At 31.5% G+C, this 141,374-nt stretch overlaps 18 protein-coding genes and 3 non-coding genes across 39 annotated transcripts in view; 10 read left to right on the top strand and 11 right to left on the bottom strand.

Moving 5' to 3' along the window:
* The window catches only part of LOC100811938 (chloroplastic group IIA intron splicing facilitator CRS1, chloroplastic), a 12,692-nt gene extending 9,535 nt beyond the window's left edge, over positions 1–3,157 (top strand). The window contains exons 4-10 of one of the 6 annotated variants that reach the window (XM_041012227.1): positions 452–802; positions 897–1,053; positions 1,584–1,876; positions 2,010–2,060; positions 2,235–2,401; positions 2,498–2,604; positions 2,814–3,157. In XM_041012227.1, coding sequence (XP_040868161.1) covers positions 452–802; positions 897–1,053; positions 1,584–1,876; positions 2,010–2,060; positions 2,235–2,285 — 903 coding nt within the window. In that variant the 3' untranslated portion in view covers positions 2,286–2,401; positions 2,498–2,604; positions 2,814–3,157. Of the gene's footprint in view, positions 1–451; positions 803–896; positions 1,054–1,583; positions 1,877–2,009; positions 2,070–2,234; positions 2,402–2,497 lie in introns of all 6 variants that reach the window. The other 5 variants (XM_014770933.3, XM_006602993.4, XM_006602992.4 and 2 more) reach the window with 5 other exon arrangements.
* Positions 3,158–8,010: 4,853 nt separating this feature from the next.
* LOC102667529 (uncharacterized) lies at positions 8,011–8,695 on the bottom strand. The gene has a single exon (XM_006602990.4). The coding sequence runs from the start codon at positions 8,591–8,593 to the stop codon at positions 8,135–8,137; it is 459 nt and encodes a 152-aa protein (XP_006603053.1). The 5' UTR covers positions 8,594–8,695; the 3' UTR covers positions 8,011–8,134.
* Positions 8,696–12,666: 3,971 nt separating this feature from the next.
* Positions 12,667–31,597, bottom strand: LOC100811407 (LEAF RUST 10 DISEASE-RESISTANCE LOCUS RECEPTOR-LIKE PROTEIN KINASE-like 1.4). Of its 4 annotated transcripts, XM_006602988.4 has the most exons (5): positions 31,054–31,597; positions 19,810–20,750; positions 14,497–14,523; positions 14,072–14,395; positions 12,667–13,954 (listed from the first exon to the last, which is right to left on the bottom strand). In XM_006602988.4, exons 2-5 carry the CDS (start codon positions 20,585–20,587, stop codon positions 13,023–13,025), a joined length of 2,061 nt encoding a protein of 686 aa, XP_006603051.1. In that variant the 5' UTR covers positions 20,588–20,750; positions 31,054–31,597; the 3' UTR covers positions 12,667–13,022. The 4 variants fall into 4 exon arrangements, with proteins under 4 accessions (XP_006603051.1, XP_014626737.1, XP_006603050.1 ...); XM_014771251.3 differs by lacking the exons at positions 19,810–20,750; positions 31,054–31,597 and adding an exon at positions 24,185–25,003; XM_006602987.4 differs by lacking the exons at positions 19,810–20,750; positions 31,054–31,597 and adding an exon at positions 17,637–19,801.
* LOC100810864 (cysteine-rich receptor-like protein kinase 19) lies at positions 26,988–34,947 on the bottom strand. Of its 2 annotated transcripts, none has more exons than XM_041012228.1 (7): positions 33,894–34,947; positions 28,743–28,925; positions 28,524–28,645; positions 28,246–28,456; positions 27,850–28,084; positions 27,611–27,764; positions 26,988–27,481 (listed from the first exon to the last, which is right to left on the bottom strand). In XM_041012228.1, the coding sequence occupies exons 1-7, from the start codon at positions 34,648–34,650 to the stop codon at positions 27,149–27,151; spliced, it is 1,995 nt and encodes a 664-aa protein (XP_040868162.1). In that variant the 5' UTR covers positions 34,651–34,947; the 3' UTR covers positions 26,988–27,148. The 2 variants fall into 2 exon arrangements, with proteins under 2 accessions (XP_040868162.1, XP_006603048.1); XM_006602985.4 differs by lacking the exon at positions 33,894–34,947 and adding an exon at positions 30,265–31,060.
* A 1,215-nt stretch (positions 34,948–36,162) lies between these two features.
* On the bottom strand, positions 36,163–39,149 carry LOC100802020 (putative glutamine amidotransferase GAT1_2.1). Its single transcript, XM_003552670.5, has 4 exons — positions 38,739–39,149; positions 37,462–38,192; positions 37,160–37,366; positions 36,163–36,700 (listed from the first exon to the last, which is right to left on the bottom strand). Exons 1-4 carry the CDS (start codon positions 38,824–38,826, stop codon positions 36,449–36,451), a joined length of 1,278 nt encoding a protein of 425 aa, XP_003552718.1. The 5' UTR covers positions 38,827–39,149; the 3' UTR covers positions 36,163–36,448.
* Positions 39,150–41,460: 2,311 nt separating this feature from the next.
* On the bottom strand, positions 41,461–41,534 carry TRNAV-CAC (transfer RNA valine (anticodon CAC)). Its single transcript has one exon. It is a non-coding gene; the product is annotated as a tRNA-Val (tRNA).
* A 4,603-nt stretch (positions 41,535–46,137) lies between these two features.
* On the bottom strand, positions 46,138–46,945 carry LOC100306479 (non-specific lipid-transfer protein 2). The gene has a single exon (XM_003552669.5). It carries the CDS (start codon positions 46,835–46,837, stop codon positions 46,550–46,552), a length of 288 nt encoding a protein of 95 aa, XP_003552717.1. The 5' UTR covers positions 46,838–46,945; the 3' UTR covers positions 46,138–46,549.
* A 15,867-nt stretch (positions 46,946–62,812) lies between these two features.
* On the top strand, positions 62,813–65,402 carry LOC100809271 (protein PLASTID MOVEMENT IMPAIRED 2). The gene is made up of 3 exons (XM_003551788.5): positions 62,813–62,983; positions 63,198–63,269; positions 63,387–65,402. Exons 2-3 carry the CDS (start codon positions 63,198–63,200, stop codon positions 65,160–65,162), a joined length of 1,848 nt encoding a protein of 615 aa, XP_003551836.1. The 5' UTR covers positions 62,813–62,983; the 3' UTR covers positions 65,163–65,402.
* Positions 65,403–68,913: 3,511 nt separating this feature from the next.
* On the top strand, positions 68,914–69,573 carry LOC106797044 (uncharacterized). Its single transcript, XM_014770731.1, has one exon. The coding sequence runs from the start codon at positions 68,914–68,916 to the stop codon at positions 69,571–69,573; it is 660 nt and encodes a 219-aa protein (XP_014626217.1).
* A 205-nt stretch (positions 69,574–69,778) lies between these two features.
* On the top strand, positions 69,779–70,926 carry LOC100808732 (uncharacterized). The gene is made up of 2 exons (XM_014771180.2): positions 69,779–70,521; positions 70,654–70,926. Exons 1-2 carry the CDS (start codon positions 69,928–69,930, stop codon positions 70,744–70,746), a joined length of 687 nt encoding a protein of 228 aa, XP_014626666.1. The 5' UTR covers positions 69,779–69,927; the 3' UTR covers positions 70,747–70,926.
* A 2,509-nt stretch (positions 70,927–73,435) lies between these two features.
* On the top strand, positions 73,436–77,666 carry LOC100800585 (putative lipid phosphate phosphatase 3, chloroplastic-like). Of its 2 annotated transcripts, XM_006601757.4 has the most exons (9): positions 73,436–73,688; positions 74,916–75,008; positions 75,723–75,947; positions 76,046–76,133; positions 76,243–76,352; positions 76,450–76,540; positions 76,698–76,886; positions 76,994–77,053; positions 77,197–77,648. In XM_006601757.4, the coding sequence occupies exons 1-9, from the start codon at positions 73,626–73,628 to the stop codon at positions 77,400–77,402; spliced, it is 1,125 nt and encodes a 374-aa protein (XP_006601820.1). In that variant the 5' UTR covers positions 73,436–73,625; the 3' UTR covers positions 77,403–77,648.
* Positions 77,667–78,207: 541 nt separating this feature from the next.
* Positions 78,208–78,585, bottom strand: LOC102665710 (keratin-associated protein 21-1). The gene has a single exon (XM_006603547.1). The coding sequence runs from the start codon at positions 78,583–78,585 to the stop codon at positions 78,208–78,210; it is 378 nt and encodes a 125-aa protein (XP_006603610.1).
* A 1,370-nt stretch (positions 78,586–79,955) lies between these two features.
* LOC100306593 (uncharacterized) lies at positions 79,956–80,528 on the bottom strand. Its single transcript, NM_001250308.3, has one exon. The coding sequence runs from the start codon at positions 80,477–80,479 to the stop codon at positions 80,072–80,074; it is 408 nt and encodes a 135-aa protein (NP_001237237.1). The 5' UTR covers positions 80,480–80,528; the 3' UTR covers positions 79,956–80,071.
* Positions 80,529–85,018: 4,490 nt separating this feature from the next.
* Positions 85,019–86,002, top strand: LOC100800055 (uncharacterized). Its single transcript, XM_003552666.5, has one exon. The coding sequence runs from the start codon at positions 85,433–85,435 to the stop codon at positions 85,847–85,849; it is 417 nt and encodes a 138-aa protein (XP_003552714.1). The 5' UTR covers positions 85,019–85,432; the 3' UTR covers positions 85,850–86,002.
* Positions 86,003–89,306: 3,304 nt separating this feature from the next.
* On the top strand, positions 89,307–89,396 carry MIR482C (microRNA MIR482c). Its single transcript, NR_048798.1, has one exon. It is a non-coding gene; the product is annotated as a microRNA MIR482c (primary transcript).
* A 10,205-nt stretch (positions 89,397–99,601) lies between these two features.
* MIR156E (microRNA MIR156e) lies at positions 99,602–99,725 on the top strand. Its single transcript, NR_048581.1, has one exon. It is a non-coding gene; the product is annotated as a microRNA MIR156e (primary transcript).
* A 3,019-nt stretch (positions 99,726–102,744) lies between these two features.
* On the bottom strand, positions 102,745–107,681 carry LOC100799007 (protein DETOXIFICATION 3). Its single transcript, XM_041012234.1, has 7 exons — positions 107,454–107,681; positions 105,330–105,584; positions 104,613–104,701; positions 104,464–104,520; positions 103,948–104,186; positions 103,300–103,586; positions 102,745–103,005 (listed from the first exon to the last, which is right to left on the bottom strand). Exons 2-6 carry the CDS (start codon positions 105,582–105,584, stop codon positions 103,378–103,380), a joined length of 849 nt encoding a protein of 282 aa, XP_040868168.1. The 5' UTR covers positions 107,454–107,681; the 3' UTR covers positions 102,745–103,005; positions 103,300–103,377.
* A 513-nt stretch (positions 107,682–108,194) lies between these two features.
* LOC100798475 (protein DETOXIFICATION 9) lies at positions 108,195–112,635 on the bottom strand. 2 transcript variants are annotated; one of them, XM_006602984.4, is made up of 7 exons: positions 112,219–112,635; positions 110,822–111,366; positions 110,652–110,738; positions 110,315–110,371; positions 109,977–110,215; positions 109,680–109,885; positions 108,195–109,505 (listed from the first exon to the last, which is right to left on the bottom strand). In XM_006602984.4, exons 1-7 carry the CDS (start codon positions 112,468–112,470, stop codon positions 109,440–109,442), a joined length of 1,452 nt encoding a protein of 483 aa, XP_006603047.1. In that variant the 5' UTR covers positions 112,471–112,635; the 3' UTR covers positions 108,195–109,439. The 2 variants fall into 2 exon arrangements, with proteins under 2 accessions (XP_006603047.1, XP_025982424.1); XM_026126639.2 differs by lacking the exon at positions 110,652–110,738 and having other exon boundaries at positions 112,219–112,598.
* A 2,867-nt stretch (positions 112,636–115,502) lies between these two features.
* LOC100808206 (protein DETOXIFICATION 14) lies at positions 115,503–119,959 on the bottom strand. The gene is made up of 7 exons (XM_006602983.4): positions 119,638–119,959; positions 117,308–117,852; positions 116,976–117,062; positions 116,831–116,887; positions 116,494–116,732; positions 115,920–116,125; positions 115,503–115,801 (listed from the first exon to the last, which is right to left on the bottom strand). Exons 1-7 carry the CDS (start codon positions 119,866–119,868, stop codon positions 115,724–115,726), a joined length of 1,443 nt encoding a protein of 480 aa, XP_006603046.1. The 5' UTR covers positions 119,869–119,959; the 3' UTR covers positions 115,503–115,723.
* A 2,425-nt stretch (positions 119,960–122,384) lies between these two features.
* On the top strand, positions 122,385–125,938 carry LOC100306162 (C2H2-type zinc finger protein). Of its 4 annotated transcripts, none has more exons than XM_041011578.1 (7): positions 122,385–122,506; positions 122,634–122,841; positions 123,265–123,315; positions 123,777–124,012; positions 125,166–125,279; positions 125,388–125,447; positions 125,550–125,914. In XM_041011578.1, exons 2-7 carry the CDS (start codon positions 122,655–122,657, stop codon positions 125,619–125,621), a joined length of 720 nt encoding a protein of 239 aa, XP_040867512.1. In that variant the 5' UTR covers positions 122,385–122,506; positions 122,634–122,654; the 3' UTR covers positions 125,622–125,914. The 4 variants fall into 4 exon arrangements, with proteins under 4 accessions (XP_040867512.1, NP_001238539.2, XP_040867513.1 ...); NM_001251610.2 differs by having other exon boundaries at positions 122,399–122,506; positions 122,637–122,841; positions 125,550–125,938; XM_041011579.1 differs by having other exon boundaries at positions 122,428–122,506; positions 122,621–122,841.
* Positions 125,939–127,130: 1,192 nt separating this feature from the next.
* LOC100807673 (DNA ligase 6) lies at positions 127,131–139,833 on the top strand. Of its 5 annotated transcripts, XM_003551785.5 has the most exons (19): positions 127,138–129,652; positions 129,785–129,902; positions 130,035–130,116; positions 130,788–130,890; positions 130,991–131,087; positions 131,350–131,452; positions 132,458–132,586; positions 133,118–133,165; positions 133,614–133,711; positions 133,862–133,927; positions 134,747–134,906; positions 135,002–135,109; positions 136,266–136,315; positions 136,758–136,792; positions 136,915–136,976; positions 137,055–137,216; positions 137,311–137,399; positions 138,763–138,862; positions 139,212–139,833. In XM_003551785.5, exons 1-19 carry the CDS (start codon positions 127,363–127,365, stop codon positions 139,518–139,520), a joined length of 4,209 nt encoding a protein of 1,402 aa, XP_003551833.1. In that variant the 5' UTR covers positions 127,138–127,362; the 3' UTR covers positions 139,521–139,833. The 5 variants fall into 5 exon arrangements, 3 of the variants coding, with proteins under 3 accessions (XP_014626476.1, XP_006603044.1, XP_003551833.1); XM_006602981.4 differs by lacking the exon at positions 133,118–133,165 and having other exon boundaries at positions 127,137–129,652; XM_014770990.3 differs by lacking the exons at positions 137,311–137,399; positions 138,763–138,862; positions 139,212–139,833 and having other exon boundaries at positions 127,133–129,652; positions 137,030–137,171.
* The last annotated feature ends 1,541 nt before the right edge of the window (positions 139,834–141,374 follow it).

Below are 141,374 nucleotides of genomic sequence, written 5' to 3'. Positions count from 1 at the left end.
GCAAGACATCCTAGACCTTAGTTATCGGTTTCATCAACAATATTATGTATCTGAACTTGACTTTTTCATGTTGCGTTGAGTTGGAGACTGGTAAATGATTGTCCTGACTCACTTTTTGGGGAAAAACTTGTCACTTTGGTTGTCCTCACTTGAAATGTGGCCTGCTACAGGAATGACTGTGTAAATTACTACAGCGGCAGGGCTTATAATAATTAAATTTAGAATGACCGGGAAAGATTTCACAATGGCTATTGGAAGCAAAAATCACTCGTTGCACCAACAATATTTTTCCAGATTAGCTTGCATATATGCTCTATGTTTAATAGTCATGGGAGACTGGTGAACTTGGCCACTTGGGCTTCTCTTTTGTAGCTTGTATATTAGTTCTTGTACCAGCTTTGGTTTATGTATCCCGAAACAGGTGTAAATAACTTTGATGTATTTAATGCAGTGTCTCACTGGAGGAGTTCTGTTGTTGCGCAACAAGTTTTACATATTACTCTATAGGGGAAATGATTTCCTTCCAAGAAGTGTTGCATCTTTGGTGGAAAAGAGAGAATTGGAGCTTAAAAGTCGCCAACTTCACGAAGAAGTTGCACGGATGAAAGCAATTCAAGCCTTTTCTCCTATTGATGAAGTGCCACTAGACACTAGTACAAGTGGAACTTTAACAGAATTTAGGAAAATCCAAACAAAGCTTGAGGATACAAAAAGTGTAAACGTAGATTCAAACATTCAACTGGAAGCAGAAATATGTAGACTGGAGAAGGAATTGAAAGAGGAACAGCGCAGAGCATTCATTGTAAACTTTGGTTAATTGAAGTTTTCCTTTTGCATTTGTCAATTCAATTGTCATATATTGATACTCTCGCTAATTAATTGTATGGATTCTGCAGCTTAACAAGAAAATAAAGAGATCAGAGAGGGAATTATCAAAGCTAAATGCTGCATGGACGCCTAGTGAGCAGGATACTGACTTGGAAATAATGACAGATGAAGAGAGAGAATGTTTTCGAAAGATAGGATTGAAGATGCAAAGTTCCTTACTGCTCGGTAAAGAAATTCCACTTCTCCAGTTTTAATTGGATTTACATACTCTCTCCATCTGAATCTGTATGACTTTTTTTGTCGTTTTTTTAGCTGTCATTTATTGCTTTTGTTGCTGAGTAATCCAATTGTTAAGATGTTCCACCTCAGTTAGGAGGAATGTGGTCGAAGTACCCCTTATAATAAGGCTTGGGTAAAACAACGACAAATACTCATAGCATAGGAAATAGTCCTCACATATTCCTACTAAGAGTCTGTATATAAGGATACTTGGCATAACATTCAACTGAAGAGGAAAGCCTTGTCATTCAGAATTCCATTGTAAAATATTATCTTCGTCATTAACCACCCCCGGTCCCCACTGCTGTCAAAATCAACAATAATTATAAAAATCACTTGGATATTTCAAATACCCAACAATGGTTGGTTGCAATATAAGTTTCAATTTTCAAATACTCACTGACATCTCTTTTAGTTGGAAAGGCTGCATTATCTTTTTCTTTATCCTAAGAATTTATATTGACAAATGAATGCAGGCAGGCGTGGAATCTTTGATGGTGTATTGGAAGGCCTACATCAGCATTGGAAACACAGAGAAGTGGTGAAGGTAATTACGATGCAGAAACTATTCAGTCAAGTCATCAACACTGCAAAAGTGCTGGAGACAGAAAGTGGTGGAATTTTAGTTTCAGTTGATAAACTAAAAGAGGGCCATGCTATTATTATTTACCGTGGAAAAAACTATAAACGGCCTTCAATAAAGTTAGCAAAAAATCTTCTAACCAAAAGAGAAGCTTTGCGGAGATCTCTTGAAATGCAGAGAATTGGAGTAAGTGACTGCTTTCTTTTGCATCCATTGTTCCCCTAGTTCTTTTGGGAAATTCATATCCAATTCCTTTACTATTTTTCATTGATCAAGTTTCATTTTCCATTCAAGACTGATTTGCTTAATATTGTTTCAGTCGATGAAGTTTTTTGCTCATCAGAGAGAGCAGGCAATCTCTGAGTTAGAGGTAAAACTGGTAAATCCCAACATTCTGTACTTGAAACTGTCATTCATGTATAACAATATTGACAAATAACAAATCTGTCAAGGTGTTTTTTTCATTTGACTAGAAAACTCGAGACTTCAATATAATCATTTTATTTGTTATACTGTATAACTGAGATTCTTTTTGCAATTATAGGCAGACCTGCAGCAGAAAAAGGAAATTGAGCTGAGAGAATTTGCAAATTAATGCATACATGTCTAAGACATTTATCATGCTGCAACTTCTCTCTAGTTGTCTTGTTGACAATAGACAAGACATGAGAAATTTGACAAACATTGTAGTAAGCACAGCATGTTTTGCAAGTAAGCTTTCCACTATAGTTTTGCGAAAATTTTCGTTTAAGTCAATTGTCCAAAGTCCAAACTGAACCTTATTTAATTAATTGGTTATATGTAAAGTTCCTTTCCAGAGAATCGAAGTGGCACCTGCTGTATGGATCTGGAAAATTTGAAACAACAGTTCTGCATGTAGGAAATCGCATGCACAACCTGGAACTTTGAGCAAGGTAGATTGTGAAAATTTATTTTTTTCCCGTTGCAGAAATCAAGTGTTTACTTCATGAGAGTGAAGTGCTTTTCACTTATGTTCAACCACTATCATCTTTCTTTAAGTTGAAGCTGAATCTTTTGAAGAGGCATAGCTTGCATGTAGAAGTTCAAAAATACTTCTACAAGGTTGTTCTGACCATGAAATATTCTATAACATTTATAACAGAGAAACTTGACTACCTCTAGCATACAATTAAGAAGCTGCTTAAGATGAAGGACACATTACTAACATTACGGACATGTATTGTATACAACTTGTTAAAGCCACTGAAATTTCTGGTGTCTTGGAGTATTTTGTGATTTGTGATTTGTCATTTTTATTTTATTCTTTATGCAGTAGTTATTGTGTTTTCAGTCTAAAGTGCAATGAGTTAAGCTTTGTAATTAAGTTGGGCGGGTGGCTCATTAAGATGTTACGTAGAAGTAACTTACGCTCTGTTTTGTAAGCCATATTGTATCAGAAACAAATGCATTTTGCTGTATGAATGAAAACTTTTCACGTTTCTAATATCCAAAATTCTTCTTGTTCCAATAAAACTTGCAATTTTTTTTATAAAAGTGCCATCTGATCGAGTAATGATTCTCTTTAAAACTTGTTATGCAGTCACATCACAACTGTGCTGACTATATTTTTCATACCAAAATTTTCAATCAAAATATAGCATTGCGCATAATTTATTTGGTCTGAGGGTTACACGAGAAATTTTGATACCCTCTCTTGTCAAAGGAAGATCCTATCAGAGAAAAAAATACACAAAAGATAATAAGACTTATTGATTACATTCTTTTAATGATATATTTTTCTCTCCAATATAATCATATTACTGTTTCTTAAAAAATTCAATTCAAATAACAAGGTTGGTTCAGTTGTAATCATATTACAGTTGTAAGAATAGAGGACAAATTATGCAAAGGGAAACAATGGAAGCCTTTAGGCATGTTCATGTTTAGGCATCTGGCCCCTAACACACAAGGTTTCTGCTTCGGAATTAGCTGTATCGATTGCTGTGAGCTGTGGTTCAAATTCTGTAAACGGCAAATCGTGTGAACCAAGACATGCAACATGATTGTTGCAAATTTAATATTTAATGGTTCTGTTAGCAGTGCACAAGAGTAGTAGTATATTAAAAAGTATGTTCCTATATTTTTCCAATTATAAAAGTCAATTTAGAATAATTTCTAATTAACTGAAAGTATAAAAATCTTTATAATGATAGTATATCAAAATTATATTCTTGTTTGCAATCTCTTGTTGAACATGGCAAGTTAGACTAGTAAGTACCCCATGCAAACTGCTTGGTTAACTTAACCATATGGACTCGAGCTTGCTAGATGGAGCCACAATATGAGGTCGTGGGCTTTCTTATTGTTTAATTAGAAGTTGGAAATTATTACTTTTGGTGTACTTTTCATTTTGCTACTAATAAATATTTTAACGAGTATTTAGCATACTTTACTAGAAAATTTTAATTGCATGCCAAATAATAATTTAATTGCTTAAAATACATTAAATATTTTTATTTTTATTTTAATACAATTGATATTTTCTTTTTAATGCTTTTAAAATATTTTATTAAAGATAAAAGGCATCCATAAAAAACTTATACTTTCACAAATCATTTATTCAGACTCTTGAATTTTACATTTAATTATCGTTTTCAATGCTTTATTTGCAAGTCTTCTTACTTGTTCAAATTACTAGAGCTGAAATTTAAATCTTGATAAGTGATCACAATAGAACTGAAATTTTAACTTGTCTCATACATTCAAGTCGAAAACACAATTGTTGACTTAAATAAATTAAAAAAACACACACACAAATGATATTTGACTTTAAGTTCCTCTCCCACAAATACAAAAATATTTGTTGAAACAAATTTCCACCATTAATACATATAAAATGCATTTTCATCACTTTGATAATTTTACCAAATATTTTTTTAGAATTGACACTGAGACATATGTAATACATTAATTTTACATCATTTTTAACTCAAACTGTTTTCTCTTTACATGATATTATTCTATCCAGTTACTAACATTATAATTCTTTTTAAATAATTAAATCAGATTTATAGTTAAGCTTTCGTAATTTTCCTTAATTATCATGATTTACATCTTTTTTTATACAGAAATCATCATTTACATCCTCTTTAATCTTAAAATTATTCCTTTTATCTTTTTTCATCTTTTCAGTTAAAGATTATATATAAGAAGGACAAAGTTGTTGGAAAGTATCAAGATTAGATTGCAAACTAAAAGGTTTAAAGGAATCAAAGCAAAAGGTAATTAAATAAAATTATAGAATAATAATAATAATAATAATTAATTTCCTTAACCATATATTTTTTGCATGCAGATTTTAATAAAATTTTATGGAAATAGCCAATTCCTTCCACATGTGTTGTCGTTTGCCTATATAGGAAGTGCAAAAAAGAGATAAATAGTAAATCAAATGTTGCCTTTTGGTAACAATCATAGGTAGTGGGAAAACTAGTAACGAGCAATGAAGAAGACAGTCCCAGGTAGTATCACTGTGATGAGTTTCGTCAAAGAATTAGGTAAAAAGTAATTATTAGTTTTAACAACCAGAAAGAAAGTAAGAGATTAAGTGGAATATGAAAGAATGAAACATAGCTTCAATACCAATCAATTATAGTATGCCATTTTTAAGTTTAGTGCTGAGCTATAATTTCGGTTATTTAGACTTGATTACGTTGATTAAGGACTGTATTAAATTTTTTCCATACGATAAGTAACTTGAAAATCCCTTTGAATTTCAGTAAATATCTCTCCTCGTGTCATCTAAAATCCTCCATACACTAAGCAAAGGTATTAGCATTCCATGTGATGACCATTTGCTTTCCGTTAACATCTGCTTTCGCCTTTAGCTGATATTATCTAACTCCCAAGTTATATATATTTGACTGAAGCTATAAAGTACACCATTACATATGATTACACCCCAAAGTACAATATAACACATGCTATTAGGGATGTAGGGGGGATACGGATGAGTTCAAAATATTTCTTTCTGTGTGTCGTATTATATTATTTTACATAAATAATAAAATTTAATAAAAATAAAAAAAAATATTTTTCTAATACTAACTTTATTAAATAAATAAAAGATGATAGTAATTTTATAATATTAACATTATTTAATAAAATTATATATAATTGTGATTGGTTTACCATGTGAATATTCGACTATTGCATTGTCACTTAATTTGCTAATACTCAATGAATAATTTTTCCAAACACCTACTAAATTTAGGTCTAAATATATACCATCTCAGTCCGATGTAATTTTTTCCTTTCAAATTCGCATGTGACGTACGTTGGCGATTAGCAATAACAATATATGTTGTTCTTTCTTTTGCAACGTGTTTTTATTCCAAGCTATAAAAATCTTAAAACTCAATTTTATTGCCAAAGAAACATCTAGCACCAGAAGTTATTTTCTTTGGCATTTTGCTTTTGTTGTCATTAGCTAGTCGAGAAGGGTGAGAGATTCCTCCTAACGTGTCAAAAAGAATTTCAGACCACCAGTAGACTTGAAGGCAAAGCAATAAACCAATTTACACATATCTCTTTCTGCGAATAGGAAGTAAAAAAAAAAACTAACAAGACTTTAATTTAAAACTTAAACTATAATTGTCTATCCACCTTTAGTTAGTTTTATTTTATTAAGTCACATATATGAGTCACTATATTCATTTTTAACTTGGAAAGATTATTAACAACTTCAAGCGAACCCATTAATACTCTATTCATATATAGGGTTAGCTACGATAAGCCGAAAGATTTTTATGTCTCTATTATGAAATACAAGACGAAAAATGAGTATACCCTAATTAAGCATCTTGTTCCCTTCTTCTTCTTGTTGATCTTCGCCGTGATGCTTAAAATTATCTGACATCCACTAAAGTGTATTAAAAAAAGCCTATAGGCTATTGGAGAGAAGATATCCTCAATAATGCACATGGTGGGCCTGATTAGATACTAGTATGCAACGCACCCTTTTGAGATGACTTCAACAAGATAATACAAACAAAATTGCTGAACATTTGGTCTTAGAGACATCTAGATTCCTTCAAGGCTTTAACAAATACTAAACTGAATAAACTCTGAGGGTGTATATAAGATTGTCATTTTCCTTGGTTCTCAAGTCCCTATGCAACAAAGACAAATGATAAACTACCAATTAAATATAAAACACAACGATAATAGGCAGATCTATTTAACTTATTCGCATCCCATTAAGCCCTTAACACTTCTCGGATCTCAAATCTCTAGCTAGCATCATTACTTGCCCACATTGTGCTCAACATCATTATTTAAGAGCCCGATAATTAACTAAAGTTCCAAAAAGTATAGAACACACGCTACACATTGAATGAACACAACACGTACACGGGGCCTACCTTATCAAGAGTATAAACCATACGCAAGTACAAAGGAATGTTCATTATCCTTGCATAATTTAGTTCAGTGATGACTTGATACTAATGTAATGCTTGTATTTTTATTACCCTTTTAAGTAGACCATAAAGAACATTGAACAGGTGTATATTTCATAAAACTAAAAACAAAACCAACATTATCAGTTTGCTATATTAGGAAAATATTACTATTATTTTTTACATTCTGTAAGTAACAACAACCCCAATAAAGCTTAAAGCATTGCTTATAAATGTGAGAACAAAACGTCTTTGGATCCGGTGAGACGGGACAAAAATAGAAGAAGGTCGATAATAAGAATCCATCACTGAGCAGCAACACATGCGAAAACTGCCAATAGAGACAGACTTGTAGGAAATCATCATAGTTTTTTCTCACAACCACTTATCTCTAATCCCTCTTCCTCAATTATATCCACTCTAATAAATAAACAACAAATACCATATTATTACCTTATTATACGAGTCTTTGGAAATGCAATAAAAACGTACATAAAAAAACACGTCGAATTGGTGTGCGATGCGAAAGTTATAGTAATTTCTAACTCCAAGACTGAAATTTTTAATACTATAGTATTTCTTATTTTCATACTGTTTTACACAAGCAATTTTTCTTTTTGCAATTTTTTTTTCACAATAAACGTGAAAATTCACGTTAAATATCTCGTGCCCAAACACACTAATATATAAAGTATAAACCAATCACTTGGTTGATAATTTCCACGATTCCGAAATCCGTTGCCGTATGGTAAGAATAATATCCACCGAAGACGAAAAGTACAGAATTCGATAATACGACGTCGCATCAGAACCGTTTCGTTGCGGAACGCGGCAAGCGTTAGTTACATTGATCACTTTCACGGCTTTAGCGGAAGAGAAAACGCACACCGCGCAAGTTAGAAGCTTTATTACCATTATTATATGTCCGAGAATTATTTTAAAAAATGAAATAAATAAAAAAATAAAAATTAGGAATTGGAGTCATCCGTACAGTTATAACAGTAGAGAGAAAAATCTGCTACTACTACTCAGGGATGCTGACAAGCACCGGTCGCCACGCTCTTCTCAGTAACCGGTAGCGGAAGACCGACGATACCGGCCGGAGAGCGGCGGTGGATGCGCCGCGCCGGAAGGGAGATCCGGTGCGGAATCGGACGCTCACGGCGGAGTTAGGGAGAAGTTCTTCGTGCTGATCTTCTTGTTGTTGTTGATGATTGTGGAAGATTGTTTTTTCGTCGTTGAGGGGTGGTGGCGGTGGAGATGAGATGAAGAGGTCCTTGAGTTTGTGGCGGACGCGGGCCTCGGAGTCTGGGAGGGGCGGCGGATCTTGCGGCGGGGGATGGAAGCGGCGGCGGGCGAGGAACATGCGGAGGGTTTTGCGGCGGCGGAGGTGGATGACGGGGCTGGTGGTGGGGCTGCGGGTGGGGCTGCCGGCGACGGCGCATTGGGTGGCGAGGAACTTGAATTTGTGGAGAGTGGGCATTGAGGAGAGAGATCTGAGAGAAGAGAAGAGAGAGAATGATTGATTGGATTTAGGAAGGGAAGAGGGCTTTATCTTCTACTACTACTTGACCTTGACCAGTTGCTATTTTCCTATTACCTCCTTTTTAATTCTCCTCTTTTTCAACTTTTATTTTAATTTTCTTCATTAGTTTATTTTTCTTAACCTTTCATTCATCCGGAAAACTAAAAATCAATTAATCTCAAGTTTAATTAAAAAATAAATAAAATTTAATAAAAAGTTGTTTTTATTAAACATTAAACTCAAGTAGTATTTAAACTATTAAACTTTAACTATAAATGTTAAATATTTGTGTTCAAATACTTAATTTTTCTTTAGATTAGTTTAAAATGTTTAAATTTATTTTCAGTGTAATAACGTATGCAATTTTTAAAAAGAAAATACAATATCTAAAAAAAATGATCAAGTGAAATTGAGCTCATATCTTCTTAATGAAATACTTGATTTTTATAATAAAAATTAGTCATTTATAAATATTTTACACTTATAATATAGCAACAAAAAGAATAAATATTTATATTAAAAATATAAAAAAATGTTATTTTTTTATAATCAAAAGAAATAAATAAATAGGAAAAAAGAAGAAAAAACAAGTTATGATTGCTACAATCACATAAATAATAATGATGATTACATTAACACAACAATATCAAAGATGATAATAATAATAATAATAATGAACCTGACATTTATAATGATGATAATAATAATAATGATAAATATAATGGATTTAACTTTTTTGTTGTCTTTTTTTTTGTGTTGTCTTTATGCTGCTTTATTTATTAAAATAACAATGCATAACAGTTGTCATCAATTTCATTAAAATACTTAAGAATTCATCTAAATCCCTCTTTGTCATCAAATTTCTAAATAAAATCTCTAAATAATATCTTAAAATCTCAATTATTATGTCACTTTAATTCAAGAATTCAATAATGTTATTAACCCATTACCATTATCATGATTATTCTCATCACCATTGCTAAAACTTTTATCCATCCACCAACATATTTGTCATTACCATAAGTCTTGTCATCTTTACTATAATTGTTGTTATTATCACAAATTTGACTTCTCTAGTGTCTCTTTCCATATGGTCTCTGTTCCGTGAAAATAACATGACAAATATATTAATATTTAATGATAACATTTAATTTTTAAAAGCATTAAAACTGTATAATTTTAAAGGAATAACACAAGGACAACATAAGAAGGAACATCAGTCAAATCCTTGTTACCACAATCATGATTATTGTTGTGTCATTACTACTACCACCACCTAGTCAAAGGAAAGACTCAACTAAAAGTAATAAATTAAATTATGTAATAAAAATTTATTATTAACAAAGTTAATGAATATTTCATATTAATAACATAATTATCTCAAAACAAGTTAAAATTTATAATGAATAACTAAAAATCTGATAAAAAATAAGTTAAAAATATATTTATGATCTTTAACAAATACTCAAAATTTGTATTTATTATATAATACTTTTTCATTTGTTATTAATCCCTTTGAAAAAAAACTAATAACAAATAAAAAATATTTATTAAGAAACAAACAAAAGAATTAGTTAATTTATCAAATACTAATAAATATATCAAAAACCAAAAATAAAATTATTATTTTATTAAAAACTCAATCTAATATTAAAAAAAAACACAAAATTTAAATATTTATTACAAATTACAATCAAATTTATATTAAAAAATTAGCTGATCTTAACCTATAGCATTGAATACAACTAACGAGGATGGCCTAGAAGATTCAATTCCGTTGGCAGGCAGTCTCCGAAGAAATATACGCACGAATCAATTAATGCATTCAAAATAGCAAAAGTCCAATAGATTTAAAGTACAAGTTTGACATCGGGTTACGAATTTTCAAGATAGCAAGCTATGGACGATTGGATTGGTTACTTAGGGAGCAACTATACCTTTCTTCGTATGCATTATTATACGCATTGATATATTATACACACAAATTAAATATATTATAATACTTAAGTTAAAGTTTCAACAATACACATCAATATTCGTTAATAATAATACATTTATATTTAAAGTAAAAAATATTTTAGGTTGAGTTTATTTTTTTAAGAAAAAAGTTAAAAGGATGTTATTGTATTAAGCATCTTCATTGACATGTTATAAACCAGTTTTCTTTTGTTAATTTTGGATAGGTTTTTACTAGTTCTTTTTTTCAGGCCGGCTTTGTATTTTATTTGAACCAACCACCTAACTAGTATACTGGTTTTCTGGTTCCAACGGCTGATTTGGTCCGGTTATCTAAACACAGTTTAATTAAAACTATGACAATAGTATGTCTTGTAGTATCTTTATATCATATTTTTAGGCAATATTTCTTAAAAAAACTAAGGTAATTTAACGCTAGCTGCATGCATGTTGATAGTATAAGTTCCTATTTCTTTGGCGTTTAGCTGGAAAATTTATTTCCTCACTTTCTAATCATAAGCATATATATAGTCTAATGTAAATATATGATTACATAAAATTGATTTAAACATGTATCTTAATTAAGTCCACGGTTCACAATTTATTATATCAAACTTTAAAACAAGGAACCTTAAGTTAGGAGATTAAGATTGGTAAAAATATTAGTATTATTTATTTAAATTGGCTAAACCAAATATATAAAAAAAAAGTTGCCTGTTTTGTGCATTTTGTTATGGTAGTAACATATTACGCCAGAATTTATATTATCAGAATGACGTTGAAAATTCTACAGGTCAAGTAGTGCAGTTATCTAATATTGTTTCTGGTTAATTTACCCTCTGAAGCAAAGGAATTGCCCGGGAAAACACGGTAAAGTAAGCCTTCAAAAGCACTAGACTGTGGACCCAAGTGGAATATATTTATCCAGTGAGTGGTCCAGTCCAATGATTCATTGAGCACTGCAAAAACTTATAATATTAATTTCATCATAGTTAATTATCAGGTTGATGTTCGAAACTAAATACTCTTTTAGTAGGATGTAGACTAAACGAACCTTTCTTTACAAATACTTAACTATGGATGACATAGAGAAGTATTAACGATGCCATCATGGATTGGTATTTGGAAAAAAGACTTTAGACATTTGGTTAATTACCTAGATTTAGAAGACATGGTGAAGAGAAAATTAAGAGGATTGAGGATTAAAATATTCTGATATAAACATATTATATTATTTTATTATAGATGCAACCAATAAAAATTTATGTTACATTAAAATAACAATATTCCGTCTTATTGTATTATTTTATTATGTTTTATCTCATTTTATGAGGAAAAAATATAGAGAAGAAAAAAAAATATTAACTACACATTTTTTGACAAACTTTTTTAACAATTTTTTTTACTAAGCGAAGTTCATGTGAAAACTATTAATCGTGTAATAACTGAACTTTACTGAAAACCAAAAAATATATATTAAAAAGAATATATCACAAATATTTCTCAAATAATTACAGTAGAACTTACTATTATTTGTTTAATATCCGTTGTTATTCTTATTTTTCTCATGAGTTGTGGGAGGGAACATAAAGGCCCCTCATCGAGGTAAGAAAGATACAAGAACTAATTACAGTAACACATGTGCATGCATGCTATTATTATTTGTGTATAGAGTCTATTGAACTAATTATTGTGTCTTTGTCTATGGTAACGTGAGATGAGACAACATGAAAGAATAACGCGAGTAAATCCAAATCCAACCTGACCATACTCACAGATGCTGCTTCCTCTCGCCCTACCTGCAGCCTGCAGGTAAGTCCACAATCACATTCAAAAAACTGCATTGTATGGACTCTAACCATATAATATAATGACATAAGGGAAATTCAGCAGTTATAACTATTTTCCTTCAATCCTTTATATATAACAGAAATTAAGTTTAATTAAACAGTCAGATAATATGTATATTTTCAAAAGAGAAATGTAATTTGTACACAAATATTCCTAAAATAAATAGTAAAATTAAGAGAGAGTAATATGAGATGTAATGTAATAAATGATACAATACAGAAATAAACGCAAAAAAGTATTGTTGTATAAAATTCGCTATGAGAAGAATAACCCAACTCCTTTCAAAAACACATCAAAGCAACTAACAACATGAGAGTATTTACACAACAAATATATGTATTATTTTTCTCTCCCATATGCATATTGCATTTTTGAACCAACAGTGAATTCTCCTTCTTATAACTACTACTATATTATCATCATAACATACAAGCTGCAAATAAAAGTTTAAACATAAGGTTTTAATGAAAATAAATGTGAAGGGCTAAGACTTCTAAACTAGCTCATTGACACTAGTACAGTAGTTTCACTATCTAATATCTAGATCTTCACCAAAAGAAAATTAAGGAAATCTTAGAAGCTATGAGGAATTAGATACAGAGGAGCCGCTAAAGCATTTATCAACAACTGAATCTGGTGAAACCGGGGAAACCTTCTTCAGAAGTCTAGCTTCATCTATCCTAACTTCCAATACTTCTGTCTCTTCCCTTGCACCAAGCCCATCGTCACTCTTGATTCCTCTCAAGATCTCCACCACCTCATTCATGGAGGGTCTGATCTCTCTTTCCTGCTGCAAACACCTAAAGGCCAATTCTGCCACCCCTGTTGTCATCCTCCTTATAGCATAATCCCTCTCAAATCCAAGATAAGGATCAACCAACTCATGCAGTTCCTGGTTCTGAATTTTATTGATAGCCATGTTTGCCAAGTTCACATCACTGCGGTTCCTGTTGATGTCCACAGCTTGCAATGATGATATCAGCTCAACTAAGACCACTCCAAAGCTATAAACATCACTCTTATCAGTGAGTTGGTAGCACTGATAGTACTCAGGGTCAACATAACCTGGTGTTCCCTGTGGAGCTGTTGACACATGAGTGACATGGTTTGGGAAATCCCTTGAGAGACCGAAATCAGCAACCTTGACACGGAAGTTATCATCCAGGAGAATGTTGTTGGTTTTAACATCGCGGTGTATGACATCATTAGCATGTAGGTAGGCTAGAGCCTCAGCTGTTTCAACTGCAATGTTCAATCTTACAGGCCAAGGGAGTAAATTAGTTGAGTTTGAGCTCCTTCCTTGAAGATGATCAGCCACTGTTCCATTGGGTATGAATTCATACACAAGGAGAAGCTCTCTGCTATGTCTAGAGGTGCATCCAAAGAGTGTCACCAGGCTCTTGTGCCTTAACCGTGCTAGAATCTGAACTTCATTCATGAACTGCTCAATACGTCTAGAGTTGCTTTCATAATGACGTTTCACTGCAACTACACGTCCATCTTTGAGTTGACCTGATTAACAAACAGAAGATTGTTCAATAAAAACAGATCAAATTAGCCAAAGGGAAGTTGTGAGAAATTTGGCAGACATTAGTAATTTAGTATACAGGAAGTTATATATCTTGTTACCTTTGTAAACAGTGCCAAAACCTCCCTCACCAAGTTCTCTTGAAGAGTCAAAGTTTTTGGTAGCTTCCTCTAGTTCCTCATAGGTAAAGACCTGGACGCCAAAGTAGTAACTCCTCGGCGGCATTGGATCAGTGTTGGAGGATTGGTAAGAAGATAGACTTTGAGACGTGTTAGTTGTAGATGCAAAAGTGTCTCCGCTTGAAGGAGCAATGAACAGTTCCATGCTTCTTTGTTTATTATAAGCAGTTTTTCTCCTTCTTTGCATCACAAAGTACACACATCCAAGAATGACAACAAGGGCTACAACTGCTCCTATACTAGCGCCTGACAACAATATCAATAACAGACATCACATTAGTGAAATTCTATTAACAAAATGGAAGTAATTTAAGTATGTACCAAAAAATTAACGAAAAGAAAGTTACCTATTGCAACACCTACTTTGCTGCTACCTGCAATGTTCCAAACAAAAAAGATGTCAAAACAAGGAATCAGATAAGGACACAAGAGGGATGAAAAGAAAAAGGTAGTCAATAAGTCTCAGTGCCAGATATTAATAGGAAGCTAAATCAAGCCTCATTTTCTCCCTTAACCAATTGGGTGAGCACTGAACTTGTAACTATAACTGCAAGTTAAGTGATAATTAACATTTGGATTTCCTAGTTAGAAATGAGTGTTTCACACTCTTTTGGGGTCACCTGACTCATACTTGTGTAAACGAGTTCTATCTCAAAGCCCAAATGGCATGTGTGATGAAAAGGGAATCACGAGAGATAGAGAAAAGTGTAAACTAACTGAAAAAAAGACTCTAAAAAATAGGACTTAATTAAGTGCGTGTTTGATTTTAAGTTGAAGAGTTGATTTTGAGTCCAAAATTGATGTTAGACATTTTTTCACATGTTTAGTTTCACATCCGAAAATGTTTTAGAATTAATTTTATATTGAAGAAACTTTGAGTAACTTTAGATTCAAAATTTTGTACTAAATTTTATCCCTAACTTAATTTTATAATAAAAACATCCTAATATAAATCATATTACTTCCAAATCAATTTTAAGAATGACCACCTAAACACACACTAAATATATAATAATTAACGAAAAGAAAAGCTGGAATACCTGGAGTTGCACACAAATGATCCCCACAAATACAAATGTGTTCATCGTTATCAGAATCAAACCCACACACGCCACCAGAATCAAGGCACTCAAAACACTCACTCTCATAAGGATTCATATAGTTCACATTAAACCCCTTCATCAAAACCTCCCCAAGCAAAGACCTGTTTTCCACGAGCCTATCAGCTTGCACTTTAAGGATTGGCACTTTAACATGTTCATCACATTCAACAACTTCAAGAATAGGGTCCAAAGGAAAAGGACCAACCAAAGAGTAAGAGTTATTCTTATCGCCATTACTCCAACAGTTAAACAAATTTTCTGGCGTTTCGATGATCCGTGAAGTGGGTTTGCACTCATAAAACAAAGTGAGGTTCTGGTTCCCCGAACCGTAGCTGAAGACGGGGCCATCAAAAGTTGAGTTAACGTACACATCGGTGCATGTCTCGTTCCAAAGGTCTAGTCTTGCTAAAGTGAGAGTGTGATCCTCCGAGTCGATATCAATGACTCGGTAACTCACCGATGAGATGTTCAACTCGGCGACGACACCGTTTCGGCAGTTCAAAAGGAACTGTGGTGGCCCGCAGAAGGAGGGGCGGTCGCCACCGGTGAAAGGGTAGGAAAGATTGGTGATGCTGCCGCAGTTGAAGGAGGTTACGTGGCAGCTAGAGAGTGTTGCATGGGGTGGCAACGACGTCGTATGGTGGAGATAGAAGATGAGAATGGTGGCTGTGATGGTGGAGAGGGACAACATAGTTTGGTTTTTTATTTTGTCGGAGGTTTAGGCCATAAAAATGTTGTTGGTTGTTGTAGTGCGAACTATGGCTCTATGGTTTGAACGAACTGAGAAAAATAGAAAAGGAAAAAGAAAGATACATGAAGTTGAGTTTATTTGACTTGGACTTTGACAAGGTCTGAAAAAGAACATTATAAGCTGTGAGTTTTGGCAATAGCAGCCGAATAATGCGTATTTTATTTTTCTTTTTCTTGTTTTGTAGTACTTTTAAAACAATATATTGGTTGCCGGAATGGAAATTATTTTGTTGGGGAATGAGGATGATCGTGAGTGATGCGTATATAAAATTGATGGGGTGTTGATTTATTGTCAAAAATCAAAATACAAATACTCTCGTATAGTTTGGCTGAATGGTGGCTAGCTGTCAAATTAATCTAGAACTATGACTGAAAGGTCTCAATCATGGTACACATATACATACGGTTTAATTTGGACGTTTTGGCTGGTTGGTTCAGATGGATGAACCGCTTGTATGGTTCTTACAGTGGAATATATTAGTTAAAAGAGTCACATGCCGTGGCATCTAATAACATGATGTTACAAAACATATATTTAAATGCCATGGCAGGTGAGTGTAGTTGCAGAATTTGGGCATGAGATTTTTAAAAGTATATAGTACATACCACCAATGGTAATGTTTTTATTTCGCAGGAAATGGATCAAAGTGAGTGGTTAATTACTTTAATGATTAATGGTTGAGTTTCCCAACCAAGACCATTTCAATGGTGATATTTCCTCTGGATTTGTCACCAGTCAAGATATTTCCATCTGTTTAATCCTGGGTACTACAACTCCAAATCAGGAGAATTATCCCAAGATTTGAACTTCAAATGACAACTCAAGAATTTTAAGCAGCCCATTGATCAGTTTTCTAGACAGATATACATTATTGAACAAACAAGATATAAGAAGAGTAACTGGACCCCATAAAGAAGACAAGTCTAATTGCAGTCAAAGAATGCAACAAATATTTTAAAGAGAGATGAATATGTGAACACTTCTGAATGCTACTTATTCCTACCTAATATCTACCGTTCTATCTGCAATATCTTCCAAGAAAGGTGATGCAGTAAGAAGTCATTGACAAGGCAAACAAAAGAAGGGGGAAATCAAAAGAATAATATTTTACAGTTAGAAGAAGCATTCATATCCAGATGTTCCTAACAAAACTTTGTCATTATTGTTGTTATCGCCGATCCTAGATTACATAAAGATGGTTTGAGCATGCACAAAGAAGGTAACAAGAGTCGCCAGTTATAAAAGTGGATTGCATGATTTTTAGTCTAGTGAAAAGGAGAAGAGGGAGAGCAAAAAAGATATTGAAAAACTCATCAAGAGAGATCTCATGCTAAATAATACTTCTAAAACTTTGATTTTTAACAACGTCGAATGTCGAATGACGTTATGTGATCCATGTAACCAATCCTATTCACAAGAGGGGAGCTATTTCTCAGTTTCCCCCATGTTTAATAGCTGAAAATACAGATAGGGGCGTAACTGTGTAAGGCGATATTATCTCCTTATGATGCTGGACAGCTGGAAGTTTTTAAAAGGCTTATGTGACTCTATCAGATACACTTGTCTAAAGGCACACAGTGAATGACAAGAAAACTTAAGATGTTTATAATTTATAAAGGTTACAGTTACTCACCTGATTTACATGTAGATGGAAAAGATCCACCCCTGCAATGGCAAGCGAATTCACTTGAGATTGGGTCATAACCACAATGCCCACCAGAGTTTTGGCATTCATCACACAAACTATTGTTTGCTTCCCACTCCACGCCAAAACCATTCTCAAGAGCGGCCTTAAGATTTTCGACTGTTGAATTTGTTTCTAGCACTTCAGCTTCTGACTCCAAAATTGGAACAACGACTCTAGATTTGCATGCTCCCAGTATTTCACTTATTGAGACAGAAGTCTCAGCATTTGCAAGCATGCTCTCGTCCACAAAATAGTTATTCATTTGAGTTCCATTTACACTGCAGTTAAACTTAGGGGGAAAACTATCTGGTTGAAGAAATGAAGGGGAAGAACAATCATAATAGAGAGTAAGGTTCCGAGAATCTGAACCATAATCGAAGAAAGTGCAACCTATAGTGAAGTTCCTGAGGCTAGTGGGACAGGTGTTGTTCCAGTAGTCAGTTCTTACAAGTTTGATTCTATGATCAGAGTCATTGACTTCAAGAACTCTATAATTCTCTGACATAATGGTAACCGTTGCTACTTCACCTGTGCATTGTAGCTTAAACGCAGGGTGACCACAGTACAGGGGTCTACTGAATCCCCAGAAAGGATAACTCAGGTTTTTGAGATTTGCACAATGAAATGGCGAACCGCATTTCAGATAATGCACATCATCAGCAGCACAAGATGTTAGAATTTGGTTTAGGATGATGGTCATAACCAAGAATGAGAAAAAGATGCCTTGAAGAAGAAGTTGCATTCTCAGAAGAATAGCTTGGTAGAGAAGAGAGACAGAGGATTTGACACCGTAATAGATAAATGGAAGAGGGAGATTCAGATTACAATTGAGGTTAACGTGAGTTTTGAAGTGCATCAGTACTATTGATTTGATGCAGATATAAATTTAGGTCACCTATTAATCTTTGACCAGGGCAACAAATATTCTTATTTTCAGTTAGAAAATGCCAAATTGGTATATTACCTAACCCGGAGAAAACATTAAAGAAAAATTATGGGTTGGTGCTCTGTGTCTAACAGCACAGGGAACTAATGAATAATGATCAAACTTCATGCCTAACTACTCTAAACAACTCAAGCTTACTCGTGAATCATGAATATATTAAAGTCAAAAAAGGTGTGAAACGTTTTAACCAAGAATAAGATTAAAAAAAATACTCCATTTATGAGACCCAGTTCCCAGGACTTTAATTTAGCATTAGAAGTTTCTATGTTACTAATGGTGTCAAAAAATCAAGCCACGTAATCTAAATAATTAATGATGTTTGGACCTGCTGCATATGTGTGAAAAGATGAGGATGATACGATGGCTTGGTGAAAAACTTGTGAAATCGTCAACGGGAGAACTTGTCAGGAGTTTCATATTTTGTATGTATCCCAAAAGTCAAAACACTATCATGACCTTTGTTTTGTTACAAGCAAGCAATTGCTGACCCGGTCTTCTTCAAGTGCTAAGGTGTTTTGGGGAAGAATCAATGTAACAGTAATCAAACCGCGCGATCGACAAGCCAAATAATCTGCACTAAAATATCTAACACCCCAATTTTGTTCCATGTTAGATGATGCCCTTTACCACTAGACTAAAAACTATAACTGATGGTCAGGATGTACCCCATCTCTCAGTGTTACCCAGAAGATTTTTACTCCTGACCTTGCTTTGATACCATTTATTGGATCAAACGCTTATTGTTATATAAAAAAAATATAATTGATGATAAGTGTGTGCAACTTTATTTTCATAAAGATTCTCTCATAACTCCATCTAACTTTTTAGGGAATTATTCTCCACTGAAGCCACACTCTCCGTCATTCCCTTACAAAGATTAAAGTGATTCATAAAGGAAGTTTAAAGATATGAGATATTTTAAAGGGGTCTAATTAAGTTGGTTGAACAATGTGAATTATTATAAACCTTTTGTCTTTCTGTCTTTGTAGATAAAAAAAAAAACCCGGATATTCCACCTTTTACTCATGCCTTTGTTAATTAGCAAAACGCTCGTTTTTTGTTGTTATAATATACTAATACGGCTTCTTCAACAAAAAAGAAGCCAAGTTTGCTAACTAAACTAGAAATGAAAAGAGACGTTTGAGAAATGAAAAAGCTAGCAAGCATATATACCTTTGCATGAAGCAGAATGAGGTCCATCCTTGCAGAAACATTGGAAATTTCCATCAACGGATCCACACTCTCCACCAGAACCAGTGCATTTCTCGCACTTCTCATAATTTCCCGTCCATTCTATCTCAAAACCGCCCTGTAAAGCTTCAATGATTCGCTCGGAATTTTCAAGTGAATCGTTGTTGGTCTGAAAGATTGGAATCACAACAATCTTGCAGGGCGCCTCGTACGAAGAAGGTAAAGCTTGGGCAGTGTAGTAGACAAATGAACCACCACCACAGGGAAAACTAAACACAGTCGATGGTGGAAGCGATGGAATAGTGGAAGGTGAAAAACTGGCAGGGCAATCATAAAAGAGCGTAACGTTAACAAGGCCATCATAATCATATTGAAACGGAGAGTTATCAAATGTGCTGTTCCTGTCACCATTGACACAGATATTATTATTGTCCCAGTAATCGTCCCTTGCGACTTTGAGTATCTGTGATGTGTTTTCCCAGCCAAGAACACGGTATTTGATGAGATTGATGGTTATCTTGGGGACTTGAGCTTCACATGTGAGTTTTTCCGACTCCAAGTTAGGTCCACCACCACAATAGTTACCTCTGTTTTCTCCCCAGAATGGGTATTTGAGGTTGAAGTTGTTATTTCCGCAGCTAAAAGCGTTACTACAGTTGGTGTAGCTCGCATCATCCACGCAAAGACAAGTTGGAGTGTTGGTAACTGAGATTACCAACAAAATGAAGATGAAACAAGGCTCAAGAAGCAGTTGTTTCATTGTTGCAGTAGGAGGAGAAGTACTGGGGTTGAGGTGCAGGGTGACCAAAATGAAGATTATAAGAGTAAATTAACGCATAGATGATTATAACGGGAACTCCAATCAATTGGCGTTCCACTTTCAACACTTTGATGTTTCTAAGAAACCAAAGCGACACGGCAACCTATAATTTATTACGTTACATGAGCTCAGCTCAGAAGAAGTTGTATGCTTATAATAATATTGTATTACACGCTGCATTCTATTCTTCTAGATTCTGTGTTTTTGTCTCATTTCAAACTCCCCAAAGTCTGCTTCCAGAAGAGTGCCCACTTTTTGACCGCACTTGAGAAATTGAAGCCGCGTTCTACGTGTCAACTTCATTATTTTTCTAACTTTAATCACAAGTCTTTATACTATGCTTTATTACAAACAAATCTTTATATGCTTTATAGCTGACGAGAATTAGCTATATTCTAAGTTATGAGGAAAGCTTATTCATGTATTGGGATTAATAGGAATTACTTTATCTTTTATGTTACTTGTAACAACTATAACTTTGTCATATTCCAAATTAACTACATAAAAGACAAGTTGAAGTAGCAAGACAGGTCTGTGGATGAAACCAGAAAGTTAATTCCTAAATATTTTTATGGTTAAAAAGTAGAAAAACTTGAATTTCTTTTTGTTTCCTATCATAAATGTGTAGTTTGAAAATCTATAAAAAACATAAAATAACATGATTCTAGTAAGATTTATAAGAATTGTGAGGATCATTATTAAATTTATTTGTTTTCTATCATAAAGCTTAATGACTACACTTTCTTTGACAAAAATAAATTCTTTAGCTAAAAATATATTTGTTTCAATTTAACTGGGTTTTATTACTTTATAGGCAATTTGGCTAGTTAAAACCTAGACTCAAGACGCTGCCTAGTTTCTGAAAAATGTATTCACAGAATGTTTTTATTCATTCATACTATAAAGGTCCAATTCTATCTAGTCTAGATAATGACTCATTATGAAAATAGTGATAGGTGGCTTTCAACTGTGAGGAATCAATGCAAATGGTTCACCCATAAACCAACAATTATCACCATTAGATATATTATAAAATATTTAACTATCAAGTTTAATGTATTAATTGATTTGAGGTTTAAAGTATTACATAATTTGTAATAATTTTTTATAGATTAATTAAATATAATCAATCTATTAATCCATCCACTAATCGGTACACACTTCTTTCTCCGCACCTCTCTTAGACTAGAGCCAAGATGTTTCCTCGCTGCAACACCGTCTGCGAATTGAAACTACTACCACTCCTTCCCTTCTTCAATCCATTTTCTCCAAATTAACAGCTACAACAAAACATGTTTTCTCGAGTGTCGATTCCATTGATGATTTGTATCAATTAGAATTTCGATATTTTTTTTATATAAAAGAGACTGGAGAGAGGCTAAGGAGATGAGAATATTGACATCCCAATTATGTTAGCACGTACCCCAACCTTAACAACTCCAAATATATTAAGAAACAGAGAATTACAAAATAATTTAGGAGGACCAAACCGTACCCAATGGAGCTGTGCTAGGAAAATCTATAAAAAGGAAGTTCCTGTCTATACCTAAGAACTTCCTTCTAAATTAAAAGGAGATGGAGAATCCCACTAAGTATAACAAAAGAATTAGCTTCATTAATTAGAAGCAAGATTGTCGGCACAAACATTAGTTTCATGAGAAATACGAAAACTAAAATGTTGTAAGCTCTAAACATTTCATTCTGCTGAGTGTAAATAGACCAATATAATGCACCAACTTAGGATTGTTAAAAGCATGAAGAAGGAGTTGGGAGTCTCTTTCTAACCAAAAGTGCTGCCAACTACAAGAGCTTGCCTTTTCTGATTAGAATTTCGATACTCAAATTGAATAAAAATCCCAAAGCCAACTCCATAAACAAAAGTAAAAAAAAAAAAAACTTCCCAGAAAATTAAACATCAAAAGCCATTTTTTTTTTGTTAATAAATCCAATTTTTACAACAACAAAAAATTGTAAGAAAAAGGCACAATTGTGGAACTCGCAATTTTTCCATGCTTAAGTTTCACGACTTTTGCATGGCCTCCTTGACGTTCTCGTTCTCACGCTTGGTAGTTGATTTTGTTGTTTTGCAGTTGTCCTTGATGTTGGTGTTGTTTTTGCTGTAGCGGATACGGTCAAGGAAGATAAGGGTTTGGGAAGGGAAGGGATAATTGATATTCTTTAAAATGTTTTAATATTATTTATCTTCTGTTTAATTATTTAAGATTATTATTGATTAATAATTATTAAAACAAAAACTATTTTAAGGTGGTTTGCTTGTACGTGAACCACATAATCACGGCCTTACGGTAGAATTTGCCTTAAAATATGATCCAACAACACAATAGTTATTTCCACGATGGGAGACATGATCCAGTCTCCCACATATTAATACAATAACTAATACAAAAAATTGTTTAAAAAATAAATCACAATACATGGTCAGCATAGCCTTTTACTAAAGCGTTGAAGCTATTAATTAAAGGAATGATGCTAGCAAGAAAAGGAATTTTAGTTGAATTTATTATTTAAAAAAGAAAAAAGACTAAGCCTAGGTAGTTTTTTTTCTTTCTTTCGTTCATACAATTTGAGACTTCCAAGCAACATAATTAGTCAAGATGACTTCCCTTCACAAATTATACGAATTATCAAAGTTATCATCATAAGTTAACGGCCCTTTCAAATTTGACAAAATATATATTATTACTATTAGAAATAGAATAATAATCAACGCCGGAATTCTAGCGGCACATGAATCATTTTCATATTTGAGAGAAATTAATTGAGGCTCTACGTTAGAATTGCTGAATGGCTTCACCAATCACAATTTCCCAATGTCATGAATGGCTATTCCCCATTCCATCTCTTCCCTCCCTATTTTGTTTCATTTCATTTCATTTTCTCTAACAAAATTTCCAATTGCAAGTAGACTTTATTACACCCTAAAGTGGGTTTAGTTTAGGACTTAAGAGCTACCAAGGGCTAAGACCAACGTATACTTTGACCAACATCATACACAACCATAGTAGGGTGGGGAATTACAGGAACTCAATCAGCCAAACAAGTGGTTTTATTTTGTCAGTTCAACAGACGAATAAGGCAAATTAAGTGACATGTTCACATTAATTAGATGAACATTTGGTCGTTGTGGAGCGATAAACAGCTCAAAACTTATAGATTCATGATGTGATTTCTAACTCACCTTGATTTATAAAAAAAAAAAAAAACTAGATTCATGATGAGAAATAATCAATTAATTTTTCATAATAAAAACAAAGCAACAAATAGTGACTTTTAATTTTACATGTTGTCATCATGATTTTGTGAGTTTCATAATAAAAACAAAGCAACAATTAGTGACTTTTAATTTTACATGTTGTCATCATGATTTTGTGAGGTAAAATGAAAGGAGATAATCAAAATCAGAAGGGATATCTCAACAGGGTAAAATTAATTGTTGTGTTATCCAAACACACTATTAGTCCCCGTCAGCTATCAACAGAAAACAGAAAAAGTAATAATCAATGAACTTAGAAGTACCTGTAGGTGGGGACTGCGGTGCTTTGTCATCTGGTAAGAAATTAGAACAAGGTCCATCTCTGCAGTAACATGTTTGATTTGGATACCATTCAATACCGCCGCATACTCTACCTGCTGATATCATACACTTCTCACATTCTCCAATGCCCACTATCCATCTCACCACAAATCCGTCTATGATTGCATTGTGTATTTTGTCAGCATCACTAGTATCAACTAAGGACGGAGGAACTGGAACAACCACTGTTTTGCAAGAGGCATAATAATTAGGAGGAGGCAGAGGCTCAAATCGAGGATAAACATAATTGCCATTTGGGACACAACTAGGCAGAAATCCAGTGGTGGAAGGCAAATCATTAGCACAATAGAAAAGGGTAAGATTCTTATAGGCTGAGTCATGGACATAGAGCTCAGTGTCAAGGCTGGTGGTGACAAACTTTGGTTGGCATATGCCTTCCAAGTAGTCCTCTCTAGTGATTCTCAAAGTATGGTTATCTGGGTTTACCTCCAAAACCTTGTACCTGAAATCATTAATGTTTATGTAGGTGATCTCCTGTTCGCAGCTGAGTTGCATCCGAGGGTGGCCACAATCTCTTGGTCGTTTTTCTCCCCAGAATGGAAAACCAATGTTTTTTATATTCCCACAACTTATCAGCTGATTAGTACAACCCCTATCATCATTGTAGGAGCTTAAATATGGAGGTGTCTGAATCAGTATGAGGAGGAGGATAAAGTGTTGAAGAATAGGGATAGGAGGGAGGTGAATAAGCAGGGAAGCCATTGGGGTCGAGAGCACAAAGAAAATGTTTGATAGAGAGAACGTGAATCAAAAGAAGACAATATTTTTAAGATATAGAATTTGCCTTCAGAGACAGAGTCAGTAACTGTGACTTGTGGAAAAATTTGGATGGTTAGGTTGACTTATGGAAAGTATAAAAATTAAAATAACTTGGAGTAGTTTCCCTCAATTCATTTTGTATATTTAGTATGGGGATGACCTTATTTATATAAAGAAAGCTGCCCTTTTACTGATACTAAATTAAGTTTCACTAGCTAGAAATTAACCACCTTTGTCCCGGTCCACCAAATATATAAATCCTTTGCTATTTGTTCTTAATTTGTCTCCTAATTAGTCCCGCTGGCAAAAGAAAAATAATCGACCTTGGCTTGCTCAAAGAGTCTGCATGTTCTACCGATAAACTAATTTGTAGGTCCATTTAAACATTGGTAATTGGTGTGGTGTGCATGGGTCGGCAAGTTTTTTTGGGTGAGTGGGTTGGCAAGTTAATTAGTGAAAACATATTACGTTAAGAACATATTGCTACTTAGGGGTGTTTAATAATTCCGTTACGACCAACTCAACCACTCAAATCAAACTAATTAAGTTGGTTTGGCTTCTTTTTTTTCTATGATCGGATATGACCGGATCGAACTTAACACTCAAACACCTAACTTGATCATTTTTTTTTTAATACTTTTTCCTTTATTATTCGTTTTTTCTTTAATTTACCTTCTATTTGCTGCAAGCTCTAAACTTAGATCATAAATATTTTAGATCAGGTGGACAGATTCAATGGGTAGGACACTAGCAATGGATAGTGGCATCTCAAAACCTGCTCCAATTTTCGCAAATTATGGAAAACCCAAATATAAACTCAGTCAAAGCAATTTTTAACCCTCTTAAATTCAGGATGAGATCGACAGCTATCCAAGTCCAAATTTATTTATTTATTCCTTTTCCAACATGCCACGACTATGGATGTTGGACTTGCAACTGCTCAGTCGAACAAAACAACATGGTTGCTTTACCTTACGCCACTCTCGTTTAATAAAACACTTTCAGCATTTGAACTTTGGATTTTGAAGAGCAAAATATAACTTAAAAGAAAAACAAAGTGTCATGATCGAAAGGCACACAATAATATTTTTAAGATGATATCCAGATTTTCTCTTTTGTATAAATTTTTAATAGAAGTGATTAAAAGTAACTAGAATAGATTATATATATATATAACTATTGAGACAATTTAATTGGTAGAACTATATGATATGTAATAAAAATATGCAAAGTCAAATTCCACGAATCACTTTGTTTGTTTCTACACTAATTTGTTTTACTCCTTTTCCTCCTTGTGAAGCCTCTTAAGAGTTGTAAAAACCAAATAAGAAATTTTCCAATGTGGCCGGGTTTGTTAATATACTCTTATTTTATTTTTCTTTCAGTTGAAATATATTAGTACTTTCCACCAAAATAATCAATTATTTCTTCTTTATTGATTACTTTGTTTTAGGGATATAACAAGAATAATTATCATTTGTTTTTATTTAAAACAAAAAACAAAAATCTCATTTCTCTCTCGCCTCCTTTCTTTTTCCTTTTGAAAAGCCTCTGAAAACTCTACCCGAGCAAAGCATCATTCTCCCCCATGGCTTTCCCTTCACAGCACTCAAACTCACATGCACACTCATTTTCTACACAAAAGCATAGATAGTCAAGTGACGTTGGAGGCAACGAGTGTGGAAGTCGGAAAAGGATGGGAAGAACTTGCCGCCATTGTTGTTGCTTGGATATAGTTTTGAATTTTAATTGAGGATTAGTTGAATGTTTTTAAAATTTTAATCAAAATCGTTTTCCATAATATTAGTTCCGGAAGCTCCATTAGCAATGGCTGCAATTGAATAGTATAAGTTTTGTATTATATACACACAAACACACGCAACACACAGAGACAAAAATCAGAGATCCCCACGTTACAAATTCAAAAACTAAATTAGATATTAATCTAAATAAATAAGAAGGATATTGAAATTTTATTACATCACATAGTGTGACAGTAAACATTATAAATTGAGCTCTTCCATGAATTAAATTACAATTATCATTTTTCTTACATGAATTATTCTTCCAAGTAAATGAACTAAGACTAGTATGAATCACTGGTTCTTTAAAAGAAAAGTAATTTACTATCGAGGAATAAAATCACTTATAGACATTTTATTAACAGAGAATGGGATAGACCTATTGGCAGATTGATTGCAACCTGATTCTTGTGCCAATGATATTGGATGAATTCTTTCATGCAAGAAAAATGCAGGTTCTTGAGGAGTCGGCAAATCAATTAAATAACTACTAAGATACGAAACAATTGTTGCCATTGTAGGTCTAACATCTGGATTTTGTTGAACACATAATAAACCAATGTGAATGCACCTAATAACTTCGATCTCCGAATAATTGTCTTTAATACTTGAGTCTAATACGCCTAACAACGTTTCTTCCCTCCATTGTCTCCAAACCTATAACAAATTGTCAAATTATAAATCCAAAATAATTCAAATCCTAATATAAAAATTAGTGAACCATGAAAATGTACATATATAGAATCAATCATGCAAAGGAACAAATTGTTGGATTACTATACTCACATAACTCAAAAGGCCATCAGCAACACGATGTGGTTCGTAAGAACTCAAATTCTTTTTTCCAGTAATAATCTCTAGAATCATGACTCCAAAACTAAAAACATCTAATTTATCTGAAAATTGTCCAAACATTGCATATTCCGGAGGCATATATCCACTATAAAATAAAATAAAATAAATTTAGTCAAAACATACCTTGTGAAGAAGAATTGAAATAATAAGGAAAAAATCTCCAAACTTACAATGTTCCAACGATTCTATTTGTACCTCCTTGATCTTGATTTATTTCAATAATTCTAGCTAGACCAAAGTCTGATATTTTTGGAACCATATTTTCATCTAATAAAACATTACTAGGTTTAAGATCACGATGTATAACTTTAAGTGTAGAAAATTCATGCAAATAAAGAATTCCTTGAGCAATTCCTCCTATAATATTATAACGTTGAAACCAGCTTAACTTTGGCCGTTGAGAATCTACATGTTAAAGTGAAAAATATAAGAGTCAAAAACATATTATGTAATCTATAAGTTTAAGTTAAATCAAATTTATAGAAACACATATATATGCAATTCACAAATATAAACAATAAATATTATTAAGTAATCAAGGTGTTTAAGGGTGATAAATGTCATACCAAATAAAAAATAGTCAAGACTCTTGTTTGGCACATATTTGTATATAAGTATTTTATTTTGTTCTTCAAGACAAAACCCAATAAGTGTCACAAGATTTCTATGTTGAAGCTTGGCTATCACTAAAACTTCATTCTTGAACTCATTGGAACCTTGCATAGAACTTTTTGAAAGTTTTTTTATTGCAATTTGTCGCCCATCATGAAGAATTCCCTGAAAATAAAATTACTGTTTGTGAGAAAAAGAACACAAGTAATATAATTATACCACATTTTCTTACCTTATAAACTTCTCCAAATCCACCTTTGCCAATCCTATTCTCATCTGAAAAATTATTGGTTGCGGCTTTAAGTATAGACAGATTGAATTGCAAGGGCTCTAATGTGGCACTTTCATTTCCAACTGAATCAAACACATATGAATTAATTGTAAAACTAAGTAAGCTACCAAACTTCTTAAAACCTGAAAAGCATAGATTTAAGATATTTTTAATACGTACAATTTTCTTTAAGAACACTCTTGATACTCTTTTTTGGTGTGAACACCCAATATTTTGGAAAGCGGAAATGGTCCAGGCTTGATTTTCTCTTTACCATGTAGTAGCAAAAAAAGAATAGTGCTACTGAAATAATCGTGGGTACAATAATAAAGATCATTGTTGGCAACTGGACTTTACTTTTTTCTGCAAACAATCAACATATATATATTGTTCACAGGAAGTAGTAATACTCAATAAATCATGACAAGTCATAATATGATGGTCATGGCAAGAGAAATGAATTGCTTCCTCTAAATGGTATCAAATTAGTTCTAGTCCATGTTACTTGCAGGGATTAACGAATGGACTTTTTGACTAAGCTAACGATGGGGATAAAAAATTAAACAAAATCAATTTACGAAACCATTCCAAATTTTGAGGTACAATTATTGATAATAGTAACTTGCCTGATGATTTTGAATTTTTAGTGATATATTTTCTATTTGTATATTAATGGTTATATTAAACTCATCAATATTCCCTTAGCTTAATCTACTTACCTCTCTCTCTCTCTTTTCACTTTTTGCTTATCATATCATTAGAGTTTGTGTATAACGAGTCTACGATACTGCTAAATCATTTCAAGCCATTAATGATGCAGAAGTAAAAGTGTGTAACATCAATAATAGTGAGCTCCAATTTTCAAATTAAAAGTTAAGACTATTAGATTAGTGCAACAAGGATCAGATTCAAAGTCAGGAAGCAATAATTATTTGCACATATATTTCACAAAGAACTGTGCCAAAATCTGAAAATTGGTTTCTGTTTAGACCTGGCCATGGGGTACAAGGTATAAATGTAATTACCAACTACAGCTAAAAATCAGGACAATTCCTCCCTTTGAACAATAAAATTACAGCTAAAGAATTTTAAGCAGGCTATAGACAAGTTTTCTAATAATTACTGGACCCCATGAGAAGGAAGATAAGTGATAATTGTAATGGCAGTCAAAGAAGGCAACCCGTACTTTTCTATCATAATAATATTATATTTATATATTCTTTTCTCTTTTATCTCTTTTCCACTCTAAGTATCAAATAAGATAAGGGTGTTTATCCATTATTTTCCTTTAAATATGGAGATGAATATGTGAACACTAGATTGAACGGAACTTACTCCAACCTGGTATCTACGACTTTATCTGCAATGTTTTCCTTGAAAAAGGTCAACGGTCAAAAAGATTATGTAGTAATGCTTCAAGGAAGTCACTGAGAAGGGAAACAAATTAAAATGAGATTGGAATATATTTCCTATGATGCTGGGGTTATGTTTTTAGAAGGCTTTCGCGACTCTATCAGATACACTACTCGATCTAAAGATGTTCATATATCTAGGTTGGGTTGCAGCAAACCAATGTAGTAATAGATTCCTAGAAAAATCAAACTCTTAACAGAAACAAACTTGAAGATGTTTGCTAACTAAACTAGAAATGAAAAAGAGACACAAGAGTCTGAGAAACCAAGAAGCTAGCAAGCATATATACCTTTGCATGAAGCAGAATAAGGTCCATCCTTGCAGAAACATTGGAAATTATTTCCATCAAATCCACACTCTCCACCAGAACCAGTGCATTTCTCGCACTCCTCATAATTTCCCGTCCATTCAATCTGAAAACCGCCCTGTAAAGCTTCAATGATTCTATCGGGAGTGTCAAGTGAATCGTTGTTGGTTTGAAAGATTGGAATCACAACAATCTTGCAGGGCGCCTCGTACGAGGAAGGTAAAGGTTGGACTGTGTAGTAGACAACTGAAGCACCACCACAGGAAAAACTAAACACAGACGATGGTGGAAGCAATGAATTAGTGGGAGTTGGAGAACTGGCAGGGCAATCATAAAAGAGCGTAACGTTAACAAGGCCATCATAATCATATTGAAACTGAGTGTTATCAAATGTGATGTTCCTGTCACCATTGACACAGACAGTATTATTGTCCCAGTAGTCGTCCCTTGCGACTTTGAGAATCTGTGATGTGTTTTCCCAGCCAAGAACACGGTATCTGATGAAATTTATGGTTATCTTGGGGACTTGACCTTCACATGTGAGTTCCTCCGACTCGTAGTTAGGTCCACCACAAATGCTACCTCTGTCTTCTCCCCAGAATGGGTATTTGAGGTTGAAGTTGTTATTTCCGCAGCTAATTGCGTTTCTACAGTTGGCGTAGCGAGCATCATCTTCGCAAAGGCAAGTTGGAGTGTTGGTAATTGAGATTACCAACAAGATGAAGATGAAACAAGGCTCAAGAAGCAGTTGTTTCATTGTTGCAGTAGGACCAAAAAAGATGTAGGAGGAGAAGTACTTTTATCAAAATGAAGAAGATGATTGAATCAGTAAACCAGAGCGTGGACTATTATAGTGGGAACTCTCCAATCAATTTGCGTTTCACTTTCAATGCTTACAAATTTCAACACCAAATTTTCTAGGAAACCCGAGCCAAACTGCGACTTAGAATTTCGGGAAAAAAAAGGTTGGGTCAACATGATGCTTGCTTAGGCATGCTTGTTCCTTGTCTAAAAGTGGGACGGTACAGTTCGAATACAATTAATACATGATTGAACTTTTTTAGACATACTGTCAATAGGTATTCGATTTTCTGATAGTAAGTATGAAAAGAACTTTATCAAAATAACAAAACTCACTTTGGTTATTCCTAAGTCTCTATCTATATTATTTTTATGAACATATTGAAATTAGTATCATATTTCATGTCTCTTTTTTTTATTTAAATTAAAATATAATATTTGATAAAAATATTACTCTTTTGATTGTTAATTTTTAATGATATGTTACATTTATAAGTTCACATTCAAATTTTATATCAACATGTAAACTATTCATGATAATTTACTTAAAATTTCAAGAAAAAATGGTTATTGACAAAATTAGTAAATATTCCGAATTAACAATATGATAATAAAAAAGTATTTGTTTTAACATCATAAGAAACAAAAACTATAATAAAATTTAAACTAAAAATTAGTATATTATTAAAGAATAAAAATATATGTAAGCTTTACAATGAAATGATATTTTGTAAATGATAATCAACCAGAGAATTATAGTTTCTTTATTGGATCAAATATAAAAATAAAATTAAATAATATCAAATTACTAATATATAATAATATTTTTAAAAATATAAATAAATTAAAATTATAAAAAGTGATGAATTCCCCTGCCCGTTTACCTAAATCCAATAAAATCTAATGAGTATGAATTTGAAAATATAAATTTACCGCTATTAAATTTGAACGAGCCTGGTCTCTTCTTCTGCAAGAATGGAGATGAAGAGAGTCAAATTTACTATCAACTCATTGGGTTACATGATTATCTTATATATAGATAGATAGTTATGTATATATAATTTTTGTGAAAACATAAATTGAACAATAAACAACAACATAAGACTAAATCCAATATATATATATATATATATTAGTCAAGATAATTTGAATAAGATTAAAAATCATACTAAAAATTCTACTGGCCAATGTTTTTAGGATATTAAGAAATTAATAATAAAAAATTATAGAAATCATACTAAAAATATATTAAAATTACAAAAATATACAGTAATAGTATTTTTAGATAAAAAAAAAAACAAATCAATTTTATTTCTTTAACCAATGCACTTAACATTTGCCTTAAAATATGATCCAACAACACAAAAGTTATTTCCATGATGGGAAACATGATCCAGCCTCCCACATATTAATACAATAATTAATACAAAAAATTGTTCAAAAAATAAATAACAATACATGGTCAGCATAGCCTTTTACTAAAGCGTTGTAGCTATTAATTAAAGGAATGATGCTAGATGGAAAAGGAATTTTAGTTGAATTTATTATTTAAAAAAGAAAAAAGACTAAGTCTATGTAGTTTTTTTTTTCTTTCTTTCGTTCATACAATTTGAGACTTCCAAGCAACATAATTAGTCAAGATGACTTCCCTTCACAAATTATACGAATTGTCAAAGTTATCATAAGTTAACGGGCCTTTCAAATTTGACAAAATATATATTATTACAATTAAAAATAGAATAATAATCAACGCCGGAATTCTAGCGGCAGATGAATCATTTTCATATTTGAGAGAAATTAATTGAGGCTCTACGTTAGAATTGCTGAATGGCTTCACCAATCACAATTTCCCAATGTCGTGAATGGCTATTCCCCATTCCATCGCTTCCCTCCCTATTTTGTTTCATTTCATTTCATTTTCTCTAACAAAATTTCCAAGTAGACTTTATTACACCCTAAAGTGGGTTTAGTTTAGGACTTAATTAAGAGCTACCAAGGGCTAAGGCACAAGGAATAAGACCAACGTATACTTTGACCAACATCATACACAGCCATAGTAGGGTGGGGAATTACAGGAACTCCATCAGTGAAACAAGTGGTTTTATTTTGTCAGTTCAACAGACGAATAATTAAGGCAAATTAATTGACATGTTCACATTAATTAGGTGAACATTTGGTCGTTGTGGAGAGATAAACAGCTCAAAACCTATAGATTCATGATGTGATTTCTAACTCACCTTGTTATATAAAAAAATTAAATTCATGATGAGAAATAATCAATTAATTTTTCATAATAAAAGCAAAGCAACAAATAGTGACTTTTAATTTTACATGTTGTCATCATGATTTTGTGAGGTAAAATGAAGGGAGATAACCAAATAAGATAAGGGCGTTTATCCATTATTTTCCTTTAAATATGGAGATGAATATTGAACGGTACTTACTCCCACCTGGTATCTACGACTTTATCTGCAATGTTTTCCTTAAAAAAGGTCAACGGTCAAAAAGGTTTTGTAGTAATGCTTCAAGAAGTCACTGAGAAGGGAAACAAATTAAAATGAGATTGGGATATATTTCCTATGATGCTGGGGTTATGTTTTTAGAAGGCTTTCGCGACTCTATCAGATACACTACTCGATCTAAATATGTTCATATATCTAGGTTGGGTTGCAGCAAACCAATGTAGTAATAGATTCCTAGAAAAATCAAACTCTTAACAGAAACAAACTTGAAGATGTTTACTAACTAAACTAGAATTGAAAAAGAGACACAAGAGTCTGAGAAACCAAGAAGCTAGCAAGCATATATACCTTTGCATGAAGCAGAATGAGGTCCATCCTTGCAGAAACATTGGAAATTTCCATCAACGGATCCACACTCTCCACCAGAACCAGTGCATTTCTCGCACTTGTCATAATTTCCCGTCCATTCAATCTGAAAACCTCCCTGTAAAGCTTCAATGATTCTATCCGGAGTGTAAAGTGAATCGTTAAAGATTGGAATCACAACAATATTGCAGGGCGACTCGTACGAAGAAGGTAAAGGTTGGACAGTGTAGTAGACAGCACCACCACAGGGAAAAGTAAGCACAGACGATGCTGGAAGCGATGAAATAGTGGGAGGTGAAGAACTGGCAGGGCAATCATAAAAGAGCGTAACGTTAACAAGGCCATCATAATCATATTGAAACGGAGTGTTATCAAATGTGCTGTTCCTGTCACCATTGACACAGACATTATTGTCCCAATAATTGTCCCTTGCGACTTTGAGTATCTGTGATGTGTTTTCCCAGCCAAGAACACGGTATTTGATGAAATTGATGGTTATCTTGGGGACTTGAGCTTCACATGTGAGTTTCTCCGACTCCGAGTTAGGTCCACCACAATGGTTATCTCTGTTTTCTCCCCAGAATGGGTATTTGAGGTTGAAGTTGTTATTTCCGCAGCTAAAAGCGTTACTACAGTTGGTGTAGCTCGCATCATCCACGCAAAGACAAGTTGGAGTGTTGGTAACTGAGATTACCAACAAAATGAAGATGAAACAAGGCTCAAGAAGCAGTTGTTTCATTGTTGCAGTAGGAGGAGAAGTACTGGGGTTGAGGTGCAGGGTGACCAAAATGAAGATGATTATAACGGGAACTCCAATCAATCGGCGTTCCACTTTCAACACTTTGATGTTTCTAAGAAACCAAAGCGACACGACAACCAAAAAAGATGTAGGAGGAGAAGTACTTATATCAAAATGAAGAAGATGATTGAATCAGTAAACCAGAGCGTGGACTATTATATTGGGAACTCTCCAATCAATTTGCGTTTTGCATACAAATTTCAACACCAAAGTTTCTAGGAAACCCGATCGAGCCAAACTGCGACTTAGAATTTCGTCTAAAGGTGGGACCGTACACCAACAAGTTCCAATACACTGTTAGATTATTGAATTTTTTAAGCATATTGGTAATAGGTATTCGATTTTCTGATACTACTTATCAAGAAAACTTTGTCAAAATAGACAAAACTTACTTTGGTTATCCCTAAATCTCAATCTATATTATTTTTAGGAACGTATTGAAATTAGTATTATATTTGATATCTCTTTTTTATTTAAATTAAAATATAATATTTGATAACAATATTATTCTTTTGATTGTTCATTTTTAATGGTATATTACATTTATAAGTTCAAATTAAAATTTTAACTCACTATAAAATATCAACATGTAACTATTCATGATAATTTACTTAAAGTGTTTGTTTAAATTAGTCAGAGTGATATTGAGCTAAAATTTTTTAAGCAAGGTTTTAATTTTAAACTTCGTAGATGTAAAAAAATATATAATTAAGAGAAGAGATCTATCAAAGGGGACTAGTAAGATTTTTTGACAAAAGATTATTATCCACAAAATTAGTGAATACTCCGTGTTAATAATATAATAATAAAAAGTATTTGTTTTAATAAGATAAGAAAAAAAACTATAATAAAAATAAAACTAATAATTAGTAGATTATTAAAAAATAAAAATATATGTAAACTTTAATATAAAATGATATTTTGTGAATAATAACCAACAAGAAGTATACTTTCTTTATGGGACCAAATATAAATGTGAAATTAAATAAAATTAAATTATAAATATAAAATAATATTTTGAAAATATAAATAAATTAAAATTATTAAAAAGTGATGAATTCCCCGGCCAGTTTACCTAAATCCAATAAATCCAATGAGTATGGATTTGAAAATATAAATTTACCACTATTAAATTTGAACATGAGTCAGTTTCTTCTTTTACAAGAATGAGATGGAGAGGGTCAAATTTGTTATCAACTCATGATTATCTTATATATAGATATATATTTGTGTATATGTAATTTTTGTAGGAACATAAATTGAATGATAAGCACCAACATAATACTAAATTTAATAAAAGAAATATTATATATATTAGTCAAGATATTTTGAATAAGATTAAAAATCATACTAAGAATTCTACTGACCAATGTAGGATATTAAGAAATTAATATTTTTTATAGAAATCACACTAAAAATATATTAAAATTACAATAATATACAGTAGCAGCATTTTTAGATAAAAAAAAAAAATCAATTTTATATCTTTAATCGATGCACTTAACAACTGACTTTTGAAACTTTTTCTAAATACCAGTGGCTATCTGTTCTTTACACAGGTGATTGATGTACCCAAGACGTAAGGAACTTAGTAACAGACTCAAAAAAAAAAAAGGAATAAACAGAGAACACTTTTCCCCTACCAATCACTTACTGAGCCACAAAGGAGCACATATAAGTAACTAGCAATAAACAGACATGCATGGTCAACGAAAGGCCAAGAAATTAAGGAACAAGATCATGAAGCTAAGTCATTGACAAGGCCATGTATCTTTATGTCCAATACTTCGGAACAAATCTGCCCCATGGTGTGATAAAAAGACAAGAGATCAGACAACTGTTCCACCGTCATTTTCCCCATCAGATTTCTAGCCATTTTTTCTCTTTCCTCATTTAGCTTCAGTCTCTCTATGTAGGACCCTGCATTCCTAACCGTTGCACCCATTTGTTTTAATCTATTCTCTTGTTGCACACTCAAAGCTGTGTTGGACTGCAAATTTAAATATAAATCAACACACAGAAAAAAAAAATGATAACTATCGTGTTCCTTAAACAAAGGATAATGCTGCATGTATATCACATGCTAAGAGATAAAAAGAAGGTGCCAATTAATAAAGTGTTTACATTAAGGATGCTAATAAACAAGATTAATTAATGGATAATTTGAGCTGTTACAACTGTGTGCCTAACTCAAATTTAAACGGTGGCAAATTGGATAGCAACAGAATACAACATGATAGTTATGTTTTTGCTTACCCTCGTCTCCTATTAGTTGAAGTGTCAAAAAATATTACTCTAATGACAAAACTTAAATACAGAACAAAACTGAAGTACTTTTAATATTATTCTTCAATTAGAGTTAGCTTTATACCTAAGTTTTGTCCTTATACTAAACAAATGGGAAAAATTGTCAAATTAGTTGAAGTATCCTAGTTGTGCAAGTTAGTACCTCAAGAAATTCTGCTCCAGCTTCGAGTTCAGTCTGTTTGGAGGAATTAGTTCCACGGCCAGTGTTGTAGAGGTTTTTGGCAAGTGAAAAACTACGCACAATAATCTTCCTTTTGATTTCCATTTCCTTATTAAGCTTAATGGGCTTTTGGACGGATGCTAAATTGTTCAACTTCTTCTGGTAAGCAACAACTGCTTTTACAAATTCCTGCAGAGTTTCCACAAATGTTAACTCAACTAGCCAATAATATGTATCAGTAACATTAAAATAGATCTCAAAAGAAACCATATATATTTTCAAACCTTATAAGCAAAGGGGCATCCAGGGTAATCAAACTCATCCGAATCAGGCTTCCTCATACGCTCAGGGTGAAACTGTAATCCCATAATGAACTTACCCTCTTCTGGATTATAAGCATCTGGGTCATAAAACCCTTCAATCAAACCATCAGGTGCAAAGGCCATTGGCACAAAACGTTGTGCCAATCTCTTCACCCCTTGATGGTGATAGCTATTAACACAAATATCCATTTTTCCTTCTTCCAAAGAATCCTTAAACCAATGATGCAAAGGGGTGTTTTCAACCACTTCCACATCGTGCCTATGCCCATCATAATCATCATAGTTTATGTGCATAGCCCTTTGGCCCTCAGGGCACTTAATCGAAAGCTCTTTTCCTATGTCCTGATAAAGGGTACCCCCACATGCAACATTAAGGATCTGTGAGCCCCTGCAGATTCCCAAATAGGGAATGTTCCTCTCGAGGCATAGCTTGGCGAGGCTCAACTCAATTGAGTCTTTCTCTTTGTCAATGGCCGTGTCACTTGCATGAAGCCTTCTAATCTCTTCCACTTCCTCTTCTGAAAGACCCGCGGTATCTTGTTCGTAACAAGAAGGATCAATGTCTTCTCCTTCACACAGAAGCACGCCGTGGATTGGCTCAAAGCTATCCAACAACATGTGCACCCCGGAAACACGAGGAACAATCACGGGCACCGCGCCATACCCTACTATAAGATCAAGGTGATACTCACCTGAAGAAAAAAAAATCACATAATAAGACGTTTGATCAAAAAGGGTCATGTTAATTTCACGCACATGATTCGGAAATAATTAAGTAATCGCATTATTGCAGTACAACAAGAATTGAGATTTATTGTATAGATCACACAACATCATAAAACTCGATTACAGAATAAAGTTTTGGCAATGTTATTTCATATGATATTGTTTGATTCGGTCACACAATATCATTAGATTCAGTTACAAACAAAAGTTTTGGTGAAGTTATTTGTATGATATTATTCCACTCGGTTAAAAGACTAAAGTTTTTTACCTCTTCCAATTGCATCTTTGTACTATTTCATTAAAAGTATATATATTATGATGATTTTAAATTATTACGTTCTCTAACGTCAAGATATTTTGACACTTCACAATTATATCACGATTGTATCTACGATCACATCAGTTATATTTTTCTGTAATTACACGCACTATAAAGATTCTCTTACATACATTAACCAAAGTTTAAAACAACTGTAGATTTGAATGAAGGAAAAGGAGGAAACATAACATACCAACGAAATCAACGAACTTGTTTTTGCGAACGCTTCGTCTAGAGACAATGAGAACGCGAGGGAGAATGACAGAGAGATCGGTGGACATAATATATATGTGTGGAGATTTGATAAGGGGTATGAATGAAGAAGAACGTACTATAATGCGTGTAGGTTGAGATGAGGCTTTTTGGGCACTATTTATAAATGAGTATGAGAAGTATAATTAAGGATTCTGGATAAGGATTGATGAGCGATGATGGAAGCCCCTCGGTGTTTGAGTTACAGCTACCAAGCCAGGGCTGCATATGGATATATACTGAGCGAAACAACGTTCGAGTCGCAGAGACACAGAAAAACTAGCAAACATTTTCGTGCCTCCGCGTATGATCCACGTTTTCTAAGTTTTCAATTTCGTTTTGTTTCTTTATTAACTTTTGAAAAGGTTGTACAATGTACAAACGTTTCTTTTTTTCTATTTGTTGACTGTTGAATTAAACTTAGGAGGCTATGCATTTGATTTTTCGGTCACAATAATAGTATTGAGTATTTACACTTTTTTTTATGTACAGAATATTCATTGTTTTCATGATTAATTTTCATCAAAAAAATTTGGTTAATTATTTTTAATAAAATCTCTTAATCCAGGACATTATTTAAAGATATATATACTAAAACTGAATCCAAATCACTTGCATTAATAACTTATTGGTAGATGGACATTTGATTTGATGATGTAAAAATGAATTCTCAATTTTCATTTTCAAAAAAATTGTTTATGATAATTTTTTATTGTTTAAGATAAATGTTTGTGATAAGTTTTTTTATAAGTTTAAGATAAGGTTGTTAAATTTTATAATAATTATTTTAGAAGATGGTTTTAATTATTGTTTTACATTAATTATATATATCCATTTACTCTTATTGTGTTTGGGGTGTATTTTTAATTAAGATGTGCATATATAAATAGATAAAAAAAATATAAGAGATAAACATAAGTATATATGGTATTAATTAATACGAAATTAATTTTCATGACTTTGTCAACTCACTCTTAAAGATTGATTTCAGTATTTAAAAGAAAAAAATCATAAAGGAAAAACATTTATTACATGAAAAATATAAATTCATAATAAATATTTGTTAATGAAAAATATATTTTTTAAATAATTAAAATCCCTCTTAAGTTAACAGATCATGATCCTCCCATATTAATTTAATCATGATTTCGTTCATTTTTTTATATATATTTTCCTTTATTAATTAGAGAATCTGAATTCATAATTAACCTGTTTCACAGGGTGGTGCCGGCTATTAATTGGATTTTATTTGTCAATGACATTTCTTATTGGTATTAATATAAGGTGTTACTAATCAAAACATTGGCCTCGTGTATGGATTTATATCGTAAAATAACATATCATACTCCTCTGAATGAAGATTCATGATTCATCCCATATATTATATAAATTATTATTTTTATATAGTCCATGGCCATGTGTTATGTGAGTTGATAATTTAACGGTAAAGGAGTTTAGCCTATTCCAAACCTATAATAATGGATGCCGTTGAAAATGTCAATAAAAACATACAAAATAATTGTCTGCTAATAGTCAAGGTTAAAGAAAGAACTTGAATATAAACCTTACAAACAAAATAATTTCATTTTTATCAACGTGACAATAATGAATGAGTAGTGAGTAGAGTAAAGGGTATGTACAATGCAAGACACACTTAGTTATAGTCTTATAGAGTATTAGACTTATAGTCAGTATTTTACTATAATAGAACAGGAACGTACGTGTCACTGTGGAGGGTCAAACGGTTGGATTTGGATTTGGATGTAGGAAGTGATTAATACTATAATGGGGATGAATCAGGTTTTGTTTGGTGCAGCACTTATCCAGTTTTTGTTAGATTCGAACAAAATGTCCTTTTTTTTTTACTATTTGCTTGCTTTATTTATTGCAATTTGAGCAATGTTTTCTCAACAACAGCGTAACTATATTGACCACTATGCAATTAAGAATGGGGAGAAACACCGAGGATACGTTGCCAAATTAGAAGTGCAAATCGGAATAGGATACCTTTTGCTTCGTCACTGCCTACGCTATAACTTCATCCAATTAGTAATTCATTTCATATAAAAAGTTCCCAATTAAAGACTCATCTGTAATTGATGATATAATAATGATAATGAAAATATTTAATACATGTTTCAAGAAGACATCAAGATTATTTGTATTAGTACAACTTTTGTTTAATAGAAATTAAAAGTATATAGGTATTTTGAGTTTATAATAACAACAATAGTTTTATATATTTGAGAGACTAAAAGCATATTCAAATCAAATAGATATTAACAATATATTAACTAACTTGTTTTTTTAACAAAATTTTTATTATTAATTGAAATTTATCAAAAATTATAAAATTTTATAACTTCTAATAACGTTATGCTTATATAGTACGAAAATATTATATACGAAATTAATACGAATCCACTTGTTTCAAAATTATTGGATGCATATTAAATTTTGAAATAATAAAAGCTAAAACTTCAACGGAAATAAAGAGAGTTTGTATCGATATAAATGTTTCGTGCGGTACGAATTCACACTAACAAACATTTTCCTTTCTAATAATGTTATAACTAATAATTAAAGTTTGTTATTTCCTCGTCTTGAAATTACACGATGAGATCAAGGTCATACAAATATTTTTTTAAAAACAATTAAAAAATTGTCTGAGCCCGGGTTCGAACCGGGGACCTCTAGTGTGTGAGACTAGCGTGATAACCAACTACACCACCCAGACAAATTGAGAATTTTGTTTGGTTGTTAAAATAAAATATAATATATATTATATATTCGTATAATGTGGTCCTCAAATTTTCTTTCCCATGAAAGAAACCCCTCCTGTTTCACTTTAACTATTTGGTTAGAAGATGCTAATATGCTATTAACTAAATAGCTAGATATGATGTATTGTCTAATTTATTGTGAACTCGAACAGCTGTCATGTTTAAAAACTTTGAGATAACTTCTGACCAATGAACCAAAATTTTCTCTTGTCGCTATCATCCTAAAATTATACATTTTGTAAATAGACTATTTATATTTTATTGTAGGATAGATTGGAAATTATATAAGAGTAGTGAAAGCTTTGTCGTAATATATTAACACAATATTACAAACTTTGGACACATCTAATTTTAGGATCAATTCAAGCTGCTTATTGCCAGTAGAAACCGTTTAGAAATACAGTAATAGATTTTAAATGAGGAAACGCTCTTTCAACGGGAACATGCATGAATATTGGCATCCCTTCTATTGTTTGAAGTATAAACATCTTCTCTTTATCCTCTCTTTTTTTGGTGATTTGTTCTCTCACTTCTCTGGGTTTTTTTCCCCACTGTGAAAAATTAAGATTAAATTCATATAACTTGTTTCATGTTAAATAACATTAATTCCTTTTATGTTTATTAATTTCGAATCATATAAAAGATGTGTCACGTCTCTAGAGGCCTAATAGGTAAATATACTTCCTATTATAAGCAGACCTGTGGCTAAATAAAGTGATCAATCTACTAATCAATACAAACAATTGAAGGGTATAGTTGGATATCACTTTCTTGTCTATTAACTAACCACACGCGTGAGATTATGGTAACACATTGGGCACAACTCAAGGAACCTTCTATCACAATCGGCCATCAGTTAAGTAACGCTGGTGATGTGGTGATATTCTAGGTTAACATCATATAAAAAGGACTTAGATGATCACTTTGGATAAATAAAAACGCTTTATATTGAATTATCACCAATGATAGTGACTGATAATTGTGAAATTTGAGTTTAATTGGTAATAAGCAAGTTGTTTTAATGAAATAATAAGCAATTTAATATATCATTGTAATATTTTACAAGAAGAAAAAGAAGAAAATTTCAAGTGGAAGAAAAATGATACAAAAATTGAAGAAAAAGCCTTAAAGAAGAAAAATTCAAAATTGGGATAACACGCTTAACGTACGAGATAGGCCCAACGCGTCTTCTCGCTTAGTAGCCAGCTCAGGCTTAGCGTAAAGAAGACTCATTAAGAAGTCCAATCGTGATAAGCGTGTGATCATCGTCATACTCACTAAGTCCAAAAGACTCTCTTAGCGCAATGTCACGTGAATTTTAAGTTACCTTAAGCTTATATACCGAGACTCAACTCTCTAGTGAATACATCTTATGCCTAAATATCTCAAATAAGGAAAACTCTTTTTTTATGTCCATCATCTCTTTTTCTTCCTTTATTCATCCATTTCCCTTCTTCTATTCACATTAGCCCCTAAAGTATAAAACCTCTCATAACAATGAGAGGTTAAACCCCCATTGTTGGGAGTCAGACAAACCAACCCTTATCTTTCATATTATCTATTTAATGTAATCCTGTTTTTATTGCTCTTTTATATGATTTATTGTTTATTGATTATGGTCTGATCATCCATGCTCATGTATTATTTATGAGATAATGCATTGAAAAATGGTTATTTTTTAAGAACTGAGAAATGACATCTAAATGAAATCATTGCTAGAAATAGAGTGAGATTTGTTTAGCCTATTTTTATGCATCTTTAATCTTAATGCAATTTAATGTTTTTTATCTTTGGGAAAGTAAAATAAATAAATTAGACTCTTCATGCGGATAACCAAAGATAGAGTCTCATACTAAATGTGGGTGAAAAATTGGAATAACATTAGATAGAGAAAATTTATTAACATTATATCACAAATAGTTTTGACATAGTCCCAACATTTTTTAAATTCTAAATTTATCTTTAAGTATTCTACCTTATTATTGTTATCTTTATCTTCTACTTTTCTTATATTTTATCTTAAATTTTTTTATCTATTTTATCTTCTATTTTTTATCTTTAAATCTCTTATCTTTTATTTTAAATCTTTATCTTATCTTCTACCTCTCTTTATCTTCTACAATTAAAACTCTATAAATTAATAATGTCAGGACCGGAGAAATTTATTAATTTAGAGAGTTATTAATTTATCGATAAATTAATAATTATTAATTTAAAGAGTTTTTAAGCAATTATACTGTACATACCAAACAAAAAAGCAAATTAGTCTATACATCTTAGAATTACGTTGCAACGAACCTTGGAACTCAACGTAAATTAGTAACTACTGTATTCATATGCATTGGAAATTAGAGATGAACTCCAAATAGACTTAAACTTTAAAGGAAAACAGACAACTACTGAATCATATTTCAATAGAGTGTAATATTTTTTTTTTCATGAATTATTAATTTATGATTTTCTTGGGACTAAAAATTATAAAGGGATCTCACAAAAAATTATCATCTTATTATTTTATCAAGTTTTTCAATTTTTTACATTGGCCCAAGTCGGGATCGAACAAATTTATTATTTTAGAGAGTTTATTAATTTACCGAGTATTAATTTAAAGAGTTTCTAGTGTATTTTAAATTTTTTTTATCTTTCTTATATCTTACTTTCTTTAAATTTTATACCTACAATTTGTTATCTCTTTTACTTTATCAATTGCTTAAAATTTAGATTTATACTAATCTAAGTACAAACAAAGTTTATGTAGATTTGACACTCAAACCTCAAAGTTTTTTTACTATTTATGACAATTTGCTACATTTGTCAATGAGTTAATAACTACTTATATTATGTTTGAATTTTGGATAGACATTTTTAAATTATGATTTGAACAAAAATTATAAGTTGGAAGTATCTAGTCAAATTATAATTTAAAAGTTTATAACTAGGAATTCATTATATAATTTTGATATAGATTTTGTTCTTTTATAAACAATATATTTAGGTAATTTTATATTTTATATTAATTTAAATTTTTATTAAAACTGTTTTTTTTTTCGAGCTATTAGTGGTGTAGGTTGACCAGTTTTGCCACAACTCTAAGCCCATGGGCTTACAAGGGTAGAAGTGATACCTTTGATGTATGACAGGAAATGTGAAGTTAAAAATAAATGAGGTGTCACCCATGTGTTTTAAGATGTATTTTATGTGCTTTAAATATTGTTAGATGGTTGATTAACAAGTGCTTTAACAATATTTTTTTTTTATAAATTATGGATATCTTCGATTGAAAGCAATTATGCTTAAATTATGTATCAGTAATATAAGAGATAAAATTATTTATTCAAATATTTAACACAATTACATATTAAAGATTTAAACTTCTATTAGTTAAATTTGAATAACTTTGCATCACTTGATCCATAGGTTTGATAGTTCCTTGACCATATTAATTCAATTGATATTTTGATCATATTTTCTTAATTTTAATAGTTCAGCAATATCATTATTCAAACAAGAAATTAATTATATTATTTACCTAACATAAATTATTTAATTAAATTTTATTTTTTGTCATATTATTGATATAAAATATTCACCAATTTTATCAGTAAATGATAAAATTTAAATTTGAGATCTTATTTAAATCATTTAAACTTATTTCTATTTACACCTTATATTTTAAAAAGTGACGTGGTATAACTACTTTTTATATTGGTTAAAATTACAACTAATATAAAAATCTAGATAAATTTTACAGGTGTGACACACTTTACATTGGATGAAGCAAAAATCTATATAGAAAATAATTTTTGACATCTATTTGAAAATTGTGTTAAAGGTGTTTGACTTTCAATAATAATAATTTTAACATCGGTTTAAAATCATGGTGAGAATCTTTTAGAATAGTTGTTGAAAGTTTTTTTAGTAGTATATTAGTTTAAATCAAATTCTTTAAATTATTAAATATATCAATTGTGAAAATCATTAATTTAATCACATTACTTGATTAATTTATTGATTTTTTTTGGGTCGTCTGGATGAATTAAACCACTCATATGCTGTCTATTGAAATTCTGTTAACAGTCAATTAATGTAGCTACAAAAGTAACTCCGTATTAGACAAATTTTTAGTATGTAAAAACCTTACCGTCAAATAGAAGGTGATCATCTCCATATTCTTTATTGTTTTACTATTTCCTATATAACAAGAATTGATCCTAATGAATTCTCTCTAATATTAATTCTCTGTTTGATACATCATCATACAGTATGTTATAACGTGCATGATGATTATATTCATCTAGATATGTTATAAATTTCATTTATAATATTTAAATTTTTTAAGGAAGTTAAACATGTAACTAAACTTTCTATAACTAAACCCGTGTTTTTGGATTACCGTTTTAAACTTCCTCAAAATTACTTTTAACTCAAAAGTCACATAGATTATCCTTCCTCCAAAGTATTTTTTTAACGTACGTTCATCCTTGGGAAATCGTGAATTAAACGAGAGTACTCAAGTCAAAAGAGCTATAAATTGGTCAAAAACGACAAGAGAGGATATGTCACTCTAGAACATCATTATTTCTCAATTTATATAGCTCTTTAACCATAATTCCCTGGATACAACATGTATACTAGTGTATACACCATATTCAAAGATAGCTAATAAATACTTGACTGTATAATTAATATCACACAAACGTAAAGTGGCAATATATAGTGTAAATATATATAAGCTTAATTTATACACAGAAACCATGAGTATAAAGCATCTTTATACAAAATATTCAACAAGAATTTACTTTATTACCACATCATTATAGTAAAATGTCATGATAAAGTGGTGAAATTCTATTGAATGCTTGTGTCAAGATGTTTTTATAGGATCAAAGTGTGTATATAAATTAAACTATATTTTTTAATCAATATATATATATTGTTCACACATTTTATATATATATATAAGAGGTGCTTAACAAGTTGGATAGGCAATACCACAAGAACTAACGGTTTTTTTGGCATTAGGAGAGTTAACATACTGCTTCAAGCTAGGGTTTTTGAGGTAGCCACAGAAGCATGGCTTTTGCTCCTTCAGCTTCTGGCAACAAGCACTCGAAGGTGCAGAACCTGAATTAATTGCCGGAAGACAAGGAGTCAACTGTGTTGGGTTGCAAGTCACCGCAGCCTCAGCCATGGGCCCCACTTCAACCACAACCAGTGCCACAAGCACCAATGCACACATAGCAGACTTCATCATCATTCTCTCTTCACTTAAATTTCCTACAACAACAACACAATTAACACAAGTACACAACACAACACAGAGAATTTGTATATGTTAATGAACTCACACACTGAAAATGAGGAATTGTGGCACCTTTATATAATAAGTGGAGAGTAGTAAGTGGGTGTAGTTAGTGGTTTGGTTTCAATTAATAATAATGCATTAGTAAATGGCCAATGTCCCCACAATCGAATGAGCGTTGGGGATTGGGATGCTATTATTACTTTGCATTAAAAGCACCGCGAAATTCGTGGCATTAACTATAGTGGTGTTAGTGAGTACTATCATCTGGACTTAATTTCAATGCAATGGACCACCCAAAATGTTTAATCAGGGTCTTCTTACCTACCAGCTACCCACGTCAAAGTACTCAGAAATTGTATAAATATCGTTAGTAGCACTGTTTAATATATACTCTTTTTTTTTAATGAAAAACTCCAGCGACACTCTATCTTATATTTTCTTTCATTATAATTTATTAAAAATCATCATTTTTTTAAACTTCATTTCTCATTTAATAATTATTTCTTCTTATTTATAATAAATAAAAAATAAAACTTACAAAAATTAATAACTTTTAATAAATTCTAATTAATTATAAAAAGTCTTTGAGAGAAAATATTAGAAAAAATGTGCTAGCATTCCTCTTTTTAACATATATCTCTTCGGATCTTTATTATAAAATCTAATTAACTAACTCATCAAGATTAAAATATTTAATTATTAAATTTATCTTAAATTAGTATTTTGTACCCTCAAAATTATTGTTGTAAACAAAACTATATATAACAAACATTAACAAGTTATATATTCGGTCACCTCACTCTAAAACTAACTAGTGAAAAAAAAATAATAAAAAAATAAGACAAAAAATATTTTAGATTAGATGATATATAAAAAGGATGAAATCCTACTTTTAATTTAGATCTAATAAAGACTCAGTGAGTATTTTATTATTTTTTAAAATTTATCAAAAATTATAAAATTAAGAAATAAATTTATTACATGAACAGTAAGACTTACTAAAATTTAAATTTTGTAATCAATTAATTTTAGTCAATGATATAAAGAAAAAATATTTAAAAGAATGTCTTAGAAAGTATATATCGCTAACATTTCTCAAGAAACATATACTAATAATTTATAAAATATAAACGTTAATTAAAAGATAAAAATTTTAGAGACATTTTCATTCATTGATTTCTCTAAAGAGGGATACATTTATATATAATTCTAATTGATACTAGTGAATAATACTATATATCAATATGTCAAAGTCTTATATTTAAAATAAAATTATAATTTATAAATTATATATTTAACTCCAACTAATAAAATCCTTAAATCATTTAATTTTTTTTAGGCCTCATTCGGCCCATCCTATCATCCGACCATATCCTGTAGCTTTGCGTACAGTGTTTGGCGGCTATTTTATGCGCGGGAGTGGGTAAGTAGGCTATGGCTTGCCGGATGAAAACAAAAAATAATAATCATTTCTAAATCTACAAAGCTATGAAAAATAATCATTTTCAATCTAATACATAACAACAATGGGAGAAAATAATATTTTGAATTAAAGACTTTATTTAGTGACCGACTTTATTAATTTAAAGACTGATAATTCGGTCACTAAAACCAATTTCCCTAGTAATCTAAAATTGAAAATCATAAGCCTCTCTTGTTCAATGTTGAAAATAAGACTTTAGCTATCCAAACGTAGAAAGTTGAATTGTAAACTCATATGTTTTCATACTATTATAGTAGTCTGGTCTTTCTTTTTTTTAAGAAACTAAATTTAGCTATTGCTTTACATGAAAGAAAAGTTTCAGATTACGAAAAATATTTCTTAATTTTACAAATTCTTTAGTTAAAGATGTTTTGTTAAAAAAATAAGGTACTGCACACAAGATGTATTAAAGAGTATTTTCATTTAAAAAAATGATGTTTTATCCATGATATTACTGTCAAGTATCTATTAATTTTATTAATAATTAATTTTTATTATAAAATTTGACTTATTATTTTAAGTGAGGTATTTTTTCTTTATTTTTTTATTCAAAAGATTCAAATTTAAGATGTTACTTATGAAAATGAAATCCAGTATCACTCGATCGGATAAACTATTTTGTTGGTTTTAAAAAAAAGATTTATATAGGTCAAGAATGGATGGATTTGAGTGATCGAATACTAATATTAACTAAGGTTATTTCAAGAGCTAAATTTATGGTGACACAAATAAATGAATCCTAGCTCTTTATCGAGAGCAGGCATGCATACTTTATATATTCTTTATTCTCTTTTGATTGTCGCACGCGTTTTGTTGTCTCATACATACAACCTATGTTAGATGAGGGAAATAATAATAAGTAGAGTGATACACAAATGACTCTTAGTTTTATAAATTTCATCTAACACCTCTCGTTTTTTCTATTTTTCTTTTCTTTATCATATCATAAATTTTATTAAGCATATCTTTTTGTTTTCTCTATGCATTGGATAACTTATTGGATGCTAAACATTTTACATAATAATACAGCCAAGGACAAATATTAATTGGTAGAAACCTTTTGAATTTAAGTTAAATTGCACTGTGTTGGAAAATTTTCTTTTTCAATTCCTGTTTTGGTTAAACTAATAGAGGGAACAACTCTAGATTGCGACACTAGCTAGCTGGGATAGAGACAGCCACTCCCACACCTTGAAACAAAATGTAGCACAAGAAAACATCGACTGCTGTGCGGGTTTGGCATCAGATGCACTACAATAAATTAGAGCCTACCCAGATTGATTATGTGCAACAGTCCAATCCTTCCTTCACATTCTTGTCCATGCTTTTCTTCACATGATTAATTTTCATGTACGTGCAGGAAAAGTTAATTAGTAGATATGATCGAAATCAGTAGCCTATTGCTATATATGACATGCTATATAAGAAAACTTGGTGATGTAAAAATTTCTCAGAATCAACAAGTTGGTTTGAAGAAAAATCTAAGTAACAAATATATACGTAGAATAAAATTTGTTAACATACTTTGAAAGAGAAGTGAGGAGAAGCGTGTGGAAAACTAAGATAAAGAGAATGCTTGAGAAGAGAAAGAGGGAGGTCAAGAAGAATGTATCATCAAAGAAAAAGAAGCAATGATTTATTATAATAAACTAGGAGTGGGCCAGCCTACTTTGCAGGCTTAGAAACCCGTAAAATGTGAAAACCAACGAAAGGAGAAACCGAGAAAGTAAAGGAGATGAGGCACAAAGAAGGAAAAAAAACACTATCACACACCCCGTGGCTGCTGGGGTGTTCGAAAGAACTTGTTCTAATTCTAATCAAAATTTAAACTCAATTGATTTTTTTAAGTACCATTTAAGTATCTTTTCGATATATCTCTTTTGTGATAATCCTAGAATATCCCGAGATTGATCTCGACGTATCTAAAGTCCTAATACAAAGGAGGTGTCACCAAGATCTTTCATTTCGAAGTTTCTTAATAGAAATCTCTTGGTTTCCTGCAACATGCCTATATCATTAGTCGTAAGCAGTATGTCATCAACATATAAGACCTGGAAAATGTATTTTCTCCCACTGAATTTGTGATACACACAATCATCAACAAGATTCATCTCGAAACCAAATGAGAGAATTACTTGATGAAATTTGTGGTACCATTTACGAGATGTCTGTTTTAGCCCATAAATAAATTTTTTCCGTTCGCAAATCATATTCTTTGGATTTCCTGACACAAAGTTTTCTGGTTGCACCATATAAATTGTCTCATCAATATTGTCATTGAGAAACCAATGGGTTTCACACCTTCCGGTAATGGGACAAGTTCCTAAACTTTGTTATCTTGCATGGACTTATACTCCTCATTCATTTCTTGAATCCACTTTTCTGAGTTGGAATCTTGCATAGGTTGATGGAAGTTGATTGGGTCATCTTCCATCATACAATTATTTTCCTCATGTTCCTGGAAAAATACCACATAATCATTTGGAATAACACTTCTCCTTTCTCTTGTAGATCTCTGCAAAGGTATTGACTCATGAAACATAGGTTCTTGAGGATCTTGAGTTTGTTCTTCATGAACGACCAAATTATCTTGAGTGGGGGATTCAATAACAATATCTTGTAGAGGTTTCGAATTTGCTTTATCAAAAGCAATTGTATGAATCGATTCTGGAATTGTTACTGATTCTTCCTCTAAGATAAAGTCTCTAACCTTATTCTTCCCCCCAAACTCAATATCCTCAAAGAATGTAACGGTTTCCATCTCAAAAATTGTCTTTAATTTGAGATCATAAAATTTATAGTCATTGGATCTTTCAGAATAACCAATAAAGTAGTTACTCACTGTTCGAGAGTCCAATTTATTTTCATTTGGCTTATAAGGCCTTGTCTCAGCTGGATATCCCCATACACGAAAATGTTTTTGACTAGGCTTTCGCCCAGCCCAAAGCTCATAAAGTGTTATGGCAGCTGCCTTAGTTGACACTCTATTTAGAATGTAAGCTGCAGTCTTTAGTGTCTCTCCCCAGAGTGTCTCTGGTAAGTTAGAATGACAAATCATGCTTTTTATCATATCCTTAAGAGTTATGTTTCATCTTTCAGCCACACCATTCATGCTAGGTGACCCTGGCATGGTGTACTGTGGGACGATTCCACATTCCTCTAGGTACCTGGCAAAAGGTCCCGAATGTTGTTCACCTGAACCGTCATATCTGTCATAATATTCACCATCACGGTCAAATCTGACACATTTTATTCTTTTTGTTAAGTTGATTTTCAACTTCAACTTTAAATATTTTGAACACATCCAAAGATTGTGACTTGTCATGTATAAGAAACAAGTATGCATATCTGGAGTAATCGTCTATGAATGATATAAAATATTGTTGACCATTCCATGAAGGTGTATGAAATGGCCCACAAATATCTGTATGTATCAATTCCAAGACGTTTGTAGCTCTATATGCACCTAATTTCTTGCTTTTGGTTTGTTTACCTTTAATGCATTCAACACAAACATCAAAGCTTGTGAAATCAATGGAATTCAAGATTTTGTTTAACACAAGTCGTTCAATTCTGTTCTTAGAAATGTGACCAAAACGCTTATGTCATAATGCTTTCGAGTTTGTATTATCAATTCTACGCTTAGTACCACGCAATTATGCATTAAAGGATTCACGATAGGAAGCTACAATATCAAGTAAATATATATTATCATTAACCTAGAGTGAACCAGTTCCAATAATATCTGAATTAAAAGACAACCTGAACACATTGTTTCCAAATGAACAAAAATAACCCAATTTGTCCAAATAAGAAACTAAAACCAAATTCTGTCTAGATGACGGTACAACAAAAGTGTCTTTCAAATCCAAATAAAGACCAGTACATAATAATAATAATCTAAAGTGCCCTATAGCTTCCACTTCCACTGATTTACCATCTCCCATCTTTCAGAATCAATTGGCTTCCAGTAGCCTAGGCAAACATGCATTGGAACACGGGTGTTAGTAGTGACACCAAAATCTAACCACTCTAGGTACTGAAGCTAAAATTGACCTCAGAACATACCAAAGTAAGAAACATATCCTTCTTTGCACGTCAAGCAACATGATATTTGGTACATTTCTTCTTTACATGTCCAGGCTTACGGCAAAAGAAAGCGTTTTTTCAATTTCAGCAAAGAATTCTTTGGCACTAAATTATATCTGAAACAGTGCCCCAAAGACCTCAGGAATGTCACGCCCTTAATGATCATAAGACTCATGCGATTTGAGTGATCCCACTTCTCATGAAGTTTCTTCTGTTCAGAGGTATTGGAATCCGTAGGAGGAGAGGGTTTCTTAATCCTTAATGCAAGGTCTAGATCCATGTAGCCAAAAACAATTTTCCATGTTCTCTTGCCCGTCTTTAAAATTTGCACCATTAAGAATGGAAACCAAATTCAGATTAGCAGATATAGAAACAACAAATGAAAAGATCAAAACAAATAATAAAATAAGCTCACATAATAGTCATCATCGATCATTTAAATCATGGTATATCTCGTCTCAAGAAGCGCAGTTAATATAAGTCTTTGGACAGTGAGATTAGTTGCTAGTGATATCCTTATTGTAATGTTCAAACATTGATAATAAAAGCATGTAAAATAACAACCCATATTTTGATGTGACTTATCATTCACCTGCAAAGTATCATAATTATCACATGTTTATCTTTGGGCCAATCACCATTAACATTTAACATTTCTCATGAATAATCTACACAAGAAAGGTCACTTTGGTGATATCTTGATTCAATTGGCTCATTTAAATGCTAAATAATTAATATGATATACCATAACTGAATTTTGAGCATTGATGCATCAAATCCAAACTTAAAATATTTCTTGAGTAAATTATTTTAACTATTTATTTATTTTAAATTTTAGAAGCCCGTGATTATTATTTTAATATACTGCGGTGACCTCTAAACGTAACAACAAACACATAAATGATGCATTTAAATTTATACCTATTATCCCACATGAAATATGTGCATGTTACTCATAAAATGCATAACCCATTAACACATCAAATTGTTATGCTTGCACCTTAGTGTTACTCTACATGTGTTACATTGATTTATTGTTACCAAGTATCATTTACTACGTGTGAATTTGTCATGCTTATAGCATGTAAATAACATTACAAAATCATTTTCAGGTAACGTGTCCATATTGCCAATCATGCAATATACTTTGAACAATTGTCATCTTAATTTGATGTTATCAATCACCTTTATATCATTGTTCAGTCCACAGTAATGTGATAATCTTATCTTGTTCCTCAAAACATTGTATCTAATGTGTGTATTGTCCAAACATCACATTTTATTTCCACTTTTTCTTCTTTCCATTTCTCTCTCCCTTGATTTTCCATCACTTGCTTATCATATATAACTATTTTTTTCTCTTCTCCTCTTTGTACTGTTCTCAAAATGAGTTGGAGGGATTTAATATTTTACTTTCACAATTTTTCAGTGAAATAAAAATATTGCAATCAATAAAATCTACTATTATATTATAAAAAAAATACTATAGTCAATATCTACACGCGCACTGACCAGACACACCCTACTCAAGTTACATGTGTTTTCTTAATTTGAACACTTGTATAATTATAACACATAAATTACTTATTTTCATACTTCCATTCTATAATTATTAATATAAATTCATTATTTTAGTTGTTAAATAATTAATTATAATAAAATGATTAAAAGTATACATTTAACTAAAAACATAATTTCAGTTTCTAATTTTTTATTTTTAAGATCTTGGTTATTTATTAATTTTCTCGGTTGAATTAAGGCCTAATTAATAATTTAATACATGGTTTATTTAAAAATATAAAAGTAATTCTTTAAAACATGAAGTGAGTTATTTTTAGGAGACCAGTCCCTTTCTTATCTTAATTTGATAAGAAAAACAATTATCAATATTTTCAAATCATGTCATACATAAATTATAATTTATTTATAAAGGTATTTTAAATTTTATAATGGCCAAAAAATTCTTTTAGAAATTATGCCATTTTTTTAAATATTAAATATGAAAAAAATATAAAGTATCAATGAATAGACAACAAAAGTAATCCTAGAGGTCATTCAACAATTAAAAAATAACAAAATCCTAAATAATAAGTTATAATATAAGTTACTAATACAAATGTTTATTATTTATTGTTTATAAAAAAAGAAGTATGGATATCCATTAAAATACAAGAACAAATCAAATTTACCAAAAAAATAAAATAGATACAAAATATTTTAATTAATTTTCTTAATAAAAAAAGTAATGATATATATTAAAATGTCAAAAGTGTGAGATTTTAAGATTTCACATGAGTGAATCAGGTAGCAATCTACTTACTTCACAAGCACACCCCTCTATGAGCATCGTCTACAATGGACACTACCAGGAACAGCAAGTTACGAGGTTACTAGCTATCAAGGGTCACAACCTACTAAGTAAATTCACCGAATTGTTTTCGTTATCGTTGATACATCGAGCAAATACTTGAGAAAGTCTTTGGTGCTTGCTTCAACTTATACAAAGTTCCATCTGATCTTAACCATTTATCACAAAGGTTGCTCAATGAAGACCATTGATATTTTAATAATTTTAGAGACTAAATTGAAACTAAGTTATAAAATAGCTATTCACTATTACATTATCATATGAGCAACATAACCACAAATAATTCATAAACAAAATAAGTACAAATTTGAATACAAAAGCTTAAGTTAAATCTCTATTGTTTCATTTAAAATGGTAGTCGTTTCCGAGTGCCTACTTACAAAATTAGGTATATCACAATCATGTCTTACCATGAGATTGGTTAAAATTGGAGAAAGAAGATGAGAAATTAATTTTAATGAAGAGAAGGAAAGAAAAGGTCCCTTTGTTTGGTTTATTCTAGATAATAGAAGGAGATGGAAAGAAAAATATATATCTTATTTGGTTTATAAGAGAATGCGGGACAAAACATAAATAATATATTATTATATACTTGAAAATAATAACGAAGGGTATGAATATAAAATAAGCTAACAAAATAATATGATTTTTCAATTTAAAAATTACAAATAATGTGTTTCCTCCAATATCAGACTAGAGAAAGACAGAAAGAAATGTAGTTCTTTTATTTTCCTTCCCCTCTTAATTTCTAAATCAAATAAGATGAGTTAAAAAAATCTAAATGATCCGTTATTTCTCTACACCAAATATAGACATAATGTTCGAAAAAGAATGATGGATAGATATTTATTATACGATTTTAAAAATAATGTATTAATGCAACGATCTAATTAAAGAAAAAGAAATTTTAAAAAAAAGTTAACTCATCTTATCATATTTTTTTTATTGATTAATTCTTTAATGACTACCCTCAAGTCAATATAAACTATTGAATCACATCATGTAATTTTCTTTTTAAAACTTGAGAGGGTCTCAATGAATATCATGGGTTCTTTGCATTATTTTGTCCTTCCATAATTCGTCAATTAGGCTTATTTGGATGATGAAATCATTGTTTGGGGATGGAAGGATATCCTTTTGAATCACAAAGAGCTTCTCCTTTTGGAACCTTAAAAGGTGTAGGGCTAATAGGTTGGTTAGCCGTTTAGGTGGTTGGTAAACACACGTGCGTTTGATGATAATAAGCCTGATTTTGAGTGAAATTATGTTTAAACTAAGTTTACTTCTAAAAGCTTCTTTAAGTAAAAATGAAAAATATAATTTTTGTATTGGGTTAAAATATTATGTTAATTTATCACAATTTATTTTTGACATAAAATTTTATAAACGTAGATCGCTTTATCATAAATCACTTGTAATCTTGTGTGTAAATTTCCTTTTTTCTTCCTTTATCTGTCTTCTTTGTTCTGTAGTTAAAATCGATTCTTAATTATTTGATTATAATTGTTCATTGCAACAAACAGAAACAGCAAATATTTCGATGAGTGTACTATTGATCTTGTAATCGTTGACTTCTTTTCCATAATAAGAAGTTAGGAACCATATTTAAAGTTTCTTTCTGGGGTTCAAAACAAGAATACTTAAAATTAGCTAGTCAAATCTAATTAAACCTACAAAACAGTTAACAAATAAAAATAAAAGTAAATAAATTGAAAACGCCTTATATTTGACGACCATAATAACAGAGTATGTTTGATAATATTTTCAGCATCAACGAAAGTGCCGGCTAGCCTAATATTTGACGACCATAAGAACAGAGTATGTTTGATTTTTTTTGATGCCTTATACGGTTTTAATTTGTGTGTCTAAGAATATAGTAATCAATTTTATTTAAATACGCAATAATATGTGTTAGACGGATACAGCAACTGTAAAGTGAGAAAATGCATTTGTAAAAAAGTATATAATTATGCTCATTAATTAGAGAACTAATTGTTGAAATTATAATTATGATAACCAACTATAAAGTGATTATAAAGTTCATTTATCTTTTTTCCTTGGAAAAACCTTATCCAGACCGTGAAGCATGTCTGACCAAGTAGAAGTAGCATTTTAATTTTCATCAACATTTCAAGTAGATAGAATGCCTTCTAAGTTCTAACAACCCCTTCCATTTTAAAATATATTTGAAATTACAGATAATATTCAAATTACGGCCATAAGGTGAATAAAGTTTTGAATACATAAAATTAACTGAAAGTTAAGAAATTAATTAATAATTAAAAATTAAAATATTATCTTATTAAATCATAAATATTTATAAAAATAACTAATTAGAAACTATCTGTTAATGATCTTCAACAACTCAATCAATCAAAATGATAGCTTAACGCACTAGGCACAGTAGATGGCGGCTAGGAGACGAAACCAATGGCAAGATTCCTATATTACCCCTTTGGCACCTCTTGTTTGGTTGCCCTGCCTCTGGCTTTTGAGTCAACGAAAAGGTGCACCAACTCTCCCTCAACCAAACCTCATGGTCTCACTTGGTATGTTGGATTCCATAAAAATTATTGTGCAATTTTGTAATATATCCCTTGGCTTTCATATTAATTACATTCTCTCCTATCTATACTTCTTTTTTATTTTCTCATTCCAAAATAAATGGGAAAGGATATAATAGAAAAAAATTAAAGCTTATTGTAAAATAACAATAAAATGGATAAAAGAAAGTACTAAATCGTCAAACAAAATAATAGAGGTAGTATATGAAAAATATCTCAGTCTTAAAGTGTATCTTAGAGATTATTATCTCTATACCTTAAACACTATAATTTCAACAACAACAAAAAAAAGAGAGCACAATAGGGTTTGCGGACACAAGATTGATATAACTTTTAAATGAGTAAACCTATAGCATCCAGAGCACGGATTGCCTCACAACAAAATGCGTTGGCTCGCTATCGTCGAAGCATCAAATCACTTGATGAATTTGGCATAGGTGTAAGTTGGGAAATCTTGGACAAAAGGTGTGTGTCAAGTTAAAGAAACAAACACCAAAATTTCAGAGATCTTGAAAGCCAACAAAATAATAAGTAAATCAGACAAAATGGTTTAAATATATTTTATTCAGAAACAAGGTTAAGGGTATAATCTCTAAGTCTTTCTGTTGTATGTGGTACCGCAACCACCTACGCACGAATAACAGCAATAGTAGCTTCATGGGAACCATTTTCAAGAAAGGCATCCATTTCAACACGTATCTTGTCAACAATCTGGAAGATATTTTATTTGATCAAGCAATTTGAAATGGGGAACTGCATTAGCATCAAAATTTAATCAGAAAACCGGGAGAAATATTGGTGATAGATACCATCTCATTTTTGAAGTGTTGAGTCACAGCACCAAATGCATCTATGCTGGCCATACTTTACGGTCAGGTTTTGGTCAGATCCAAGAGTAACAAGGGCAGGCAAAACATGAGTTGAAGCAACCTTTGCATCAATGTGTGGCACCTATTAATGAACTCCTCTGTGTTAGTTTTGGCATATGTAAGAGATGCAACAAGGAAATAAGGAAACAATAAGCTTACAATAACTTTCAGCAACTTAGCAGCATTTACTTTGATGCTCGCATTAGAGCTGACAATCATTTCCCATTGTATATTAAAGATCATACCATGCTTTTCTTCATATATGCTGCATTGCAAAGAATGCTCATTATGAATATTGGAGGAAAATACAATAAATTTTAAGAATGTTTATGGTGCTAAATGCTAATTATACCAAATGAAGCGGATAGCATTAACAATATCAGGAGTGTGCTTGGTTGGTTGATTCTGCATGGAATTGTCTTCCAGTAGCAGCTTCCTCAAAGATTCTGCTAACTGTTCATGTTTTCCAGGAGCACTAAAAACCCCAGCCAACAGAAGCGGAAGGACACATTGTAGAGAGCCTATCAGCAACAGCAGACCTTGGTCTCAAACCTACAAGTGAAAAGTCAAATACCAAGTAATTATGTGGAAAAAAATCACAGAAATATTGAAGAATTGATTACCTTTAATTATTGAATGGATGGAAGTAGGAAAAAATGTCAAAACAGCATCATCCCCAACAGCTACTAAAAATACTGGAAGCATTGTGCATGTCACGTAGGAATCCCCAAAACTTTCAGAAACAGATAACAAAAACTGTGTTTAAATGACTTATGCCAGCAAAAGCTCCGAACAAACTATGATCAGAAGTCATAAAATAATTAAATTAAAAACTTCAAAAGATAGACAAGTGACCTTTGAAATTTAACTTCCTAAATTATCTTCTTTCTGAGGTAACAAGCAAGCCAGCTGTATCAAATTAGGAAAGCACTCAACATGCATCCATTCAAAGGCATCCCATTCAACTTGCCCCCTATCAAAAAATGGAAACCATTAAAGATCATTAACAGCTTTGATAGTGAGGTCAAACAGTTTATCATTCAGCAGTGTATGTAAATGTGCTATGCATGTCCAGTGGAATGCATATAGATTACAACATGAATCAACAAGATTCAGATGGAAGGATGTGACATAAAGACTAAAGGTAATTGCCGTAAACCATTCTTGCTAAGCTTACCTAGCATACAATTGGGTAGTTTCTGTAATGGATGAAAAGGGGCATGTCTCAATTACTTTCAGCTGAACCCAAGAAAGCAATTCCGCCAGCATTCTCAACAGAATATCTATATTCCAGCGCTCTCTTTCACCCAAGACACGGAGAGTTGACTCAACGGATCGTTCAACCCCAGAAAGAGGTGGACAATGCTGCAGAATGGTGCAAGAATTTCCACTTAGAAAAAGAAATATTTGTCAAGAATGAAATTCTCAATCACAAGGGAGCAGTGACAGTACAAAGACAAACAAATACCAGGGCAGAGTTTACAGTATGAGAAAGCAAAAAATTGCATTATTACTTATTAGCCAAAAGGTAGCTAGTGGGTGTCAACAAACTATAAATGGGTTTGATTCTGCACAATATTTTGATTTTGGGAATATATTAAACAAGATTAAACTAGAACTGATACTCAGCAGTATAGCAGTATCATTTGCAACACATATACATATAGAGGAACTGCAGAACACTAAGCCTTATGATCATTTGTTCCACAAGTCATATGCTACAACCTTTTGAATGTTTAATTTCGTATTCTAATCTCCCAAAGAATTTCTTCCACTCAAAATTGAAGAAGCTGGAATGCGGTGAGGAGGTAGTTCACCACCCAATTGCACAGCGACTATCTCTCCACGTCCACCTGCGTAAAAATAGGTGCATGGCTTGTCATTTGCATCCTCATATGAACTTTACGTTTTAGTTTTCGCTTAAATGGTAACTTACCGTTTTTATTGCTTTTTTTTTTTATCCTGTAAGTTTTTTTTCCTATATTTTAATCGCTGCAACTTTGCATTTTCTTTTTCAATTTGGGTTCATGTGAGATGTTTTTTTTTTCGTTTTAGCTTATGTAAGTTTTTATTTTTTTAATTTTTGTTTTAATAAAATTTTAATCTTTTTATTTATAGTCGTTGAATTTTACATAAATCAAAATTAAAAAAACATAAATTTATAAGGATTAAAAATAAATAAAATATTTTATAAGAATTAAAATTGAAAAAATATATATCACATGATCTAAAATTTTTAAAAAAAAACTTTTAAGAATCAAAATTTAGAAAAGATTAACTTACATGAAATAAAAACATATCACTTTCTCACAGCATTTTTTAAAAAAATCCTTTAATGTTTTATCATTTGTTACACTAATTTGGTTGGTCATCTTGTTCTGTGAAACATTAAAAAGTGAAAAATATCATGTTATGTGAACATTTAGCACATTAGTTAAGATTAACATTAGTTGCAAAAATTTTTTTAATAGAAAGTCTATTTTTGCCTAGTAAAATCATTTTAAAAGATTCAAACGATATTTTTTTAATTTAAGCTAGAGACCATCTACATATTTAAATTAGCATTCATATTTGATCAAAATTTCACGTTAAGACTCACTAAAAATTATTTTTGTGATCCCTATTTGAGTTATGTAAAAATTTAATTTAAACACACTATAAATTTAAATTAATTTAAGTTAAATTGTTCTTTTCACCTCTTTTTTTAATTAATTTGTGCAATGCAGTCTCTTTATTATTAAAAGTATTATTAAGTTCAAAATTTACAAAATTGAATCAATGTTGTCCTTTCCGTTCCATTAATAGTAACATTGTTAGCAAAGTTGGGCACGTGTTCATTTCACAAATTTTGTCCAACTGAGCACTTCACCATCACATGGAACTAGGCTATAATCATTAGTGAGAAATCAAGCAAGAAGGACCACATTGCATATATTTTAGCAATTAGAGAACCTCATCAAGCATTTTAATAATAAATAGACCAAGTTAAACACAATAAAAAAATAAAGAGGTGAAATGAGTATTTTAATTTTTATAACATTGAAAACACATTTGAACAATATTGATCCATAAACATCTGTAATGTGGTCTATAATAATGGTAACGAAAATTATTGTTTGATGTCTGAAGCTCATCAAAGCAATTTTATATCGAAGATGCGGCCAATTCTTGGGCCAATGATTTATTGTGGCAAAGCTAGGAACGACTTCAGAAAATGCATAAATGATCAAAATTATGTGTGTAAGAATAAGATACTGATAAATTCATGTAAAAGATAAAATTTCAATTTAATTATTAAATGTGTAAATAGTGTAATTTAGCAGATAATTTGATAAAAAAAAATTACCCATACACTTTATAACTTAATAACAAATTAATCATAAAAAAAATTATTATCAAATTAGTTTTTGAGTATTTCAACTTAATGATAAAATAATTTTATAAATTTAACAACAAAATTATTTGTTGCACACTTTTTGTACATGATTAAATTTATATTTTTATCTTTTTGAAAATTATATCATCATATCATACTTTTGGGGATAAATTAACTATTTACCCTTAAAAAATATGATAAATTAATACAAGAGAGAGCCTAAAGCTATGACAAAAAGTAAAACTGTTTTGTTGCAGATTGTCGTTTTGTTCAGCATGGTTTTGACAGCCTCCATTTAACTCTTATGTTCATTTTCTGCCATTCCCTTTATTAATTACTAGCCTGTTACTGAAATATATCCATTTTATTTTATCGTGTTGTAGGTATAAAGTATGTACTTCATCAAAAAAATTTACTGATTATTTTAATAAAATATCTTGTTTCAATTATATTTTTTCATATAAGACTTGAAATCAAAACTTTACTTATAATTTGAATCTAGTTCTAATCAAAACAATAGTATAATATTGGTTGGAAATTAAACTATGATTTTTAAAATTAAACTAAACCTATTAAAAAAATCCTTAACAATATTTAAACATCCTTAAAAATAGAACCCTAACAAAATCTTTAGTCATAAACACAATCAAGGGTAATTTACAAGTCTATAAACTTTATTACAAACTTCTAAAATAGAAAAACATATTTTAAAAAATTCAAATAGTTTAAAATTTTAGAGATTAATTTAAAATTGAGATCTGAATCAATTATGTAAGATTGTTTCAAATTAAGTAGTAGTCTTGATTCTGGGTTCTAAGTATGTTAATGCATTAAATACTTGGAATGAAAGCTTTGTTAGTGATGATGATTCTATTCATATATAGTTGTTTCTTAAGAGAATACTGTAATCTATAAAAGAAGTTTAGGGAGTGAAAAGTTATTCAAATAGAAATAATTGCTCTAGCGTTGAAGGACAAGTCAATGATAGCAGAAATTTGTTTTACTAGAAGAAACATTAGAGAGCACAATTTTCAATTTTTGACTACTAGCAAGAGTTTACTACTACGACGAAACAGACAAAGGAGTGAAAATGAAAAGTAGGTGGTCCCGAGATATATTGGAAAAACAAAGCATTGGGACCTTAAAATGTAACGAAAAAATTATAAAAGAAATAAGAAAGGGACAACAAGCGATGTGTCCAATTCCAGTACCAGCCAGTCATCGATACTCCCTCCCTCTTCTTGTTACATACGTTCTTGTTTAGGCCATTTGAGCACAGAATTCTCAACCACAATTTTAACGTTACTTTTTAATTTTATCAGCTAACCAGGCATCAAGCATAGTCTCAGGTATGCACTTGCTTCCTTTTTTATGCTTTCATATATATCACTGTTTAGATGTCACGTCACATAGTGGCTAGTTCAGGTAACAGAAAGAATTTGCTTCATGTTGGTGTTTAATTGAAACTGATATCTTAGGATAAACTAAAAATGAACATTTCTGATTATCTGAATTAAGCTTATATAGTATTGGAAAAATTTGTTAATACCTTGGCAAAATCAGATGGATGGTGTAAAGCTTGGTAGCAAAAGAGTTGGATCAGTTAATGCTGCTGTTAACTTCTATGATGATAAGGTATGTTTAGCTTCAGAGAACAGAAGCAAACCTCTCTTATGTATTTGCAATTTGTGAACTGGTGAAGCATTTTTTTTTATCAAATCTTTAATTCTTTTTTTCTCTCAAAATTCTCAGAAGCCCTCTTCAAGAACAAAGGAACTCCACAGAGCAAGAAGGGATATTGGAAGGTACAAGGAGAGCAAATGGACTGCAGAATCTGCAAAAGCTCAAGCAGAATCTGAGCTTTCGAATGCGAAGAAGACAGCAAACCATCTTTCTTCTATGCTTGAGGAGTCAAATTACAAGGCAAAAACACAAATGAGAGATGTAGAAAGACTAGAGAAGTGGGGGAAGGGCCAACATGGGACAATTGTTGTTGCAAAGAGGAATGAAAATTTTGAGTATGCACAAGTCATGAGAGAGTTGGAATATCTCAAAAAGGAACTGTTCAAGCTTAAGCTTGATGTGGCTTATGTGATGGAACAGAAATCGCGGGCAGAGAAGGAAATTGAAGCATCAAACTCGAAGATGCTATCATGTTTAACAACTGCAGAAGAACTTAGAAGGGAGATTGAGGAGGCCAACGAGGAGCAAGTACTTGCTGAACTGGCCAGGATTGAGGCTTCGAAAGAACTGACAGATATTGAGACCCAGAGAAAACAGGAAGCAAATGAATTTTCATTCAAATTGGAAAGCACGAGGAGAAAGTTGAAGGAGGCCATTGAAGAGATTGATGAGTCAAAGGAGCTTGAAATGAAATTGGCTGTGACAATATCAGATGTTGATTTCTTGCAGAATGAGTTAAAGTCAGTTAAGGAAATGGATAAAAGGGTTCAAGGAGATGGGAGTGCAAAGCAATTGGAAGGAAGATTCAAAAAAGGGGAGGAATCAGAAGACTCTATAGTGTTACAAACTATAACAGAAGAATTGGAGGCAGCTAGGAAAGAATTAGCTTTGGTTAGAGAAGAAGGTTTCCAGTTTATGGCCTCTTTGGATGTCATAAGAAATGAGTTGAAGCATGTCACTGCTGAGACAGATAGGTTGAAGAAGAAGGAAGGGAAAGTAGACTCAACAGTTCAAAATCTCAATTTCAAGATTTTGAGAGCAAAGTCTAAATTAGAAGCTGTGTCTGCTGCTGAGGAAAAGGCCAGATCCATAGTCATGAGTCTGTCTCATACTCTTGAAAAGCTGAAGACAGAAACAGAAGAAGCAAAAAAGGAAAATGAGGATGTAAGCCAGGAGGTTGCAGCCACCAAGGAAGAAATTCAAAAAGTTGAGTTGGATATAGACACGACCGAGGAAAGATTGCAAGGCGTCATGCAAGAGCTAGAAGTAGCCAAAGCATCTGAAGCTCTAGCCTTAGAGAAGCTGAAAACTCTTACTGAGAGGACCATGAGAGAAAGAGCTTTAACAGCACAGCATAGTTCCATGATCACTATCTCAAAATTTGAGTATGAGTATCTAACAAATCATGCAGCCTCAGCAGAAGAAATTGCTGATAAAAAAGTAGCAGCAGCTGAGGCATGGATTGAAGCTCTCAAGGCCAGCGAGAAGGAAATACTGATGGAAACAAAAATAGCTCAAAGAGAACTCAAAGAATCAAAATTGGAGCAAGAGCTGGAGGTTTACACCAAAGAGAAGATGCTTTCAAGAAGAGTTAGTAGTAGTGAGGAGCTTGACAATTGGCCAAGAAAACGCGAGAAGACTTCATCCAAGAACTTCCAGAGAGCCTTGTCTAGAAAGAGCATCAAACTTAATGGCACTATAACTCCTGCAAGGGGAGCAAAGTTTCAGAAGACTGCTTCACCTGCAGCTCGGCATATCAGTCCTTTTACTATTAAGAAGAGAAAGAAGGTAATACCAAATTTGACAAAGCTTTTTAGGGGCAAGAAAAACACTAGGGATAGATAGTGAATTCAAAATACAAAAAGTGATAATTATGGCTCTTTATCACTGCTAAAATTTAGAAGCAGGGAAGAGTGTGTGTGAGGCAACATATCTATTAGTGATTGCCGTGCAATTCCCATCACAGAACCCAAGTTCTCACTATGTCCCTTTTTCCCTTCCTTTTCATAATATCATTCCCACATGGCTCAAGTGTTTTTTTATCATTGTTCCATTCATAACAACGATAAAGGATTTTACTACTGATTACTAAAACAATTTTTTATTTTAGAATTGTAAAAATAACTGATAATTGATTATTGATGCACCTGTGGTGCTATTTAGAATGCAAGCCACTAATAAATTTTATCAGAAAATAATTCTAACACAATAAATTCCCATTAGAGCAAGATTTTTTTTCTTCTTCGACGAAAGGGAAGGATAGAATAGAGAATCCAAAATATCTGATAGCAACACCCAGGAAGAGACAGACACAGTACCTCAGGTCCATGAAGGCAGGCCCAAGAGAGGCACCACACGTCCTGTCCACTTGAAGGACTATGTGTAAATTGCTGCAAGCTTCATCCATGGATACACGGCCATAGAGCCATAGAATAGGTTAGTTACAACCATTTGGAAGTTGTTAGGACCATTATCAGTTTGTTAGTGATTTGTTAGGAATCTGTAAGAGCCATTATGGAATCTGTTTTCACCAAAATAGTGTATAAAAGCAGTTGCAAGTAATGAATTAATGGAGATGAATTTGCTTAACTTCAAATAGAATAGCACAGGAGGTTCCTTGTCCTCGGATTCAAGGGGTTCTTCATCCTATGTTCTTAACAACATCCAACTAGCTAGTCGTAAGAAGTTAATACCATATGACCCATCATCTCAATGTTTTGAAGACAAAAAGCAGTTCCATTGTTCAGCTTGGAATGCTAAAAAGTATAGGATTTTCTTACTTTTACATCAAAAGTGAGATAACCTTTGTTGTTCCATTTGTTCAACCATAAAGGAAGTGTATGCAAAATGTTCTAAGTCAAGCCTTAACCTCATAATCGTAAAATAAAAAGAAACAAAAAAAAAACTCAAAGCATAAGAACCAAAAGTAGCTATCATGTTGCTCACGATGTATCCTAAGTACAGAACAATATCATTGATTACTCAGTTCTCCCCTGCAACTTTAGTTAACAAGTGGCTAATACCAGCTGTTAGGGCTGATGATGAGGTCAAAGATGCTTGTAGAATGCTGACACCCTGCACCAACATCGTAAAGTTTACTGTAACTGCAAAATCTTCTGGCAAACCAATCTAATCTAAGGTAATATAAATTGACTTCATATTAAGCATACACTGTTGATGTGAAATTTTTTAGACTGTCAACTAATAAGAAATCATCCTTAAAATGACTATTTCAAGATAGTTATTATAAAATTGAAGAAACTTAATTGTCAATGCATATATTCATATAAATTTAAAGCAAACAAAAACACAAAATAAAGAGGTGAGGTGATTTGTGGAAACTTCTAAGGGAAATGCTCATGCCGTTTAGTAAAGATAAAACACAAATGGAAGATATTGGCATCACAACCAAATCCGCTGTTGCCATGTACAAAAGGAAATGGAAGAAAATGGAAGAAGAAGACCTCCAAAGTGAGTGAGTTTGACTCTATTTTGTGCCCCAAATGAACTCTCTCCAAAAAAGTATAGTGTAGCCTTTTATAATCTTCAAAACAATGCACAATCATGCTTTTTGAAAAAATTGTGCATTGCAGGTTGAGCACACATGCAAAGTACAACTAACTTAAGTGATCATACGTTAAGCCTACAAGAGTGCGTTTAGTGCCCATACTTGATACAATTGGCTTCTTTTGCTTCATGCACCGAGCGTGCCCTGGCACGCTGAGTGCATTACTCTAATTCTTCATACATTCTTTTGTTCATATATCCAAAAACTCTACAAAATAGAACAAAACACGATGAATTTACTAATTGTAGCATTCTTAAGATAAAAACTCAAAAGAATCTAAATTTTTATCTTTTTAAGTCAAAAGAAACATCAAAAGAGAATAAATTAAATAATCACTATGTAATTTAAGTGTACAAACTAAGTATGTATAACAATTATCATCTATGCAAAAGATATCTAATATTGTTATCAACAAATAAAATCATATTTAAGCAAAAATCAATTTTTTAAAATCTCACCCAAACAAACATTTAAATTGAGAAGGGAAATTTGATGTGACATGAAATGCAAGTTGAAGGAAGTGTAAATAAAGAAACCTCATTCTCAGTTATAGTCATGGTCATTTCATTCACTAAAGACATATCTTCTATTCCATAATTCTTGAGCAGATAAAAAACAGTATCCAAAGAGTCTGGCACAACTTTGAGATCATCCGTGATTATAAAAGTGGGATTTCTCTTAACAAAACCATCGAAGGCATTAGGTCTTTCAGGAGAAATTGGTTTTGCCAATGTGTTCCCACATCTGCATATTTTATTTCTGTAAGTGCTTAACATGATCGTATCGTGTCGACAATTGATCAAGTCGTTACATACAAAGTATTATGTGGGTGGTGTGTTGTCAATGTTTAGCCTCAGCTTCTTGCAATAAGCTTCCAATGAGTTCCTGGGTTGCAGTAGCATTTCTTTGCACATAACTGTGCAGAGATACTCTTTGTCCAAATTTTTCACACTTCGATAGAGTGAGCTCAGTGATCGAACTTCAATTGGCTGCATATTTGATTTCTCTTTAGCCACAAGTCTTGCAATGGTTCCTAAAGACAATGTTAAGAAGCTAAACAGAACATCCACGAAATCCTTTCTTGCCTGGGCAAAGAAAACTTTATTTCTTTATTTGTTTACTATAAGCTTTAAGATAACTGGATACACAGTTTCAATAGCAGCCATGGTAGCAGCAGGCAATAAAGGAGCTTCTAAGAGAGTGCAATTCTTTTTCTTATTTTTTGGTTGACAAAAGCTTTTTTAAGAGTTTCAACTTAAGTGTTTATATAAAAAATGTAGTCACATTGACTCTGCCTTTAATGAACCAAATTGTTTAGAGATGTGCATTGTGAAGAGAGATTCAAGGAGAGGAAAGTTGATGAAGAGAATTATAGAGGGAGTGGGACTGATCAAATATGACTGGTCACTTTGTTTTCATCTTTGCATGCTGTGTGACTGTGTCCATTGGCTTTTCACTTCACACTTCGTAAAATGAAACAGTTTGATTATGAAACGTGTGTTAAGCAACTTGAAATTGAAACATATGGTTCTTATAGAATATTTATAGAAGATGCGTTAAATAAAGATTTTTAACTATTAAGAAAATATTATTTTTAAGTTAAATTAAGAGTTAGTATAGTATAAATAGAGAGACAAAATGAGAGCCACCAAAAATAAATTAATAAGAACTTCATAAACAGATTCTCTAGTCTTACCCAACTGCTCAGCTCCCTTTCCTTGAAAATTGAAACGACTGCGGACGCACATTTCCTATAACCAAATCATTTCATTATACGAAGTGACTTCATAAAAAGTGGCACGAAATATGCAAGCAAAAATTCTCTTCGTTAACTTCCCTTTCCTTGAAACTCTCTTCACAATGCACAATTCCCGAAAAATGGATCATTAAAGACAGAGTCAAGGCCACTCTACATTTCCAATATAAATAGTTGAAACGCTTAAGAAAGTTTCAGTATTTTCAAGATTTCAAAAACAGCAAGAAAATTGTATTAGTATTCTCTTAGATACTCCTTTAATGTCTGCTACTATGGCTGATATTGTAAGTAAGCATCAGGTTACCTTGAAGCTTTGGGTAAACAAAGAACGCAACAAAGTTTTCTTTGCCAAGGCAGAAAAGGACTTCGTGGACGTTCTGATTAGCTTCTTAACATTGCCGTTGGGCACCATTGTAAGACTTGCGAACAAGGAGTCTAATATGGATCTAGTTGAATTTGGCTCACTGAGCTCACTATATAAAAGTGTGGAAAATCTTGATAATGAGTGTCTATGCACAGATACGTGCAAAGAAATGCTGCTGCGACCGAGGAACTCATTGGAAGCTTACTGCAGGAATATGAAGCTAAACATTGACGACACAGAACCCACCAAGTACTTGGTATGTAACGACTTGGTCAATTGTCGACACTACTACCCGGTCTTGTTGAGCACCTTCAGAAATAAAAGGTGCAGTTGTGGGAACACATTGGGAAAACCGATTTCTCCTGAAAGTCAATGCTCAAATGTTTTTGATGGTTTTGTCAAGAGTAATGCTACTTTTATGATCACGGACGATCTGAAAGTTTTGTCAGACTCATTGAATACTATCCTTTCTGTACTTATGAGCTCTGGATTAGAGAACGCGTCTTTGCTGACTGAAATGACAGTGTCTATAACGAAGACCCAGGTTTCTTTATTTACACTGCCTTAAATTTGAATTTCATATACCTTAAAGTGAGTTTAAGTTTACATTTGTAAAATTGATTTTGAAGTGATCTAAATTTTTTTATTCAGTATAAAATGTGAAAGTTGAGTTAATTGTAGTAATAAACTTATTATAAATCCAAACATGCATTAAGATGTTATGATCTAAAGTTGTGATTTTTAGCGATTGATTTATCTTTTTTTACAGGTAATACATCTGCTGAAGAGTTGTTTGCTCTCGAAAACAACTTTGACAGATACGTTCTTGGTAGAGAAACCGTATCTTGAAAGATTTAATAAGATAAAACTTGCTCCCTTAGATTTAAATACAAATGGTAGTGGGAAAATCAATATAAAGATAATGCAGAGAAAATCAAATGGCAAAATACTCTTTGCCCAAGGAAAAGAAGATTTTGCAAACTTTTTATTTAGTTTCCTCACTTTTCCTTTGGGAGCAGTGGTGCAGTTGATGGAATGCTGTTCTTCTATTGGCAGTGTGGATGCATTGTATAAGAGTATTGTTGATTTAGACGAAGATTATTGGACAACAAAGGAAACAAAGCACAAAGTCGTTCATCCTGTGATCGCTCCACAATTCAAATTAACCAATCAGCTACTCCCAATTTGTGATGCACCCATCCCCGAATATTTTTGTTTCACCAAAGACGTTTATGATGAAAGAGATTGTCAAAGAAAGCTTATTTCTTGGTTTCTAACTTCTGAACGTACGAGAAGAAAGAGGCGCACGGAAACATGCGAAGGTATGAAATTCGTTGATCCCATATCTGAGTCAGGAAAAGGTGAGGGATTTGCGAAAGGGCCGACAATGTACATGGCAACTGATGATTTGGTTGTGACACCTATGTCGTCCGATAGTTTGTTATCTTTGCTAAACCGTACGAACATTCTCGTTAGGGACTTGGAAGAGAAAGAAGTTAGCATTGGCGTCAAGGAGGTAAGAAGTCTCTTAATAAGCATATGACTCTTTATTTTATGATCATTGCTTGCTCTAAATTTATATTATCTATCTTAGATGGGTTTGCCAGATGATTTTTCAGTTTATATAAACTATCCATTGTTGGTGCAGGGTATAAGCATACTACAAGCATCTTTGTCCTCAACATCAGCTCTAACAGCCGGTCTCAGCCACTTGTTAACCAAAATTAAGGAGGAAAACTGAGTAATCAATGATATTGTTATGTTCTTAGACGGATTTTATTATGTTTTTGAAAGCAAAAAAGCAGTTTAATTTGTTCAACATGGAATGTTAAGTATAGAATTTTATATTTTATTTTACATCAAAAGTGAAATAACTGTATCATTGTCATCAGCTTTGGCAATCATTGTTTTCCACATCCTGGAGGTCACAGAAGCAAAAATCCCGTCTCAAGTTCCACCCCAAATCCCTGAAATAGTAAAATCCAATGGTATGGACTAGTGATCATACTGTATGGTACCCAACTTACTATTATATCTCTTAACTTTTCATGAAACAGTGAAGGCAAAGATTTATTGAACAATTTTTATAATAAGAACATAAAAATTGTAGAAAGAGAATTGGAAAACAAAGATACCAAATTATTGATCAGAGGTTTTGTGAATAGCATTACACAGATAACGAAGCTCAACTATTTTTAAGGTTGTTGGCTAAAAGATTAGAGATTTTGACAACTGGTTTGACTGACGAATTTGAAGATAATATTGATTATAGTGGTGCAGTTTGCAATCATCTTGGCTGCACAGCAGGATAATAAAAAAGACTAGTACAGTAGTACAATATATAAGGATTCTAACATTCTTTTTTAAAGAGAAAGAAGTTTACTAGGGAGAAGAAAAGGTAGATGGGTCAAGATATCCTCCAAAACGTAGCATACTAACAATTGGTATCAACAAATAGAAGTGACGGCATGCGATACAAATCTTTAGAAAAACTAGGTAAATTATTTCAATCGGAAATGCTAACTTACACTCTTTTTGGCACTCTCATTCCAACATTCTTTTTGTGATGGACTGAAATTTTTTTATATCATCAATTTTGATAAATCTCATATCTAAATTAGGAGAAAAAATCATTAAATGATATGTGAAATCCATTAAAATTAGTGATTTTTAACAAATTTCAGCCAATTATAAAGATAATATTGAAAATAAAGTGTCTGAGAGAATATCTTTAAGCTTCCAAACAATTTCTTTTAGATAACATGTCAAATTCTCAAATTTATTTCTATCTATAGAAATCAAATAGGCTTTGTAAAAAAATTTACTCCTACTAAGGTCTAAATAGAGGCAGAGAGGCTAAACATTAAATAGCCTCTACATTCCACCACCCAACTGCTCCGTTCCCTTTGCTGGAAACAACTCTCCTCCATGCACATTTTCAAATTAATCTGTTTCATTATATATGGAAACAACATGCAAAGTTAAAAATAAAGTGACCGCCGTAATTAACTTGCGCACTATGGGAATGTTTACATTTTTTTTGTTTTCAATACCGTAATTAACTTGACCTAACATGCTAATTAAAATTTCATTCTATTAATACTTTTGAAACCCATCTTATAAGTCTAATGTATTTTAAACTTAATCTATATATAAAAAAATCATATATATTTAGTGTAAGCTTGTACGGGTTAGGTCTATTTAACTATCAACTTCTCATCAATTTTAACTGATTAATTAATTATGATTATCTGAAATATTTCTTCCATATGTAATTTTTCTCTTCGAGAAAAATAAAGACAACGCAGTCCTGTATATGAAAGCTCTCTCATTCACCCTTCAGAAACGTTGCATTCATTGTCGGGGATGGAAGGTGGGTGAAGACATGTACAAGGGCCCAGGGTTGGATTCATTGAAAATTAGTGTTTTTTTTATCCCTTAAATCTAAGAACTGATCCGTTCGAATACAATCAAAAGGTTTAGTTCCATTAGTTAGTTGAATAAAGTGTTTAAATATTATAAAGTCATTAATATTTTCTTCAATTCGTAGGATAAAAATAACACCACAAATATAATTCAATGCACCACCGCTTCTCATTTTTTGCAATTGGGGAATTCACGTAAACATATCATAACCGTTGGATCAAGATGGGATTACTTATATTTTACTACTATTTTAATAAATCTAACTTAAAATATAATTGATCCAATATTCATTTAAGAGCACTTTAGAGAATCTATTAATATTCATGAGTTTATAATTTGTTCTTAGCGGGTTCTATGACATCACACCATATAATAAGTAAATAGTACATAATAGATAGATTGGTGGTGACAAATAAAATGACATTTTAATATTAAAAATAGTTTTTGTTTAAAAACCAAGTCTATACTTAACAGTCACATAAATAAACTCTAATAAGAGAAACTCATAAAAATAAGTTCTTATTTCTAAAACTCCCTCTAATATGCCGTAAAAATCTAAATTCATAGTTGTGGTACTGTATAAGTGTATGGAATGCATTCCCCTTTCTAAGTGTCTTTTTCATTAATAAAGTAACTTTACGCAGTTAAGACTTAAGAAGAAACTCCTTACAAAAGTATATGTACTATGTTAAGCAATAGCGAGTAAAGAGTCATAATTATCTTTAAGACGAATATATATACATCAAGTCACAAAGTTTCACAGTAACAAATAACAATAAGCAGACAATTATATGTTTGAATATGCCAAAAATAGAGACTCTTTAACACCAATGGTGATTCATATAATTTTATCTAAACACCAAAAAATGCAATAGTTTAGGAGCCACTTTAATTTCTCACCACCTTCGTTTTCTTTGTTTTATATCACATCACGATTAGCCATACCGGTAATTTGCATAATGTTCAAAACCAAGAAAAATAATAATAATTTGCATAATGTGTATTATGAGAGTGACCTAACTAACCCACACTTCATATCTTCTCGTGTGGACACAAATTGGAATTGGAATTGAAATTCCCCACTACTTTTTCAATGCCATATGCTGCAAACCCTTCACTTTTCACTTCTTTTCTAGCTCTCATTTGATATTCCCAATCTCTCTGTTTCTATTTCTTTGTTCGTTGCTTCACACTATGGCTTCTTGGTGGGATTTAAGACCCTTCTTTCGTTTTCAGTCTGTTAGGACCCGATTTCAGGTCAGCGCTTTATATTTCTCTTTCAACTCTGTTCTTCTTCTATGTCAACACACGTTTATTCTATTGTTTGTTGAATGCTTGAATTTCTCTGGATACTGCTTTGAAGCTAAAAAATTAAGCTTTTGGAGCTGTATTACTTAATGGTAATAAAGTTATGAATCGATGGATGGATCTGTGTGATGATTGATGTTTTTGAACCATTTAATGGATTCCCAAGATAAAAGGTAATGGATTTTATTCATATTTGTGAAGCTTTTATCCTTCCTTCTCTTCAAGTTAAATGCACACAATGTTCTTGTTCTTTGCTTCCAAGTTAAGTTGGTGACATAATGTTTGTCTTCCAAAACAGAACATTTATAGATTTAGGCATGCTTATTTAGTCAACTATTTGTGTTCTACTTGTGGTTACAGCCATGTCCATACCCATACCCATCATTTGTATTTGATATTATTGTTTGTTTGCCTTTTGGAAATTTTGTGCCCTGCTTAGTGCTTTGGACATATAAGCTGATATTCTATAGGAGTAGACTGGGGGAGTAATGGTCATAGTTGCAACTGCTAGGAATTGAACCATAGGCATACCCTGAATGATTTAAGCTAATGCTAGCTTGCTATTTTTATTGGATCATATCAGTTCATTTAATTCATGTTAACCAATGCTTGCGTCTGATTTGAAAAATGAACTCTTGGCTTTGGCCCGTAACTCTTGAACTTGTCTCTTTTTTGTTAACCAATGGTTTACCCTCTCTTAATCCCTTTTTTTTCTCTCTTTAGGATAGTTTGTTTCATTGTGTCTTCTGGTTCGTATATATTAAAGCAGGCTGTGTAATTTGTTTTTGATTGGTTGGCTTAACTTGGAAGATTACTATTGTAGATTTTGTTTTGTGGTGATTTTCCAGAATCCTAACATTATTAGTATTGTGTTTGATTGATGTTTACATTCTTGTGATGGACAAGTGCTCTTGCATATATGTAGCCAGAGATACTGGCATTCCTGCTGAATAAATAGATTTAAAATTTTCGGTAATATTTAAAATGTTTATCTTAGACATATAGGATTTTCCAGGTTTCTAATTTGGATATTTTGCAGCTTTGTTTAACTTTAACGCATATCCGTTGTATCTATGAAAACACAAAAAAAGGACCAAAAGTTTTCAACAGACAAAGCAAAATCAGGGTATTTTCATGGAATTTTTCCCTGATATTGCTTTCTTTGGAGTTACCTAGGATTTATCAAGCAGGAGGATGGGGATCTCTGCTGTTACTGGTGCTCACTTTTCATCCATTAATTTTCCATTGATAGACACAAAGAATGAAGAGGTATACAATTTAATAAGATTTTTCTTGAATAACTAAAGGAGATTCTTCAGGCTTGGCCATTACAATATTAGCTCTGAAGATATTATGAGTACATAATATGTTTCAAGTATTTTCTTAAACAAGAAAATGAGGCAGAGGGACTGATGTAATATTTAATGATCATTTAAGAACAAGAATACATGTTCTCATATCACATATGTCTGTATAACTGGCATTTAACAGTCTCTTCTCTACACAGATTTCTGTCAGCAGTTTAAAACTGTTGTAAATTACCAGCTTATAGTCGAATCAGGCTGTTCACAATGTTATTTGAGCTTCTTGCCACAGAGATAGGAATTAAGCAAAATGCTTATTGATTTTTAGTAGAGATGGAATCCCCCATCTAACTCCATCATACATTTATACTGTCTTTTCTCTTGCTCATGAGCTGATGGACTTCTGTCTTTTCTTTAAATGCTATTATTCACATTACTTTGATGAAACATATCTACTAGGTTGTCTGTTGTGATTGCATTACCCTTGACCCTTGTATTATCAGTATATGAAGATATACAGCATAGTAACAAGAATGCAAATTTTGAAAATGATGACACTTATTGAGTTTGATTGTTTTGTTATGTAGACACGTTGGATATCAGCTTGTGTTTTTGAAAGAAGAATTGAACATCTTTTCTGACAACTCCTAATCTCAATTGTGGTTTTTGTGTGCTGTAGGAATTCAGGACGAGGGAAGTCCAACTTGGTTCACATACTGTGAGTTCTCATGGATATGCAGTTGCAAGAACACACAAACATGATTGGCTCATTCTCTTGCTCCTCGTGTTGATTGTTATCAGCCTGTACATTATCCATCCTTTCCATCGCTTTGTTGGGAAGGATATGATGACTGATCTCAAATATCCACTGAAGAGTAATACAGTTCCTGCTTGGGCTATTCCTGTAAGTTTACTGCTTCGGATATATAACATGTGAATTTTTTTCCTTGAATAATTACATTAACAAGATTATCTTGTCATTTATTATTTTTTCATGGTTAGATATATGCAATTTTATTGCCCATAGTGATCTTTCTTGGTGTCTACATCCGAAGGAGAGACGTCTATGATCTTCATCATGCTGTGCTGGGTATTAATTTTTAGATACCCCTCATTTATTTAATTGCTAGCAAGCATATTCTATTTGTTAAAATGAAACTGTTTGAGAAGATAACAGGAAAAATTGTTTTCTGGCACAGGTTTATTGTTCTCCGTTTTAATAACAGCAGTATTTACTGAGGCAATAAAAAATGCAGTAGGTCGACCTCGACCAGACTTCTTCTGGCGATGTTTTCCAGATGGAAAGGATGTATGTTTTCCTTTAATTTTAGGTTTTCAATTCATATTTATCAATTATGTTGGTTCTTAATAGTGGGCATAATTAATTATTAGTGGCTTCTTGTTAGGTTTATGATAAATGGGGAGATGTCATTTGTCATGGTGACCAAAAGGTCATAAAGGAAGGATACAAGAGTTTCCCAAGTGGTCATACTTCAGGTATGTAGCATTTATTTATTTCATGTACTCTTTGTACATAGGTCTAGTAACTTTTCTGTACTTCATTTCAATAGAAATGAATGGTGGAATCAGTTTAGGTTATTCTACTCAAATTTTATTCTATTGTTTGCTTTAAATATTTTCAATTTATGTGCAGGGTCATTTTCTGGTCTGGGTTTTTTATCATTGTACTTATCTGGAAAAATAAAAGCATTTGATCGCAAAGGTCATGTTGCAAAACTTTGCATTGTTTTTCTACCACTACTTGTTGCATCACTTGTTGGCATTTCTCGAGTTGATGACTACTGGCACCACTGGCAAGACGTGTTTGCGGGAGGTCTTTTAGGTTGGTCTATCCTTAGTATCTCAATTATTTATAAATTAAATAAGCCTCAAAAATTACTTACCACTGTTGTTGGCACTTGACTCACTACATAATATTTCTTCTTCCAGGGCTTACAGTGGCTACATTTTGCTATTTGCAGTTTTTTCCTCCTCCTTATCATTCTGAAGGTTTGCTTCAATGCAGATTCTATTAGATGACTTGCTCTAAATAACTTTCTGTCGAAAATTAACCATATTTCATAAGTTTTTTTCCTGCTATGAAGTATGGTGTCAACCTTTTGATGTTCTGGATATATTATTTTTCTGTGCAGGCTGGGGTCCTTATGCGTATTTTAGGATGTTGGAAGAATCTCGTGGTATGACCCAAGTTCCTAGTGTTCAAAATTCTGGTCAAGCGCAGTTAGCAGAGGCTCAGGCTGAGAGCCAAGAGGAACAAGGTCTCCACGGGTGTATGGGGTTAACTTTATCACGGGATCATCATGCAGCATTGAATGACTGTGAATCTGGGAGGGGATAAAGTCTGTACATTTCATGATCTTGCTCTCTGTAAAATGTAAATCAGATGTTAGTTCGTAGCCTAGGATTTTAACCAGTATTTAAAACTAACACATTTTGTTGAATAGTTGTTTCTATTCAGTCACTAGTGTCTCTGAAAACTTTGAAGCGTAGTTGTTTGTAAGAGTCAGGTTTGGGACAATTAACCTTTGTTATTTCAATATTTTGTGAATATGTTGACATAAGAAAATACGAAATCTCTTGAGAAGATTGCCGTTCATTCAAACACATTTTTGGATCAATTGGTTTTTAATAACCGTGTAATCAATTTAGCGTAAGGTTATTCTATTTTAATTAATAATTTCGAGTTCAAGACATACCCACGTAAATGTATCAGATATTTGGAAGGAGAGCAAACATACTTGGCGAAGATGATTGTGAGTAATTATAGGGGTGAAATAGTGGGGGTTCTCATACGCCAGATTTATACCTTGTGTCAGAAATACTTGTAAAACATAAGCAACTCTTAAGTCTTCACCAGTAGCAATGAAGCAAAATAACACTTTGCTGCAACCTTTGACTGTTAATGTCAGCTTGGTATTCCAATTTCCAAACGCTGATTACAAGTAGAAAATGCTGACTTTGCTCATGTGATTGTTATTTCATGCATTAAATCAAATCAAATAAAGCTATCTTATGTTATAAATATGGTGCGCCGTAAGACAATAAAATAAGTCAATTTTCACGAATCAAAAACCCAATGCAGAAACTAAGCAAACGAAACGAAAGGCAAAATGAAAAATGCAACATGAAACATTATGAATTGATCATATCTGAATAACAATTGTTTTCTGGGGATCTGAGAAATTTTTCTTAGATTTTCTAGACTTACGGGTCCGGAAATTAAAATCGTATCCAATGCCTTGGCCGAAGCCGAAGCCAACACCGACACCACAACCAATTCCGAGACCAAAAACGAAGTGCATGTGGTTGAAGGGCCAGCCTCCGTAGCCGAAGCCACCAACCAAACCTAAACCTATTCCGGCGCCGCAACCGATGCCAGCTCCGAAGCCAGGACCCAACACTGATGTTTGAGGTTTGGGGGGTTTGTTGTTTCCCAGGAACTTGGTAACCGAGAATTGTTTTTGGTCGTTGTTGGCATTCCAGGTCCAGAAAGAGTCAGCAGCATCAGCTTTGGTTTCCATCACCTTTGTTTTGCTCACTTGCTGCCACTGCGGATGGATGGATAGGATTTTTCAACTCTGTGGGTTTAGATATGAACTTTTATTCCTATGCCACGGGCCCAACATGTAGCCCATAAATGTATTTAGTGCAGGTGTGCTTAAATTTTAAGGAAAATTTCTTTTATATATTTTTATATTTTAAAAATAATTATTACTTTTTACAAGTAATAAATAGATTTAACTATCAATTTAGTCCTCAAATTATTTTAAAAGATTCATTTTGATCATTAAATTTTTTAAAATACATTTAATCTTTTTTGTTGAATTAGATTCACATTGATAGCATTGCGAATTTCAATAGTTTTCTTTTAATAATAACATTTTTTAGTCGTCACTATATTTATTATTTTTTCAAAATTACACAGCCACCCTTGTTCTCTGCACAAGGCACTACCTCTACTTCTAACACAGTAGCACTCACGTCGCAAATCGCTCTCTATCCCTCACTTGCACGCGCAACCACGACACCACCAAATCTGTCACGCGGGTGGGTATGGTGGTGTTGGCAGTATAGAGGTGGTGCACATTACGAACAACAGAGGTGGTTGTGTATCATTTTAGAATAATAATAAACATAATAACAACTAAAAATTATCATTATTCTTAAAAGAAAACTATTTTTAAAAAATTGCGATGTTAATGGTGTCAATCCAATTCCACCAATGCATTTTAAAAAACTTAGGATTAAAGAGAATCTTTTAAAATAATTTGAAGACCAAATTAATATTTAAGTCTAATAACAAATATGTAGTATTACACTACTACTATTTCGTATATGAAAAACACTATTTACATAATATAATAAGAAGTATTTAAGTCATATTTATATAGGTCATTTTATAAAGTTTATATAAAATTTAACAGAATTTGTTTAACTCAACATAAAAGTTATATTTTCATTTCTACTTGAATGTGTTTTTAAGATCAAATTCACTGTTATTCCAAACTATGTATATTTAGCATTTGTATAAAAAAATATAAATATATTTACTATACACAATCATGTTATACAATGAGATTTATGTCAGTTGATTGAACAATTTCTGTGAGTTATTATAAACCAATAGTATTTTAATTCTTACAGATAAAAACATATATAGAAAACAAAACAAAAGTATTCTATTGATGATATTTTGTCAAAAAAACTGAAAATGTGTGGGGTGAACTTACAAAAATGGGAGTGAGAATAACACTTTCTTATTGAGAACACAACCTCCCAGTCCCATCCCCCACCGTCCACCCCCGCCACTTCCGAAACAAAAGGAAATATACATGAACAAAAAAAAGAAAAAGAAATAACAGAGACGAAAATTGAATTTGCGCTTTTTTTCTAATGATCAGTTACTTTGGTTTGAATCTTATTTCCATGTATACAATTGAATGAAAGAAAATCTCAAACATAGAATTAAAAGTTGTAGGATAACTGAATAAGATATATAGAACACAACTACATGGGATGAAGTTCATAGGAAGCAACCAAGGTCTTAGAAATCTCAAAAATGAGCCTGGCCTCAAATTCATCACGGGAATAGCCCTTAGACACTTGACGAGCCTTTGGAATCCGTTTCACTTCAAAGATGTTATCACTGTTCATAGCACCTACGTTCCCTGACAGCTTCAACATAAAGTTCATATAAGCATTCTTGAGCTTTGTCAAAATCGTCAATGGTGATCTCATCACCCATCTAAGCCTTGGAACTGCTCTGATCCTCCAATACCTACGTGGCCCTCTCAAGCGGATGATCGCCATCTTCCTTCTAACGACGGTGGCGCCGCCGTGGAGACGCCGGTAGCGCCGCCTTCTCAAGTAACTCTTGATGCCACCGTAGATTGACTTGGGAAGTAGTGACTCCATTTCCTTGTTTTGAAATTTGAATAGCTTGGAATTGGAGGTGGGAGTGAATAGATTGTGCTTGCAATTGAGCAAATATATATAAAGTGGGAAATTCTTACTCTAAAAATATTACGTTTAATTTAATAAAATCATTGGAAGTGGAAAACATAACTACACATGTCGGTTGTTGAATTAATTAAGATTAATAAATCATAGACAATATCACGTAAGCTTTTTTTTTCAATATTAATTATATAAACGGCTGCTTTAGAGAAATAAAATTAAAAAAAAAAAGTCAAAAAATGTTGCTTTGACCAAAGATCGTGCGCGTGATGTGAGCAAACAAACATGACCAACACAGTATTTTCCTCCCTAGCTTCCTTCAAATATTATGTTGGAATATTATTTGATACTTTGAACCAAGGAGAAAAAGCAAAGGCATTTTCATTTTCATTCTGGTCATTTTCAGTTTCTGTTTTATTTTCAAAATATTGGGTGGTTAATTAAATTTGATTTTAATAGAGACACGAGTCAAGTCAAGTACACTTGATTAGATTCAAATTGGCTTGTGACTGAAGGAAAATGCTTTAAAATTTTATTTATTGTTTTAATTCATTTATATGAATATGTGAAAGATGTCCGAAAAATTAACAAGTTTTAACTTATTTTACACTTGGATGTAAAACTAACCTTGTTAGTTACATATGTCTTATTAGAAATTAAAAACAGTTTAATTTGTTATATTGAGTATTATAATAAAAAAATTAAAATAATGTTTAGAATAAATTATTATATAATAGATAATAATGGATCAAATTAAATTTTAATAGAATTATTAATATATATATATATATATATATATATATATATATATATATATATATATATATATATTGCTATATTAGGATGACTTTTTATTTTATTAATAATTAATTTTTGTGATTATCTTTAATAAAAAAAATTTAATCATATTTTTTCATTTACAAAATTTAAATTTGATATTTTACTTAAAAAATTAAATCTAAGACCACTTATTGAAGATAGTTTGAGCCCTTAGAAAGCGAAAGATATATATTTGTAATTTTGTATGTACGAACGATATGTTCGGTGAGCATGAAAATTGTCGTTCATGTATTATTCCTAATACTTTCAATAAACTAGAGTGGTAGTAATATTATTAAACCTGTAAAAAAAAAAGCAATATTATTTAAAATACCACTCGACGGATTTATGTAATCGAAAGACAAAATAGGTGATTCATGATTGTGAGGTGCACAAAAGAAAATGAGGTAGATGTCAGTGCTTACGCTACTCTGAAAAATAAGTTTTTTCTTTTCTTTTGGAGCATCATATTTTATGTTACAAACAATTTTGTTTACTGATGCTATTTTGTGTTTCGATCATGTTGTCTGATTGGATTTCGTATTAAATGTTTAAACAAGTTAAATTTCTTTTACTTAAATTAACATATATGATTAAGAAGAAGTTTTATGGAATGAAAGTTATTTTTTTTAATATCTTTTAAAATGGTTAGTTTTATATTATATAAGATTTTTCACAAAGTTTAAATTAAATTGAAAATCATTGGTTATTAATTATTGTGGTGATTGATTGACATTGGCAACAAAAAAACAGTATTTGTGGTATATAAAAAAAAAAGCAAACAAATTGGCTTTTTCTTTAAATCTACCCAAAATTTGAATGGTGACTTAAATGTGGAATGTTCATTTAAATTATTATACATGTCCCTTTTAATTATTTTTATATTAAGTTGTTCATTTAGTAACACTCTATTTATTTAATTAATGCAAATGTTATCAATTTAAAAATAATTTAATAACATTTTTTATGAAAAACAGGTCAACTTTAATAACATTTTGATGAACTAAAATTAAATAAAAGATCAATTTAAAATGGATCATTAATTTTGACTTAAATATGGAATGTTTATTTAATTTTTTGGCAAAATTGCAAATTTACTTTTCCTTTTTTCTTCAATTTTGATTTTAGTTTCCTTTTAAAATTATTCACTCATTTTGTTCTTCTTTTTTATCCAATCACTTAATCTTGATCCACAAGTCCAGATTTAGACATTGACTATTACAAATGAATGTTGACTATCACGTTCCACGCTCTGATTGGGCGATGACAGTCATGTGTCATGTTCTGATTGACCAATGATAACAATAATCCATTTCATCGTCCATAAAGTCGTCATCCAATCAAAAATTGACATGTGATAGTCATCATCCAATCAGAACGTGATACATGATCGACAATATTCATTTGTAACCGTCAATCGAAATATGGATTTGGGAAACAAAATTGCGTGATGTATAAAAAAAGAGGACAAAATACATTATTAATTTTAAAGAAGGACCAAAATCGAAAATTGAAGGCAACTAAAGACACCAAAATGATCCAATCCAATGAGATTGTTGGAGGAAGATTAGTTGAATGAGAAATAGAAACTCTAAATACCTCTGGATAACACAATAAAAATAGGAAAATAAAATTATTTTAAATTAATGTCAATATATTATTATGAAATATTTTTTTGTCACCATGATTATTATGAAATATATATATATATATATATAAAGTAATAAATGTAATTAATATATATAATTAGTGTAATGGATCGTAACTATAAATCAATTGATCTATAAATATTTAAGGATATTTAATATCTATAAAAGAAGCCTAAACATTTAACTCAAATGATTGATGTATTGGTGTAAGGTTCTCTTGTGTTCAGATGGGTAAGAATGATTTTATTTAGTAGAAGAAGAAATTGTAACTATATACAAAACTTCCTTGAACCAATTGTAGTCACGCATGATGATATTAGTCCTTGATCCAATAGATTGAAGAACATTCATAATCCCTTGACCTAAGATAAAAAAAGAAACTAAACATTTGAATAAAAAATACAAATCACTATTTTGAATAATAAATTAAGAAAAAAAATGTTTATTTTATTTTATTTTATGTGAATCAGAGATTCACGAGATAAACATAAAATAAAAACATTGCAAACAAAAAATGAAAAATAAGAAATAAAAACACAAGTAAACATTCCCATAGTCCCTTAATCCTTTGCCGCTTTGTTGAATGAGACAAACATGTTTTGAGATGAGCTGCTGATTAATTAATATAGCTTTGTACATGATGAAAATAACTTAATTGGTAAGATACATTGAGTTTGCCAGAAAAATTTAAATTTGATTCACATAATATATTTTTTAAAAATTAATAAATTTTAAGTGTGATTAAATTTTAAATTTTAAATTAATCTTATAACTAGTTAAAGGTACTTTGAGGTTCTACTCAAAAAGCAAAGGTTTCAATGGTTAAAAAAATTATGTTGGGAACTTTCATGTCAGCCTTTGGTATAAAACTTTCCTTAAATAGGAGGAAAATAAATTAGAGATTTTTTTTAATTTATAATTTTTTGATGTTTAAATAATATGAAAATATTAGCATAATTATATTTTTCTCTCACATTTTTCCCAGTAAAATAAGAGTTTTTTCCCCTTTATCTCTTTTTTTTCTTTCTATTTCTTTTTTTGTTTTCTTGTTTTCTATTAGCGTCACAATGAATGGACTAGATTTCTGTATACAATTTGTGAATGAAAGAACTGTCTTACTTTTAAAAATTGTCAACCTGCAGCAGCAAACACAATGAATATGTATGGATTTAATGAAAAGCCGCTTTGCAAGTTTCCGACAGAAAAAAAAAATGAAGAAAAAAAAAAGTGGGGTTGACGTCGTGTGAAGTGGATTAATAAGTAATCAGATCAGATTTACATCTATATATAAGATAAATAATTATTTTTGTTTTTAAATATGTAAAGAATTGATAAATTTATTTTTAAAAATTAAAAATTCAAATTTTAGTTTTTAAAATGAAATAAGTGGAACAAATTTATTTATCTTTTAACTTTTGTTCATTTCCGTTAATGAATAAATTTACGTGGCACATTGAGAGATGGATTTACTCGTATTCTACATATTTAAGAAAGAAAATGACTATCTATTCAAAATATAATTTAATCTATTTTTTTAATTGTTACAAGTATAATATTACAATAAACACTTAAAAAAATTAGGAAAATAAACATAACTTAAAACAAATATAATAATATACATAATATTAATTAATAAACATAAATAATTATTTTTATCTTTGAATGTGTAGAGTATTGATATTTGTTACATTTTTTTCATTTTCAGTGATTAAAATTTAAATTTTTATTGTTTAGGAATAAATTTGATGTTACTCTACACATTGTGGATGAAAATACTTATTTATAAAAAAATAATACATCTATATAAAAAAAATCTATCAAAGTCTAAACTTCTAGATGCAGCCTTTTTTTTAATATAAAATGTGTTTAATATAATAATATCTTAGTGTCGTGCTTTTCCAAAGTTTGGTTCCTTTTCCACGTGCTTGTAATCGGCAATCCCGTTCCCGTGGTGTGTGTCCTTGTGTTGCACGCATAATTGTCATAATTTTACTATTAATAAGGTTATATATCCAACTGTTATTTATCAATAGAATGGATAAACTAATTATGTGACCACTGACTTTTCTAACACAATTCAATCGACTATTAGTAGTAGTGTTGATCTCGTCTCAAGGTGAGTTCATTATGGTAGACGGAGGAATCATTTATTTACAAAAAAGAAAAACAAAACTAGTAGAATATTAGGAGGAAACTATATATGTTGTTCAACTTCAACGTTCATGTTGACTCCCACGGTTACACCCACATTTCGGGTCAAACCGTAGTTTCTTGACTTTGTTTTTTTCAAAAACCAACAAATCCCCCCTTTTTGTTCTGAACTCCAATAAATACCTTTAAATCCTCACACAACGTGCAATGCCTAACGTACACAAATCACTTCTAAATAAGAGTAGAGAACCATACCTTCTCCTCCTTCTTCAAGCTTTTTTACAAAAGCAATATGGAGACAGAATCACTATTGCCTGAGCCAACTTATGGTGGCATAAAGAGGTACTTGAGAAGGAGGCGCTACCAACGCCTCGACGGCCACGGTGGTGCCACCGCCACCGGTGGAAAGAAAACAAAGATGATTAGGTCAAGAAGAAGAAGCCCACATAGGCAATGGAGGATGAAGGCAATTCCAAAATTGACATGGATGGTTAGGTCACCCTTGAAGATGATGGCAAAGCTAAAAAATGCTTACACGAACTTCATGTTGAAGTCCATGACCACGGACAACATATTTGGTAGCAAAAGGATTCCAAAGGTTGATCCTCAAGTGTCTAAAGGTTATAAGGGTGATGCGTTTGAGGCTAGGCTCATTTTTGAGATCTCCAAGGCCTTGGTTGCGTCTCATGAACTATATCCTGTGCACTAATTGTTTCTTCTTTGATCCTTCTTCTTTTTTATTTGGATTTCTCGAATTTTCCTTTCTAAATTTCCCGTGTGATTCCGCAGAAAATGTTGAAGAATCACCTAGAAATTGTAATTTATTTCTTGTTAAACGTATACAATTTGATTCTCTGACCAATTACCATATATATGTTCTCACTTGTTTGTCTCTGTCATAATTTATATTTGTTGCTTCAAATATTCAACTTCTAGTTTCTTTTTTGAAGGAATCTAACTTCTAGTTATTCTCTTGTATCATGTTAATCTTGATGTATATTAAATTATAAATAATTTGAAATTAATATAAAATCTTATAGATATAACTTACATATATAACAAAAATATGGTAATATAATATAATATACTAACGTTTTTACTTTTCTTTTAATTATATCTTACTATAAGAAGTGTTCTTGTTTGAGCCTCTCTATTCTTGTACGTAAAATTTAATAATTGAAATTAGCTTCTCTGATGTTATTTCTCACCTTGATATGCCATCAACAATAATTTGACTCACGAAATGTCAAAGTTAAAAGTAAGTTTATGTGAATTGTCAAATTTTTTTTCACAAAGGTTAATTTAATCTTATCATTTAATTTTAAATAAATATAATGATTAAATTTACTTAAATTTCATTTTAATTATTCTGTTAAAAAATCATATTAATTATCAAAACTAGCTTCTATATTCACTTTATATATGTTATATACAAAATTATTCAAGTCATGTTCTAGAAGGCTAGCTGTCCATGGTAAAATTACGGGCAGAGCAATTACTTGAGCAGCCAAGATGGTGAGTGCATGGTCATGTGTAGCCACACGTGAAAGTGAGCTAACTCCTACATTCATATGTTTAATTTAGATTAGTCATATTTATTTATTTCTACGAATTGTTTTTGTAACAAATAGAAAAAAGAGATAAGACGAAAAGAGACAAGTATAACGACGGAATATGTATATATATATAATAATTGTTATAAAATTTTATTATATAAATATAATTATCTTTATACTTTTCCTGAGCTTGATTCCATGTACAAGTCCAACTATCCCGTTTGAAATGAATTTCAGAACAATGATTGTCTGATGCAATTTAATTATTTAATTTGACCAGCGCATAAAATAAAATTAATGGATTAAATTTTTTACCCTTTGAAAGATTCTGTTTTTTTTTTCTGATTTATTCCATTTGATAAACAAAATGAGAAATAATTATGAAGAAAAAAGAAAAATATGCCGTGAATTTTTGGCCGATTCCGTACTGTTGCAAGGAAAGCATCTTGGATGTGTGTAATTTAAATTATCCATTTTAAGTTTTTTTATTTCTTATTAATTGATTTCTATAATGTCACATCACATCATATTTAACACAATTCATACATATTTTATTCTAATAATATAGTTTTAATCAACCTTTAATAACCATCCTTAAATGACGCACCCTTAAAATGATAAAAACAAAATATTTTTTAATCATAAAAATCATTGTTTATAAAAATAAATAATATTTAATTTTAAATAATCTAATGATACATAGCTCTTTTTTAATAATAATAAAAATAAACAATAGTATTTAAAATAGGCAACTAATTAATCAATGATCGAAAAAATGCTCTTAGCCATTCACCTCTTCATTTTAAAATATTTATGTCACTTTTGCCTTGTGTTAAAATTCCTTTTTTTACCTTATAAAAAATCATTTTTTGAATAGAAGTGTTAGAACAACAATAATACAACTTTTAGCCATTTAATGAAAGAGATTTTGATACCAATACAATGACCAACACTTCTAAAATCTTAAAAAAAGTGTTGGGTGAAATCTAATAGATTTATATATCTAGTAACAAGGAATAAGTATATATATACAATTGTAAAATATCGCTAAGGCTTGTAACAGGTCCTAATCTTAGAATAAGATCATTTCCATTTTCCCTAATTTTGTTTTCTTAAAAACACTTTAACTTAAAGTAATCCTTTTTTTTTGGATTTTTACGAAAGATTGAAGAATAAGATTGGATTGATTAGTTAAACTGAAAAAGTAACCAGCTCCTTATATTGGGCAACCTAAAAATCAATAAAGAACCCGTTAAAAACAATTACAAATTTAGTTAAAATCAATAAATTTGATGGTAAAAAATTAGTTCAAATTAGTTTCTTTGAAGAAAAAAAATTTATTGATTATTATTTAAAAAAGTGAGTACATAGTCCTAACCTAAATTAATGTAAAGTTGTTTTTTTAATCTTAATTAGTGATTTCAAATTTAAAGGAAAAAATTATTTAAAGAAAAAAAATTTACTATTAATAATAATTTTATCTGAATCGAAGCGATGAATATGTGATCCTATACAAAACAGTCTATATATGATTTTTTATTGTTTTACTTTTATTTGATGATTTTAATTTAAATCATTATCTCTTTAACTTTTATTTTAAAAATAAATTTAATTTAATGCAAGTTTTATTATATTATTATGTATGATAAAAATATTAATTTTTGTAATGATTATTTTAAAAGTTATATTTTTAAAATAATTTGTAATTAGGTAATAATGTATAAATCATTATATATATACTAACCATATAAAATTAAATACTCTGAAACAATATGATAAATATTTGTCCAGTGGATACTAAAATACTAGTTAATATTAAAACTTTTATTTGTTTAAAAGTTAGGAAATTAATTGTGACATTTTTATTTAAAAAATACATGCTAATAAAAAAATATGTTGATAAGATATTTTTTGGAAAACGAAAGAACAAAAGAATCTCTCACTTGATTCGTAAAACAAAAGTGGAGAAATTGGGGAACCACGTTTTTAAAACGCTACGCAAGTATCCCCGATTGGTTCCTTAGTAAAGTGGTTCTTTCTTCACTTTCTTTGATTGGCACTCGTTCGCGAGGCAGGCATTTGAACAAATTCCTCAACTTTGTTTTTGCATCATATTTGTGACTGAGTATAACTTAAAAGTGAATTAGTATTCAGTATCTTAAAAGAAAAAAAAAATATTTATTATATAAATTTAAAAAAACGTAAGAAAAATCATAAATAATAATTATTCGTTTTCTAATAAAAATATTTTTACTTTAAATTTTTTAATCAATATTTTTAGAAGATTGATTAACATTCACCTAATCACTCCAACACATGAATCGGAAAAAAAATAAAAGAATAAAAAGAATTTCACTAGACAACAATATATATGAAAGAAAAAACAGAATATGTATATTGATGGTGAGTGTGAGGTCACTAATTTTCCAGGTGCTTTATACCATATACTTTGGTGTTGGGGAATCTTACATGAAGCCATTGAGCCTTGAACTTTACGTAAAGCACTACTTTTAAGAGCGTGAGTGAGTTATATAAATAAAGGAGTTAACCTAGCTAAGAGGTGAATCAGTATTCAATTTCAAGAGCTGGGAACGGGAGATTGGAGCAATCAGAATTTGTGGGAATGGGCTGATTGGGAAGTAATGAGATTGAGCAATACATTTAATTTCTTCCCAATTCCGCCCATTCCTATGATTTCTGATGCTTCTTCCCTTTCCTTTTGCCTTTTGCATGTCCCTTATTTTCCATTCTGTTCAATGGTATTGGTAATTCTTCTCTCCTTTTCTTTCTTTTATTGATATAAAATTAATTGTAATATGATTGTCTTTTTGTATGTTTGTACGTAGTACTCATCAAGTTTCTTTGCATACTTTCTTTCTGCCACTATCACACCTTAGTCACGCAACAAATATATATCTCGAGTCTATCTTAGGCTTTAAGAGACTTTGTTCTCTAACTTTGTTGACAGTTTAGCCATGTGATTCTGTTTGTGCATAGCATCGCAAGCCATGAAAGTAGATGTTGTAATTTTTTTATTAGCAATAACTATAATCACTTTGTTTAGGGTTTAGTCTTTATTCATCTGCAAGATTGGATCACGTAGGAATCAAATTCATATTTTTTTTCTTCATAAATTCAGCCTGTATTACTAACTGAATTACATGCATTGAGTGTTCATGCTGCAATTTAGTTTAGTAAATGAAAATTTCCATTCTCAATAAGATTATTAGGAATTGGATTGTTTGGTTAAAAAAATGGCATTGTTTTGCCCATATGCTGCCTAGCTTATTTGAAAATGCATTATTATTTTTTAAAAATAAATACAAAACAAAACAACAAACCTGCGTCAAATTAATCGGCCTAAGAGGCTGGGGCAAGCCAACAAATAAAATAAGAGCCCATAAGAGATTTGGGCTAAACTACTTTAAACTACGGAATTTCTAGAGGCACCCAGTATTTTTGCTGGGGCATCCAGCAAAATAGTGAAAGGGTGAAAATGTCTTTTTTTTTTACGGATTGTCAATTCGTAGGTCCATATGGATTGTCAATCCGTATGTGACCCATAAGATTTTTTTATTTTAAAAATATAATTTATGATTTAATTTAAAATTAATAGTCTAAGCAGGAATTAAACTTGCGTCTCCTATATTATTAGTAAAACACTTAAATCAACTGAGCTAATAGATACAATATGTTATAAACAAATAGTGTCGCTATATATAATAGACACAAAAATTATATAATAAGCTTTTCAATATCTAAAATATATTTTTAAATCTGTTTAAAATTTAGTAATCTTGTACTTTACAATGCAAAATCAATTATTAAAATTTAGTTTTTTTTTAAAAAAAAGCAATACCCATTAAATCTAATAATCAACTACTAATGGTGTAAATTACACTTGAAAGACACCTAAAATTCTAAAATATATATTGTTTGAAAATAAAGTAATATATTTTTACAAAAATATCCTTAATTTAGTATCAACTCTTAATTACTAGTTTTTTAAAAATTGTTTACAAATTTATGGAACCCCACAAAAGTAGGGCCTTAAGGACCTATATACTATCGTAATAGTAAAAATTTTTAAAAATTATTTTTTTAGAAATTTTTTATTCATTTACTTTATTTACAAAATTTTGTAATTAAATAAATTTGATATTTAATTGAATGATGTATTTAGATGTTTATTATAATGATTAAAAATTAAATAAACATGATATTTAATTGAAGATGTATTTAGATATTTTTTTATAGCAATTGATAATTAAATAGATTTGATATTTTTTTACATATGTAAATACTTATTAAACCTATGATTTTTATTTATAATTTATATATATAAACACATTAATTATTAGATAAAAAATAATCATCACAAAATTTATTATGTAAATTTACATGTACATTAAATATAAATAGAAATTTTAGTGTTATATATAACTACACTATTTATTTATAACATAATATGTATATTAACTTGGTTGGTTTGAATATTCTATTAATAATACAAAAGACATAAGTTTGATTCTTGTTTGGATCATTAATTTTATCATAGAGATTATTGATCCGTGAAAAAGTGAATAGCATTTTTTCCCTTTCACGTCTAGGTGTCCCTAGAAATTCCCTTTCAACTATTTTACCCATTGTGTTGACTTATTTGATAGTTATAAAGACATTAGAATTTACTGATTTAGAAGCTAAACCTATTTTTCAAATTCAACACATACAATTAAAAACCCAAATAATTTTCAAGGTTTGTATACTTTGCATGGAGCTGGATAGAAATTATAAAGGACAATTATTATATAGGGTAGGCCTAATAGTAAAGTCGGTAAAACTCTCACATTTAGTATCCAAAAAGTAATTTCACTTACTAGATATTTTTTTAAAAAAAATAGTGATTAATTCATAAATAATATTATTTTATTAAGCGTGACTTAATATTTTTTCTTACAAAATTTTGTAAACAATTTAATTATATATATATATATATATATATATATATATATTAAATTAAAAATAATTATTAAAAATTCAATACCTATTTGTATGCATTAAAATATTTCTTATTGTTTAAAAACTTATGATATAATACCTTATTTTAAATACAAAATTTTATATAGTATCAATTAATATATTCATTAAATAAATATATAATCAAGATTAATAATTTTACTAAATATTATATCATATTTATTAAATAAAATTTTAATATATATATATAATAATAATAATAAATTTTCACCAGAAGTTTCATTACATTTATTCTTTTTCACTCTTAATAATTTTCTTACAAAATTTAGTAAATAATTTAATGCTATTAATTTAGTGTGTGTGGAATTTATTAATTAAATTTTAATATCATTGAATTGATGAAAAACTCACTACCATCATCCTAGTGGTGGTAGGGGGTTTACTTATTAGTCCCACCTGATTCGTATATAAGAAAAAATAACTAATTTCACATAAATTAAGAAAGTTAATTCACATCATTTAATTTTTCTAATCTCAAGTAAAAAATAAGGTTATCTTTAAAATGTTTTTTATTGAAATTTTCTATCATGAATAAAAAGAAGTCATTGAAAATAGAATTAAAATTAAATGATGAATATTTTAGGAACGATAATATTAAATATGACAAAATTAGTTAGATTTACCTATATTTAATTTCAACACACAAAATTAATTTTTACTTATGTAATAGTGTAGGAATCTTCCAAAGTAACCCATGAAAGTGATTAAGGGCTTCTCTCAACGATTCATGAGGGTGTTGGTGGAAGGATGAGATTTCCACCTTTCCCTCAACGGTTTTGGACTTTGGGAAGTCCTTCTTCAGGAACTTCTCCACCACCTCGTCCCATGTTTGCAGACTATTCCCCTTAAATGAGCGAAGCCATGTTTTTGCTTCATCGGCCAGGGAAAAACAAAATAAGTTGAGGCAGATGGCGTCTTCAAGCACTCCTGCTATCTTCACCGTGTTGCAAATGTCGATGTATGTGGCTAGATGTGCGTACAGATTTTCACTTGGAAGGCCGTGAAATAGATTCCCTTGAATCAACTGGATGAGGGAATATGGATATGAGATGTTGACCGCTTGCACCTCTGGTCTGGTTGTGTTGGTGAAGTATTGAAGTATAATAGGACTAGAGTAATCCTCTAGCGTCATCCTACGTGGATGATCTTCTGCCATGATGCGTCTTTCAAAGAAGGAATGTGATGTGTTCACAAAAGAAACAACCACCGTGCACGTTATCATAGAAATAAAATTAAACTTAAATATATATATTTTTAATTTTTTTTATTTAAAAAAAGAAAAGAATAAAATAAGAATGAATAAAGAAAGAAAAAAATTGAAAAATAAAATGAAGCAACTAAAAAAAAGATAATAGATAAAAAAAAGAAAGTAAAATAAAAAGTGAAAACTAATTGCTTTAAAATTGGAATATGTAAATAATCAAGTACAAAAAGCAAAGTCCCCAACAACAGCACCAAACATTTGTTAACTTGTTGGCAAGGTAGTTAATTGTCACAAATAATAAAGTACTCGAAAGTCTGAGTGTCGAATCCACACAGATTTTGTTTGTACTTAAATTAATGCAAATCCAATTTACAAACAAGAGATCATAAATTTAAAATAAAGATAAAAAATATAGTAGATAAGATAAAGATTTAAAAGAAAAGATAAAAGATTTAAAGATAAAAAAATATAAGATAAGAAAAGTGAAAGATAAAAAAGATAAAAGATTAAAATAAATTCAAGATATGATAATGTTGAGACCTGATTTGCCTAGGATGTATGAGTTTATAATTTTTTTTATTAAATATTACCCTCTCTCGAGCATCTAACCCCTAAAATCGATACATGCATATTCTCCTTAAATCTTTATTAAAGGTTATCCCCTCTCGAGCACCTAACCCCTAACAGAATAATAAGATGATGAAGTATGCAAGATAAGAAAATAAATAGAAAAGATAATAGAATAGAAAACACCTGGTATTACATTGATAAATAGTGAAGACTACATCATACATCATTTTGGCTTTTAGGCCTTCCAGGCCCTAAATTTAGCCACTCATGGCCATTAGGGCTTTACAATGAGAAAGGTATAAGAAACCCCTACTAAAGGGGTTCTGTGTTTTTTCTGTTCCCTTTGGTCAGACTCTTTATTTATTTATAGCTGTTGAAGTGGACTTTGGACCTTTGTAGGCTCGCTTAGCGCGACCTTCCTCCTTCAGCGCGTGTACATAGTGCACTTAGCAGACTCCTCTCGCTTAGCGCGTTCTGTTTTGTTGGATCGTGCGTTTAGCGCGGTCTTTCCGCTTAACGAGTGTTGTTCTGTTACATTGCACATTTAACGCATTCTGTTTTGTCCGCCTAATGCCTGTTGCACACTTAGGGAGACATTGGACTGGGTCTTTTTTTATTTCTTCTTTTTTTCTTTGTTATTTTCCACCTTTTACTTTTAGCATCTCCAATTTTTATATTTACAACCAAAATTCAATGAAACATCAATTCTTTAATATTTAAGCACAAATAACTTATAATTATTTTTAAAGATAATTTTACTTTATTTTCTATTATCACTGATGATAGCCAAGAGACAAGAGCAGATGCTGCTGTTTCATTCCCGTTTTCTTCAATTCATATTTGCATGCTGATGCACAAGGGATGTAGTTCTTGCGCGGTTGATTTTGCTAGTAGTTTTTTATGTGCTGTTTTTTTTCTCATGCAATACAAAAAAAAAAGAAAAAAAATAATTATACATGAAAAAAAATTATCTAATCATATTTATCTTATATAATAAATTTTTATAATAATTACTATAAAAATCATATTAATAAAAAATTATAATTTGACGACCGTATAACATAACTTTACATTGTTAGTCAGTGACATTAAACTAAAAAAAATACAATTCTCTTTTCGTTTTTTTATTTGTATTTTAATATTTCTATGTAAGAACAAAAAAAATACTATAAATTTCCTTAATTCTGAGATTTTTTATTTTATCAATTTTTCTCTTATACCTAATATATTTTAAAAATTTATAATAAAACACACACACACACTTTTATATATATATATATATATATATATATATATAATTCAATCCCACTTCTTACGTTTATTTTATTTATTTCTGTTCGTATTTGTAGGAATTTTTTTAGAAATTTGTTTATCTTTTTTATACGATCATTTTTTAATTTCTAAATATATTAATTATTTTTTCTCTGCATATCCTTATTTAATTATTATTTCTTTAAATATTAATGAGAAATAATTAAATGAATAAAAAGATAAAAAATGAATAATTTTAAAATAATAATATAAATAATTAATAAATTAAATATAATTAATTAAATTAATTATTTTTCTTAATGACTTAAATTAGTTGAAAAAGATCGAAGGAATATTAATTAAAGCACAATCTCTGGGATTTGAGCATCTAACAAGGCAGGGATAAAAGGACTCTTGTGACGCTATGGAAAAGGAAAGACAACAAGTTATCCACAGACCTCTCTATCAGTGGAAAGACTATGATTACTGAAAACAAAGGATGATCATACTCTTCGAAGCTTGTTACATGGATAGTGGGATGCTGTACAAAATGACAATTTCATTAATTCCTAAAAGTGAAAATAAAGCAAAAATTGCCGGAGCAACTTGAAAGTAACTTGCAAATTGTAAGATCTATGATGATAGTTGTAAGATTTAAAGACCGAAATGATTATATTATTTTTGGATTATCCTTTACTATTATTTTGTCAGATACTTCAATGTCATTTTGTTCCTCAATGACGTGGCATTTACTATGCATTCACATGTCATGACACATGGCTGCTAAAGTGGCCGATAATGTGTTACTTCAATATTTCACTAAAAATGTTAAGTTGCAGCTAACTTGTAAGACCTAACTTGCTTAGCAAATTTAAAGTTGGAAATTTATTTGTCAATTATTTTAATTTAGGGACTACTATAACAGGGCTATTGAGAGACTAAAATTGGATTTGCTGCTTATGGTCTTAATTATCTTAAATCCAATTAATCACATCATATCAACTTTTTCCAATATAAAATGAGAAGAGACAGTATATATAACTAATACGTACTTCGGGGGATGATTTTTCCCCCCCTATATATACTTACTAGTATTTTAGCATGCATGCGCAGCACATATGATAAATGCCTTTAAAAAAGATTTTAGAATATATATATAAATTATAACTTAAATTTACAATAAATATTTTATATTGTAATATAAGATTATGTTTTATTATTTGATAATTTCTTTCAAAAATACTAAAGTTTAATATAAAAATAAAAATGAAAAGGATATACCGAAAGACATGAATAATCACCATCTATATATTTAATAATTATTATATCATTTTTAAGTTGATATAAAATATCAAATCTTCAATTATATCTATATATTATTAAGATTTTCTATATTATATTTTTTTTAAAATTAAAAAATATTAAAAAGATAATCAAATTATCAATATTTTAATATATTTTAAAATATTCATATTGTACCAGTTTTAATTTACAGAAACAACGTAACAAATAATTTTGAATTAATATAAATTTTTACTTATGTTATATATGAAAAATAAATTTTTAATTTAATGATAAATTTTAAAAAAATAATATCTAATTGAAAATTATAAAATAATATAATAGTTATGATAATTATACTAATAATTTGATATCATATATATATATATATATATTTGTGTGAATGAGTACACGTAATTTCAAGATAGTAATTTCAATCATAATCTCCCTCTAAATTATTGAGGTCATAGCAGGTGGACTCGGCAGAAGTGTTGGTAAGGATAGTACAGATCCACCAACAAATAGAGTTTTTTTCTTTGTCGATCTAAATAATATAATTAAAACCAAATAAAATGGGAAAAACTTACGTATTCTTTTTTACTTTTACGTTTTTTATGAACTTAAGATTTAGTATTATTTTCAATTTTACATTCTATTTTATTTTATTTTTAAAATCATTAAACGTAATATAAAATCTTATATCTTATAGTGTCCAGTTGTCACATTCCTGCCCATTTGATTTTATGCAATGTTCTAGCAGCACTGGCGATTAATCTAGAATTCAGGAGAACCCTGGGGGAAAAGATGGGACCAGAGTAATGGACTGATCAACTTGTCTTATTCTTGTGGAAAATGGACATTGGGAAATTAATTGAATAATATACAACTGGAATTCTCTGAGTCTCTGCCTTTGGGAATAATTTTTATGGTGCATCATTAATTATATGTCAGCAACATGGCAGGCAATACCTAGATTTATCCCATTTTGGAGAATAGCTTTTATGCATTCCTATTTGGGAAGAAAGCCAAGGAGGACACTAGAATAGGTTATGTACTCAACCCAAGACATGTGTAAATTTAAGAAGGTTTTCTTTTTTTTTTTCACTTGCTCTTGCAATATATGTTCTCAACCCATGATTAGTATGATGGTATATACAAAAGTAAGAACATAATGATAGATCCTAAAATATATTTTTGCATTTAATAACGGAAGAAAAATTCTCGGATAAGGAGAAATTAAAAACTCAAAACGATCAGTACATAAGACTGGCAGATTAGATATATGCATGCATGAACGAAATGAAAGGATTAATATGCTTGCAATGGTATCAAATAAAGAGTAGCACTTTAACAAGTTGGCATTGAAACAAGGAGGAAAAATCATGAAGATGGCCAAGAATTGTCGATAGAGATAAGCCATGGGATCGAGCTTCAATGGGGTGGTGACGGCTGGAAGGGCGTTCGTCATTCACCGGTCACATGTCACCGCCCCATATATACTTGTTTTCTTTTTTAGTTGCAAAAAAAATCCAAAGATGACATGTTATTATTATATTCTTCTCTCCATGCTTCTTGGCAACTTGCATGAATCCTCTCTCAGTCTCTCCCACTCCAATTTAATTTTATTGTTATGCATATATTTGCAGATTAAATTTTAATTCATTGCGTGTAAACAAAAGTTTTTATCTATTTAGTAATACTAATATATTATTTGTAGAATTTTGACCATGTAAAATATTTTTTAGCGACAGTTAATGTAAAACTTATTATTCGACGTAATATTAATCATTATTATTAATAATAATATATGTATTCTTTGAATTGGATCGTATTCTGATTCTCCTATCTAATTTCTATCAATCGAGTTTTAATTTGATCTTCATTTTTATTGGGTTGATCTCCGATCTAATCATCATCAAGGGTTTAAGGTGCACCATAAAGGAGAATTATACACCGAATTCCTTGAGATAAGGAATAATATTTTGATATACTATAAATTCCTTAATTTGAAAATATTAAAAAAGATAGACATTACGAACAAAGATAAATAATCCTTTCTTTAATCTAGAAACTTTAATCTAGAAAGACAGATTAAGTAAGACATTTTACTTGAGTGTTTTAGATTAAACCATCTCCATTATAAGGAAGTAATTTCTGGAAGAATATCAAATATCTTAAAAAAGTTATATTTTTTTGGCCTAGCTAGTTTAAAACGTAAATTTTTTTGAATTAACAAGATTTCGTGTGTAACTATGTCTGATAATGCCAACTGCTTCTATACATCACAACGGCATTTTACGGTTCAAATTGATCTGACGTATTTCACGTACCTCCAACTTATGTAAAATTTGATGGTAATAATTGAGTGACAGATCACAGATCTGGAGACCAAAAGAATTCTTTATTCCAAGCATTATATTATTAATTATTTAAAACTTTAGCTGAGAATTTTCGCAACGACTTAAACTAAAGTACAAGTGCGCTATATTCTTTGATGCTTATGCCACTAATGGCAAGGATCGAGAGTGAATAAAATCAACAAATAGATTCCCCCGTGCTATTTCATCTATTTCCATTCTTCCAATAAACTTGCAATGGCTATGGAAAGCTTTATAAGTATAATAGTACTGTAGTTGAACAGAATACAATTATAACGTGTATAGATATTTGACCACCAGAATTTTATTTTCCGATCCGATCGAATATTTTTAAGAAATTACTATTTGATTAATGTTATACAAATTAACTAATAATAAAAAGAAAGAAACAATTCCAAAATATTAGTTGCAGCAATATGCCATATGCTATTTATACAAAATTTATATATAAAAAAAAATTCATATTGTAAATCAAAATTAAAACTCCTTATATTGGAAATGGGTCATGGGTGCTGCAAAACCGGACTGAGCAAGTAGCCCAATATTAAAATTAAAAAGACTGATATTATATTAAAAATCGATCAAACCTAATAAATCAATGACAAAGATAAATCAAAAAAGAAAATTGCTCAAATCTTATAAAAATAACTTTAGCCATATTCCCATTGGACGTAAGATCTTAATTAACACTTTGTTCTTGCATGCGCGGCACGTCTCGATGAGTACATTCCATAAGGATAACATTGTTGGTCATATAGCATTTGTCCTTTCTTTACGTATCAAGCTAACACACTGATATACAGTCCCAATTCACATGACATTGACACACCCGTAGTAATTCTTGTAGGGATGTGTGAACGCAAAGGTTTACTATGTCCATATATTTAATTCTTGTAGGGAAAGAACGATTTACGGTTGTAAGGAAATGCATTATATGCATTGGTTTTCCCCTATAAATAGAGCCATTTGAGACATATATTTCGGTGTCAAATAGCTCTGAGGTCTCTTCCTCCTTTTCGACAAGCAAGAAAGGAAAATACCATATCTTCCCTCTCTCATCAGAAGTTTAAAACAAATCCTATTCTGAGCTTTCATCTTAAATTTGGTTTTCTCTGTCATCTTTTTTTTTTTCATTCGTTTTAATTTGATGTTCTCTCATTCGTTTACATCAAAATCTCATGAGGAGGAGGTGTTGGTGATGCTGCTGACAGAAGATAGAGAGCACTGATGATGAAATGCATGAAAGGGAATGGCATCTCACTCCTTTGTGCTCTCTAGTCTTCTGTCATCATCCTTCTCCCTCCCCTCTCTTGCCTTGATAATTAGCATTTATCATGTAAAAATAAATTAACCTTATTCAGTTTAACATCTATATTGCTTGTTTTTGTGTCTAGCTAGTATAGTCTAAGGGTAATTAGTTGATGTCATTTATCTCTTTGTTGCACTTTGATTACTTTGATTTTTTCTTGTTTATACAAGTTAGTCACAAGTAGTTGTAGCTTAATTTACATGTGCGTGTGCATCACATATCCTGAATACGAAGTTGCGTTAAATATGATAAGAATTTTTTTGTCTATAATTCTTCTATTTGATTCAAGAGAAAATGTCTCCGGATGAAGATATCTGTAATAACCTCATACCAAAAAAGGGATCACATATGCATTTCAAAAGAAGATCATGCCTACCATATACAAATGAAAAGGTTTAATTGAATCTATTTAGCCATTAAATGTTGTAGTTAATATTTGATAATGTACTTCGATTGTTGCAGAAATTCAAAATTAAAATTTTAATTTGTTAGCAGATCGGTGCATATGCTCATTATGATAGAAGATATGTGGATTGAGGTAGTGATTTTTCTTGGTATCTCTTTTTTCTTATTTCAATATATACCCTTGTTCTAGCTTGTTCTCGTTGTTGCTTTTGGTGGTGATGTTGTTACTAGTTTGTATGCATTGACTAGCAAGCTTCAAGGAGATTTTCAAATATTAATTCGGGTATGCCAAATGTCTCTTAATTCATGTAACTTTCACAGGTATGAAGCTAGCTGGTTTGTTTATGGTCAAGAGGAAATGGCTCGGTCCGGTTAAAAACCAGTTAGATCCAAACTGGTTCGGTTTCACACCCCTACAGGAGATACACTTTAGTCAACTCGAGCATCCGTTAAGAATTAAGATAGTCTGCACATACACACACATACATAATATATATATATATATAGCTCTCGTAGCCACTCATAATTGTGAACAATGATTTTGAGACCAAATTATTATAGGAATGATATTGCTAATAGATTGTTTTAAACATCCATTAGCCATGAGGTAAAGAGAATTTGTTTCGGCCAATGGATAAAAAAAAATCGGTAACAGTCTGTGCCTGCGTCACGGACATTTATAACTATAGAATTGCTTGTACAACAATTTATGTAAAATGTTATATATGGGAGAAAAACTTACGAGATTGTGTAAATATAAAATATATTAAGTAAAAAAAAAACTCTCATCTTATAATAAGCTAATTTTTAAATCAAATTAAACTAAAATTCACGTAAGAATTTGTCCAAAGATTCATCGAAAGGATTGCACCACATTTTCCATACGCTAAGTTCAAGAAGAGTATTGGACCCAAATTCAGATTCTATAACTATATAAGTTGTTGTATGAATGTATAACATAACTATTATTTTTCAAAAAGAAAAAACTCTTTTATTTTATCTTATAAAAAAAACTCTTTTATTTATATGAACCTCACACCCGCACTGTCTCACGTTCAATCACCATTCAGTCATAATTTGACTGGTTAGACAAATACTTATCCTGTGTTGCCCCATATATATAACCATCACGGTATAATCTCCATCAATCCATATCTTAATTATTTTGAAATTATTTTTTAATCATTACAATAATCACTTTTACAGGGAAGGTCAAAATATTTTTCAAAACAATTAAGGAGATTGATATAATATAGAATATAAGTAAATAAAAGCAGGAAAGAATTGTGTAATTTTTTTTAAAAAAAAAACTTATTAGGGGTATCTAATATAATTTACTCAACCATTTTAGGAAAGATTTGTGTTGTCGACTTTCAGTCGAGGTATATATACTCTGATTCATATAAAAACAAATAAAATTTACTCAAAACTATATATACCCCACAAAAAGCTACGTACTTACAATCTCTTTTAGGAACAAATTTAGTAATTAAAAAGCCTAAAAGCATATTTTTCTCTGATTCGTAATTAATTAAAAGCACATGTTAATGATGTTATCATATTCTAACTGGGTGCACTTTTTTTTGCATGCATTGAACATGCCATACAATATCGATGAAAATGAACGGTTACAATTAATAAATAAGGTTTCAATCAAGGATCTAACTCATCAGTTGTTTGAACATGAATTGTTATAAATACTTAATACTTGTTTTTTATTTTTATGTTTTAAAAAATAAACAAGGTTTCACTGCAGGAGTCTGCAGTCAGCATTCAACGTCCAAACTATTCAACCAAAAAAAAATAAATTCAACGTCCAATCTCTCACGTAACAGTCGGAAAAAAAAAACTCTTATTAGTCATTTGTATAACACTTGAAAGATGTGCCATGACTGCCATCATATCAACACATTTAGTTGAGGCACTACTATTAGAGTATGTATTGCTAGGCTAATTTTATTAGGTCCTATTAAACAAAGACTTAAACACTGGGGGATCCACGTGAGAGGGTGTGGGGGTTAATTGTCCCCACAAGAATTTTATTTTATTTGTATGTTTTTTTAAAAAAATATTTTGCCCCTACTTAAATATAGGTATTATTCTGTAAGATATTTTTTTTAAAATGAATGTATAAAATATAAAAAATAAAATAGAGAGAATAAATTGATATTAAATTTATTATTTTATTTATTATTTTTTAAATTTAATTTGATCATTTAATTTATTTATTTGATTCAGTTTAATTTCATGATTTTAGATGACACTAATAAATTATATTTTTGGTCCTCAATAAATTAATATTTTATTTATTTTAATAAAATTATTTTTGCATTAAATCCTAAATTAAACAAAAAAAATTCTTTGATCATTATTATTTTTTTAGTCCTTTTTATATATCTATTTTTTTTCTCTAATATATAGATCATTTGTTATTACTCTTTATCAAATGTATTTTAAAGGACCTAAATGAAAAAAAAAATTTATAAAGACTAAAATGAATATATATATATATATATGTATATATATATATATATTTATTTATTATGCCGAACTAAAAACAAAATTTTAATTTTATTGGAAATTTAATACAAATCTTTTATTAGAGATTCTAAATAAGATTTACTAATTTATTAGAGGTTAAAAATATATTTAAGTTTTTTTAACCAAATTAAAATTATTTTTTGTTCCCAAATTTCTTCCACCACCGGACTGATCCCCACATATTTTTAAAAGTGTCAGTAATATTTTTCAATAACATAATGGGGTTGCAAAACTTTTGTTCTTCCTTCATTTTCAAGCGCAAACTAACCCGTTATGACCTTAGAAAACACCCTCATCATCAGGCTCGGATAATCTCTCAACTGCCAAGGATGCCTGCAAATTATAGCAAGTTTAACAAACTTTGTGAATCTGCGAGTAACACGACAACTGCTCACACTTTCCATAAGATTTATTGCTATCTTCCCTAAATATCAGTGAAGCAGAATAAAGGTTATTGCAACTGTTATTAAATCTACAAGTGGTTAATGTAGATGTTTTGATATCTAATAATTTATAGGACAAAATTGAAATTAAAGCAATGGATCAATGGGTGGAGTCATTGGAGTGTTATGGAATGAAATATAATAAAATAACATAAAACAACAGGAAAAGCACAGAAGTAAGAACCTGTTTTTCCCAGTTTGTAGATGCTGTCAACAAAGCAAGTATCATTGTTTGTAGTGTAGAACCGGTCAATATTCCAATCTAAAGGCCTTTCCCATAGAAATTAAGACCAAAACCAAACACGAGAGACACAGGGATTCCCACAGCATAATATGCTACAAGATTGCTAATTGCCCCCATCTTCTGCAATCTACTTCCTCTTACAATTCTTGATTCATTGAACACACAACTGAGAGCTGCAAACCTAATGTTTATTTGCCACAATATATCTACTAGCTTTGACCATAGAGCTGTTGTTATCAATGAGTGAAATGATTGTCATTCCCTTTTAAAAATGTATTTTCATTGCACAATCATGAAATGGCAAGCATGTGGCTTTGTTTTTATAGATTTCTCCATAAACACTTAGAGAAGAAGAAAATAAAAAAATAAAATAAATTGAGCTTCTCTCATAAGTTAAAATCAATTTATGGACTTAACTTTTGTAAAAATTCTCTCATTTAATTCCTTCAAAAGGTAAGGTGTATAAGTTGATTTTAACTTATGGGAGAAACTCAATATATTTTACCATCTTATTTTTTTCTCTTAAAAGTGTTTAATGAGAAATTTATTCAAACAGCACATTTATAACGGTCAATGTGAAAAACTTACCACACAAAACTCCTAGAAAGCCATCCACACTGAAAGAGAGACAAAGCACTGGAACTATCTTTGCAACAGAATGTACAACTTCCATCTCATTGCTAAATGCAAATCCCAGCACATGACGGAAGCAAAATAGAACAGAGCTAAAGACAATTGCATCCGTGAATGTTAGAACAATTACAGCAAAAACAGCCTCTCGAGCTGCCTGTGGTCTTCCTGCCCCTAATTCGTTTGAAACCCGACTACTACAAAATTATAGAAGGATATTCTTTTATTATGTGCTTGATGTTTCCACTAGTGTGTATAACAATCACAAAAGTAAGATGCATAACATGAGGAGTATTAGTAAGAACATGAAAACTTCAATCCTGACCATATAATATTTTATATATGCATGGTTAAGATTGCTTTTCTAAAATCTAATCTTGACCATCCAATACAGCGATATGATCAAATTATCTCCTCACACGACAATATAAGCCTCCTACATAATACATCAATGTGTGTGTATATAGAGCATACCTTACTGCAGCACCGGTCCCATATGGAATGAAATAGTGCAAGTTGCAAATTTTAAGGCTGCTCAAAGAAAACATAAGTCAGATGAATCCCTGAGTTATCAGGTAATGAACTTTTAAATATTTACATAACAGGATCATGGAGAAACACACCAGATTGATAGAACTGAAGTTTCAAGTTTGGGATTTGGTAAAAGACCAGCAAGTATTACTAGTAGCTCTAATGACCGACCACCACTCAACTGAATGTATCCATTAAGATAGAAACATGTTATTTTCAAAAAAAAAAAAAGATGAAATATGTTACAAACAAAAAGTATAGAGAAGAAGCAGCATCGAGTCATTGGCCTCCCCAATTATACAAAAAATTGTTACATGGTTTGGAACCACCACATATCCATGGTCTCGATCAATCTTTACATGATATATAATTGAGATTTTCAATTAACGAAAAAGAGTTAATTAAACTCGGTATACATGTCACATGGAAAAATAGTTGGAATCATGGTGGTCTTGGACCATGGTAATCCTAAACCATGTAATAATTTCTCCAATCATACAGGGGCAAAACTAGAAACTTACCAAATCATAAGTGCAGATGGGATGGCTAAGAAGAAAAACTCTTTGATGCTTCTTAAAGCATTGCTACCTAAAGCTACCTTAGTTTTCTGACATGACGGATAATACTGTGTAAACTATAAGTAACATGACACTGAGCCAATACGAAATTCCAATGGATAAGGCCGCTTCATTTTGTCCAAGTCCCAGTTCAAACACTAGTACCCAACAAATAGGTATATGCAAAACTAAAACAACAACTGAGGTTACAAGCATTGGAAAGATCAAGCTCTGAGTCTGAAAATAACGAACCAAAGCTTGAAGAACAGCATAACCAAAGAGTGCAGGAATGAGCCAAATGCAGTAGTTTCCAGCTACTAGTGAAATAGCATGATCTTGCCCCAAAAGAACAAGCAGTTTATCCATGAAAATCCATAGGATAGATTTTGGGGCACTGCTTAAAATGAGAAAGAGTATTGCACAGAAGACATAGTTTCCAAGCTTATGAAACTGCTCGGTTCCAAATGATTGGGCACATTGAGTTTCCAAAGCACCTGCCATTCCCATCTGCATTACATTTCATGTTCAGTCAACTACCAAGGCACTATGACACTAAAGAAAGCAGAAAACTGTTGTTATCATGCACTATGTGTACAAATGGAATCCACTTAAGAACCTAAAGAAAAATCATGTATTGGAGATTGTCTAAGCATGCCAGTTCATAACAAATACCACATTTAGTAAACAAACAAACACACTCAAGTTCCAATATGTGTGATTGCAATATTGCACCCCTAAAATAGCATTGACAGCTAGAAAATATGTCAGATCAATATATAAGCTATACAGCTAGTCAAAAAACATATGTAAGTATTTCAAAGTAATACATTTACAATTTTAACCAAAAAAAAATAAGCAATACATTTATTAATATATAAAATTACTCACGAGGCTGAATGGAAGACGTTAAATTTATTTGATAACTGCTAAATAATTGTATTTTGATAGTAGAAAATTAGTCAAATATTGGCCTGAAATTAATTATTTAGCAGTTGTTTGTGATTAAAAGTTAGAAAATTAATTAAATTGAATTTTTGGTTGCAGATATAAAAATTGGAGGTGTAACAAGCAAAAAGGGCAGGAAAATTGAAGAAAAGAAGAAAATCTGAAGCAGGTCCAACTCAACACGCGTGCTAAGCGCGCGTCACGCGTTAAGCGCGCCTATGAAGGCCCAAAGCCCACTTCAACAGCTATAAATAGAAAGTCAGTCCAAGGGACAGACGCCACCACAGAACCCCCTCTCCTAGGGGTTTCATTTACTCCCTTTCTTTCTTTCACCTCTCATTGTAGCCCTCATGACCATGAATGACTAATAAGGGTTAGGCCACTCAGGAGAGGATAACGCTTAAGAGAACACTAAAAGGAGAAAATTATCGGGTTATCTTTTAGAGGATTTTTCTTCCAGATTCTTATATCTGATTTTCTTTCTTGCTTATTCTGCATCTCGGACCTTATTTTCTGTTAGTCTTTAGGCCACTCGGGAGAGGGTAAAGCCTAATTAGGGATAAGAAATGAATGCGTGAATCGGTTTTAAGGGTTAGGCCACTCGGGAGAGGGTAACGCTTAATAGAATAATTAAAGAAAGAAATCATTGGGTTGGCATGACTTAATGCCTCAATGCCCATGCTTTAGCAAACATGTAGAATGTAATCTTAAAGCATCTTAGTTATTGAGTCTTCGCAAAGGGCATTTGGAAGATAGGTAATTAAGGTAGGCTTGTCATCGTGAGGCATCAGGGGCAAGTAGATGGATAGATGTGGGGCAGAATTAGTTCACTGGTATTGATAAGAGACAAATCCAGAATCCATATATCTAGGCTAATTAGACTTGTTAGTTATTCCTTATTTTACTGTTGGGTTTTCTTAGAAGTAGTTATTCTTATCTTTATCATATCTCAATTTAAATATTTTATCTTCAATTTTGATCTTTCAATCTTTTATCTTTTCTTTTATCTTCTAATCTTATCTTTAAATATCTTATCTTCTATCTTTCTTTATCTTTTATTTTAAATTCTTATCTCTTGCTTTTAAATTGGATTTGCATTAATTTAAGTAAAAATAAAGTCCCTGTGGATTCGACATTCGGACTTCCGAGAACTTTACTACTTGTGACGATTTGGTTCACTTGCCAACGAGTTAACATTATTCTTTCAGCATATAGAGATCACAGAGTCCTAGCAAAAAAATATTATTTTTCCATCACGAGAATTTGTAGAAACTAGTAAGTTTTGACTGCTTGTCTACTTTGATTTATCTTTTAAGAATAAGAATATTATCTTTTAAGACTAATCCTTCAAATTACATAAATTTATTTAAGAAACTAACTTCTCTCGATTATTTGGATGTAAAAATGAGGAAAGGAAAGGAGGGAACATACAAGTATGTTAAAGCCAGTGACATCTGCAAAGGAAGTGGCCAATGCAATACCTGCAAGGGAGAGTTCGCCAAGATGACCGACCAGCCATCATCAATGACACCACCTGTAGCAAAAACTGTGACACTGAGACCACAACCATTGGTGCTGCCATCAAACTCACCTTCTTAAATTCTTGGACAAATCCACTACCACTACTACTACTCTTTGAGTTTGAGCTCACCCTCTTGTTTTCTTTTGGCAACAATAAGGTCTCCTCCATTTCTTTCTTTCTTTTGGAGTACCCACGTGAGTGTGTTTAAAGCCTAATCAAGGATACGAGAAGGTGAAGAATGAAGGTCACCCTCTTGTTTTCTTTTATGATTTCTCGTGCAAAAAGTGTGTGCCTTCAAACAAGAGGATTAGTCCAAGACAGAACCGACAATGCTCAGATTATTCGAGAGACAGAGACGACTAGTCAGACTATCCATTCCTATCCATTATTTATGATTGTTTTCTAACTCGCTTCTCGTCTCAGAATTAAAAAAATACTACATTATAATAAAAAGTCAAGTCATAATTTAAATATTAGTATATTTTATTTGAAAGTTATATCCATATATGATAACAATATCTGTTACTATGATTTAATGTAATTTTTTCAACTCTTTTTTTGGGCATTCCTCGGCTCAAAATTAATTGGATTCTTGAGTCCCTCTGATTAAATGATCGTTGATCAAAAGGAGAGAATAGCACAAACCCCAATTAACCAATGACCAAAATGGAGTGGAAGCTATCTTTCAGCTTATATATTGTGTAAAACCTTGTCAATTAGATAATTATTATGAGTTAAACATGAAAGAGATACTTTTCTTGAAAAAAAGCCAAAGAAACTTGTATTAAAATAAAACAGATTTGGATACACCACAAGATGTGATCACTCCAAATATGTCAACAACAGTACAAAGATTTGTAATAACGAAAGCTAAAAAAAAAAAAAAGCAATGCAAAACAATAGTTCATCCACCCCCCTAACAAACATAAAACAACTATATGTCACACCCAACGTAATTACCATTATAGTTACCATTACTTCCAAAGCTTATTTGGTTGTAATTAACTCAAGACTATAAAACATACATCTTCCACCTCGATACTATTAAATTCCATTGAATCTGCAAAACCGTAGAGGCTCCCACCACTTTTCATCCCACAACAATATAAAGATCCATGTCGACTTTTCATCCAACAACAATAAAAAATCCACGTTATCACCAACCCTGTACCGCAATGAAGGACCAACCTTATAGAAATAGCCCCTTGTTAACACACTCCAAACAAAACACACCCTCAATCTGAAGATCAATTCCTTGCCTCGACACAGAACATGAAAGAGATACTAAAATGGAAGCCCGGATCCACCTCCATGTAACTGCAGCATGTCATGAATAATTTTCTAAGTTCTGACTTATGTGCTACCCTTACACTTCATAGGCACAATTCCGGTTCTTAAATCACATATATACAGACATAATAACTTTTATCTGTTTACTTCACCAAAAAATAGAAACAATAGCAAAACCAGAATCTAACAGAAAATTAGTCAGTACTTCCTTTTTTTTCCACTCTTTCATTCTTCTACTATATTTAAAAAATTTCTCACTGAATGATATGAACACGGAAACGAGACGGATCGGGTTGAAGTTTTCATACTAAGAAATTGATTTAGTTTTCTTTTAGAAAAGGATATTGACGCCGCACTCAAGAAATAGGGGAGAAGATGGGTGATAAGTCATAGATTTGATCGCCACAAGTTACCTTGATAAGGTCAAATTTAGTTCTTTGCCTAGAACCAAGGGAAGCTCTCACAAAAGGTAGAAAACTCAAACTTTCATTCAGACTCCAATATGCCTCAAAGCTACAAAGTTCCTATTGTTTATAGGCTAGACTTCCTTCTAAACATCCCATGTTTTAGGCTTCCCAAGTTATTATAGTGATTGGATCCTTGGATCATATCACTGAATCATTATGAACTTTAATTGACTTCTCAACTATTCTCTCCCTTGCTTTCGTTGCCTGCAGTAACCACAAAAGATAATCATTTAGAGCCACTTTAATTAACAGACATCCATTGGATTCATCAAGCAAAGGCAACGAAAAGGGCTCAAAAACTAGTTGGAAAAGAAAAAGAACAAATGACTCAAGCAATTATTAGCAATGGAGAAGTCACATAAGAAAGTATAAACCAACCTCTTTCTGCCAATCTGTTAACACTGTTACAACAGTCAGAATAATCACTTGTAGAACAGACCCTGTAAGACTTCCCATCCAGAGTCCCTTGGCATTGAAATGTAGAACAAAACCCAATAAGAATGCCAAAGGAACTCCCACAAGATAATAGGCTCCAAGGTTCACATAAGCCCCTATTTGCTGAAATCCACCACCTCTTGCAATCCCTGCACATACAAATATCCATTTTATTGCTACTATTTGTCCTCAATTAAGCATGCTAGAAGAACATAGACTATTTCAGTACATAAAGCTCACCGGAAAGAGCTCCTATTAGACTATCTGCAGTAAAAGATCCACAAAGAATGGGAACAATGTCTGAAACATAATCTACAACTTCCTTGTCATTGCTATAAGCATATCCTAATATATGCCTACAACAAACGAAGAAAGTGCTGACAATAACCCCATCGACAATTCCAAGAATCACAACAACACGAACAATACCTTGAGCTGCCTTTGGATTCCCTGCTCCTAATTCATTCGAAATGCGAGTACTGCAAAGTAAAATTCATAAGATCGTGATTTGTCAGCAGACAATTGTGCAGTGCCATTGATCTTGTGTATAGAAATGAAGAAACAAATTTGGACCTAACCTTGCAGAAGCTCCAACAGCATATGGAATGATGTAGTGCAATGTTGTTGTGTTAAGGCTGAAAAAGTTAAAAATATGTTAGAAAAACACTTCACGAATTATTTCAATGATGAAAAATGCTATTAACACACTTTCTAACACTATTTTAAACACACTCTTTGTTATTAGTCAAAATTTATTAGAAATCATAAATTTATATAGGTACCACTACTTATGTAATGAGCTTTCATTCATGATTTTATAATCTCTAATAAATTTTAATCAAATAGTATAAAGTGTGTTAGATAGTGTGTTGTCAGCCCTATTCTTCAATAATTAATAAAAATTATTCCTCTCACCAGACAGAAAGAACTGAGGTTTGAAGTTGTGGATTAGGTAAAAGCCCAGCAAATAATGTAAGTAGCTCAAATGACCACATTTCAAAACTATGAACAATGAAACAATTAAGAAAATCAAATAGGAGATGACTAAACTGAAAAAACCATTGTGCAATGTCATAATACATTACCAAAACATCAGCCCAGAAGGAATAGCAAATTGGCAGAACTCTGGAATGCTTAGTAAAGCATTAAATGAAAACACAATTTTGGTCTTCTCACATGCTGGAGAATAATTCATATAAATTCCAAGCCCAATGACATTTAACCAATATGAAATTCCAATAGCATATGCTGCTCCAACATGTCCCAGCCCCAATTTGAATACCAGACCCCAACAAATAGGAACATGCAAACACAGAACCGCAATTGAGCTGAAAACCATGGGAAAGATCATACTCTGAGTCTGGAAATAGCGGATCTGACATTGAAGAACAGCAAATCCATACAGTGCAGGGATGGAGCATATGCAGTACTTGTGAGCTACATGAGAAATTTCAGGGTCTTGACCAAACAGCAATAGTATTTTATCCATGAATATCCACAGCAGAGATATGGGGAGACAAACCAAAAGCAAAGTGACAATTGCACAAAAAGTGTAGTTTCCAATCTCTGTAAATTCTTCTGCACCATAGGTTTGGCCACATAAAGTTTCCAATGCACCAGCCATTCCCATCTGCAAGCCATTTAGCAATCATGTCAGAGTCATCAAGAATTCAGGGTGGAGATTAATTTAGAACTGTACCAGAAAATTTAAAGTGACTTAGGCTAAACTAGAAACTTGAATAAAGGGCGAATTTCAACTCAACTCTTTCTTGCAGATCCTTTATCAAAAGTTTGACATTGGACTAAGAGAAAGTTTTATCAGCTAAGTCAAACAACAATGTATATTTTGAAAGAATTAAATTTCTATGCACTAGTGTGAAAAATTTAACATGTCAATTTGTGATTCAACGAGTATAAAAATCCTTTACACAAATTCACTATTTACTTGTTTCAAAATAAATAAATAAAAAGGATCCTATCTTCAAAACAAAGAAGACAATCTCCTAGATCATTTCACTAATCACATCATCACCCGCACCTGCTAACTAAGAAGTACCATTTATTTTCTTTTAATCTGCTTCGAAAGGCTTTGATGAGGTGCCAATGTACTAAATGGCTTTCCAAGTGAAACTTTATTCATATTAATTAACAAAAAAATTAGATAAATCAAAGTGAATCAACTAATGATCAATATATATATATATATATATATATATGGTCTTTTATTATACTTTTGGCGAGTGACCTGGCTACAGGTATTTTAGTACCATGTACTAACTGAATAACTGAATGAATCAGAGATAGTTTTGAAAAGATAAAAGAGAGAAAAAGAAGCTTAATCTGAATCACTCTTGAATCTTCACAAACACTATTTTAGAAAAGATACTATGTACAAGTATAAATTAGAAAAATATGGCGAATGGACTAAAGCAAATATAGGTAGGTGCATGGAAGAAAAAAAAAGTATCAAAGAAGACTTTACAAGAACACAAAAGCCGGTAACTTCAGCAAAAGAGATGGCAATTGCAACCCCAGAGAATGAGACAAGAAGCCCAAGATGTCCCACCATCATCAGTGACACAACTTGTAGAAGGTACTGACACATATTCGCAGCCAGCATTGGAGCTGCCATGGAGCCTACCCTTTTAAGCTCTACACAAAATGCATCATCATCCTCTAATGGTGCCACCTCACTCTTTCTTAACAATGGTGTTGCTTCCTCCTTATCCATCATCTCTCTCAGTTTTTCTATGCAAAGCAACGTTCATATATAAAACAGATGTTAGACAAGATATGATAAAAAAAACACGGGAGTTATATAGAACAAGATCACAAGAAAAAGTTCTTCCTATACATAAACGAACAAATCATAAGACAAATCAAAATAGAAATTGACTACATCTACCCAAGCATATATGTACGTATATTTATGCTTATTTCTTTATTTAAATAATATAATTTTACTGAAAATGAGTCAATATATACATTCTAATAAAATAATATAAAAAAAGAAAATTCTAATAAAATAATATAAAAGTTAATAATAAAATGAACAACTTAAGGGAACAAAGAAAAAATGGAGTGCAAAAATTTTTATATTTAATTGTTAGGATGGTGACATGTGACTATCACATGCATGCCAAACCATAGAACGAGCCAAGCGTGCAAAACAAAGATTAGAAGGTTGTTGGTTTGTCTTAATTTCCTTTGTTTTAAGTATAAATTAATGGGATAAATTTTTCGAAGCTCAAATTACAAATTAAAAAAAAAATACCAGTTTTAATCTGACTCGTCTGAAATCGTCTTATTCACGGTGAGATGGACCGGTATTGCATTCTTGACCATTTGACATTAGAAAATATTTACATTACCATGTGGTGCATGCTGTGATTTCTGGTTTTTACTCACTTTGTTATGTTAGAAGAAGGTTGGCAAAAACAAACCACCCTACATCTTATAGCTTCTTTAGCTCCTCCACCCATAGAGATCAAAATTAGGATATACTAAGTTCCTCATGAGGTCAATTGGTCAATGTCGCTGTTATGCCTCTGATGTACCCAGCTATCACTTATTTAATGAGAATTATCTTTCCCTTTTTTAAAAATATATTAGTTAAATTAATGAGATAGATCTATTTTCACAAAGAGTATATACCTTTAATCGACCGATAGTTAATTAACAGCGAGGTATTAATTACGATTATAACAAAGTTTTGTGTTGTTTTTCTCAATTTATTTTAATATATGTGTGAATAATTTAGTGAACCGATTTATACAAGCATGCAGGATATATACGTAAAAACACAACAAATTGTCTTACTTAAGTAAATATACTAACAAGTATGTTATGCATGCATTGATTTATATTTATATAAGTGTTTTATTTTCTAATTTAACTACCGTTTATAAAATAAAAAGTAAAAAAGTTATAAGAAAAATTTAAATAATTCAACTATATATAAGTACAAAAAAAAGTAACCTAGGTTTAAAGAAAAAAAATTAAAAGTAGTAAAATTGGGATTTGAGAATACATACATACATATTGATACTTTAAACTAGTTGAAAATATAAAAATAAGTATTAAATAATGGTGAAACTAGTTATATCTTACAAGAAAATTGAAAATTCAGTAAAAGACGTACATCTACAAGCTTGAAAATGAAAACTCAAATTTATATTAGAGATCAAGTTTATTAAAATACTGTGCAAATAATAATTATCTCACAGAGAAAGTAAGAATGTTTTTAAAGAGTGATTAAAATGTATGGTTGAAAAATATTGTTGACCTAAATGAAATTTTCTTTTTTAACAATATTTTTTGTTTTGTTTTGTTTTTCAATCAGTTTTAAGTTTGCTGTTTAACATTTGTCATCAAACAATAAATTAATATTTAAAGGACAAAAAAATATATATTTGAAGGAGTAAGAGAAAAAAGAATAAAACATCAAACCATGCCACTTTTAAAGTTAATCAATGTATATATTATGTGTCAAATACCTCAGATCAGTTGGATTTAGAAATGCCATGGACACCACCTTCCATCATTTATGTCGATGAGTCCAATCATGTTTCACAAGATAAATAGCTTACTATGGATAAGAACGGTCGCCATTCCTACTGGGTATCATAAAGCAGACACAAAACCAATGTGAACTTGCGCCCATGTAACAACCAAAAAAGTGCAAATTTCCTGCAGAATTTGACTCTGGGGAAAAAAAATGACCGGAAATTTTTGTGGAACTTTATGTGAAACATTATTCACAGGAAATACTTGTGAGATTTTATGCAGAAAAGTAATCCGTAGAAAATACATGTGAATTTTCTTGGGGACATATATCCACGTGTAAAATATATTGATATTATAATAATGAAAATCTGCAGATAAGTTTTCCTGCGGATTTACATGCCAATTCATTTTCGCAGGAAATATTAAAATATTTTTTTAAAAAAAATTTTGGTTTTAAAATCATTAAAAATAATTTCATGAAAAAAATTATTTTAATTAATCAATTATAAAAACCTCATTATTTATAATTTAAATAAACTATTAAGTAGATTAAATATTTCTTATTAGATATTCACTTAAAAAGGGATCTAAAAATAATAATTTGGTTTTAGCTACTCATCTACTAATAAAAAAATGCAATTACAATTACCCAAATCAGAGATAAGCAGACCCAATGACCAAACTTATTGAATAACACGGCAATAAATTGCTGATGCATGCTCAATTTTTTTTATATATTGAAAGTACATTAAAGTACAAAATAATATAAAAAATAAGAATATTAATTTTTTTTTACTCACATAAAAAGAGTTCATTTCATTACTTCTCGAAATATGAAATATTAAAACTTTTGGTTTTATCTACTTATTAATATTGAACATAATTAATAATCAATCATCCAAGAGGTTTCGTTAAGCCATTATCCGCCGATCTCGAAAGAATAGACCCACAATTGAAATCTTCAATCCCATCTTTTTAAAAATAAATTAAATGGAGGCAAAATTTCTTAAATTGATTGAAATTAGTAATTGAATTTTTTGCTCAGAAGGATAGTCAGTGCCAGTCATATGTTATAAATGACTTTATCAATTAAGATGACGAAACATGCGTGCTAATGTGAATTTTGTTACATGCTGTGTATTGTTTTTATTTTATTTTTAATTCAAGTTTTTGTTTAGAGACTCTTTGTATTCAGGTTTTATCCTTTTTAGCTTTGACCTTATTGACTCTTTGTAATTTTTGCAACAAAAAACAAATCAGTGATGCATAGACACTCCATCCATTATTACAAACACTAGTTGTTTGACATTCCTCGTGTGTTTCTCTATTTTTCTTGTAACATTATATTATCTATTACATATTTATGTCTTTGCTTTCATTTATTTCTTTGTCTCTCTCGATGTTGATGTAGGTGTCTCATAACATTTCTTTGCGAAAACCATACTTTCGTGACAGATTGTATATCTCTGTACCAACTAGCTTTAAGCACTCGTCATGTGATTCGATTCATTTTCGTCTGGTGGTTTAGCATCAAATATTCTCTCCCTTGCCATCATTGCCTACAAAAATTGCACAAATCCGACACCTAATTAACACCAAACATACAATATTTCTACATTGCAACAAAGAAATCATATTGGGTTATTAAGGATAGTGTCAAATTTATAAATCGTGAACCTGTTTCTTCCAGTTGGTAAGAGCAGTAACAAGGGAAAGGAGAATCGATTGGACAATGGAGCCAGTGACTATTCCAATCCAGAGGCCCTTTGCTCTTAAATGTGCAACAAAGCCAAGTACGATACCTACAGGAATTCCTACCAGATAAAATGCTCCCAGATTGACATAGGCTCCTAGATGTTGCCACCCACTTCCTCTAGCAACCCCTGATTAATTAATTAATTGTAGCAGGTTAGCTAAATAAGAATGATAGTTACCGACAAAATATAAGAGGCAATTAACACACCAAATGAATATTACTTCTACAAGTACCATTCAAATGCATCGGTAACATATTACTTCTACAAGTAACATATTTTAACAAATTTTCTCTTAATTAGTTAAAATTTAAACCACTCTAATCAATATAGGAATGTTATCCCCATCAAATAAAGAATGTGACTTACAACATATTTAGTGAGGTGAATTTTACTCTAATGGAAGAGTATATTTCTAGCATTTTTCTTGTTAGCTTTATTTTACTGTGCAGTATTCAAAAGTAACAAGCATAAAATTATAAAGGAGAATAATTTACCTGAAAGAACTCCTTGTAAGCTGTCAGTAAAAATAGAGAGACAAAGCAGAGGGGTCATAACAGCCACGTAATGAACAACCATACGATCATCGCTATAGGCATAACCCAAGAGATGTCTGCAGCCGAATAGTGTTGCACTTACAATTAGACCCTCTGTGACTGCAAGGAACATCGTTGCTGAAACAGCCACACGAACTGCTTGTGGATTCCCAGCTCCTAATTCATTCGAAACTCTAGTGCTATCACATACAATTAATGTGTCACATTTTACTATGCTTCAATGCTAATATTAGCCAATGGAAATAAAATGACCATACAGTTTGATTGAGAAACAAACCTAGCAGCAGCCCCAAACCCATAAGGTATGGTGAAATGTAATGTAGAGATTGTCAAGCTGGCAATATTAAAAAAAAAAGTGGTTAATTTCGTTTTCATCTAAATAATCTTAGCTTAATTTCTTCAAAAATCAAATTAAGCATTACCATATAGATAGGACTGATGTCTCCAACTTTGGGTTTGGAAAAAGTCCAGCTAGCAAAACAAGTATCTCGCAGGCCCACCATTTAAGACTGAGACCAAAAATTGTATGACAGATAAGTGACCATGTTGGCAAATCATTAGAGAAATACTAGTAACATACTCTTTTTTATTGATTGAAATTTATTGAAAGTGATAAAATTTTGTGTATTATAATTGATGGTGCGGGGAAATCTTGTCAAACTACTCGACTAATTAAGATATGTTGTAGCTATTTTAATTAATAAAATGTTTCTGAAGAAAAGGTGTATGGATAGTAAAGCTAAAGAATAGTTACCAAACCATGACTGCTGCTGGGACAGCAAAGCGAAAGAAGACTCCAACACCAACCAAAGCATTCTTGGAGAAAGGGATGCGTGTTTTCTCACAAGCAGAGGAATACCTCACAAAGGACAAAAGCAACATCACATTAAACCAAACACAAAGGCTGAAGGAGATTGCAGCACCAACATGTCCCAACTCCAATTTAAATACAAGGGTCCAGCATGTTGCTCCGTGGAAGCACAAAGCTATGGCAGAGGTTAGAATCATGGGAGAAATCAAACTCTGGGTCTGGAAAAATCGTGTTAGAGGTTTGAGAATTGCGGAACCAAATAGAGCAGGTATTAGCCAAATGGCATATTTACGAGCTTCAAGGGAAATTGTTGGGTCTTGGCCTAAGAGTGTTAATATTTTGTCCATGAAAGTCCATAGAATTGTGATTGGGAAACAAATCAAAGAAAGGGAGATTACGGCAGTGTAAGTATATTGTCCAAATTTTTCATATTGCCCTGCCCCGAAAGCTTGGCCACATAAAGTTTCCAAACCACCAGCCATCCCTGACTTCAATATTGACATAAATATAACTAAATGAGCATGCACATTATATTTCAAACAATTTGGTTTTACAAATTTGACATAAGAATGCTCCATAATACTACTCCTTATGAACACATCTTCCCTTAAAATGTTGTTTTATTATTTTGTGACAAAAAATAATAGAGTTATTATCGTACTTGGAGAAATCTAAAGGCTTTAGTATAGTTGGTTTTGGTGTCAATAGTTAAATGAATTTGAGTACACCAAGAAGGAGTCAAGGAGAGAAAGAGTTTCTCTATTACTATACTAATATCTTTAAATTTTTAAGAGTACTATTGAATTTCTCAAAAAAACAATTGATCAAATTGATTATGTCATATAAAAAAAATTAAGAGTACTTACGCATTTCTAAAACTCTTTTTCGAAGAAAATTCTCCCAGAACATCTAAATCCTTGATACAAAGGTAACAAAAGGAGAAAAAAATAAATAATATATATATATATATATAGATTCTCATTTTTCTCTTATTAAAAATCATAAATCATATGAAAACAATTAGAGATTTTGTTATAATTATTTTTTCATCCTTTTAAATTATAAGAAAGTTGTCATGAAAGAATATAAGTCCAAAAAATTAATGACAAAATTCTTCACAAGTTCGAAAAATATTTGTTTTAAGAATATGAAAGAAAATTAAATAACTCCAAATTCTCTTATTGATCCTATATTTATTAGATGAAAAATATTAAATATTGTTTATATTTTCAAAATATTTAATGTACTTATTTTTATAAAATATTAAGACAATTGGTTAAAAAAAGATATAGTCGTAAAAATGATTCATAAAAAATAATACAAAAGGCTTAAATTGACCCGTTGACTAAGTTGACTAGACCACAGTACTGTAATTTGGACCCAAAACATAAAAATGTGTCTATCATGTAAAAGTACAACTTAAGATACTTTTTGTTTTTTTAATGCAACATAAGGCACCAAATTTTTAATCATCAAGTGTTCATATATAACGAATAGATTGATTAAGTGGAGTATAAGTTAATCTCACATATGACAAGTTATAAATTTAAATCCTCATTTGTCTCCATAAATAAGATAAATGTAAGTATTTTTTATAAATATTCTGTAAGTTTGAAGATTTGTCCTGCCATTAGATACCATATGAGCAATCCTTGTTATTTGTACAACTTGACATATAATAAAGGCTTAAAGGTTTTGAGATTAGTTTTATCATAGTTTCCAAACTCATTTTCTGAAAAGAAAATTTCTTTTACTCAATGTTTCTTGATTTCTTTTATAAATTGTATATTTATTTTTATTTATTCGTAATTAGCACTAATAATTTAAAACGTGTTTAAATAATCCATTTTATTACTCATTTATTAATTAAATTTCTTTCATATAAATTATGAGCTATTCTTTAGTTTTCTTGAAAATCTTATTCAAATAAGTTAAAAAATAATTTATAAACATATCATAAGTTATTTTTACAAGTTTTTTTTTATTAATACTTACTCCTACATAAAAATTTATAGCATAAAATAAATTCAAATAAGTTGTAAATAAATCTTCCAAAAGACACTCTTAGGATGTACGTATTTGAGACAACTGCAAAAATGTATTATTATTTTAGTAATTAATTGTATATGTATAATTGGTTATTGTTATAATTTATTATAATTAAAATCAGTTTTTGTTTGAATAAGTTTGTTTAAAAGTGATTTTAACATAATCATAAAATAGAAACAAAGAATGAATTAAAAATGTAATGATTAAATCAAAGGCCTACTTACCAAAACACTAAACCCAGAAACATTGGTGAGAGAGATTGCAATAGCAACACTTGAAAGAGAGAGCTGGTTAAGATGGCCAACCATTACCAATGACACCACTTGCAAAAGATATTGCAACACACTTGCAACCACCATTGGAGCTGCTATAGTACCCACCTTCTTCAGCTCTTCCCTCATTGCTCTCCTCCTTTTCATCCATCCCCACTTTCCTGTCTCTGAACCTTCTTCCATCACTGCCTCTATCAGTTTTCTACGATCAATTTGTTCTCTTTTTGTCACTCACTTTCAAGTGTTATATATTACCTTTTCTTCTATATATCTTATCTTTCTTTGGCTCTACCTTTGTCCTCTTTTATATCATCACAAGTAAGACAACGTTGCGTTATCATTTTCAGTCAGCCACGCAACTATATCTTAAAAACTAATAAACAAATGAGCATACAAATTAATAACGGGAATCTATACATGCACATTCAAACATATTGTATATATTTTGAACGACTTGCAATTTATATTTCAGTTAAGTCTTGGAAGAAAAAATTATAATTACCCCCTCCATTAATTCCTTTTTAATTGTGGATTTTTTTTAAATTATTTATATTTATATGTATTTTTGACATTAAAAAAATAACATTAATTATATTTTTTCTTCTCACTAATCATTAATTAATAATGATTAATTTACATATGTATTTATTGTGAGAATAAAATAAAAAGGAATAGAATACGAAAGTCCACACACTTATCGAACACAGTTTTAAGTGTTGCTATTGCAACCAGCTCTCACAAATGTTACTAGGATAAAAAAAAAAAAACTTGTTGTACTTTTTTACAAAATTTCTACATAGAAATCTTAAAAGATAAATAAAAAACAAAAATGTAAATGATTTTAAGATCTTAATTTTGGAAACAGAAAAATAGTTATACTATAAAAAGTTTTATATTTTGATAATATAAAAAGTTTTATACAATTATTCAATTTCAATACATTATATATAATAAATTTATTAACTTTTAAAATAATTATCTTAAAATAATTTAAATGGAATTTATGATTAGATAATAAATAAAATTATTTTATACTAATACAGTGGGATAAGCATTAAACCGATAATCATATATGTCAAAATTTAGAACATGATCATCCAATAGCAAATTAAAATATATTTGAACGCTATAAATAATGCATACCTAGCAACTTGTATAATCAATGTATGGAAATATTTTTATAAGAACCTGCATAGATATTATTAAAAAGTAAATCATATAGGCTGGGTCAATGCATTATGCATGATCCGCAGCTGCTTCGTTGAGACTTGAGTTACACTATATATTACACCGAATCAGGCATTCAAGGCTTGCAAACTGACTAAGATAATATACTATATGCCTCCACATGCATCAAGTAATACCAACTGATAGGATGGGACCTTCAGCTTCATGGGCAGTCATCATGGAATAATCATTTTTTACTGGGATCAATATATAGGAATTGTTAATCATCATTTTAAATTATATTTATTTATTATGAAGCATTTTTAAATTGTGGGTAATTAAATAAGAAAAAAAAATACTTTTTTCGTAAACAAAACAAAAAGGTCATGTCCTTTTAGAGGTAGTTTTCTGGATATTTCCATACATTATTTTAATTGATATAGATTAAATGAATTCTAAATAATAAAATAATCACGTATGTGAATTAATTGGCTTGAAATTATTTCAATTTAATCATAAATCTCAGGTTGGAGATATATAATTATATTAAATATCTATAGAGAAAATTTTATCATCTATAATATATAATCCAATCAAACTCAAACAAGATTTTCTCTTATAAAAGATACATGTAGTTTAGAAAAAAAAAATTAATAATAAATTACTTACCTGTTTTTTTCTCTTTATTTTTAAAATTCTTTGTAACTTTCTCAAGCTTTTGCCTAATAGCTCTTCCGAAACCTCACTTAGACTTAATTATTATATAGATCACTAAACACTGCGGAATCCTCACTAATTTGGGATTGACGCCTAGTTCACATATTAATTCTCTGTTTGAACGTAAAGCCAAACTCCACCATGATAAAGGATTAGCAAATAACAATTGAATTCAAAAATTGTAAATTAAGATTTTAGTTTTTTAGTTGATTGTTAAGATCACATGTGTGTATCAGTGATATAAGAAATAAGGTGAAAGTAAAATATAGACTCTATAGAGATTGTGATTTAATAACAAAGCAACCGATTAATTACTCGTTGATTTAGGAATTAGGAATAAAAGAATAATTAAAGTATTGTTAGAGTATCTACTTGTTTATCTTAAATTTGTGATCCCTATAATATCTAAGAGATTCAAGAATTTTACACAAAAATTTACTTTAATACTAAAATTGTTAGAGTAAGTACTTAACTTAAGCAAAATCCATTTTTTTATTGAAAAATTTCTCTTTTTATAATAATCAATTAAGTAAGGATTGCTTATATAAACAATTCACTTAAGTAATACAATGTTAAGTCATTAGTTTCAATGGAAAAATTTGTTAAGCAGAATTGATTAAATTTAAGCAACTTATTTAAGCGCAAGTGTTGGATATTCTCTTATAAATATTAATTTCCAAAAAGAGATATTTCTGTAAAAAAAATATAAAAAAATGTAGGCGGTGGAAAGGAGAAAAAAGAGCGTGGGAAAAGCAGCGGCCATCTCCTTGGTATGGGTCTATGAATCTATGAAGCCCAAAAAAATAACAAGTGAATGCCCATTATCCCTATTGAACCCGGTTTCAAACTTTCGGACCCCATTCCTTTCGTTTCGTCGCCACTTCCGAACGCGTTTCTCTCTGCCTCTTCACATTCTCGCCGTCGCTGCTAAGTTCATGTAAGCTCTCTCTCTCTCTCCTCGCAGCTTCATTCGTTCGTATATGCACCTATTGCATGCGTTTGTTACCAATTAAGTGTCGTTACATAGTGAACCAGCTGAACGGTTTCGAAGTGTTCTGTTGCAGCAGTTAGGTTCGCGGCAAAAAATGATAAAGAGGAGGTTCTACAAGCTCGATCACGGTGATAGAGAGGCCTTGGATCCGTCTTCTTCTTCTTCTTCGGACTCCGAGATTGAAGCCGAAGCCGAAGTCGATGCCTCTGAAGAAGAATCAGAGGAAGATGTAACAGCAGAAGTGAAACCGAATGATGATGAAGCTGGTTCAACTTCTTCTGGTTGGTTTATTCACTTTTTGTTAACTGTACTTTTTGTTTCTTTCTCTAAAATGTGTTCAGTAGTATTAGCACTTACGTGATAGAGTTGCGTTAGCTGATGCTACTTTTCTTTATTTTACTATGGAATCATACACAGAGTTCACTATTAGAGCAACACAAATTAGTTATTAGGTTTAATTACCCATTAGGTTTGTTGACATTTTTTATTACTGTATTTTGTTTCTCTCTTCAATGTTTTCAGTATTATTAGCACTTACTATAGATATAGAATTGCATTAGATGATGTTAATTTTACTATTATGGAATCATACAGAGTTCAGTATTAGAGCAACATAAATTAGTTCTTATCATAATGGTATTTGGTATTCTTAATGTTACTTACTTTTTTTACATTTTTTTTTTTTTGTATTTTGCCACATTCAGGGTATGCAAGTGAGGATGGTTCTGCCAGTGATGTTGATGTCAACTCAGCAGGTAGGGTTTGCTTGTACACACCAACACAGAATTGTGTTCTTCTATCTGCGAGGAAATATGTTATGCAAATGTCCCTATTTCAGCTTATTGATGTTTCAATATTATAAATAATTAATGGAATAATGGTAGCTGTTATCATCGTTAGGCTTAGACCTTGGGTCTTTTCCTTTTAACTCTATTAAGTTAAATGAATAAACAATTTGCCGATATGTACCCAAAAAGAACCCTGACGCTTATGATTTAGTTTTCTGCTAGGGTTTGATTGTGCTTGAGACTTAAGTCTTGAACTTTTGGTATTTTGTACTCGTTCAAAATTCTTGTCATTTTACTTATGTATGTCAATTAGATGTCTATTTCTGGGATAATAGCATTCACTGTATTAGTTATTTTTGTAAACTGCATGGTTCTACTCCTTGGTAAAGAATCCTTTCATGATTGTTTTAACATTGATGTAACATCAGGTCTGTTATTTAGTGAAGATGATGCTGGAGCTATAAATGAAAGACAAGTGCTTATTAACAGGGAGTTGCTGATTAAATGTGATACTGAAAAGTCTAATGTCTTGGCTGAAAAGAAATCCTTACCGACAGATACGCCATCCTGTGTCTTAAAATGCAAATCAGTATTTAAGTGCAAGATATGTCCCCGAATTATCTGTTTGTCTGAGGAGACTTTGCGGGATCATCTGCAATCAAAGGTAATGTGCCTTTTCTTTTGGCGGATTATTATTCTTAAGCAGCAGATTTTACTATTCATAGTAAGTCTTTAGTTTTTTGAGAAGTAATCCATAAACTCTTGTCTTATTTATTCTTCCCAAATTCTATAAATTATTGCATTTATTTTGCTGGAAATTTAGTGCTGGGTTTGAACTTTGAACTGGAAAAGAAATATACAACAATAAATTTAGGGCCATTTATATACTCTGGAATAGGACTATCACTGTTTGGGATCCTATGACGCATTGCTACGATTTTTATATGATCCCTCATTGTAGTTTGTTCACCCATTGAGTGTATAACCCATATAAGGATGTTGATCCATATTAGTGGCAACGAGTATAGATTTGTATAATAAATAAAATCAGGATGAATGTTACTGTGAAGGGAAATTATGATTAGATTCCTTTAAGTGATTGACAGTATATAACATGGGTCAAAATGACATGGATTCTCTGCAAAGGATGTGGTGAATGTAATCCCCAAATTGGTTGACTTCAAAAATGTATTTATGGAGCATTTCATTTTTGTGGGTTGAGAGATTTGTGTTTCTAAATATAGAAGAAAAAGAGAGGATGATACACAAATGAAACAATAGAAAGAAAACAGTAAAATATCCTTCCCTTTTATAACTTAGCCACAAATATTTGATGATGTCATGATAACTTCAATCATTCTTTTGCTTCTGCTGCAAATGTTATATAGGTTTTGCTTTATCTCCAAGATTGACTAGTAAACACAACTATGATATTCAATATCATGTAAAATGATACATAGCCCAAACCACTTAGTTGAGTATTTTTCTTTACAAATTTCCTTACATCCTTCCTTGTAGGATCAGTGACATCACTTGAGGAATTTCCCATCCTGCCTCTACATTATTAAATAGTTGGAGATGCACAACATTATGCCATTAAATGTAACGAAAATCCTTACCCAAGTCACAGGTTTAATGTCCTATATAGGATAGAGGTCCTACTCACAAGTCAAAGCAATAAGATCACACTAGCATTTCTTTCAACTCTTGATAGTATGATCAACTTGGACAGGAGGACAACTATGAACTTATCCTTGTCATTGTGTAAAGCTTCTTATTGATGTAATGTACTAATGATTACATTGTTATTACTGTAGAGACATGCTCGATCTGAAAAACTACTTAGTGAAGGTAGACTGAAGGCTATGCTCAACAGTGATGGTGAAATTGATAATCAAGAGATCTCAGAGATCCAAACTAAAGATACTGAGGTTGGTTCTTCGGCAGTTCAATTGCATTCTACTGCAACTCGGCTAAATAAATTACATGTTATTGAATTGAACGCGCTTGGAAAACTAATTCATTTATGAATTTTTTAGGATAATGCTGAGAAGAATCACAAAAGAAAAAATCAGCATAAAAAGAGATTGAGAAAGAAGGTAAAGAACACTAGTGTTTCATTCATCAGGCAGAGTTTAAACTTTAAATTGAAAATTTGAAACGGTAAGGTTTATGATTTTTTATTTTTTTTTGAATGGCAGAAAAGTGACAAAGCAAACACAAGGAAAATACTGTCAACAAAAGGAGCAGCCAAGAGAGGGCGAAACAAATGACACCTCTAATATGTAGTATTCTGCATTTTGTAGAGCAAATTTTCCCGCCACTACCACCCGCCTTTGTGTGCAAAGTCTGATATTATGCTCTACTGATAGTGCTTCTTGAGCCCCCTTTCTCTTCTGTTCAATATTTTTCTTCGTTTATTTATTTATTTATTCAACATGCTTCCTACAATGTCTGAGATTTTCTTTTTTATTTTTCCTTTTTACATAGCATACTAATGTAACCGAAATCAAATTTTCCCTGTAAAGACTTTCCTGGGAAAGATTATTTAAATTACGAGGTTAAATTTGGCTGTGCTTTGGTCATAAAATGTTGAACTATTTGACATATGAACGCCAACTGTGATGCCATGCTGCATAAAGAATGTACTGCTAACGTAAGCATTTTATGAACACTTTGATAAAGAAAAATATAAGGTGGGATTAGAATGCATTTAGTAGAGTGGAAAGAAATGAAATGATAGTGATTGAAACCAAAGTTTTGAATTAGAGGAGAGTATAAAAGTGAGTTTCATCTCATTTTAGTGTTTTTTCCTCTCTTTTTTTCTTGTTCTTTCTTTGCAATCAAACAGACAAGGTTGATTTATACTTTTATTCAATCCTAAAAGAAATTGTCATTAAAATTATAATTTATGAAGTTCAACACTTAAGAGAAATTTTGCTATCAAAATTATAATTTATGAAGTTTAGCACTTAATGTACTAACATGTCATTTATATGGATTTTTTTTTCTTAATCCTTAACTTCTTCAAGAAAATTGGGTCTTGACTAATCACTTGAATTAAACTTTAATTTTAATATATTAATCACTTGTATTTAATCCTTTGATTTCATTTAGATGAATTTGACCTGACTAAAAAAAAAATTAAAAAAATATGTTGCTTCATTTTAAATTATAATAAAATATTCTTCTTTATATGCAATAAAATATAATATGAATATACATGATAAATTATGATATTATTTAAATTCATGTTCTTGATTCTCATATTTATGATTTTTGATTCTTTACTGTTGTATAGAGTCAATCCCATATTTTGAATAAATCAAATCCTCACTTGATATATAAAACCTATCACTATCATATCAATGAATTAGATTTAAACTCTTGTTAATAAAAATAATAAATTTACTACGAAAAATTTCCAGTATGAAATGAAAATGAAATCATTGTTGGGAAGTGAATCTAAATAATGCATGGAAAAGGAACAAATTATCTTCCATCCTTTTTCTTCACATCATAGTTGTTATGATATGATAGAGATTTGGGGGATAAAATAACATATGATTATGTTATAATATGGTGGAGATTAAGAAATGATTATGTTTATGATATAATAAATATTAAGAGATATGATACCTTATATTTAAGAAAATAAGAAACTTTTATCTTATCTGGTAGGATTATATCTCTAAGATTTAGATTAAAATTTGATTAGATTATGATCAATTTTTTCCTTTCTTACTGGCTTATCTTTGTATCTATATTTACAGTCTTCAATAATCTCATCTCATCAAAATTAGACAATATGTGTTCCACATGCACACAATACCCAGAAAAGTCAGAAACCATGCATGTCCATGTCCTTAGAGACTGAAAATGTGAAATATTAGTTTTGGCGCCACACTTGTAAGCACCATATCTATATAATCCCTTCCCAATGCCATTCTTCCATTTCTGAAGAAACATGCTCCTTCTTCTTCCATTCCAATCTGAATCATTGATCAGCCTTCAATGGATTCACAAACCCTAGACTCCACCAAACTCTACCTCACCGCCCTCAAAACCCTCCAATCCGAAGCCCCTCCCACACCCTCCCTCCCCCCACTCCCCTCTTCCATCCCTCACTCCAAACTCATCCCCCACACCCGCTTCCTCGTCGACGCCTTCCGCCACGCCGGCCCCCACTCCCACTCCTACTTCCTCTCCCACTTCCATTCCGACCACTACTCCGGCCTCTCCCCATCCTGGTCCCGCGGCGTCATCTTCTGCTCCCACACCACCGCCGCCCTCCTCCGCCGCATTCTTCACATCCCCGCCGCATTCATCGTCCCCCTCCCCCTCCGGCAGCCTCTCCGCATCGACGGCGCCCATGTCACCCTCCTCGACGCCAACCACTGCCCCGGCGCCGTCCAGTTCCTCTTCTCCGTCCCCCGTGCCACCGCCGATGCCGCCGCCCTCAGGTACGTCCACACCGGCGATTTTCGCTTTTGTAATTCCATGGTTTCCGAACCCGCCCTCGCCCCCTTCGTCGGTGCCGATGCGGTGTTTCTCGACACCACCTATTGTAATCCTAAGTTCGTGTTCCCCTCGCAAGAGGAGTCTATTGATTACGTTGCCAGTGTCGTGGAGAGCGTTGAGCGTGAGTGTGAGCATAATAGTAGTGACAAAGTTTTGTTTCTTGTTGCTACTTATGTCATTGGGAAGGAGAAGATTTTGCTTGAGCTTGCACGCAGGTTTAAGAGGAAGATACACGTCGATGCTAGGAAGATGGAGGTTTTGAGGGTTCTTGGGTATGGGGAGAATGGTGAATTTACTGAGGATGGGAAGGAGAGTAATATTCATGTTGTTGGGTGGAATTTGTTGGGGGAGACTTGGCCTTACTTTAGGCCTAATTTTGTTAGGATGAAGGAGGTTATGGCTGAGAGAGGGGGGTCATACTCCAAGGTTGTCGGCTTTGTTCCGACCGGATGGACCTATGAAGTGAAGCGGAATAGGTTTGCGGTCAAGTCCAAGGATTTGTTCAAGATTCATCTTGTGCCGTATAGTGAGCACTCAAACTATGATGAGCTCAGGGAGTATGTGAAGTTTTTGAAGCCAAAGCGGGTTGTTCCGACCGTGGGTTTGGATGTTGAGAAGAGTGACAGTAAACATGCTGACAAAATGAGGAAGTACTTTGCTAGGTTGGTTGATGAGACTGCCAACAAGCAGGATTTTTTAAGGGGTTTTCTTCGTGACCCTGGTGAGAAGGGTGAAGCGGGTTTCAAGGCTGAGAAGGTTGTTAGTGATGCTCTTGGACCAGGGCAAGACATGGAGGAAGAAGAAATCAATGCATTGAAGAAGACAGAAGGTGATATGGGTATTGGTCCAGTTGTGGCTGTGGGTTTGTCTTCTTTTATGGAAGAAACTTATGCACAAGATCCTACTTTGCTGAATGATGAAGAAAAGGAGAAAATAATTCAAGAACTGACTTTTTGTTTGCCCACATGGGTCACCCGAAACCAGTTGTTGGATCTGATCAGCATCTCAGGGAGCAATGTCATTGAAGCTGTTTCTAATTTCTATGAACGTGAAACTGAATTTCATGAGCAAGTGATATCTTGTCAAACTCCTGTTTCAACATCCAAGTGCTGCTCATTAAATGGTATGGATTCACTTGCAAAACCATGCCTCAATACAAACAACACTGGCAAAAATATTGACATTTTTCCAAGTCAAGACTCTAAATTAACTAACCTGAGGCATACAGTGCCTAGTCCCATTTCTCCTGCCAAAAGGAAGAGAAGTACTGACAGTAAGCAAAACAAAAAAGCCAAAGTCAAAGCAAAATCTGAACCAAGTGGTTCAAAGCAGGCCACAATTACAAGATTCTTCAGTAAAGTAATACCTGAGATGCCTGGTGGTACTCAATCTGATAATTCTGAACCAAAGCTTGACCAAAGCTCTAAAGTTGAAGACTTGTTGCCAACTGATGATGGACAAATGTACAAGGATGAAATTGATCAATTTATGCAAATAATAAATGGGACTGAGTCATTAAAAAAATATGCCATCACTATAATTGAGAAGACAAAAGGTGATATCAATAAGGCATTGGACATATATTACGGTAATTCTGAAAATCTTGGTGAAAAGCAAATATCAGTTCAAGTGGAGAGCAAAATTGATAGACCTGTAGTGAAGAAGCATGCATCAGAGGAATTGAGAATTGTACCTGATATTTTTGACCAGAAAGTCTTGAAAGATAATGTAGATGCTACTCACTTATCTCTACCACCTGAGAAATACAACCCTAAAGAGCATGGTTTGTTTTAGTTTCTTACCCCCAGAAATATTGGTTTAGAAGTTGTTCAACCCACTGATTTGCTTCTATATTTGCTCTTTATATTCACATTCTGTCTTGTAACATAAGTATACAACTGGCAATAATGAGCAGCGTGTTGGAAAGATGGACAGCCTGCACCATATTTACATATTGCAAGAACCTTCAACCTGCTTGAGGGTGAGAAAGGAAGGATTAAAGCTACATCATTGCTATGCAATATGTTCAGAAGGTTCCTTTGTTACTAATCACACTCTTTGTGTTATCCATTTCCTCCCTCTTTTTTTATTGAATAGTGAAACTGTTTTTCCCGTAATTGGCTGATTGAGGAACATTATTTGCATGCAATGTTTCTATCACATAGTTTGTTGGCCTTATCTCCAGCAGATGTGCTTCCTGCTGTGTATCTATGCACTAACAAAATTGCTGCAGACCATGAAAATAAGGTATGTTTATTTCTGGCCTTGACTATTTGGATTTATAATTTGTATCATTAATGAGAATGAAACTTCAGCTGAGTAATTCAAAATAAATAAATGAAAAAATAAAAGTAAAACCTTTGTGCTGTTCCTTTGCTCTTTTATGTGTGCTGTGGTCAAGTTTTTAAAAGTCTAGGACCTGAGTTCCTTGATGAACACATTGACAATTTGTTATATGTGGCATTTTAGTCCTTCATTGTTGCTTGAGGGTGACTCTTTGTATCAAAACTGTCACACATAGTTTTTCTTTGAATTGCTATTTCCATTTTCTTCTTCCTTTGTTTTCTTTGGATCACAACAGCATGGAACACACTAGTGATTTATTTGTTGTTTATGGTAAACAACATGTGAGCATGTAGGAAGCAGGGCCCACTATGTCACTCTGCACGAATTTTCTTCTCCAGTTGAAGTGAAAGAGGATTTTCCTAGTTCTAAATTAAAAAAATGCCACTAAAATCCAGCAGCCAATTTAAAGGTCACTTGATTTATACAATAAAAATACCTTTCTGCAAACATACATTACTGTTTCTGGTTGTTAATGTTTAAGTTTGACTGTGAGCGAGTATAGGAGTCTATTGTATGGCAATAAGAGTTATTATGCACTGACAAAGTTCCTTACATTATACTATTGATATCAGGAACTGAATATTGGTGGAAGTTTAGTCACTGCAGCACTTGAAGAGGCATGTGGAACAAATCGATTGAAAATAAGGGAGATGTTTAACAAATTTGGTGATCTTGGTTGGGTGATTGTTTTCATAGTTTTTGATTGTTTTACTAAACCTGTTCAATCTGTGAGGATTTTGAATAACTGAAATAATATAACCCGTGATTGTTAAAGGTGATGTTGCACAAGAGTGTCGTCAAACACAGAGATTGCTTGCACCACCTACACCACTTCTAATTAAGGATGTTTTCTCTGCACTACAAAAGATAAGGTATTAACAACCATTCTGTTTCTTATTGTAACTTATGATCTTACAAGTTACAATGGATATAAATATAATTTACCACCAATGGTCTGCTCTTCAAATGTTTAGTTAAAAGTTGTTGCTAGACTTAGGTTCATGGTGAACCTAGTATGTGGTAATATGTCATTCACTTAAATTAATTTATAAGATATCTCATGTTTCTTTTGCCATTTAGTTAGGTAAACTTTTAGTTTTACTCTACATGCTCTTATGTAGTAGTGTTCATCAGTGTACAAACAGGCAGTCGAAGCACATCTCGGAAGAAAGGCATCATTGTTCATCTCATGCGTTCCTGCCGTGAGAAGGAGATGAAGTTTCTTGTTCGGACCTTGGTAAATATCTGTTTTTTTTAGGTGCATACAAGTTTTGTGGGAGGGAAGTTTACCCCATTTTAAGGTCAAGGCATGCTATAAGACTCAATAATATCATACAGTGACACTTTATGGTTAGGTATTTATCCTTATTAGAGATGTCTTAAGGCTCGATAATGGCATATAGTGGCACACCTATAGATTGTTATGGTTAAGTATTTATCCTTATTTTAGATAAATTTCATCAAGGTATGTGTATACTGCTTCAACTGGGTCTGTGGAAAAGAAGATTCTAAGGAGTAAGGAATTTGGATTTGGGTTTTATCTGATCTCAATATAGATGAGAATGTCATGACAGCTCATCTAAGTAACTATTAGCTAGTCAGTTACAGCTAGAAACAGAATAGAGGGCTACTGGGTGAAATCAGCATATACACAAACAGAATATTTTTGTGTCTTAGTATGCTTATATTTATATAACAACTTCCCTTCTCACAAATATTCCAAGGAAAGATGCAACAAATTGTATTTTATGCACACGGTAATTAAGAAGTTGGCAATGCCCTTGCATGCCTTATCTATCTTCTGGCCACCTTCAAGTTGGATATCTGACAGTTTCAATAGTCCCAACACCCTTTAATGAATGATGACTTATGCTAGTCATACATCATGTTACCGAAGTTAAAAGTTTCAGTTATGGACATGAATCACTTGGACCACCATTTACTGTATGCAATTAAATCCTAAACAGATTTAAAATTTCCATTCTTTAAATTTGTCACTGTTTTCTACTATAAGCCTTTTTTCATTATATGTGGTTAAGTTAGTTTGTCAGCAGCCATATCTGGCTAGATTTTATGGCCTTCTTTCTCTTCACATTGCATTTCAATATTTACTGTTCTGAATGTACGTATGTAATGGAGGCTGGTGGTATGCTTCTCAAACGCCTTTATATAGATAGGTAGGTAGGTAGATTTTTATCCTTATATGCTAGAGTCCTGGTTTTGAACTTTGCTTCCTGTGTAGGTCAGGAACCTAAGGATTGGGGCAATGCTTAGAACTGTTTTGCCTGCATTGGCTCATGCTGTTGCTATGAATTCTTGCCCTACTTTGCACCAAGAAGGAACTGCAGAAAATATAAAGGAGAAACTACAGGTCCATTCTGCAATCATTTGCTTTTACCTATGACCAAGTTTATGTATTAATGTGCTATTCTGATACCCTGTCTTCTTTTTAATGGTTGATATTGTTTTGTCATAAATAATTACTTTACATCTGCCATTTTCTACATAGAGGAACTTTAATTTAATAGGATAATAGGAGATTTTATTATTCTGAGAAAAAGAGAATATACTAAAGCATAAGATAATCTTATTGGAGAACATATGTAGGAAAAAGTATGCATGTATTAGATAACCTTCAATTTTTCCCCTTGAAATGTTTTTTTAAAATCTGTGACTTATAAGTTATAACTATTTTCCATAACAAGCTTTGTGAAACATTTTGTGAAAAGATGAAGCTGCATGCAAAGTTGTGGGTTTAATTAGGACTGCAATGCTTAAATGGATTTAACACTAATAGTTTGTTACAGGTATACAAGGTTTATGGGGCTTTCTGGGCCAAAAATGTTCTGATAGTAGAAGTGGCATTTATATCTGTCACTAAATATTTTTCCCACCTGTCCAGGTTCTTTCTATGGCAGTTGTTGAAGCATATAACATACTGCCAAATTTAGTAAGTATTGACTATTTGAATTGTGAATCTTGTCTATATATAGATTTTCTTATTGAAACCATGTCATTATTGCATTCATTAGGCTGTTGTCTATGCTCTACATTACTCAAATATATTAGGAGATAGGCAGCTAGGCACTGAATGTTTCTTTGCTTCTGAATGGCTGTTGTTGAAAATGAGAAAGTATAAGTATTATATGTTTACATCTACTGCATCAATTAATATGATCAAATACTGACTATGTTGGATGTACAACTATTACCAGTTATTTCTGTTGCAGTTCCTATAAATTTGTTTATGTTAAGTTGTTCTGATTTTCTCTTGATGGTCTGTTATATTTGATTGTTTTAATGCTGACTAATGAAGGATAATCTACCTACTTTTGACCCTATATAAGCAACAATGCAGTCTTGCGATGTTAAAAATTTCTGTCATTTACTTTATGCAGGATCTCATAGTTCCATCTCTCATGAACAAAGGCATTGATTTTTCAGTTTCAAGTTTATCAATGGTTCCAGGAATCCCTATTAAGCCTATGCTAGCAAAGTATATACTGTTCCATATATTGGCCATTTCTTGAATTCTTGATGATTATATTTCAAGTTTTTAGAACCTTTTCTTAACTTCAGGAGTCCCCACTTACTTTATTAACTCCCAATTGATTCTTTTTTCCTTGTATTTTCCCTTTCTTCATAGGATCACCAATGGTATTCCCCAAGCATTGAAGCTATTTGAAAATAAAGCATTTACATGTGAATATAAGTATGTTCTATTCCTTAATTAGTTATTTTTCCTTATATCTTTATGCTCTTCTCTTCTCTCTTAACATCTCATTGCATTCAACAATAGATATGGAGAAGCAAGTAGTCATTTAAAATTTGGTAGGATATATTAGTGGGTGATATGAAGTTTCAATCACAGTGGGTTAGTAGTTAAAGCAATGTGGGTTTTAATATAGTAATTTGATCTACATCACTTCAAAGTGCCTCAAATTTGCATCTGAATACTATAGCAATCTAGCATCTTATTTGATGAATCCTGTACAGTTGTAGACTGTAGTGCATGTCTTCTCAGTCATGTCTATACAAACTTAAATGAAAACATGCTATTAAGGTTTCTAGACTGTGAAATCTAAAGTTTTCACAAGATGACTTTAAAAAATAAAATAAAGAAAATGTCTTTCTTGAAAACATCTAAATTAAAGAGTTTATCTTTTCTAAATGGTCTTGAAGGTAGGAATGCTGGAACAAGGCAGACTCATCAGATTGATATTGAAAAAAACAACCGAACCTTTTAACATTCTCGGTTTCAAATTTTTAAATTCTAATCTTGTTACTAATTTGTAATCTGGCAGTCATAGTACTGTGGTTACTTGCATTATTGTACAAAAAATGAGGCAGTAAGAAATGCAGAGAGTCAGATTGCTTCATGTATCAGTTTAATGTGAAACCTGCAAAATCTCTTGGATAGATTTAAATTGTATATTAAGACCCTCTTTGGTATTACTTGTCTCTATTGTTCAAGAATAAATTGCATTTTTCTTTTACATCACTTGTTAAATTGAGTTTAATGTAATCCCAGGTATGATGGTCAGCGAGCTCAAATTCACAAATTAGTTGATGGATCAATTCGTGTTTTTTCAAGAAATGGGGACGAATCAACTTCAAGATTTCCTGATCTGATTGACATAATTAAGGAATCCAGCAAGCCGGTTGCATCAACTTTCATAATGGATGCTGAAGTACAAAAAAATTCCATGCCATAATACTCTTTATATTTGTTCTTGTTAACAAAAAATTATTCACTCATAATTTTATGGTTGTTGAACCTTTTCAGATTGTTGGTATTGACAGAAAAAATGGATATAGGATTATGTCTTTCCAGGAGCTATCTTCACGTGGAAGAGGTGGCAAAGATACATTAGTTACTTCAGAGAGCATTAAGGTTGGACATTTACGTGCTTAAAAGAAATTGAAAATCACTATGCCTAAAGCCAATGAACTGGAGGAAGTTTGCTGTAATATCTGTCATATTTATTTAAGATAAAAGAGAAAATTATTAAGGCAAGGAGAAAAGATACAAAGGGGAAAGAGAATAGGATCCTGATCCTCCTAAGCAAAAAAACTAAACAAAAAACAATAAAGGAAAAAAGAAAATCGATGAAAAAGCTTCCCAATCACTTGTCAGCCAAATAAATCCATTTATAAAGGCCAGAAGCTATACACCAAATAGATGCCAAATGCCTAATCTTATTCCAAATTAGTTTATGTGCCGAAGAAACCTCCTTGATTCAACAGTTTCACTCCAACTAAATACACCAAATTGCAGCATAGATTGCTCATTTTACCAGAAAATATAGCCTCTTCATTTCTACTAAAAACATGAAAGCTAATCATCAAAAATTGGTCGAGGATCCCAGGATACACCCAATGTTATCTGAAAAAGCTGAATAAGGAATTCCATAAATGAACTGCAGCAGAACTATGTAAGAATAGGTGAGGACTAGATTTTAAGAAAGCACCACACATTATTACAACATATCAGGGTAAAGACCTCTATGTTGGCCTATGAACATACATGTCATTTGTATTAATTCTATTAAGTACTACAGTTCAAAATAAAACTTATAAAAGACTTGAGCTTAGAGGGAGCTTTGGATTTTCACAAGGGTTTGGCAAGACAAAAATTACCCCTGCTCAATAAATATCTCAACACAATGCACATTTATAATGGTTTGTTCTTTGGACACTATCATACACTATTGTTATTTAACTTTAGGTTTTAATTAACGTAGATCAAAATCAATCATTCAACTATCATAGGAATGTTATGTGATTTACTTCCTTTTTGAAGGGTTTAGTATGATGAAGTATGAAAACATTTGTTTAATTATCAAGAACATGAAAATTAGAGAGGGTTTGGAGAGCTAATGCACTTTTTTTCTTTCTATTTTCTGACTTAGGTAATTTCCTTTTGGTTTGTTTCCTTTAGAGCTTTTGTAGTGGGATTTCTTATCTTTCTTTGTTCTTCTCTTGTTCTCTTCAACTCTGTTTGCAGTTGAATTCTATGGATTTGTTTCTGATATCTTCTGTTCATGCAGGTGGATATTTGCATCTTTGTCTTTGATATCATGTTCGCAAATGGAGAGCAGTAATTATCTTTTACTCAAGTTTATATAAATTGGTGATGAACTTGGTAGAAATTCTCATTCTCATATAGTACATACAAATGATTTTGTTAGCAAATGGTTCATTGAATGCATTAGCCTTGTTTGGTGCACTCTACTGTGTATGGCAAGATAGCATATGATCACAGGTGAGTATAGGTGGCTAGTGTGCAAGATGGTGCAACCACGGTATCTTGTGTAGGATAGACCATAAAAACCAGATAGGGTAAAAAAAATGTGGCATTTTCACATTAATCACAATAGTGCAGTTAATCATGATCAAGCATGTGAATCTCAAGTTAGATGCTAAGTAGGTCTGTGGGCAACATGAATTTGTCTTATAATATGTAAGACTAATTATCCTTAAGCAGTTGATATTTCATTTGAAATACAATCTGTACTGACCCATTTAAGTTCTGTTTGCAGGTTATTGGGTTTTCCTCTCCGCCTTAGACGAAAGTGTATGCATCTAATCATCTTATAATATTGTCAATCTTCTGCATTTCTGGCAAGGCAAAAATGTACTGTAACTTATAATTACACTTTCATTTTAATCCTTTTGTATGTCTTGGAAATCATACAGATCTGAAGGATTTGTTCTATGATGAGAAACCTGGGTATTTTGAATATGCAAAAGAAACAACTGTAAGTACATCAGTTTATGATTACTATTTTCTAGTGAAATCTATTTAATGAAGGTATATATATGATACTTAAATGTAGGTTGAAGCAGATGATGCTTGCTTAACCTGTGAAGCCACATTAACTAAGATAAATGCTTTCCTGGAAGATGCTCTTCGCTCTTCATGTGAAGGAATTATGGTGAAAACATTGGATGTTGATGCTGGGTATTCTCCATCAAAGCGTTCTGACAAATGGCTAAAAGTTAGTAATTGTGCTACAGGACTTTGGTCACTTTGTTTAAGACTAAAAAATCAGGTATTAAATCTGTATAATGTTCTGAGCCTTCATTTTGTAGGTCAAGCGAGATTATGTGGAAGGATTAAATGATACTCTTGATTTAGTACCGATTGGTGCTTGGCATGGAAATGGAAGGAAAGCTGGATGGTAATTTTCACCTTTCATAATTTTTTGTCTTGAAATCATTTAAGATGCTGCAAAGAAAATTGCATTAACTTTATCTCACATCTTTACTACATTAGTTCTGTCAAGGACCAACTCTCCTAAATGGCAAAAGAATGGTTTTGTAATTTGTATCTCTAGCAATTCCATGTCCTACAAGGTTTATCAATCTCATATAGTGGTGGCAGTGTGTAACCGCTGATCCCCCAAAATGCTAGTTGTATAGTGTATGGTGGGTGGGGTGGCTCTGCTGCTCTGGTTACACACAACAGATAGAAGACGGAGAAGATATGAGAAAGCATGGGGAAAACTAAGTAGGGGTTAGGATTTTTAACCTTTAGGAAGGTCGTTTTTACCCTTAAAACCCTCAAAATTGACTAAAATCGGATTTCAGTCAGCTGCCACAAAATGCCACTTTTTTGGCCATGAAAGTGGCTGCCACACCTGCAAACAGCAAATGCACCACACCATGAATTATGTGGTGAACAACTGTATGAATATAAGAAAGTTCCTTCCAACCAATAAATTTATGTGGTGTATTTAGTTCTGGGCTTTGACCAAATGTGCGACTGACCCAACAAACCAGCAGTGTGACTGGACAATAAATTTTCATTGGAGATTAGGTGGTGGTGGAGGCAAAGGGGCTGGGCAAATAGAAACCCCTAAATTCAGTAGGGTAAAACATCTTTGACCATAAACATATAATGGGTCAGGGTTCGAATGTTGAGCAGCAACTGTTTGTGACCTGACTTTCATTGATCATAGTGTATTATGCTTTAATTCATCTCTGGATGTAGGCATACACTTCTCAGTGCTCTGATAATTTATAAATTTCACTTGTAACCTGGAATGGAAATAGTGCAGGGTAATGATGTCATTTCATGTTCAGATGCTCAGTACGAATCAAAAGATGGACTCTAATTTGTTTTAGTACGAAATTTTTTGGGTGAAACATCTGTGTTATGTGCAATCAATACAAACAATAGTTCTAGCAATGAAAATAAAGAGTATAACCAATAACTATGATGCATTATAGCAAGTATAAATCAACAAAAGTCAGAGAGGCACTTTATATTCCATGTGATTGGAAAAGAATGAGCATAATTATCTTGAGTAATAGGCTAGGCTTGGTAATTGTGATAGAAATTTATGTTCATCAAATGAAATCATGAAGTTTTATTATCTTGCTCACTGATTGATATTACTTAAGAACTTTGTTAACATACAACAAATGGAAAAGGAAGTGGCAGAAAAAGGAACATGCATTTTTTGTGGCTTCACAATGATTTTATTTTTTGTACAAGTGATTTACTGCACTGTTGTTAATCTGGATCTTTTACTTTTGCAGGTATAGTCCATTTCTTATGGCATGTTTCAATCCTGAAACAGAGGAGTATCAAAGTGTATGTCGTGTGATGTCTGGATTCTCAGATTCATTTTACATAGAGGTATAAATTCTTTTGACTTAAAAATGTTCTGCGCTGTGCCATCTAGCTCTAAAGTACCATGGACTCTTTCCTCTTTTAAGTTAAGGATGTAACTGTAATTATATTTTTCCTAGTCGTGTCTTTGAAATTTGAACCCTTAGAATCATCAATTTGTCATATCTATGTTACTTGAGCCTACATTGTTCTTAAAAAAAATATTTTGGACCTTGAAGAATGCCAAAAGCAATTTTGAGGGTGGGGTGGACAATCTTGTGTTGCTTATTAATGCTTTCTTTTCCTTTTTGAAGTTGTTAAATTGGTAGCAACTTTCTTTTATCATCACTGACAGGAAATTGATATTGCGGTGCAGATGAAACAATTCTTCTCTGGGGACAAAGTCTTGTCCAAAAAACCACCATATTATCAAACAAGAGAGGCACCAGACATGTGGTTTTGTCCACAAGTTGTTTGGGAAATAAGAGGAGCAGATTTTACTGTATCCCCAGTTCATCATGCTGCCATTGGTTTAGTTCATCCATCTCGAGGCATCTCAATCAGATTTCCAAGATTTATTAGTTGTGTCTCAGACAGAAGCCCAGAAGAATGTAGCACAGCTGCCGATATAGGTGAAATGTTTCATTCTCAGACTCGGAAGATGGATATCACAACTGGAGACTGAATGTTGATGTGTTTTGTGTGTGTATATAATCAGTTGATGTAAATTATGGTATCATCTTATTGAACATTTTAACGTTTTATATGTACAGTGTAGCAGCAGATCTCTTGTAGGGCTCATGTTAGACCACAAAGATGTTACCCTATCCCACTTTAGTTTTGCTAGCTTCTTTCTGGTGTTCCACACTGGGTCTTTATGTCCATATTGATGTTTTGCTTCCTTTTGGTGTTTGACAGAAGTAAATTTTGATCTAACTTGTATTTGACCAATAGATACAGTCCTCTCTCATGGTAAAACTTTCTGTGGGTTTGATGTATTTTCATCTTCAACAAGCGTCCAACATTCAATGCAGGGTGAAACTATCATATGGTTACCTGGTTGGTTAAATGCTAAGGAGAATAGTAATTCCCTATTTTTAACAATAAGCCCGGGAGAGTTCTTGTTCATTATGCTATTGTTCTTACATGCAACTACATTGATCATGACATTTATTCTTCCAAAATGTAGTTTTATATCATGCGAAGGGAAAGGTTAAGGGTTCAAATTTCTATCATTGATATTTTTAATAAAACTAACAAATTAATATTTGTAGATAAAAAAATATATATCATGGCATTTATTCTTCCTATATATTGGTTTAAAACTTGAACAACTCGCCTAGCCTTATAACGAGTCACGACCTTCATTGTTCTTCATTGTTATTTGTCCTTTTGGTCTACATGGAAAATCAGAGAGAAAGAGAATTAGTTGAGTGCAGATGGGGCATTGCAAGTCATGAATGTAGTAATTCTTGGGAATACCACCAACGCTCCAAAAGAACACAGAATCTTGATTGATGTTTGTGAGAGTGAGAGGACGAGCCAGTGACAACTTGAGAGTGATTCTAGAAGTCGAGAATTACAAGATTGAAGAAATGAAATACAAGAAAGTAATGCTTTGGATGGTTTCCTTTACAATATGCCTAATGTCTTATGAAAGCATAAGGGCATCAGTTTTTGCTTTACCCATAATAAAAAGATGAAGATCAATTTTGCCATTATGAAGGGGAGGTGTTTGTTGATTGTGACTTTCAAGAAGAAACATACAAGTCTGAATTATTTTACACGCTTCAATTCCAATTCATGCTCTACCTGCATGTCTTGTATATACAACAAGGGTTATCTTAAACTATAAACTTCAAGACTTCTATCCTGAATTAATTCCAAATTCCATCATTCAAATTTTTGGTTTTTGATAAGTATTTTTTTTAGACAATTATGTTTGAGACACAATTAGGCACTATTAAATGTGAGTGTTTGATTTGCCATATTGTGAGAGACAACTTCTAATAGACCCAATACCAATGCCATTAGTTGTGATTCAAATCTTTAGATTCTAGACCTAAATCTAAAGATAACTATTGTTTTAAAATATTTATTAACATTTTAAGAAAATATTTGAATGATAAACCATAAATTTTAAAATTTCAATGTTCGGCTTGTTTTTTTTAAGTAACTATTTTTTAGCTTGAACAATTCATTAATTTTTGATAAATTTGATTATTTACTCTTCAAAATATAATACTTTAAGTACTTTCCTTATAAAATCACACTACTACTCAAAGCATGTAAACAGTAGCGTGATTTTAATTTTCATACTTTATTAATTTTTTTTTACATATTTTTTTCCTATATAGAATAACAAACTAAGTCAAACTTCAAAAAAAGACAATAAAACCTAAAAAAAACTTATAATAAATACGAAGTCAGACTTATTTAAGCATGTTAGGCCTATTCAAGCAAATTTTATTCACCTCAACCAATTTTAATGAACCATATTTGTACATAAATTAAAATACTAGTTATTTAATTGTTCTAA

This window comes from Glycine max, chromosome 18, assembly GCF_000004515.6.
Source record: "Glycine max cultivar Williams 82 chromosome 18, Glycine_max_v4.0, whole genome shotgun sequence".
NCBI classification, from domain to species: Eukaryota; Viridiplantae; Streptophyta; class Magnoliopsida; order Fabales; family Fabaceae; genus Glycine; species Glycine max.
This window is presented reverse-complemented; position numbering and strand designations above follow the sequence as displayed.

What these genes read in the sequence shown, in the direction of transcription:
- LOC102667529 (XM_006602990.4), bottom strand. Translation starts at nt 8,593, where the DNA reads ATGCCCACTCTCCACAAATTCAAGTTCCTCGCCACCCAATGCGCCGTC.
- LOC100811407 (XM_006602987.4), bottom strand. Translation starts at nt 18,546, where the DNA reads ATGCACTTCAAAACTCACGTTAACCTCAATTGTAATCTGAATCTCCCT. An exon ending in TCCATCTACATGTAAATCAG is followed by an intron (nt 14,524 to 17,636) that starts GTGAGTAACTGT and finishes GGAACATTGCAG; the next exon opens with GTAGCAGCAAAGTAGGTGTT. An exon ending in TTTTGGCACTGTTTACAAAG is followed by an intron (nt 13,955 to 14,071) that starts GTAACAAGATAT and finishes TTTGTTAATCAG; the next exon opens with GTCAACTCAAAGATGGACGT.
- LOC100810864 (XM_006602985.4), bottom strand. Translation starts at nt 31,039, where the DNA reads ATGAAACAACTGCTTCTTGAGCCTTGTTTCATCTTCATCTTGTTGGTA. An exon ending in GATTTGGAGAAGTTTATAAG is followed by an intron (nt 28,457 to 28,523) that starts GTAAGAAAATGT and finishes TTTTATTTTCAG; the next exon opens with GGAATTCTTCATGATGGGCG. An exon ending in TCTTGACTATTTTTTATTTG is followed by an intron (nt 28,085 to 28,245) that starts GTATGACATTTA and finishes TTTAACATGTAG; the next exon opens with ATTCTCAACGGCCAAAGTTA.
- LOC100802020 (XM_003552670.5), bottom strand. Translation starts at nt 38,826, where the DNA reads ATGTCCACCGATCTCTCTGTCATTCTCCCTCGCGTTCTCATTGTCTCT. An exon ending in CAAGTTCGTTGATTTCGTTG is followed by an intron (nt 38,193 to 38,738) that starts GTATGTTATGTT and finishes TTTTTTCTTCAG; the next exon opens with GTGAGTATCACCTTGATCTT. An exon ending in GATGCCCCTTTGCTTATAAG is followed by an intron (nt 37,367 to 37,461) that starts GTTTGAAAATAT and finishes GAAACTCTGCAG; the next exon opens with GAATTTGTAAAAGCAGTTGT.
- LOC100306479 (XM_003552669.5), bottom strand. Translation starts at nt 46,837, where the DNA reads ATGATGATGAAGTCTGCTATGTGTGCATTGGTGCTTGTGGCACTGGTT.
- LOC100809271 (XM_003551788.5), top strand. Translation starts at nt 63,198, where the DNA reads ATGGATGGTGTAAAGCTTGGTAGCAAAAGAGTTGGATCAGTTAATGCT. An exon ending in TTAACTTCTATGATGATAAG is followed by an intron (nt 63,270 to 63,386) that starts GTATGTTTAGCT and finishes CAAAATTCTCAG; the next exon opens with AAGCCCTCTTCAAGAACAAA.
- LOC106797044 (XM_014770731.1), top strand. Translation starts at nt 68,914, where the DNA reads ATGGCTGATATTGTAAGTAAGCATCAGGTTACCTTGAAGCTTTGGGTA.
- LOC100808732 (XM_014771180.2), top strand. Translation starts at nt 69,928, where the DNA reads ATGCAGAGAAAATCAAATGGCAAAATACTCTTTGCCCAAGGAAAAGAA. An exon ending in TTAGCATTGGCGTCAAGGAG is followed by an intron (nt 70,522 to 70,653) that starts GTAAGAAGTCTC and finishes TTGTTGGTGCAG; the next exon opens with GGTATAAGCATACTACAAGC.
- LOC100800585 (XM_006601757.4), top strand. Translation starts at nt 73,626, where the DNA reads ATGGCTTCTTGGTGGGATTTAAGACCCTTCTTTCGTTTTCAGTCTGTT. An exon ending in TAGACACAAAGAATGAAGAG is followed by an intron (nt 75,009 to 75,722) that starts GTATACAATTTA and finishes TGTGTGCTGTAG; the next exon opens with GAATTCAGGACGAGGGAAGT. An exon ending in TTCCTGCTTGGGCTATTCCT is followed by an intron (nt 75,948 to 76,045) that starts GTAAGTTTACTG and finishes TTTCATGGTTAG; the next exon opens with ATATATGCAATTTTATTGCC.
- LOC102665710 (XM_006603547.1), bottom strand. Translation starts at nt 78,585, where the DNA reads ATGGAAACCAAAGCTGATGCTGCTGACTCTTTCTGGACCTGGAATGCC.
- LOC100306593 (NM_001250308.3), bottom strand. Translation starts at nt 80,479, where the DNA reads ATGGAGTCACTACTTCCCAAGTCAATCTACGGTGGCATCAAGAGTTAC.
- LOC100800055 (XM_003552666.5), top strand. Translation starts at nt 85,433, where the DNA reads ATGGAGACAGAATCACTATTGCCTGAGCCAACTTATGGTGGCATAAAG.
- LOC100799007 (XM_041012234.1), bottom strand. Translation starts at nt 105,584, where the DNA reads ATGGGAATGGCAGGTGCTTTGGAAACTCAATGTGCCCAATCATTTGGA. An exon ending in ATGCTGTTCTTCAAGCTTTG is followed by an intron (nt 104,702 to 105,329) that starts GTTCGTTATTTT and finishes GGATACATTCAG; the next exon opens with TTGAGTGGTGGTCGGTCATT. An exon ending in ACTTCAGTTCTATCAATCTG is followed by an intron (nt 104,521 to 104,612) that starts GTGTGTTTCTCC and finishes TTCTTTGAGCAG; the next exon opens with CCTTAAAATTTGCAACTTGC.
- LOC100798475 (XM_006602984.4), bottom strand. Translation starts at nt 112,470, where the DNA reads ATGATGGATAAGGAGGAAGCAACACCATTGTTAAGAAAGAGTGAGGTG. An exon ending in TTACCGGCTTTTGTGTTCTT is followed by an intron (nt 111,367 to 112,218) that starts GTAAAGTCTTCT and finishes AATGGCTTGCAG; the next exon opens with ATGGGAATGGCTGGTGCATT. An exon ending in CCTTCTGGGCTGATGTTTTG is followed by an intron (nt 110,739 to 110,821) that starts GTAATGTATTAT and finishes CATTGTTCATAG; the next exon opens with TTTTGAAATGTGGTCATTTG.
- LOC100808206 (XM_006602983.4), bottom strand. Translation starts at nt 119,868, where the DNA reads ATGGAAGAAGGTTCAGAGACAGGAAAGTGGGGATGGATGAAAAGGAGG. An exon ending in TTTCTGGGTTTAGTGTTTTG is followed by an intron (nt 117,853 to 119,637) that starts GTAAGTAGGCCT and finishes TCAATATTGAAG; the next exon opens with TCAGGGATGGCTGGTGGTTT. An exon ending in CCAGCAGCAGTCATGGTTTG is followed by an intron (nt 117,063 to 117,307) that starts GTAACTATTCTT and finishes TTTTGGTCTCAG; the next exon opens with TCTTAAATGGTGGGCCTGCG.
- LOC100306162 (NM_001251610.2), top strand. Translation starts at nt 122,655, where the DNA reads ATGATAAAGAGGAGGTTCTACAAGCTCGATCACGGTGATAGAGAGGCC. An exon ending in TCCAAACTAAAGATACTGAG is followed by an intron (nt 125,280 to 125,387) that starts GTTGGTTCTTCG and finishes TGAATTTTTTAG; the next exon opens with GATAATGCTGAGAAGAATCA. An exon ending in AAAAGAGATTGAGAAAGAAG is followed by an intron (nt 125,448 to 125,549) that starts GTAAAGAACACT and finishes TTTGAATGGCAG; the next exon opens with AAAAGTGACAAAGCAAACAC.
- LOC100807673 (XM_003551785.5), top strand. Translation starts at nt 127,363, where the DNA reads ATGGATTCACAAACCCTAGACTCCACCAAACTCTACCTCACCGCCCTC. An exon ending in TAACAAATTTGGTGATCTTG is followed by an intron (nt 130,891 to 130,990) that starts GTTGGGTGATTG and finishes TGATTGTTAAAG; the next exon opens with GTGATGTTGCACAAGAGTGT. An exon ending in CTTTCATAATGGATGCTGAA is followed by an intron (nt 134,907 to 135,001) that starts GTACAAAAAAAT and finishes GAACCTTTTCAG; the next exon opens with ATTGTTGGTATTGACAGAAA.